Source organism: Sorex fumeus, unplaced genomic scaffold, assembly GCF_029834395.1.
Source record: "Sorex fumeus unplaced genomic scaffold, SorFum_2.1 ptg000074l, whole genome shotgun sequence".
NCBI classification, from domain to species: domain Eukaryota; kingdom Metazoa; phylum Chordata; class Mammalia; order Eulipotyphla; family Soricidae; genus Sorex; species Sorex fumeus.
Window position 1 is genome coordinate 464,840 of NW_026606131.1, and position 141,514 is coordinate 606,353.

The following is a 141,514-nucleotide window of genomic DNA, read 5'->3' on the forward strand; positions in this document are numbered from 1 at the left end:
CAGGAGTAAGTCCTGAGTGCAGAGCCAAGAGGAACCCCTGTGCATCGTCAGCTGTGACCCAGAAAGAAAAAAAAATAAATTCAGATGATTAGGGATGCTCACAAGAGCACCAGAAGATTCTCTGGGGAGAAGAGAAGGGGCTGGATAATGAAGCCTTAGTGCCCGAGAACAGACGACTGGTTAAAGAAACTTTGGCTCATCTACACAATGGAGTACTATGCAGCTGTTAGGAGAGATGAAGTCATGACATTTGCTTCTAAGTGGATGGACATGGAGAGTATCATGCTAAGTGAAATGAGTCAGAAAGAGATGGACAGACATAGAAGGACTGCACTCATTTGTGGGATCTATCTGTCATTGTCCTCCCATTGTCCATCGATTCGTTCGAGCGGACCCAGTAATATCTCCACTGTGACACTTGTCACTGTGTTTGGCATATCGAATATGTCACGAGGAGCTCGCCAGGCTTTGCCGTGTGGGCGAGATACTCTCGGTAGCTTGCCGGGCTCTCCGAGAGGGGCGGAGGAATTGAACCTGGGTGGGCCATGTCGGCCGCTTGCAAGGCAAGCGCCCTACCTGCTGTGCTATCACTCCAACCCTGAGGGACATAAAATAACATAATATGAGACGGACACCCAAGGACAGTAAACACAAGGGCCAGGAAGATTGCCCCATAGTTGGAAGCCTGCCTCATGAGCTGGGGGAGAAGGCGGCTGGGATAGAGAAGGGGTCACTGAGTCAGTGATGGTTGGAGGGATCACTCGGGATGGGAGGTGTGTGCTGAAAGTAGATCAAGGACCAAACGTGATGACCTCTCAGTGTCTGTATTGCAAACCCTAATGCCCAGAAGTAGAGAGAGAGTAGGGGGGAAATTGTCTGCCATGGAGGCAGGGGGAGGGTGGGGAAGAGGGGCGTATACTGGGAATACTCGTGGTGGGAAATGTGCACTGGTAGAGGGATGGGTGTTTGATCATTGTGTGATTGCAACTTAAACATGAAAGCTTGTAACTGCATCTCATGGTGAATCAATAAAATTAAAAAGAAAAAGAAATACATACACACACTCACACACACACACACACACAAAAGAAAGGAGGTCGCTGTCTTGAGGTCACGCCCGTCTGCTCAGAGATACTGTGGACAAACCCGGAGACTCTGTGTCACTGTCCCTACGGGTCAGAGACGAGTGATGGTTTCCTGGGCTTTGTGGTCCCTTCTTCCCACCAGTGTTTGTGCAAAGGAACAGCGCGTTGCCAGAGATTTCAGAAGCTTTCTTTGTGGTCCCTGGCTCCTGGGGCACTTACCCACCCCACCCCACCCCCAGTCATGTCCATGGTAATGCCACCCTGATCAGCCTCCCCCTGCACCCTGGGACCTCCCGGCCAACAACACTGATGCCTAATTTGTAAAATGCATGTCCAGTGATGGAGCCTGGCAAGCTCCCCGTTGGCATATTCGATATGCCAAAAGGTAAAGGTAAAGGTAAAGGTCCTCCCGTTGATCGTCGATTTGCTCGAGCGGGCCCAGTAACGTCTCCATTGGAGACTTGGTTGTTACTGTGTCTGGCATATCGAATACTCTCGGTAGCTTGCCGGGCTCTCCGAGAGGGGCGGAAGAATCGAACTCGGGTCGGCCATGTTGGCTGCGTGCAAGGCAGACGCCCTACCCGCTGTGCTATCGCTCCAGCCCACTCGAAATATAAAGGTAAAGGTAAAGGCCCTCCCGTTGATCGTCGATTTGCTCGAGCGGGCCCAGTAACGTCTCCATTGGAGACTTGGTTGTTACTGTGTCTGGCATATCGAATACTCTCGGTAGCTTGCCGGGCTCTCCGAGAGGGGCAGAGGAATTGAACTTGGGTCGGCCATGTTGGCCGCTTGTAAGGCGAACGCCCTACCCGCTGTGCTAAAATCAGTAACAATATGGGTCTCATTCCCTTGACCCTGAAAGAGCCGTTGGCACCGTTGGGAAGGACGAGTAAGGAGAGGCTGCTAAAAATCTCAGGGCTGGGATGAAGGGAGATGTTACTGGCGCCCGCTGGAGCAAATCGATGAACAACGGGAGGACAGTGAGACAGTGAGACAGTGATGTCCAGTGGTACAAGGTCTGATGAAAGACAATCTCTCGTGGGGTCGACAAGCGAAAAGCAGAAATGGGGGTTGAGGGAGGCTGGTTGTCACTGTTTCAAAGAGTCACCAACGTGGCTTATCGGGACACCTATTGATTTTGGGGGTTTTTTTGGGGGGGGTCACACCTGGCAATGCACAGAGGTTACTCCTGGCTCATGCACTCAGGGATCACTCCTGGCGGTGCTCAGGGGGCCCTATGGGATGCTGGGGATCGAACCCGGGTCGGATGCGTGCAAGGCAAATGCCCTACCAGCTATGCTATTGCTCCAGCCCCATCGGGAGACCTATTGAGCAATATGGAAGGGCGTGAGCTTGCTAGTCTTTGTTCCCCAAGCAGCTGAGTCAAGATGCCCCAGCTGGTGGCACCCCAGGAGTCTGTGCCTTGGGTGGAGAAGTGGGAACTGCATCGGATGCCCCAAATAAGCCTCCCAGCTAGATGCATTTACCTACTTTGTTGTTTATTTTGTTTTTATTTTTAACCTTTTTTTTTTTTTGGCTTTTTTTTTGGGGGGGGTGGTCACACCCGGCAATGCTCAGGGGTTACTCCTGGCTCAGGAATCACTCCTGGTGCTGCTTGGGGGATCCTATGGGATGCTGGGAATTGAAACTGGGTTGGCCACGTGCAAGGCAAAACCCCTCCCCACTGTACTATGGCTCGGATCCTGAGAAAGGAGGGATTTTGGAACCGGTATCCTCTTAGCCCTCTCATGGATAGGAAGCATGAGAGAATTAAGACTTTTTTTTTTTTTTGGTTTTTTAGCCACACCCAGCTGGATAGCACAGGGGTAGGGCATTTGCCTTGCACGCGGCGGGCCTGGCCGACCCGAGTTCAATTCCTCCGCCCCTCTCGGAGAACCCGGCAAGCTACCGAGATTATCTCGCCTTCACAGCAAAGCCTGGCAAGCTACCCGTGATGTATTCGATATGCCAAACACAGTAACAACAAATCTCACGATGGAGACGTTACTGGGCCTGCTTGAGCAAATCGATGAATAACGGGAGGACCGTGACCATGAGCCACACCCAGCAATAATCAAGGGTTATTCCTGGCTCTGCACTCAGGAGTTACTCCTGGTAGTGCTCAGGGGCTCGGACTGGGATGCCAGGGATCGAACCCGGGCTGGTCCCATGCAAAGCAAACGCCCTCCTCATGTCGTGCTATCACTTGGGCGGGAGAACTAAGACGTTTATCTCAAGTAACTGCTAAGTCACTTGAGAACCACGTAGTAATCTGGTCGCTTCCTGCTGGATCTAGCAAAGCTGAGGCCTCATCAATGAACGTGAATGTGGTTAGTAAAATGCTCCTTCCGGGGCTGGAGCGATAGCACAGTGGGGAGGGCGTTGGCCTGGCACGCGGCCGACTCGGGTTCGATTCCCAGCATCCCATGGGGTCCCCCGAGCACCACCAGGAGTGATCCCTGAGTGCAGAGCCAGGAGTAGCCCTTGTGCATCTCAGGGTGTGACCCAAAAAGGAAAAAAAAAAAGACAAAGTGATACAAAGTGTCATAGTGTTTTGAAGGTGATACAAAGTATCATAGTGTTTAATGGGTGATACAAAGTATCATGGTGTTTAAAAGGTGATACAAGGGCTGGAGCAATAATACATCAAGGAAGGCGTGTGCCTGGCACGCGGCCAACCTGGGTTCGATTCCCAGCATCCCATAGGGTCCCCCGAGCACCGCCAGGAGTGATTCCTGAGTGCAGAGCCAGGAGGAACCCCTGAGCATCGCCGGGTGGTACCCAAAAAAGCAAATAAATAAATAACTGTTATTAGAAAGAATCTCCTGTGACCACTCACTTCTGGGGCAAACCCACATGTATCGCCGGGTGTGACCCAAAAAAAGCAAAAATAAATAAATAAATGAATTAAAAGCTCCTTCCAATTGTGAAATGTCTTTCCCAGTGACCTTGCCTTTTCTATTTCGTTTGTGAAATCAAACGGCCCCAAAGCCCGCTAATAATATAACCCAGGACTCATCGACGCGCTTCCCATTTTTCATTCTATTTATTCCTTTCATTCTATTTTCATTCTGTGTCAACCCTGCCCGGGCTATTTCGCCCCCAGATCCAAGCCATAAATTGTCCTGTGTTTTCCACACAAACAATACCAGATCGGGGCTGGTGCTTGCTTCTGGCGAGACTGGGAGTCACGGAGGCCACGAGAGCGTACACAACAACAGATCTGGACGTAATTCAGGAGGCCACTGTAGTGGCAGGACGGCGGCAGGGATTGGGGTCCCTGAGTGTGCAGAAGCAAGTGCGGGGAATCTGGAGAGAAGGGACAGACAGACAGACAGAGACGCAGAGAGAGACAAGACACAAGACACAGAGAGACAGAGAGACGGGGGGAGGGAGAGAGAGGGAGATGGAGGGAGAGAAAGAGGGAGGGAGAGAGAAGGAGGGAGAGAGAGAGGGAGAAAGAGAGGGAGAGAAAGGGAGGGAGGGAGAGAGAGGGAGGGAGAGGGAGAGAGAAAGAGGGAGGGAGAGAAAAAGAGGAAGAGTGCGAGGAAGAGAGAGGAAGGGAGAGAGGGAGAGAGAGAGGGAGGGAGATGGAGAGAGAGGGAGAGAGACAGTGGGAGGGAGAGGGAGGGAGAGAGAAGAAGGGAGAGAGTGAGGGAGAGAGAGTGAGGGATATAGAGAGAGAGGGAGAGAGAAGGTAGGAGAGGGAGAGAGAGGGAGAGACAGAGAGAGGGTGGGAGGGAGAGAGTGAGGGAGAGAGGGAGAGGGAGAAAGAGGGAGAGAGAGGGAGAGAGAGTGGGGGATATAGAGAGAGAGGGAGAGAGAGGGTGGAAGGAAGAGGGAGAGAGAGGGAGAGAGAGGGAGAGAGGAAGAGACACAGAGAGAGGGTGGGAGGGAGAGAGAGAAGGAGAGAGAGTGAGGAAGAGAGAGGGAGAGAGAGGGAGAGACAGAGAGAGGATGGGAGGGAGAGAGTGAGGGAGAGAGGGAGAGGGAGAAAGAGGGAGAGAGAGGGAGAGAGAGTGAGGATATAGAGAGAGAGGGAGAGAGAAGGTAGGAGAGGGAGAGACAGAGAGAGGGTGGGAGGGAGAGAGTGAGGGAGAGAAGGAGAGGGAGAAAGAGGGAGAGAGAGGGAGAGAGAGTGAGGGATAGAGAGAGAGAGGGAGAGAGAGGGTGGGAGGAAGAGAGAGGGAGAGAGAGGGAGAGAGAGGGAAAGACAGAGAGAGGGTGGGAGGGAGAGAAAGAGGGAGAGAGACAGTGGGAGGGAGAGAGAGGGAGGGAGAGAGTAAGAGAGAGGGAGAGAGAGAGGGAGAAAGAGGGAGAGAGGGAGAGACAGAAAGAGAGGGTGGGAGGGAGAGAGAGAGGGAGAGAGAGAAGGAGAGAGGAAGTCACAGAGATGCGGCACTTAAGCCGTGAGTGAGCACAGCCAGGTCAATGAAGGCAGCCACCGATTTCCAACGCTTGTTCTGGCCGTCACAGTGCACCAAGGAGAGAATCCCAGAGGACCCCGTGGGCACCAAGGAGAGAATCCCAGAGGACCCCGTGCTGGAGAAGGCCGCTCGGCTCAGGAGAGACTCGATATTAAAGTCGAATCTCAAAATCGAGAGGATCAGGGCCGTCCCCTTCGTGACCCCAGCAACCGTTTGGTATTCATTGATAGAGCACTGGCGGGAGCAGACCCCGGCCCCCAAACAAACCTGTAGCACTGCAGCATGGTCCTCCCGTTGTTCATCGATTGGCTCGAGCGGGCACCGGCAACGTCTCCATGGTCAGACTTGTTGGGGCTGTTTTTGGTATCTCGAATATGCCACGGGGAGCTTGCCAGGCTCTGCCGTGCGGGCTGGATCCTCTCGGGAGCTTGCTGGGCTCTCTGAGGGGGATGGAGGAATCGAACCCGGGTTGGCTGCGTGCCAGGCCAACGTCCTCTCCGTTGTGTTATGGCTCCAGCCTACTCGAAGAACTCAAGGCGAAAGGCCTAGCATAGTCCGGTTTCTGAGTGGCAGGATGGCGTAGGAAGACTCCCGCGACTGCTTTCGAGAATTCCTGCACAAGTGACCCCACTTCTCCTAGACCTGACAGACCAGGTTCCTTGCATGGGCACAAGGGGCTGGGAGAGGGAGACAGACAGACAGAGAGAGACAGTGAGAGAAAGAGACTGAGAGAGAGAGGGAGAGAAGAGAGAGGGAGAGAGAGGGCAAGAGATGGAGAGAGATGGAGGGAGAGGGGGAGAGAGAGACTGAGAGAGGGAGAGACAGAGAGAGAGGGGGAGAGACTGAGAGAGGGAGAGAGAAGAGAGAGGGAGAGGGAGAGGGAGAGACAGAGAGAGGAGAGAGAGGGCAAGAGATGGAGAGAGATGGAGGGAGAGGGGGAGAGAGAGACTGAGAGAGGGAGAGACGGAGAGAGAGGGGGAGAGACTGAGAGAGGGAGAGAGAAGAGAGAGGGAGAGAGAGGGAGAGGGAGAGGGAGAGGGAGAGAGAGGAGAGAGAGGGCAAGAGACGGAGAGAGATGGAGGGAGAGGGGGAGAGGAGAGAGAGACTGAGAGAGGGAGAGACGGAGAGAGAGGGGGAGAGACTGAGAGAGGGAGAGAGAGGGAGAGAGGGAGGGAGAGAAGGAGAGAAAGGGAAGGAGGGAGAGAGAGGGAGAGAGAGACTGAGAAAGGGAGAGACGGAGAGAGGGAGAGAGAAGAGAGAGGGAGAGAGAGGGAGAGGGAGAGACAGAGAGAGGAGAGAGAGGGCAAGAGACGGAGAGAGATGGAGGGAGAGGGGGAGACAGAGACTGAGAGAGGGAGAGACGGAGAGAGGGAGAGAGAGGCAGAGAAAGAGAGGGGGAGACAGAGAGAGAGGGAGAGAGGGCGGGACAGCGGCCTGTGGCTCCGGGTTAGCCGTTGTGGAGCACACTAAGCTCAGGGTACTGGGTGGCACTCCCAGGTGGGCTCCCTCACATTCCGGGACTCCCTGGCCAGTGCTCCTGGCTTGGGCTCTCGGCCCTGGGGAAAGTGCTGGACGCGCCTCCCCGCCTGGATTTTCCTCCTGAAAACATGTCAGAGGAAACCACATCCTTGCCAGTGGAGATGGTAAGGAGTGACCTCAGATAAACGCCTGCACAAGGAAGCTCTGGGTGGGCAGGGGGGTGGGGAGACCCGAAGGGCTTCCTGGAGGAGGTGGTCTTTCATTTGCCACAATCCTCTGCGCAACCAAGAACTGGTTGAGACCCTGGAGAGTCCCCTGAGCCCTGCCAGGCGAGATCCAGGAGCACAGAGCCAGAAGTCCACCCCAAACACTGCCAGGTATGTCCCCCCTCCCCGAACCCAAGACTATTAACCAATCAAAACAGAGAGGGACTTAACTATTTACAAGAGCACTGGGGCGGGTGCCGGGGAAACGGGCCTCTATGCCGTTCCCCCGTCTCTCCCTGGCAGAGAGGAAGGCTCTCTGGTTCCTCTTCCTGGCACCAAGCAGAATGCCAGGCAAACAGTCCCTTCGCAGATGATGCAGTGACGCAGTCTGCAGCCTGTTTGGTCGGGGCTTTCCGAGTGGCCCGTGTCACCTCTCCCCTTTATCTGTCCAGATTAGAATCTGTTCTCTGATGACACAGCCGGGCGTGACGGGGACCAGTGCTGCTGGGGCCCTCGTGGCACAGTGGATGAGTGAATGATTCAGGGGATGACACAGTGAATGAAAGAATGATTTTATGGGAACGCTCAGGACCCCATTGGACCAGCCCCCCGGGGGCTGCCGGCAGGAGTTCAGAAGCTTCCGGAAGTTTCCTCGGCCCTGGCTGCAGTACTTTCTCCTTTCCTTGTGGGGAATTGACTTCTGAGCATTTGACAGGGCCGGGCTTGAGATGCGCTAACTTCATCTCTAAAATTAGACAGCCAGGTCAGAAATGTGGCTGTGGTCATTGCCCAGAAATAGATGCTAGTGCCCCGAGCCCAGGAAGCTTGGCAGGGATCAGGGTGGGCTGATGTGTCTGAAAGGACCCCTTCTAGGATCCTTCCAGGATGTCATTTTATCTCCCGATTATTAATTGATATCGACTTCCTGAGTGCAGAGCCAGGAGTGACCCCTGTGCAACACTGACTTAAAAATAAAAATAAAATAAAATAAATAACCACCACCAAAAAATAAAAGTTCTGGGGGCTGGAGCGATAGCACAGCAGTAGGGCGTTTGCCTTGCACGCAGCCAACATGGCCGACCCGAGTTCGATTCCTCCGCCCCTCTCGGAGAGCCCCGCAAGCTACCGAGAGTATTCGATATGCCAGACACAGTAACAACAAAGTCTCCAATGGAGACGTTACTGGGCCCGCTCGAGCAAATCGACGATCAACGGGAGGGCCTTTACCTTTACCTTTATATTTCGAGTGGGCTGGAGCGATAGCACAGCGGGGAGGGCGTTTGCCTGGCACGCGGCCGACCTGGGTTCGATCCCCGGCATCCCATAGGGTCCCCCGAGCACCACCAGGAGTGATTCCCGAGTGCAGAGCCAGGAGTGACCCCTGAGCATTGCTGGGTGTGACCCAAAAAGAAAAAAAAAACTTTCGAGGCTTCAAGCAGCAAGTCCAGAGGGCCCCTGGGTCACCTGCTACGTGCACCAGTAGAGGGACAGAGAGGCAGAGGTCACCTGGAGTTCCAGGACAGCTCCAGGCCTGCCCGGGACGGATTCTCCGCACTTTCTTTGCGGGAACGCCCATGAGCATTAAAAAATTTTTTTTTAATTTATTTTTTTTATTAGTGAGACACCATGAGGTACAGTTGTAGACTGACAAATTTTGTGTTTGGGTTTCAGTTATACAATGATCAAGTACTCATCCCTCCACCAGTGCCCATTTCCCACCACCACGGGTCCCAGTATCCCTCCCACCCCCAATCCACCCCCCCCATCCCACCCGGCCTCTGTGGCAGGGCATTCCCTTTTGTTCTCTCTCTCCTCTTGGGTGTTGTGGTTTGCAAAAGAGACAATGGGTGACAATCATGTTTGGTCTATAGTCTACTTTCAGCATGCTTCTCCCATCCTGGGAGGATCCTCCCAACACCCTTTATTTGGTGCTCCCTTCTCTATCTGAGCTCCCTTTTCCCCTAGCATGTGTGGCTGGCCTCCACGTCATGGAGCAAAATTCCTGGTACTAATCTCGGCCACTCTTGGGTGTTAGTCTCCTATTTTGGACAACCTGGCTGTTTAAAGAAAAAAGAAAAAAACAATCTTCTGACACATCATAGGGAGACAGTCATGAAACACTCCAGGAATGAAATGAAGCCAGTTAGGGGCTGGAGTGATAGCACAGCAGGGAGGGTGTTGGCCTGGCACAGGGCCGACCCGGATTCGATTCCCAGCATCCCATAGGGTCCCCCGAGCACCACCAGGAGTGATTCCTGAGTGCGTGAGCCAGGAGGAACCCCTGTGCATTGCCGGGTGTGACACAAAAAGCCAAAAAAAAAAAAGGAAATTTGTTCTACAGTTCTCTGTAGTGTTCCCCTGCCCCTTTCTCAAGGTTGGGGTGCCGGAGGCCCAGGACAGCCCCCAGCAAGGAGGTGCCATAGATGGAAACTGGTGTGTGCCTTCACCTTTGCGCTGTCTCTTCAGGCAAGGGCTTCTGGTCTGTTCTGGTCTGTTTCACAATCATGATCACGATCATCCTGTTGTTCGTTGATTGCCTCAAGCAGGCACCAGTAACGTCTCCTTTGTACTAGCCCCGAGATTCTGAAAATAAATAAAGATAAGATTCTAAAAAGTGCCACATTCAAGGCTTTTTCAGGGTTAGGAGAATGAGACCCATCATCATTACTAGTATTTGGCATATTGAATATGCCACAGAGAGTTTGCCAGACTCTGCCGTGTGTGGGGGGGTGGGGCAGTTGGTGGGTGTGACCCTCGCCTGCTGGAAGATGGAAGATCTGGGTGGAGGATGCTCAGCCCCGATCCGAGCCGGCTTGGAGATCTCAGCCCCGGGACCCGCATGCCTGTGCTCCTCTGCCGGTACCTTCATGCATGTGGAGAGTGGTCTCAGCTTGGTTGTGGCTGGTTCTGAAGATCTTCGGCCGCCGGAGCTCTGCTCGGGGCGGGGAGGAAACTCATCCTCCACCCAGATCCTCCACCTTCCAGTAGGCAGGGGTCACACCCACCATCTGGCCCCCAGCGCCATGTAATCCCATCAACAGCCAAGACCCAGAGACTATAAAACCCAGCTCCTGGAAGTGTGTGGCCGCATCCGTGGCCGCACATCTTATTATCTTATTTTTACTTTTGGACAACCTGGCAGGCTACCAAAAGTATCCTGCCCACACGGCAGAGTCTGGCAAACTCCCCGTGGCGTATTCAATATGCCAAAACCCAGTAACAATGATGGGTCTCATTCTCCTAACCCTGAAAGAACATGAATGTGGCACTTTTTAGAATCTCAGGGCTAGGATGAAGGAGACATTACTGGGGCCTGCTCGAGGCAATCGACGAACAACAAGATGATCGTGATCGTGATTACTTCGAGAAGCCTTTCTGAGGTGCTGGTTCTGGTAAGTCATATCGGAGATGTCATCCCAGCTCCTATTGGTCAAGAACCCCCCACGCACCCCCTCATGCATCTTGGCACTATAACGCCCTCAATCTGCTGGAAACATCTCTCTTCCGCTTTGCCACAGAACAGGCTGAGGCTCACAGTTCAAACCAATCCAGAGACCAACACACTCCACCAAAGACCCCTGAGCCTTTGGGAAATCGGGAACCCCTGTGGAATGGCGGGGGGACAGATAGTTAGACTTCGAACTCGCCATCTCTGGTCACAGAGGCCAGATCTCACCTTCCATGGGAATCTCAACCCTCTGTCAATAGAGAGCTATAAAAAATCAGCCCTTAGCTGGAAGAAGAGATCACGGGGGCTGGAGCAATAGCACAGTGGGTAGGGCGTTTGCCTTGCAAGAGGCTGACCCGGGTTCGATTCCCAGCATCTCATAGGGTCCCCTGAGCACCGCCAGGGGTAATTTCTGAGTGCAGAGCCAGGAGTAAACCCTGTGCATCGCTACCCAAAAAGCAAAGGTAAAAGGTAAAGGCCCTCCCGTTGATCGTCGATTTGCTCGAGCGGGCCCAGTAACGTCTCCATTGGAGACTTTGTTGTTACTGTGTCTGGCATATCGAATACTCTCGGTAGCTTGCCGGGCTCTCCGAGAGGGGGGGAGGAATCGAACTCGGGTCGGCCATGTTGGCCGCTTGTAAGGCGAACGCCCTACCCAAAAAGCAAAAAAGCAAACAAAAAACAAACAAACAAAAGCAAGAAGGGGTCACTGAGTCAGTGATGGTTGGAGGGATCGCTCGGGATGGGAGATGTGGGCTGAAAGTAGATAAGGGACCCAACGGGATGGCCTCTCAGTATCTGTATTGCAAACCATAATGCCCCAAAGTAGAGAGAGAGTATGAGGGAAATTGTCTGCCATGGAGGCAGGGGGGAGGGTTGGAAAGGGGGGTATACTGGGGACATTGGTGGTGGAGAATGTGCACTGGTGGAGGGATGGGTGTTTGATCATTGTGTGACTGAAACTCAAACATGAAAGCTTATAACTGCATCTCACAGAGATTCAATAATAGCATCTTAGCACTGTCCTCCCGTTGTTCATCGACTTGCTTGAGCGGGCCCAGTAACGTCTCCCTTGTGAGACTTGTTGTGATTGTTTTTTGGCATATTGAATATGCCACAGGGAGCTTGCCAGGCATTGCTGTGCGGGCAAGATACTCTCGGTAGCTTGCTGGGCTCTCCGAGAGGGATGGAGGAATCGAACCCGGGTCGGCTGCATGCAAGGCAAACGCCCTACCCGCTGTGCTATCTCACGGTGATTCAATAATAAAATTTTTTTAAAAAAATCGGCTCTCTTGGGGCTGGAGAGATAGCACAGCAGGTAGGGCATTTGCCTTGCACGCGGCCGACCCGGGTTCCATTCCCAGCATCCTATAGGGTCCCCTGAGCACTGCCAGGAGTGACTCCTGAGTGCAGAGCCAGGAGTAACCCCTGTGCATTGCCAGGTGTGACCCAAAAAGCAAAAAAAAAAATCAGCCCTCTTCATATCTGGACTTCTCTCCTGCAGATGCTCTTGGCTTTTGGGGGGTTGGGGAACAGGGGATTTGGGGGACTGGCACGGTCTTAGGGCCCAGTCCTGGCGGCAGTTCTCTGGGGACAACTCATTGCCCTTTCTTAGAGTCAGCACTCCCCAGCGGGCACTCATGCCCCACAGTCCAGCTCGTGGTGCCTTCATCGTCACAGGGAGAGTCTGGGGTACAGAGAGGGAGTGACGCAGGGAGCCCTGTGGGTTCCGGATCAGACACTCACAGATTTCCAAATCTTCATGGCCGGCAGACGGGGAAAACGAGGTGTTTTGGAGTCGTTGTCTGCGTGGCAGGGCTCAGCTATTGGGGCGACCTCAGTTGGAAGCCGTTAAGGGCCAGGGTGGCGGGCGTGTGTTCCCTTGGCCTCATCCCCTCCTCCACTTCGATGTCTCTGTCCACTCTGCTGACCACAGAACAGGCTCACTTGGGCCCAGGGGGCGACTTTGGTGGGTCATGAAAGACAGCCTGAGCCTGGGAACTGAATGTTCTCATTTGCAGTGAGGCGTTTGCCAAGCAGACCTGGAGCTCTTAGGAGGCCAACGCAGGCTGTGTGTGTGTGTGTGTGTGTGTGTGTGTGTGTGTGTGTGTGTTGTGTGTGCGTGGGGGGGGGATGTTCAGGCCAGCAAGGCCCCCGACTGTCTCCAGGACGGGACGTGGAGCCTAGTGGTTAGTGGGGGCAGGGGGCACGGTCCTGCATCGCTGAGGTCTGCCTTGACCCTGCCCAAGTTCAAGCTTATTCCAGTATACCAGGAAAGACACCAGGACTGGCTTAACAGGCTGTGTCTGGGCTGTTGGAAACGTCTGGCGTCGACTGGCGCCTCCCGAGTGATCCCAAATGCCAAATTTGTCTTTCCCCGACAACCAGCCCTCCTGGGCACGGGGACGGCCATGAGGTGCCGCTTGGCATCGTGTTGGCAACGTGTGCCCTTTTTTAACGTTCTGCACTCCGGCACTTATCTTTATTTATTTTTATTTTGGGGGCCTTCTCGGCCACATCTGAAAGTGCTCAGGGTAGACTCTTGGCTCTGCACTCAGGAATTACTCTTGGTGGTGCTCAGGGGACCCGAGGGGATGTCTGGGATCGAACCCGGGTCGGATGCGTGCAAGGCCAACGCCCTCCCCGCTGTGCTATGGCTCCGGACCCCTCATGTTTATTTTCAGTGAATGTTCTGTAGGGCTGGAGCCATAGCACAGTGGTAGGGCGTTTGCCTTGCACGCAGCCGACCCGATGGGTCCGGGTTCAATTCCTCCGCCCCTCTTGGAGAGCCTGGCAAGCTACCAAGGGTTGTGTGTGTGTGTGTGTGTGTGTGTGTGTGTGTGTGTGTGTGTAGGGGAGAGTGGAGACACTTTAGGATTTTTTCAGTGATTCTCTTCACCACAAACTCCCTCACCTCCATTTCTGGCCACCGGGACTCTGCCATGACTGAGGTTTGGAAGTTGTGTGTGTGTGTGTGTGTGTGTGTGTGTGTGTGTGAGGCCATGCAGTGTGACCAGTCAGCCCCAAAGGACAAAATGGCCGGGGCAGCTGGACACGAGAGAGTGGAAACAGCTGGAGCCATAGCACAGCGGGGAGGGCGTTGGTCTGGCTCATGGCCGACCCGGGTTCGATCTCCGGCATCCCATAGGGACCCCCAAGCACTGCCAGGAGTGATTCCTGAGTGCAGAGCCAGGAGGAACCCCTGAGCATCACTGGGTGTGTCCCAAATAGCAAATATATAGCCTACTCGGATTGGGACTGGGCCTTCTCCACCCAGACCCCCCATCTTCCAGTAGGTAGGCGTCACACCCACCAGCTGCCGCCAGAGCCAGGTTGGTCCCATCAACGGCCAAAACGCAGAGACTATAAAACCCAGCTCCCAGAAGCGTGTGGCCACATTTGCGGCCGTGCGACATCTTACTATCTTATTTTTCCTTTGGAGAAACTGGCAGGCTACCAAAAGTATCCAGCCTGCACGGCAGAGTCTGGCAAACTCCCCGTGGCATCCCCAATATGCCAAATACCAGTAACAATGATGGGTCTCATTCTCCTCATCCTGAAAGAGCATTGAAATGGCTCTTTTAAAACCTCAGGGCTAGGAAGAAGGGGACGTTACTGGTGCCTGCTCGAGGCAATTGACGAACAACAGGATGATCGTGATCGTGATATATATATATATATATATATATATATATATATATATTATAATTCCTGAGTGCAGAGCCAGCAGTAACCTGGGAGCATCGAGGAGTGTGATCACACCCCCCCCCCCAAAATTTGGGAGATCATGCACTTACCATTTTTCAGGACCCATCATTGATCCTGTAGATCTGATGGACTCACAAGTATGTACTGAGCACAATAAAAAACTTAGTGACTCTGTGAAGCCCTGGTGGGGTATAAAGAAATTACAGTGTTGGGGCTGGAGCCATAGCACAGTGGGGGAGGGCGCTGGCCTGGCATGCGGCCGACCCGGGTTTGAGCCCCGGCGTCCCATAGGGTCCCCCGAGCACTGCCAGGAGTGATTCCTGAGTGCAGAGCTGGGAGTCAGCCCAGAGCATCGACGGGTGAGACCCAAAAAAGCAACAAAACAAAACAAAACAAAGAAACAAAAAAAAGAGAAACCTGCTTCCTGTGCCCTCTGGGCTGGGGGTCAGCAGAGGGTCCTGGCCCTTTGGGTTCCTGCAGGAGCTTCATTCTGGCCACCGCCTCCAGCTGTGCCCTCGGTCTCCTCTGGCCTCTGCCTGTCCCGTCACCAGGCCACCAGCTCTCCCCGGGAGCGTCCCCCTCCCAGTGTGACCCTGCTCGCCCCAGGACCCCCAGAGACAGCACAGGCTGGACAGTGAGGCCAGGCCCCACCCTCAGCCTTCCCCCTTCCTGACTTGGCACCACCAAACCTCACCAGTTTTCTGCAGAGGCCCTGCCTGGAAAGATTTCCCTTTCCCTCCCTCCCCCCGGGAGCACTGTATCTGGAGCAACCGGGTCGGCAGCCACCATACAGTTTCCCTGAACTCTGACGATTGCAGCCATGAGTCCTTGCTAAGGAGAGAAAGAAGGAGAACGCCGTGTGCACTGGGTCAGAGGAAGAGCAAGACCCCAGGAGGTCTCCATGCGATTCTTACTGTGTACATGCTTGTCTCTGTGTGTGTATGTGTGTCTGTGTGTGTGGGCCCACAGGTATGTGTCTGCATGTACTTTGTGGACACATGTGTGTGCATTGTGTCTGTGAGAGTGTGTGCATGCGTGCGTGTGCATATAGGTGCGTGTGTGTGTGTGCGTATGTGTGTGAGGGTTTGTGTGTACGTGTGTGTATCTGTGTGTCCATGTATATGTGTGTGCATATGGCTGTGTGTGCATGGTTTTGTCTGTGTGTTTTGTCTGTGTATGTGTCTGTGCATACGCACGTGTGCACATGGATTCGTGCATGGGTGTGCATGTGTGTGTGTGCATGCGTGTGTGTAGGTTGTTGGGATCTTTTTGGAAACTCTGAATGCATCATATTTGAAGCCCAAATCCAAGGCATCCTGGGACTGGAACAATAGCACAGCGGGGAGGGCGTTTGCCTTGCACGTGGCTGACCCGGGTTCGATTCCCAGCATCCCATATGGTCCCCTGAGCACCGCCAGGAGTGATTCCTGAGTGCATGTGCCAGGAGTAGCCCCTGTGCATCACAGGGTGTAACCCGTTCACAATCACAATCACTGTCCTCCTTGTTCATCGATTTGCTCGAACGAGCGGGCCCAGTTCATCGCCGTTGTGAGACTTCTTGTTACTGTGTTTGGCATATTGAATACTCTCGGCAGGCTGGCTGCGTGCAAGGCAAACGCCCTACCTCTGCGCTCTAACTCCAGCTAAAAAGGAAAAAAAAAAAAAGAAAAAGTGATACAAAGTGTCATAGTGTTTTGAAGGTGATACCAAAGTATCATAGTGTTTAAAAAGGTGATACAAAGTGTCATAGTGTTTAAAGGGTGATACAAGGGCTGGAGTGATAGCACAGCAGGGAGGGAGCTGGCCTGGCACGCGGCCGACCCGGGTTCGATCCCCGGCATCCCATAAGGTCCCCCGAGCACCGCCAGGAGTGATTCCTGAGTGCAGAGCCGGGAGGAATCCCTGAGCATCGCGGGGTGGGACCCACAAAGCAAAGAAAAAAAAATCCAAGGCATCTTGTTCTGTGTGGGCAGGAGGGGCTTTGTGGTTGTTGGAGGCAACAACACAGTTTCCTTACCCCCCAGAAGTCCCCCAGGCAGAGAGACCCGAAGTGCCGCCTCCCCCAGCCTAATGATGTAGGTGAGAGCCTTTGCTCCACTTGGGGGCAAAGTGCCCCAGGACGCACTCACCAGGCCTTTCCTTTCTTCCTTCCTTTCTTTTTTGCTTAGGGGTGTGTGTGGGGGGGAACACACACCCAGCGGTGCTCCAGGCTTACTCCCAGCTCTGAGCTCAGGGGTTACACCTGGTGCTGCTGGGGGACCTTCAGGGATGAAACCTGTGTTGGCTAGGCACGGGGCAGGCTCCCTGCCCACTGTACTTTCCAGCCCTAAGACTAACCCTCACACTTCTGCGCCCACCCCACCCTGGTACCCGCAAGGGGACTTGGCACCAGCCAAGTGGCATGTGGTTGGCACGGCCACCAGACGGGCATCGTAGTAGAAGTTGCCGGAGTCGTAGGCCCACCACCATGTGTTTTTTTTTTTTCTTTTTGGGTCCCACCCGATGATGCTCAGGGCTGAGTCCTGGCTCTGCACTCCTGGCGGTGCTCGGGGGACCCTAGGGGATGCTGGGGAATCGAACCCGGGTCGGCCACCCAGCTGAACTATCTCTCTGCCCCCCCCCCCCCCAAAATCTTTTTCTCTTGCCATGATCACTGAAATCACAATGGGATCACAGCTGTCTGGGCTCAGGGCTGACTTCTGGCGCTGACTCCTGGCTCTGTACTCAGGAATCACTCCTGGAGGTGCTTGGGGAACCCGATGGGATGCCGGGAATCGAACCCGGGTCGGCCGCGTGCCAGGCCAACGCCCTCCCCGCTGTGCTATCGCTCCAGCCCTTCTGGGGCATGTGTCTGTTAGCCTTCTCTCTACTCAGCCCGGTTGGTTCGCTCCGGAAGCCCCTCTCTTTAAGATTCAGTTCCTCTCCGTGTCTTTGGGCCTTTCTCCTCCTGTCTCCTCTCCTCTCTCGCTTCCTCCCTCCATGTCTCGCCTTCTTTCTCTCCTCTTTCCTCCTTCCCATGCCGCGTGGCTTTCTCTGACCTTGGTTGATTTCCTCCCCCCTGCCTGAGCTGTTTACCTGCCATCCAGAATCCCTAGGCCCCAGCTGCCCAGGAAATGCAGAGCCTCAAATCCCTTTGGCCCTGCCCGCTGCCCCCTCCCCAACTCCCCGGGTGTCTGTGAACCCGCCCCTGCAGTTCCTCGGCCCAGAGAGTCGCCCCTACAGTTCCTTGCCCCAGAGAGTCGCCCCTGCAGTTCCTTGCCCCAGAGAGTCGCCCCTGCAGTTCCTCAGCCCAGAGAGTCGCCCCTGCAGTTCCTCAGCCCAGAGTCGCCCCTGCAGTTCCTCAGCCCAGAGAGTCGCCCCTGCAGTTCCTCGGCCCAGAGAGTCGCCCCTGCAGTTCCTCGGCCCAGAGTCGCCCCTGCAGTTCCTCAGCCCAGAGAGTCGCCCCTGCAGTTCCTCGGCCCAGAGAGTCGCCCCTGCAGTTCCTCGGCCCAGCCCAGAGAGTCGCACCCCAGAAGGGGCCTCCCGTCTCTCCGGCAGCTGGCGCTTCCCGACACCGCAGATAGAGCAGGGGAGGGGGATGGAGGCGTCCCGCGGAGATTTCAGAGCAAACCCAGCAGCCGTCCAGCCTCGTAGGGTGGCCAGGCTCTCCGTGGGGGGCGATCCTGGCGGGGGTGGGGGTGAGGGGGGTGGGGGTGAGTGCTGGGGGACAGGACTTGGACACGAACAAATGATCCACAGGATTCTGTCTGCCTAGAGAACCGAGCTGTCGGTCTGGTCGGCTCGCCTTGCTGCCTCCTTTCTTTCTCTCTCCTGGGCATAGAACGGGTGTGTGTGTGGGGGGGGGGTGTGGGGTGGTTCTTCCCAGCCAGTTTTTTGGGGGAACAGGACATGTGTGTGGTGCGTGTGCGTGTGTGGTGTGTGTGTGTGTGTGTGTTTCTCTCTCCTGGGCACAGAATCGGGGTGGGATGTGGTTCTTGCCAGCCAGTTTTCTGGGTGAACAGGACATCTGTGTGATGCCTGTGTGTGTGTGTGTGTGTGTGTGTGTGTGCGTGCGCGTGCGTGCATGCAGTGTGTGTGTGTGTGTATGTGTGTGTGTGTTTCTTTATTTCTCCTGGGCACAGAACGGGGATGGGGTGTGGTTCTTCCCAGCCAGTTTTCTGGGTGAACAGGAGATGTGTGTGATGCATGTGTGTGTGTGTGTGTGTGTGTGTGTGTGTGTGTGTGTGTGTGTGTTTCTTTCTCCTGGGCACAGAACTGGGGGCGGGGGGGGGGCGTTGTGGTTCTTCCCAGCCAGTTTTCTGGGGGAACAGGGCATGTGTGTGGTGCGTGTGTGTGCGTGTGCTATGTATGTGTGTGTGTGTGTGTGTGTGTGTGTGTGTGTAGACCAGCAGGTAACCGGGATGGAATGGGGGGTGTAGATGGCCTCTGCCTGTCCTTCTGATGTGATCCACTTTACAGATGCTAATGTCTGCGCTCCGCTGAGGCACAAGAGAGTCGCCCCTGCAGTTCCTTGCCCCAGAGTGTCGCTGGGGGTGGGGGTGGGGGGCAGGGTGGGGGAGGGGCCCAGCGGTGGGTCCGGCAAGTGCGAAGAGAACTAGGGGCTGGTGCGACGACGACGTTCGAGGAGGGAACCTCCGGGAGCCGGGACAGACAGACAGGCAGGGGAGCAGGGACAGACAGACAGGCAGGCAGACAGACAGGCAGGGACCCTGCCTGTCAGGCCGGGGTTGAGGGGGGAGGGGTGGGGAGCTGATGAGGACCCGGGAAGGAGAGGGAGAGGTGGGGCGTTGGTGGGCTGGTCCTGATGTCACCGCCAAAGTTACAACTAAAGGAAAAAACACGGGAATGTCTCAACCTTTTTTTTTTCTTTTTTGGGTGAAACTTTGGGCTGCTAAGAGCTGAAGGGGGAAGAGAGAGAGAGAGAGAGAGAGAGAGAGAGAGAGAGACAGAGAGACAGAGAGAGACAGAGACAGAGACAGACAGAGAGAGATAGAGAGACGGAGAGAGACAGAAACACAGAGACAGAGGCAGAGACACAGAGAGCTAGAACAGGGAGAGAGAGACACAGAGAGAGAGAGAGAGAGAGAGAGAGACAGAGAGGAAACAGAGACACAGAGAGAGAGAGAGACGGAGAGAGAGCGTGAGAGCAGGGGGAGAGAGAGAGACAGAGAGAGAGACAGAGAGAGAGGAGAGACAGGCAGGCGGGCCAGGCAGGGAGGAAGGTTGACCTGGAAGCGGAGTTGTCGGTGGCGTTTGAATGGGTCACTGACCCGAGCGGGGCCACCCGAGGGGCCGCGGGAGCATCTGCCCCCAGATGGGGCCCTCAGCACGTTGCCTCAACCCTCCTCTGTGCCGGCCACCGGGGCTGAAGTGCATGGTAGGAACCCCTTCTCCGCAGGGCGGGCTGGGGGTGTCTGAGGGAGGAGGCGCGCCCCCTTCCTCACCTGAGCGACTTCCCTGCCTTTCTCGAGAGCCTCCTAGTCCCCTCCCTCCTCTGCCTCCCGGGATGCCGCTGGCCCTGGCTGGATTCGCTCCACCTCCCCCTCACGCTCTCCCAAGTCCAAATCTCTCCTGAGCTGCCTCAGAACCGGGAGAAAAAAAAGAGAGAAAAGAGTTACTGAGTCAGAAGGGAAGGGAAATGGGGAACCAGGGTCCATGCAGCACGGGGTGGTGGGGGTCTGTGTACAGCCTCACCTACATGCCTGTACCGTTCTCCTCCGGGGCCGGCGCGTGGCGGGGGTGTGTGTCTGGCTTGGAGGGGGTCCGTGGTGCTGCCCCGGGTACCCTGGAGTATGGGGGAAAGGGAAGGTGTCAGTCCAGTTGGGCTCCCTGGAAGAGGAGGACCAGGGCAGCTAGAGCTGAGGGAGAGATGCCAGTTCCACGTGGACACGGGGAGTCCTGAAGTCCCCCCCCCACACACACAACACCCTCTGCATATGATCCCCCAGTCCATGCAGTTAAGCATTCTTACCCGTGCTGGCTTTAGGTGTACAATGCAGTTTGAGTGTTAGGTGTGCAATAATACAGTGTGTGTGTTAGGTATGCAATGCAGTGTGTGTTAGGTGTACAATGCAGAGTGTGTGTTAGGTGTGCAATGCAGTGTGTGTGTTAGGTGTGCAATGCAGAGTGTGTGTTAGGTGTACAATGCAGTGTGTGTGTTAGGTGTGCAATGCAGTGTGTGTGTTAGGTGTACAATGCAGAGTGTGTGTTAGGTGTACAATGCAGAGTGCGTGTTAGGTGTACAATGCAGTGTGTGTGTTAGGTGTGCAATGCAGTGTGTGTTAGGTGTACAATGCAGTGTGTGTGTTAGGTATGCAATGCAGTGTGTGTTAGGTGTGCAATGCAGTGTGTGTGTTAGGTGTGCAATGCAGTGTGTGTGTTAGGTGTACAATGCAGTGTGTGTGTTAGGTGTACAATGCAGTGTGTGTGTTAGGTATACAATGTAGTGTGTGTGTTAGGTGTACAATGCAGAGTGTGTGTTAGGTGTACAATGCAGTGTGTGTGTTAGGTGTACAATGCAGTGTGTGTGTTAGGTATGCAATGCAGTGTGTGTGTTAGGTGTACAATGCAGTGTGTGTGTTAGGTGTACAATGCAGTGTGTGTGTTAGGTGTGCAATGCAGTGTGTGTGTTAGGTGTACAATGCAGAGTGTGTGTTAGGTGTGCAATGCAGTGTGTGTGTGTGTGTGGGGGGGATAGATCCCATTGAGGGGGTCACACCTCCATGCAGACATTTCTCAGGTTCAAACACACACAGCCCCCCTGCCGCCTGCACCATGCACTTCCAGGCAGTGCCTCAGAAATCGAGGTGCCCGGGTTTGGCGCTCAGCCCCCATTTGAGGGGCTGCTGTGGCCGCCCCCGGTGCCTGGGGGAAGTGGAGAGAAGGAAACTCCGTGGGGCTGTGCCCGGTTCCAGTGGGTCCCTGCCAGGGCAGAGGGGAGGGGCAGCCGCCGACAGGGGGGGCAGGGGAGAATCCTCCCTCCATCTCCGGAGCCCATTGGGAAGTGACCTGGGGGGGTGCGGGGCGGGGGGGGGGGGGGAGGTGCGAAGGGGAGGTCCTTTCAGGCCCCAGGGATAGAAATCGGGCGCTAACCCTTACAAGGAAGGGTCTGGCCCCAGGAAAGGAAGAAATTCCTGGCAGGGTTGGTGTGGCTTCTTTGGTGTCTGTGTGTGTGTGTGTGTGTGTGTGTGTGAGAGAGAGAGAGAGAGAGAGAGAGAGGAGAGGGAGAGAGAGAAGAGAGAGAATTGAGAGAAAGGAGAGAGAAGAGAGAGGAGAGGGAGAGAGAGAGTGAAGGGGAGAGAGACAGAGAGACAGAGAGAGAGACAGAGAGAGACACAGAGAGAGAGACAGAGAGAGAGAGAGAGAGGAGAGGGAGAGAGAGAAGAGAGAGAATTGAGAGAAAGGAGAGAGAAGAGAGAGGAGAGGGAGAGAGAGAGTGAAGGGGAGAGAGACAGAGAGACAGAGAGAGACACACAGAGAGAGACACAGAGAGAGAGACAGAGAGAGAGAGAGAACACTCTCTCTACCAGCCCTCCTGATGGTTGGGTATTGATCCCGGATTCCAGGGCTGCAGATCAGAGGAGCTGGAATGTGGAGGGGTGGGGGACTGGGGCAGAGGAGCTGCTGTCTCCTGGTGGGTCGAAGGAGGGGACCACCTTGAGGATGCTTCCGACTCACTAACTTTGACATCTCGGCTGTCTGCCTTGGCTGGGGTGACTGCTCCAAGCAGGCAGGGTGGGGGAGGGGAGAAGTGCGGGGTGGGGGGACCTCCACACCCCACCCCGCTGGCTGGCTGTCCTCTTCCCCTATCTCGCTCTTCGGGACCCAGGAGACTCCCCCAGAGGTGAGGACAGCCGGTGAGGCCCCCCTCAGGGCCAGGGACGCCCCGACAGAGACAGGCCATGCACCCACAAATTAGAAGGGAAGGGAAAAAAACCCAATCCACCCTCAGTTTACCATTCCAGACTATGGAGAGGGGAGCAACTTGGATGGGGTCTGGATAGGGAGAGTTTAGAGCCGGGCTGGGTCTACTGGGGGAAGTGGGACCCTTCCACCCCCCACCCCCCACTGATTCTTTTTTTTTTCTTTTTTTTTTTCCCTTTCTGGGTCCCACCCGGCAATGCTCAGGGCTGACTCCTGGCTCTGCACTCAGGAATCACTCTTGGCCTGGTGGCGCTCTAGGGGGACCCTATGGGATACTGGGAATCGAACCCGGGTCGGCCCGGTGCTAGGCCAATGCCCCCCCACACACACACATACTGATTCTCTCTGTTGTTCTTAGAGGCTGAACCTCTCTGTGCAGGTGCTCAGAGCGATTTTGGTGGTGGGTCTGTGTGTCGGGGGCAAGGGAGGACTCTGAGGAGAAGCATTTTGGCTGGAGGAGGAGGAGGAGGAGGAGGAAGAGGAGGAAGAGCTTGAGGGAGACTGAGCCCCCCCCTCCGGGCTGCAGGTAGCCCAGGGCAGGGGCGGGGCCTGCCTCCCTCCCTCCTATCAGCAGGGGAGGGGTGCAGGGGAGGGGTGGACCAGGAAGGGGGGTGGCAAGTAGCCCGTAAATATAGGGAGCAGCAGGCCAGACCCAGTTTCCTTCTTCCAAGGACTGACCTAAGGGCCAGGAGTCTGCCCGGCAACCTCCACACCGCCCAGAGCACCCACCCGTCGGACAGAGCCGGGTGCCCGGCCGTGAGGGACCCAGCGCCCTCTGCCAACCACCCCCGACCCTCCACCCGGTGGCAGGGGGCATCCAGAGAATTGACTTGGGGTGCTGCGGCCAGAGGCAGGCAGGGATGCCTCTCCGCCGGGCCCTGAAGGTGAGCCTGTGGATGCTGGCCACGGGGACACTCCTGGCCGCCGGCCACCAGCCCCACAGGACACGCAAAGGGTCCTTGGTGCAGAGGGAGCCCCGCAGCGAGGGGTCAGCTGAAGGCCATGGCTGTTGGCTGGGCGGCCGGGGACACGGTCCCCGAGGTGCCCCTGCAGGACACCTCTTCGGGGTGTATCCCAGCACCCCTCGGGACTCCCTGAGGCCCTATGCAGCCCCGCTGAGCAGACAGGCACTTTCTGGTGGCCCCTCCTGGGACTTGTCAGCGCCCAAGGACCCCGGACTGGACACTGGTCGGGCCAAGAGCCGACGGCAGCGCCCGGTGGCGAAGGGGCGAGACCACCCTCGCCGGCCACCCCACCCACGGCCGAGACGAGCACTGCAGGCCGAGTCTGCGCCCACGGCCCCCCCGGGAGGAGTCCCTGTCCTGTACTTCTCTGGGAGGCCCGAGAGGCTGCTTCTCCGTGCCGAGGCGCTGGCCAGCGTCCCCCGGGAAGCGTTCACGGTGGAGGTCTGGGTGAGGCCCAGCGGAGGTCAGAACAGCCCAGCCGTCGTGGCAGGTAATACTCCCCCCCACACCCCTGCACCGTCCAGCACACTCCCCAGGCACCTGGGTGGGGGGCTTGCTTCATTTCTGGTGGGCTCAGATCCGGGGAGCAGGAAGGGGGAGAGGCCGGAACCCCAAAAAGCCAGACAGAGCTGGCCAGGGCATGCCCGGGGGAGGCAGGTGTTTCTCCACCGTTCTGGGGGGGCTACTTGCACGACCGGGGCTTCATCGCTTTCAGGGGCAGGGGGTCTCTGACCACGACAGCGCTTAGCAGCCCTCCCGCCCCACTGGTGACCCGCTCTTTAAAGAGGGACGCAGACCCCAGCTCCTGTGTCCAGGGCAAGAGGCTCATTTCTCTGGAAAGCAGCTGTTGGGAAAAATGGGGCCCAGGTGCCCACTTTGGGGGATGCTTTTCTCTGAGCTGCTGTAGGGAGCTTCCGTGCCAGCCAGCCCTGGACTCCCCCTCTGATCTGAAGTCACAGCCAGTGGCGGGGCTCAGGGATGATCCCTGGCTCTGAGCTCACTCAGGGATCTCTCCTAGTGGGGCTCGGGGGACCCTATGGGATGCTGGGAATCGAACCCGGGTCAGCCTCTTGCAAGGCCAACGCCCTCCCTCTGTGCTTCTCCTTCTGGTCCCTCACTTGTGGTTCTTTTATTTTTATTTTTTTCACTTTGGGTCACACCCCAGCGATGCACAGGGCTTCCTCCTGGCTCTGCACTGAGGAATTATCCCTAACGGTGCTCAGGGGACCCTATGGGATGCTGGGAATCGAACCCGGGTTGGCCGCGTGCAAGGCAAACGCCTTCCTTGATGTATTATTGCTCCAGCCCTTGTATCACCTTTTAAACACCATGATACTTTGTATCACCCATTAAACACTATGATACTTTGTATCACCTTCAAAACACTATGACTTTGTATCACTTTGTCTTTTTTTTTCCTTTTTGGGACAACCCTGAGATGCACAAGGGCTACTCCTGGCACATGCACCCAGGAATCACTCCTGGCGGTGCTCGGGGGATCCTATGGGATGCTGGGAATCGAACCCAGGTCGGCCGCGTGCAAGGCAGACGCCCTCCCCATTGTGCTATGGTTCCAGCCCCTCACTGTGATTCTTACACTCAGTTATAGGGGGGATTCTGGGGGTGACTGAATGCTCTTCTGCTAGATCTATTCTGGGAGGCAGCTACCCTGGTTGTTCCACTTTTGTTTTGGATGACAGGGGACCTCCTTGGACTTGCGTGTGTCTTCGTCTTTTTTTTGTTTTATTTTTTTGTTTTTTGGGTCACACTCGGCAATACTCAGGGGTTCCTCCTGGCTCTGCACTCAGGAACTACTCCTGGCGGTGCTTGGGGGACCCTATGGGATGCCGGGAATCGAACCCGGGTTGGCCGCGTGCAAGGCACACGCCTTCCTTGATGTATTATTGCTCCAGCCCTTGTATCACCTTTTAAACACCATGATACTTTGTATCACCTTCAAAACACTATGACACTTTGTATCACTTTGTCTTTTTTTTTCCTTTTTGGGACACACCCTGAGATGCACAAGGGCTACTCCTGGCACATGCACCCAGGAATCACTCCTGGCGGTGCTCGGGGGACCCTATGGGATGCTGGGAATCGAACCCAGGTCGGCCGCGTGCAAGGCAAATGCCCTCCCCGCTGTGCTATTGCTCCGGCTGCCCCCTTCTGCCTTTCGGACCGTGTGCTTGCAGTGTAGACAATTGTGCCCATCCAGTGGAGACCTCCGGGTCTCCCCTTGTCCCTCCTTTGGCAAAAGCCACAGCTGGACCTGGTGTTTCCTGGAGAGAGGAGCCTAGGAGTAGGATGTGTGTGTGGTGGGGGGTGGGAGCCCTGCCTTAGGGGTGCTGACCTGGAAAAGATGCCCAAACGCGGAGTGCTGGAGGGGTCTGAGACTCCCTCCATCAAGCCCCTCTTTCTCTGCTGCCTTGTCCACCCCTCCCCCACCCCGCATTTCCCCCACCTCCCACTCCCCAAAGTGCCCAGAACGAAAGCACAGTGAGGAGGGCATTTGCCTGGCACGCGGCTGACCTGGGTTCCTCCACCCCTCTTGGAGAGCTCGGCCAGCTCCCAAGAGTATCCCGCCCACATGGCAGAGCCTGGCAAGCTCCCCGGGGCATATTCGAGATGCCAAACAGAGTCACAACAAGTCTCACAATTTGTTGTGAGATGTTACTGGTGCCCGCTCGAGCAAATTGATGAACAACGGGAGGACAGTGTGACAATGCTATTATTATTATTGTTATTATTATTATTATTGGGCTGGAGTGATAGCACAGCGGGTAGGGCATTTGCCTTGCACGCAGCCGACCCGGGTTCGATTCCTCCGTCCCTCTCGGAGAGCCTGGCAAGCTCCCGAGAGTATCCTGCCCGCACCGCAGAGCCTGACAAGCTCCCTGTGGCGTCTTTGAGATGCCAAACACAGTCACGACAATTCTCACCATGGAGACGTTCCTGGTGCCCGTTCGAGCAAATTGATGAACCATGGGACAACAGTGCGACAGTGTCCAGAACCTCAGAGCCTGCCGAGGCCACCCAGCTGTGCTTCCTCCTTCTCCAGACCTGGTGGTCTCAGGGCAGGCGGTATCCAGAGGGTCCCCCAGGAAGGATGCTGGGGACCCCCCAAGGTGCTGTCCAGGGACACTCAAGGGAGTGAGCCCGGGGAAGTGGGGGGCTGCTTTCCAAGCTTTCCTCCTTCAGGGTTCAGGCATGGGGACCCCAAGCAGGGGGTCCCCACTGTCTTCCTGACCTCCAGACCCCCCTAGAAGCCCCCTTCCCTCTCCTGTTCAAACTCCAGACTCTTTCTGGTTTCCCAATAGAGTCAGCCCAGCTTCAGGGGTACTGGGAGGGCTTGTGCCCGTCCATGTCACTAGGTGGCGCTGTTGTCCAGCACAAGGTAGCTGGGCCTTGGGGGTCGCCACGTGGGACCTGGTCCCAGGGGGCCTCGACCTGTTCCCCTCCCGGACTCCACCCACCAGGGGGTCCCCACCTGCCTGTCATTCCGCAGGGCACAGGGGCATTTGAGGAGGAGGGCTATGCATGTGTGTGTGTGTGTGTGTGTGTGTGTGTGTGTGTGTGTGTTAGACAGACAGACAGACAGAGACAGAAGAATTTGCACTTGGAGCAACATGGGAAACTCAGTGACTTCCCCCAGACGCGCACATTCTTCCAAAATAGGGTTTGGGTGGGATGGTGGAATGTTCTGGAGGGCCAAGGACACCAGGCTACAGGCCTGAGGGGCTGGCACGCAAGGAGGAGGGGGAGGGGGTGGGGGAGGAAGGAGATCAGGCAGGTGCCCGCTGCCATCACTGCAGGAGGGAGTTGGGGGCACTGTGTCCAGGTTCTGGAACCTGGAACCCCACCTGGTTCTTCCCTTGCTCTTCTCTCTCTCTCTCTCTCTCTCTCTCTCTCTCTCTCTCTCTCCCTCCCTCTCTCCCTCCCTCTCTCCCTCCCTCTCTCTCCCTCTTTCTCCCTCTCTCCCTCCCTCCCTCTTTCCCTCTCTCTCTGCCTCTCTCTCTCCCCCTCTCTCTCCCTCCCTCCCTCTTTCTCTCTCTTTCTCTCTTCCCCTCCCGCTCTCCTTTTTGGTACTGGAGCCACACTCTGTGATGCTAGGGCTGACTCCTGGCTCTGCACTCAGGAATTACTCCTGGCGGTGCTCAGGGGACCCTATGGGATGCTGAGGATCGAACCCGGGTCGGCCGCGTGCAAGGCTAACGCCATGCCATTGTGCTATCGCTCCAACCCCTCTCTTCTTGACCGCTGTGGCATGGCACAAGCACAGAGACTGACCCAGCTAAGGTGGGGTGACCTGAGACTCCATTTCTTTTTTTTGGTTTTGAGGTCACACCCAGTGATGTTCAGGGCTGACTCCTGGCACTGCATTCGGAATGACTCCTGGTGGTGCTCAGGGATGCCGGGGGTTGAACCTAATTTGACTGACTGCCAGGCAGATGCCCTACCCACTGTACTATATCTCTGGCCCACCCAGACACCTTTTCTAAGGGGGCCACCAGGCTGCCTGGAGCAGGGGTGACCAATGTCTTCTGTCCCACAGAGTCAAGGTGAGTTTGGTTTTGAGGACCCAGACATCTCTGTTACAACTGCTCCACCATTGAAACTTGTTTCTGGCCCTGCAGCTCATTGCTGTGTCAATAAAGCTTTATTTATTTATTTATTTTTGCTTTTTTGCGGGGGGTCACATCTAGTGATGCACAGGGATTACTCCTGGCTCTGCACTCAGGAATCACTCCTGGCGGTGCTTGGGGGACCCTATGGGATGCCGGGGTTTGAACCCGGGTCGGTCGTATGCCAGGCAGATGCTTTATAAGCTGTACTATCACTCCGGCCCAATAAAACTTTATTGACAAACAAAAGAGGAGCAGAGCAGATGCAGTGACCAGGGGCCAAGGTATGGAGACTTCTGCCTGTGTGCATCTCCTGCCGTCCTCCGTGGTCGTGTGTGTCCGTTTGGGGGCTGTCTGGGATAAGCCAACAGAATCTGTGATAGTTTATCAGCCCAAGTGATGCCGGTCTAGGAAACATCACGTAGGAAACACGTTTTGCTAGTTTTTTTTTTACCAAGAACAATTTTATTTTATTTTTTTAGATTTTTATTAGTGAAACACCATGAGGTACAGTTTAGATTTACAAATTTTTGTGCTTGGGTTTCAGTTATACAATGATCGAATACCCATCCCTCCACCAGTGCCCATTTTCCACACCACGGATCCCAGTATCCCTCCCACCCCCATCCCCCCCGTCCCACCCTGTCTCTGTGGCAGGGCATTCCCTTTTGTTCTCTCTCTCCTTTTGGGTGCCGTGGTTTGCAAAAGAGGCATTGAGTGGCAATCATGTTCGGTCTATAGCCTACTTTCAGCATGCTTCTCCCATCCTGGGAGGATCCTCCCAACACCCTTTATTTGGTGCTCCCTTCTCTGTCTGAGCTGCCTTTTCCCCTAGCATGTGTGGCTGGCCTCCAAGCCATGAAGCAAAATTCCTGGTACTAATCTCTGCTATTCTTGGGTGTTAGTCTCCTATTTTGTTACTTTATGTTCCCCAGATGAATGCAATCTTTCTATGTCTGTCCCTCTCTTTCTGACTCATTTGCTTTTAATATGATACTTTCCATGTAGTACCACTTGTATGTAAATTTCATGACTTCATCTTTTCTAACAGCTGCATAGTACTCCATTGTGTAGATGTACCAAAGTTTCTTTAACCAGTCATCTGTTCTCGGGCACTCAGGTTTTTCCCAGATTCTTTGCTAGTTTCTTAAGAGTGGTCCTTGGGGTGGACATTTTGCTTCTCTGCCTGTTTGTTTTTCCAAGGAGTTTACAAATTCCTGGGATAGGGCTGGAGCGATAGCACAGCGGGGAGAGCGTTTGCCTGGCACGTGGCCAACCCGGGTTCAATTCCTCCGCCCCTCTCGGAGAGCCCGGCAAGCTACCGAGAGTATCCCGCCCTCACAGCAGAGCCTGGCAAGCTCCCCGTGACGTATTCAATATGCCAAACACAGTAACAACAAGTCTCATAATGGAGACCTTACTGGTGCCCGCTCAAGCAAATCGATGAACCACGGGACGGCAGTGCGACAGTGACAGTGTTAGAGGTGGGATATTATTCCCAGTGGGATAAAGACTCTGGTCTGGCCGGCGTCTGGGTCCCCCAAATTCTGCTTCAGAGCTTTCCTGCCTTCTCCCAAAGTCAGACTGAGTTAAGTGAACCAGAACTTCAGAGTCGATTCCCATGGGCTGGTGGCCAGATTCTTAGCAGAGAAGCTGGTTTTGGGGTCCTCAATGACTGGAGAATGGGGGGTCACTGAACTCTTTGTGGAAACCCCACACTCGACTCATCATCCTTCTCTCTCTCTCCCTCTCTCCTCTCTCCCTCTCTCTCTTCTCTTTCTCTCTCTCTCTCTCTCTCTCCCCTCCCCCCCCCACCCTGGCTGTGCCTCCTTCCTGCTGTCCCAGGGCTGTTTGATCACTGTTCCCACATGGAAAACGACAAAGGCTGGGCCCTGGGCATCCGCTCGGGCACCGAGGACGGAAAGCGAGACCCTCGTTTCTTCTTCTCCCTGCGCACTGACCGCGTGCCCGCGGCCACCGTCCTGCTCAGCCCCCACCGCGCCACGACCAGCCAGTGGACACACTTGGCGGCCACTTACGACGGCCGGAGAATGGCCCTGTACGTGGACGGCACCCGAGTGGCCAGCAGCTTCGCCCAGTCGGGGCCTCTGCACAGCCCGTTCATGGCCACCTGCCGGGCCCTGGTGCTGGGAGGCGACAGCTCCAAAGGTGGCCACTGCTTCCGCGGCCACCTGGCCACGCTGGCCTTGTGGTCGGCCGCCCGCTCCCAGGAGCACCTTCGCGCCAACGCACAGCGACCCAGCGCCGGGGAAGAAGATTTGGCCACGTTGGTCCTGACGGGCAGCTTCGAGCCCTCGGCTGGCCAGTGGACAGCCTTCCGGGAGGACACGTCCCCGCAGTTTGAGGTCCTGCAGGCCCCTCGGCAGCCCGAGGTGGTGTCCCCGCTGCGCGCCCCGCGCTGCGGGCGCACGGCCTGCGACAACGTGGACCTCATCGGTCAGTACAACGCACGCGGGGCCCTGCGCACCCAGAAGACGGTGCGGTACCAGGTGGTCAACGTGTGCGATGACCGCGGTGGCCGGCCCACCGTGGGTGCCCGGCAGTTGGCCGCACAGCACCGTGCGCTCCTGGCCGCCTTCGGCCCCGCCAACATCACCTGGGAACTGCACGAGCTGCGAGTGCGGAACTCCACGCTGCGCGCGCGCACGGTGCTGGCGCGCTGCGAGCCGCGCCAGGTGGGCGACGGCCGCTGCGACCCCGAGTGCCGCCACCCGGCCACGGGCTACGATGGTGGCGACTGCCTGTTGCCCCGCCGCTGCCCGCCCTGGAAACTCCAGGACGGCGTGTGCCAACCTGAGTGTAACAACATCGCCAACGACTTCGACGACGGAGACTGTTGCGACCCCGACGGGACGGACGTGAGCAAGACCTGCTTCGACCCCGACTCGCCCTACAGGTGAGGGGGGCAGGGTGTTGGCCCACCTCCTTTATTCACTTTTTTTTTTATCTTTTTGGGTCACACCCGGTGATGCTCAGAGGTTACTCCTGGCTCTGCACTCAGGAATTACCCCTGGTGGTGCTCAGGGGACCCTATGGGATGCTGGAAATCGAACCCAGGTCAGCCGCCTGCAAGGCAAATGCCTTCCCCGCTGTGCTATCACTCCAATTCCTCTTTTTTTTTCAGATTTTATTTTGTTTTATTTTTATTAGCGAAACACCATGAGGTACAGTTGTAGATTTACAAACTTGAGTGCTTGGGTTTCAGTTATACAATGATCGAGTACCCATCCCTCCACCAGTGCCCATTTCCCACCACCACGGGTCCCAATATCCCTCCCACCCCCATCCCCCATCCCACCCTTCCTTTGTGGCAGGGCATTCCCTTTTGTGCTCTCTCTCCTTTTGGGTGTTGTGGTTTGCAATAGAGTCATTGAGTGGCCATCGTGTTTGGTCTAGAGTCTACTTTCAGCGTGCCCCTTGCATCCCAAGCGAATCCTCCAAACACTCTTTACTTGGTGCTCCCTTCTCCATCTGAGCTGCCTTTTCCCCCAGCATGTGCTGCTGGCTTCCAAGCCATGGAGCGAACCTCCTGGTACTTATCTCAACTATTCTTGGGTGTTCGTCTCCCATTTTGTTACTTTATATTCCCCAGATGAGTGCAGTCTTTCTATGTCTGTCCCTCTCTTTCTGACTCATTTCACTTAGCATGATACTTTCCATGTAGAATGACTTGTGTGCAAATTTCATGACTTCATCTTTTCTAACAGCTGCATAGTATTCCATTGTGTAGATGTACCAAAGTTTCTTTAACCAGTCATCTTCTCGGGCACTTGGGTTTTTTCCAGATTTTGGCTATTGTGAACAGTGCAACAATGAACATACAAGTGCAGATGTCATTTCAACTGTACTTTTTTGCCTCTCTGGGATATATTCCCAGGAGTGGTATTGCTGGGTCAAATGGGAGCTCAATTTCTAATTTTTTGAGACTCGTCCATACTATTTACTAAAAGGGCTGACCCAGGCGGCATCCCACCCCAGTGAAGGAGAGTCCCTTTCTCCCACATCCACGCCAACACTGGTTGCTTTTGTTCTTTTGGATGTGGGACCTTTATTTACCTGTTTATTGATTTATTTGGGGCTTGGAGGGGTGCCACACCCAGCAGTACTCAGGACTGACTCCTGGCTCTGTGCTCAGGGATTGCTCCTGGCAGGGTTCGGGATACTGTGGGATACTGTGGATGGAACCTGAGTTGGCCACATGCAAGGCGAGCTTCTTCCCTGCTGTCTTATTGATCTACACACCCTGCCTTCTATTCTTTTGACTTCTGTACCCAGCAAAACAGGTGGACATTCCCCCATGCCACCACTACAACCCCCTCTGCAGAATCTTCCTCTGCCCCAAGACCCACCATAGCTGTAGGGGAAAGTCCCCATTATTTTTTTCTTTTTTGGGTCACACCCAGCAATGCACAGGGGGTTTCTCCTGGTTCATGCACTCAGGAATTACTCCTGGCAGTGCTTGGGGAGCCAGATGGGATGCTGGGAATCGAACCCGGGTCAGCCACATGCAAAGCAAACTCTCTCCCTGCTGTGCTATTGCTCCAGCCCCAATTGTTTAAATTGCACGTTTTAATGTGCAATTACTACTGCACATTTCCTACCATGAATGACCCCAGTTTCCCTCCTATACTCCATGGCAGTCACTTTTTCTTCTCTCTCTCTCTCTCTTTCTCTCTCTCCTTGGACATTCACTGTATCACTGTATCACTGTCATCCCGTTGTTCATCGATTTACTCGAGCGGGCACTGGTAACATCTCCATTCATCTCAATCCTGAGATTTTATTTTTTTATTTATTTTTTTGCTTTTTGGGTCACACCCGGCAATGCACAGGGGCTACTCCTGGCTCTGTGCTCAGGAATTACCCCTGGTGGTGCTCAGGGGACCATATGGGATACTGGGAATCGAACCTGGGATGGTCTTGTACAAGGCAAGCACCCTACCCGCTGTGCCATTGCTCCAGTTCCATCAGCCCTGAGATTTTCACAGCCGCTCCTTACTCGTCCTTCCCAACGCTGCCGTATTGGAGGCTCCTTCAGGGTCAGGGGAATGAGGCCCGTTGTGGCGACTGTTTTTGCCATCTCAAATACGCCACGGGGAGCTTGCCAGGCTCTGCCGTGACATTATGGCTTGCAATACAGATACTGAGAGGTCGTCATGTCTCTCCCTTTACCTACTCTGCACACTCAGTTCTTGTCCGGATGATGATCCTTTCGAATGATCCAGAAGGATTTCAGAGCCAAACCGGCTGACTCCCAGAAACAGCAGAAAGCTTCACATTCTATTGACCCTGGTCCTGAGCTGGGGAAAAAAAACAAAACAAAACAAAACACTCTACCCGGCAACCCAGTGTGTATATGTGTGTTTATTTATGAATATGTGCAAACCTCCAAGTTTCCCAATCCAAACACTCTTAACAGCCTCGGAGGCATACCAGTGGCCTCCCTCTCATCTGAAACAGAGTCTGGTTAGCAACTCACGACATTTATTTCATAACTTAATAATGGGTGCCAGCCCTGAGTTGGAAAAATTGCCCCGGGGCGCCCCCCAAACATTCAGTTGACCACACAGGCATGCGAATGGGATGATTCCTCCAGGCTTTTTTCACCGTTTGACAAAAATAGCCAAGATGACCCTCAGTGGTGGCCTTTGCACATTTATCATACGGAGTGTGACAATTATTATACCTTCTTTCCGGTTTTCTGGTTCCAGCTTTTTTTTTTTTTCACCTCCCTTCATTTCCTGTTTTCCACTCAACTTTCCTCAGTCCCTTGGGTTTGGAAATGAATTCTTCCTGGGTTTGTTATTTTTTTTTTATTGTTTCTTTTTTTGAAACTTTAAAAAATATATATATAATCATTTCAGGACTGACCTTTCCATGTTAATTCCTGTCTTCCCTTGCTATTGTTCTATGCTGAAGTTTAATGGAGAAGAATGAACAATTTCTGTGGGGCTGAGTTTTCATTCGAGAATAATTCGATTAGATGACAAAGTGGCAATATGGATGGTTCGCACAGCCACCTCGGGTAGTGCAGCCAAATGTCCCAAGTTAACCTGACATGATTAGCAGGAGGAAGGCCAGGAGACCCAGGGTCATAGAAGCACTGTCCTCCCGTTGTTCATCGATTTGCTCGAGCGGGCACCAGTAACGTCTCCATGGTGAGATTTGTTGTGACTGTTTTTGACATCTCAAAGACGCCATTGGGAGCTTGCCAGGCTCTGCCAAGAGGGCAGGAGATTCTCGGTAGCTAGCAGGGCTCTCTGAGAGGGACAGGGGAATCAAACCCGGGTCAGCTTTGTGCAAGGTAAATGCCCTACCCGCTGTGCTATCGCTCCAGCCCCCACTGAGTCCACTTCTTAATGTTAGTTATTTTTGTATGGACACAGTAAGAAATACATTGAGGCTTGTAGGGCGGCTCTCCTGGTAACATCTTGCCACAGACTCAGACTACAGTACTCAGGCCAGATTAATCTTTCCTAACCCTAGCAGGGTTCGAATCCAGTTATCGCTTTTTGGATCGTGACAGCATTTGTCCATGATCAAACTCTTAACTTATAGTTAAGCATGATGGCGCTTTGCCAGGCCCATTTCGATACCCCGGTAGCACATAGCTCACTGCTTGCCCTGGGTTCGTCCAGTGCCATCCCGGGACCCTGCTTTTGGGGTGCTAGGAAGTAAGGGCAACTGAGGCTTAAGTCGAGAGAACAGATGTCCAGGAGGTAAACATCATTCAGAGTCATCATTAACTCCCAAGTTACAAAAGCGTAGCATTGACTGTCTTCCTGTGTCTATACAAAAGGGACATTGGTCTGAATTAACTCTGCAAAGGACTTAAGGAGAAGAGAAAAACAATATTTACCATTTAACAGAGCACAAAGAAAGAAGGTATAAGTAAACACAGTGGGATGGGAGCACTGTGATGGGAGTAACTCAATAAACTTAAGCTCCCTATGGCACGGCAGAAAGGACAAACCAATGTTACCCTAAATCAGTACATCAAGGATAAATAGCACAGCCCAGCTCAACCTCTGTAATTATCCTTCTATCAGCAGTACCAGCTGTATCACTGTATCACTGTCATCCCGTTGTTCATCGATTTATTCGAGTGGGTGCCAGTATCGTCTCCACTCGTCCCAGCCCTGAGAAATTTTAGCCACCTCTCCTTACTCGTCTTTCCCAACGCTGCCATATTGGGGGCTCTTTCAGAGTCAGGGGAAAGAGACCCGTTATTGTTACTGTTTTTGGCAGATTGAATACATCACGGGGAGCTTGCCAGGCTCTCATGTTTCACTCACACATTTTAGTAGTACCAACTGGCTCTGCACTGTACTGTCCTCCCGTTGTTCATCGATTTGCTCGAGCGGACACCAGTAACGTCTCACAACAAATTGTGAGACTTGTTGTGACTGTGTTTGGCATCTCGAATACGTCACGGGGAGCTTGCCAGGCTTTGCCGTGCGGGCGAGATACTCTTGGGAGCTTGCCGGGCTCTCCGAGAGGAGTAGTTCCAACGTGATGTGAAATTGTGAGATTGTGTTTGTGTGCATGTGAGTGTGTGTGTGTGTGTGTGTGTGTGTGTATGTGTGTGATGTAATTTGCCAATTAGCCCTATGCTATTAAAATTCTGAAAGTGGGTCTGGAGCGATAGCACAGTGGGGGAGGGTGTTGGCCTTGCATGCAGACGACCCATGTTCAATCAATCCTCAGCATCCCACAGAGTCCCCTGAACCCTGCCGAGAGTAGTTCCTGAGTGCAGAGCCAGGAGAAACCCCTCAGCGTCACCAAAATCCAAAAAAAAAAAAAAAACAAACAAACCAAACTCTGGAAAGGGGAAAGGTATCACTGATTCATTGGTACCTTTGTTTTCTAGAGCCAGAGTAGGACAGAGTCTTATACTATTCTGATCTGGATGCACTTCTTCCCACAGTGCATTGTCCTCTTAGGAAACTGCATTTCCTGGGGATTTCAGCTAAAAACAAAGTCCTTAGTGGAGAGAGAGAGAGAGAGAGAGAGAGAGAGAGAGAGACAAAGACAGAGAGACAGAGACAGAGAGACAAAGACAGAGAGACAGAGACAGAGAGACAGAGACAGAGAGACAAAGACAGAGACAGAGACAGAGAGATAGAGAGAGAGAGACAGAGAGAGATGGAGAGAGAGGGATAGAGAGCACAGAGGACAGCAGTGCATGCTTTTGCATGGAGGAGGAGACCCAGGTTTGAATCTCTGCACTGCAAGGTCCCCCTAAAACACCATCTAGAGCAACCCCACCCCCTGCCTCCCACACACAGTTAAATGTGTGTGCATGCGTGTGTGTGTGTGTGTGTGTGTGTGTATTGAATAACCAATCTCAGGTCCCAGCACCACCACTACCCCTCTCCCTCCCCCAAATACAAAACAACAAAAAAACCCAACCCAGTTCTCAGAATTTTCAAGGAAAAAAAACCTGCAAGCACATGGGAGTTCGAGTAGGTTCTGTGGCCAGGATCATTTTTTTTTTACATTTTTAAAAATTTTATAAGTTCTTTCACAATATTTGATGGACATTTAATATTCAAACACCAATCCCATCACCATGACACCTTCCCACCACCCAATTCAGGACGTTCCCATCCCAAGCCCCAAGCCCTGTCCCAAAACACAAACGAAAGGATAGATTTTGTATTGTCTGTTACGAAGAACTGCTGAATATGCTTACAAAAAAAGGGTTCCCATAGAAAACAGTGTGAAGATGGTTCTATTTTGGCAGGAGCCATGAAGACATTCTATAGGGTATCACTAACATGTCAAAGTTCGGGTGATGTGAGCTTTGATATATATATATATATATATATATATATATATATATATCTCATGATCACAATCATCCTGTTGTTCGTCGATTTCCTTGAGCAGGCACCAGTAACGTCTCCTTCTTCCTAGCCCTGAGATTTTAAAAGAGCCATTTCAATGCTCTTTCAGGATTAGGAGAATGAGACCCATCATTGTTACTGTTTTATATATATGTATCTGAAAATATGTGGGCTGGAGCGATAGCACAGCGGGTAGGGTGTTCGCCTTACAAGCGGCCAACATGGCCGACCCGAGTTCGATTCCTCCGCCCCTCTCGGAGAGCCCGGCAAGCTACCGAGAGTATTCGATATGCCAGACACAGTAACAACAAAGTCTCCAATGGAGACGTTACTGGGCCCGCTCGAGCAAATCGATGATCAACGGGAGGGCCTTTACCTTTACCTTTACCTGAAAATATGTATATATGCAGAGCTGGAGCAATAGCACTGCATTAGGGCGCTTGCCTTGCAAGCCACCGGCCTGGCCGAGCCAGGTTCGATTCCTCCGCCCCTCTCGGAGTGCCCGGTAAGCTACTGAGAGTATCTCGCCCGCACGGCAAAGCCTGGCAAGCTCCCCGTGACGTATTCGATATGCCAAACACAGTCACAACAAGTCTCACGATGGAGACGTTACTGGGCCTGCTTGAGCAAATTGATCAACAATGGGAGGACCGTGCTATACAGTGCTGTGTATATATGCATATATATATATATATATTTATATGTTTTCCTCTATGCTTTGTTGCCTACTGTCTGAACCCCATCATATATGGTGTGGTAATTATGGAAAATGGGTAGGGAGTGTCTTATGATGTGTCCAGGAATATGTTCACTCATCTGTGAGGCTCGGCCCGAGCGTGTGGAAAGTGGCCTGGAGTGTGGCGGCAGTTGGGTAGTGGAGGTCGGCTACCGGGGCTGGGTCCCTTGGGGCGGGGAGGGCCCGTACCCACCCCCTCTGGGATGCCCTGAGTGGAACAGCCTGGTGTGGAGTCCAGTGGCATGCCTATGGGGGCCTCATTTTATGCTCCCTTCCGGGAGAAGCAGCCGTGTGATCTGGATGGAGACTGATAATGAGATTAAGTCCAGGATAATTTTTTTTTCTTTTTGGGTCCCACCTGGGGATGCACAGGGCTCACTCCTGGCTCTGCACTCAGGAGTCATCCCTGGTGGTGGTCAGGGGACCATATGGGATGCTGGGAATCGAACCCGGGTCAGCCGCGTGCAAGGCAAACGCCCTCCCCGCTGTGCTATCGCTCCAGCCCCAGGCCAGGATAATGTTTGAGAAGGAGTCACTCAGCCTCTTTTTTGGCAGTCAGGGAAACTGAGGCTGGATTGAAGAGTCATTCGTGGGCAATTGGTTGGGGTTCAGTCTTTTTTTTTTTAAATTTTTACTTTTTTAAAACAACTTATTTATTTATTTATTTTTGCTTTTTTTGGGTCACACCCAGCGATGACCAGGGATTACTCCTGGTCCATGGGCTCAGGAATCACTCCTGGTGGTGCTTGGGGGACCCTATGGGATGCTGGGAATCAAACCCTGGTCGGCCGTGTCCAAGGCAAACGCCCTACCCACTGTGATATCACTCCAGCCCCCTGGAGTTCAGTCTTGGGACTTGTATAATCTCTAAATTTCTAAACAGCCAGCCATTCTTGACGAGAAAATGATTTTCTCAGAAGGTCGGCCCTGATCATCTCTTAGAGCAAACAGTTAGATAGAAGGAAGGTCGGAAGAGGGAGCATTGACCAAATGAGTTTGATTTGATTAATGGGACTTGCAACTTGGAGGCGTTGGTGAGCCCAGCAGGAGTGAGATGTTACCAATTCCTCAGTTAAATACTTGGTCTCAGCGACTCAACATTTGCTCCATCATTATAGCCTAGTTGCTTCAGGCCTCATACTTTTTTTCCTCAATTTTATTTTATTTTAATAAAGTAGTTCACAGTACGGCAGAGCCTGGCAAGCTACCTATGACATATTCGAGATGCCAAAAACAGTAACCATAACGGGCCTCATTCCCCTGACCCTAAAAGAGCCTCCAATATGGCAGCATTGGGAAGGACGAGTAAGGAGAGGCTGTGAAAATCTCAGGGCTGGGACGAAGGGAGACGTTACTGGCACCCACTCAAATAAGTCGATGAACAACGGGATGGCAGTGACACAGTGACACAGTTCACAGTCATTTACCAGATTCAGTATTTCAACACCAATCCTATCACCTTAACAGCTTCCTGCCACCTTTAGACACCCTCGCCAACACCCAAGCTGTCTTGTGGAGTGGAGTATAAAAACTCGAACAAGTTGCAGGTATTCTGAGGTCTTGGAGAGGATGATACAATTTGTGGGTCTCTGTGAGATTTGTCCGTCTCTGGACCGTGGTTGTTACTGAGTTTTAAATGGTGCTGGGATCTCGGGTAAACAGGGACTGAGTGGAGGTCACCCATTCCGACACTGCACAAGCCTTGAGGTCACAAAAGCCACATACCTGGGGTTTTCAGTGTGTTCATTGTCATGTCTGAGGGACTCTACCTGAGTATGTAAAGATCAGCAGTGAGCGCAGGCCTCACAATTTTTTTGGGGGGGGGGAAGGGCTCACACCCGGTGATGCACAGGGGTTCCTTCTGGCTCATGCACTCAGGAATTACTCCTGGCAGTGCTCAGGGGATCCTATGGGATGCTGGGAATCGAACCTGGGTGGGCCGCATGCAAGGTCAATGCCCTCCCCACTGTGCTATCGCTCCAGGCCCTATTATTATTATTATTATTATTATTATTATTATTATTATTTTTGCTTTTTGGGTCCCACCCGGCGATGCTCAGGGCTGACTCCTGGCTCTGCACTCAGAAACCACTCCTGGCGGTGCTCAAGGGACCCTATGGGATGCCGGGGATCGAACCCAGGTCTACCGCGTGCAAGACCAACGCCCTCCCCACTGTGCTGTCACTCCAGCCCCTTGAAGGGTTTTGTTGTTTTTGCTTTTGAGGACACACCCGGCGATGCTCAGGGCTGACTCTCGGCTCTGCACTCAGGAATCACTCCTGGCGGTGCTTGGGGGACCATATGGGATGCTGGGGATCGAACCCAGGTCTACCGCGTGCAAGACCAACGCCCTCCCCGCTGTGCTATCGCTCCAGCCCCTGGGCCTCACAAGTTTTACACACATCAGGATCAAGCAGCCTTTTAAATATTCTTATGCTGAGACCTGATATATTACTAACATCCCAGAGTTGATTCCAGTGCCCAGAAACATCAGGATATTTTCCCTGTAACAATGGACAACGAAAGACTAGGTTCTTGGGGCTGGAGCGATAGCACAGCAGGGAGAGTGCTTGCCTTGCATGACGCTGACCTGGGTTCGATCCCTGGCATCCCATAGGGTCCCCAGAACACCTCCAGGAGGAGTTATTTTTGAGTGGAGAGCCAGGTAACCCCTGATCATTGCCAGGTGTGGCCCCCATCCCCCGATTAAAGATTGTAGGTTCGTTCATTTACAAAATAAATGAAGTATTCTAAAAGAACTTAGATTCTTCATGAGGGACAAAACCCAACAGACAATAGAATCCATGGCTGATGGGGTGTGGAGGTCAATACATACGAACATGAGCCCAGGACATGGGAAGGCATGGTTGGATAGCAAAGAAGGTGTGGGATTTACTTTTAATTGTTGCACATCCATCAAGGATGCAGAAATCTGTTCCAAAAGGTTGCACATCCATCAGGGATGCAGAAATCTGTTCCCAAAGGTTGCACATCCATCAAGGATGCAGAAATCTGTTCACAGAGCCAAAGGACCTCAATTTATTTGGCAATGACAGATTCTAGAATTTGGGAGGTGAACATTTTGGGGAGGGGGTCATGGTGTGGGACTGGCATGAATGAATTTTCAGAAACAGTTGACAGATATATGCAGGGAATCATGAACCATGTTCAGCTGGATCAGGCTATTTGCCTTCAGAAGGATGGAGACCGAAAAACGGGCTAAGAGCAAGACCCCAGAAGGCTTTTGACATGAAGCACTGGACAGTGAAAATCCAAGGCTGGGAGCTTGAGCGATAGCACAGCAGGTAGGGCGTTTGCCCTGCACGCGGCCGACCGGGGTTCGATTCCTCCGCCCCTCTCAGAGAGCTCGGTAAGCTACCGAGAGTGTCCCACCCGCACGGCAGAGCCTGGCAAGCTACCCGTGGCATCTTCGTTATGCCAAACACAGTCACAACAAGCCTCACCATGGAGACATTACTGGTGCCCGCTCGAGCCAATCGATGAACAACAGGAGGACAGTGCCACAGTGCTACTTTAATGGGAACCTTCTCCCTTTACTTGAATTCCCTATGTGGTATCCCAAGGGTTAATGCAGGGAGAGGGATGGTCAGTTGGAGAGAAATATTTTGTTCATGAAAATGGAACGAGGTGCTGGAGTGATAGCACAGCGGGGAGGGCGTTTGCCTTGCATGCGACTGACCCGGGTTCGATTCCCAACATCCCATAGGGTCCCTCGAGCACCACCAGGAGTGATTCCTGAGTGCAGAGCCAGGGGTAACCCCTGTGCATCACCGGGTGTGACCCAAAAAGAAAAAAAATAAAGAAAAAAGAAAAGAAAATGGAATGACATCGGGCTGGATGCCTGAAGGAACAAAAAAGTTGGGCCCCTTTGGGGTTTTCAGATGCTCAGACCACATCTTGGTTTGGGGTTTGAAAAGATCTTCATCATCCCCCTGAAAAGTAAACACGATTCTGTCCCCCAAACATAACACATACTGAAGGAGAACATTCTTTGGGTATTTGACATACTCCTCTTGGAAAAGGCCCAAGTTGGGGGGGGGGGGAAGAAAAGAAAAGAAAAGAAAAGAAAAGAAAAGAAAAGAAAAGAAAAGAAAGAAATTGAGTTGCATGAAGAAGGAGAGCGGGAGGTTGCAGGCAGGAAGCTGGGTTAGCTATGCTTGGAGGCTTCTCTGGACAGTTTGGCCAGTGTCCTCACTGGTAGGGCCCCATTGAGCCCTTAAGACTATTAAACCGATGTGTTGTTGGCTCTTCTGCCCTCATTTTTTTTATTTGCTTTTTGGGTCACACCTGGCAATGCACAGGGGTTTCTCCTGGCTCTGCACTCAGGAGTCACTCCTGGCGGTCCTCAGAGGACCCTATGGGATGCTGGGAATCGAACCCAGGTCGGCCGCGTGCAAGGCAAACACTCTACCTGCTGTGTTATCTCTCTAGCCCCGTGCCCCCATTTTTAAAAAAAAATTTATTAGTGAAACACCATGGGGTATAGTTGTAGACTTACAAATTTTTGTGCTTGGGTTTCAGTTATACAATGATCGAGTACCCATCCTTCCACCAGTGCCCATTTCCCACCACCACGGATCCCAGTATCCCTCCCACCCCCCATCCCCCCCATCCCACCCTGCCTCTGTGGCAGGGCATTCCCCTCTGTTCTCTCTCCTTTTGGGTGCTGTGGTTTGCAAAAGAGGCATTGAGTGGCAACCCTGTTCGGTCTATAGTCTACTTTCAGCATGCTTCTCCCATCCTGGGAGGATCCTCCCAGCACCCTGTATTTGGTGCTCCCTTCTCTATCTGAGCTGCCTTTTCCCTTAGTGTGTGCGGCTGGCCTCCAAGCCATGGAGAAAACCTCCTGCCTGGTACTTATTTTGATCTTCTGCCCCCGTTTGCAGGGATGGAAGAGGGCTCAGTGCCAGCCCCCACTGAGTGGGCAGAGACTGAGTGGGCCAGAGGCTCCGTCTCTTAGGGTCCCTCACCCACTCACCCTCTGCAGCCCTGCGGAGCCAAGGGCAGGATGGGGACAAATCAGGATTCTTGAAGAGGATTGGTTTGTTGGTTTTTTTTTTTTTTTTTGGGTGGGGGGGAGGGTTCACACCTGGCAATGCTCAGGAATTACTCCTGGTGGTGCTTGGGGGACCCTATGGGATGCTGGGAATCAAATTCGGGTCGCTGGCAAGGCAAACGCCCTCCCCGCTGTGCTATCGCTCCAGCCCCCCCCCACTTTTTTTCCTTTTTATTTTCTGGTTCAAAAGAAATCAGAGCTTTGTAAAGTCTCTCTAATCAATTATGCAGGGGTCTTCTTTGAGTCGGCAGGAAACTTTCCCAGATGCTAGAGCTGGGGTACCCAGCCTAAAAATAAACCTGGACCTCAAGAAAGTGCAAGTGTGTGTGTGTGTGTGTGTGTGTGTGTGTGTGTGTGTGTATGTATACACATGTGTCAAAGAGACAGACGGAGAATGCTTTGTATACAGAAAGTGCTTAATAGATGCTAAGGCTGGAAATACTGAATTTTTAACGAAAATTAATTTTATAAGGTAGTTCACAAGATTTGATGACGTTTAATATTCAAACATCAATTCCACCACCATGACACCTTCCCACCATCCTATTTGGGATGTTTCCATCCCAAGCTCCAATTCTTGTCCCGAAATACAACCGAAATCATTTATTTTGTATTGTTGGTTGTGAAAAACTGCTGAAAATGCTACAAAAAAAGTATCCATAGAGGAAAGAGTGTGAAGATTGTTCTATTTTTGCAGGGGCTGTTAAGACCTTCTTTAGGATATCAGAAACATTATTAAAGGTTGAATGTTGTGTACTTTCATATATATATCGGAAAAAAAATATATTTCCCTCTATGATTGGTTGCCTACTATTCTTTTGCATTCTTATTTTAATTGTTTAAATTACCAAGTGAATAAAAATCGACTATTTGTAAAACCCAGCATAAATCTTTTGTTTAGTTTGATAGCTGGTGTTTTAGTTTACCTTATCAGAATACGTGGCAGTCTATTTTTTTTTCTTAGTCCATACTCCATAATCATTTTAATATTCTAAGCCAAAAAGGACTCCTAAACTTCCTGCAGCATAGATTTTTTTCCCCAGAAATCTAAGATTACTTTACCTTCTAGAACAGTCTCGCTAGTTTTCATCAGCGTTTTATAATCACTCAATAGCCTTTTGTTGACCTCCTCAGAGGTAATTCTCAATTCTTGACAACTCACATCATTTAAAGACCAAAACGGACAACATTTCAATTTAAGAATAGTCGGTTAATGGAGAAATTTCCTGCACTAATAGTTTATTTGTTTTCTGTTTTATCTTTGCTTCTGATTCTGGTTGCTTACTATTTGAACTGCATCAAAGGTGGTGTGGTACTCTCGCAACATGGGTAGGGAGTGTCTTATGATGTGTCGCGTGACTGCATTCACGGCCAGGAATAGGTTCACTTGTGCGTGAGTCTTGGTCCGAGCGTGTGGGGAGCGGCCTTGAACGTGGCGGCAGTTGGATTGTGGAATTTTTCAGCTTCTGGGGCTGGGTCCCTTGGGGTGGGGAGGGCTCTCACCCACCCCTCTGTGGGGCGCACCGAGTGGAAAAACCTGGTTTCGGGGCCCCATGGCATGGCTGTGGCGGGCGTCATATTGCTCCAATACTGACTTTTAATTTTCCATAAGGTCGGAGGAATGTAGTACTGTGTCACTGTCCTCCCGTTGTTCATCTATTTGCTCGAGCGGGCACCAGTAACGTCTCCAGGGTGAGACTTGTTGTGACTGTGTTTGGCATATCGAAGACACCACGGGGAGCTTGCCAGGCTCTGCCGTGCTCGCGGGATACTCTCGGGAGCTTGCTGGGCTCTTCGAGAGGGGCGGAGGAATCGAACTTGGGTTGGCTGCATGCAAGGCCAACACCCTACCTGCTGTGCTATCGCTCCAGCCCATTATTATAACACCTTTTGTTTTGTTTTGTTTTGTTTTTGCCTTTTGGGTCACACCCGGCAATGCACAGGGGTTACTTCTGGCTCTGAGCTCAGGAATTACCCCTGGCGGTGCTTGGGGGACCCTACGGGATGCTGGGAATCGAACCCGGGTCTGCCGCGTGCAAGACAAACGCCCTCCCTGCTGTGCTATTGCTCCAGCCCCTATAACACATCTTCTTCTTTCTTTTTTTTTTTTTTTTTTTTTGGCTTTTTGGGTCACACCCGGTGATGCTCGGGGCTTACTCCTGGCTCATGCACTCAGGACTCACTCCTGGCAGTGCTCAGAGACCTTATGGGATGCCGGGGATCGAACCCGGGTCAGCCGCTTGCCAGGCCAGCGCCCTCCCCGCTGTGCTATCACTCCAGCCCCCCTCCGGCACATCTTCTTGAGTTCGATTCTCGAGGCAGGTTCATGCTCGCCAGAGGAACTAACTCAAAGCAGGTGGGCAGTGCCGGTGTCCCCAGGCGGCACATGCGCACACGGTCCGCTCCGCCCCCGCGTGGTGATGATGTTCTCGCTTCTGTGCTCTCCAGGGCGTACCTGAGCGTGAAGGAGCTGAAGGAGTTGCTGCAGCCCAATAGTAGTCACTTCCTCAACATCTACTTGGCCAGCTGGGCGCAGGAGGGCCTGGCCGGCTCTGCCACCTGGCCGTGGGAAAAGGACGCCCTCACCCACCAGGGTAAGTCATCGGGCACTGCATAGGGCAGGGTGGGCGCCTCGGATCACAGCGGGGAGGAAAGAGAGTTCACTGCAGCAGGGATGAGCCAGAAAGAGAGTTCACTGCAGCAGGGATGAGCCAGAAAGAGAGTTCACTGCAGCAGGGATGAGCCAGAAAGAGAGTTCACTGCACCAGGGATGAGCCTCGGTGGGCTGAGAACCCCACATGTGGGGGAATTTGTGCAAGTATTTCTTTCTCTTTTCTTTTTTGGGGGGTGTGTCACATCCAGTGATGCTCAGGGCTGACTCCTGGCTTTGCACTCAAGGAACTCTCCTGGCGGTGCTCGGAGAGCTAGAAGGGATGCTGGGGGTTGAACCCGGGTCTACTGCATACAAGGCAAACACACCCTTCTGCTTGCCGATTGCTCCAGCTCCTGTCCAAGTCTCTCTTTCTCTCTCTCTCTCTTTTTTTTTTTTTGCTTTTTGGTCACACCCGGTGATTCTCAGGGGTTTCTCCTGGCTCTGCACTCAGGAATCACTCCTGGCGGTGCTCGGGAGACCATGTGGGAGGCTGGGAATCGAACCCCGGTTGGTTGCATGCAAGGCAAACACTCTCCCCGCTGTGCTATGGCTCCAGCCCCTGTCCAAGTCTCTCAATACTAAGTAAAGATCATTAAGCAACCTTCCAGGATGTTTATGGTCTAGAACTGGGGCTTCCAGGCATTACTGGACACCTCCCTTTCAGGAAAACCAAAATAAGTCACTCAGTGACCTCCTTGGAAATCTGTTTTAAGTGGACAGTGAAGCTGCCCCCTAGTGGCACTCAGGGGGTACTGTGGCCCACCTAGGCGGTTCCAGTGATTGATCACTGTGTGGTTACAGTGATCTTGGTGGGTATAGACTCTTTTTTTAACTTCTTCTTCTTCTTCTTCTTCTTCTTCTTCTTCTTCTTCTTCTTCTTCTTCTTCTTCTTCTTCTTCTTCTTCTTCTTCTTCTTCTTCTTCTTCTCCTCCTCCTCCTCCTCCTCCTCCTCCTCCTCCTCCTCCTCCTCCTCCTCCTCCTCCTCCTTCTTCTTCTTCTTCTTCTTCTTCTTCTTCTTCTTTTTCTTAATGAATGACCGTGAGGTACAGTTACAGATTTGCAAACTTTCGTGCTTACATTTCAGTCATGCAATGTTAGAGCTCCCATTCCTTCACCAGTGCCTGTTCTCTGTCATCAATGATCCCAGTATCCCTCCCACCACCCCCACCCCATATGTCCCCCCACCCCACCCTGCCTCCGTGGCACGGCATTCCCTTTCGCTCTCTCTCTCTCCTTTTGGGTGTTGTGGTTTGTAATAGAGGTATTAAGTGGCCATCATTTGGTCTATAGTCTACTTTCAGCACACATCTCCCATTCGAAGCGGGTCCTCCAAGCACCTTTTACTTGGTGGTCCCTTCTCTATCTGAGCTGCCTTTTCCCCCAGCATGTGAGGCCGGGTTCCAAGCCGTGGAGCAATCCTCCTGGTACTCATCTCCACTATTCTTGGGTGTAAGTCTCCCATTCTGTTACTTTATATTCCACAAATGAGTGCAATCTTCCTATGTCTGTCCCTCTCTTTCTGACTCATTTCACTTAGCATGATACTCTCCATGTTGATCCACTTATGGGCAAATTTCATGACTTCATCCTTTCTAACAGCTGCATAGTATTCCATTGTGCAGATGTACCAAAGTTTCTTTAACCAATCATCTGTTCTCGAGCACTGCGGGCTAAGAGCAAGACCCCAGAGGACTTTTGACATGCAGCACTGGCCAGTGAGAATCCAAGGCTGGAAGCTGGAGCCATAGCACAGTGGGGAGGGCATTTGCCTTGCACATGGCCGACCCAGGTTTGGTTCCTCCCTCCCTCTCGGAAAGCCCGGCAAGCTCCCTGGAGTATCCCGCCCTCACGGCACAGCCTGGCAAGTTCCCCCTGGTGTATTTATTATGCCAGAAACAGTAACAACAAGTCTCACCATGGAGATGTTACTGGTGCCCGCTTGAGCAAAATCAATGAACAGCGGGAGGTCAGTGCTACAGTGCTATACTTATACATTAATAATCAATAAATATTTTCAACAAACGCCATTGAAATGCTCAGGCATTTCCTACACCAGGAACAAGGATCAGCATGAATCTCTTGCCATACATAAAAATTAGTTCGAAATAGATCAAAGATAAACCTGCAGAGCTTGATAAAGAAAACGTAAGAGAAACTGGAGGGCAGGAGTTAGTCCTTAATTACTTCTCTGTGACGTCTGACACTAAAATTATCATTTCTAACGAAAAGGAGGGATGAATTCTCCTAAATCAAAGAGTAAAACTTTCCCTTTGAAGCAGCGTTACTTAAGTAACACTTAAGTAAACTTAAACGAAAGTTGAACTGAAGTAAACTTCAAGTAACTTAAGTTGCGTCACTGAAGTGGAAGGAAATATTTGCAGATGACACTGCACCCAGAGGTAGAATTCTCAACGTCACATCCACAGACAGTCTTTTCAGACCTTTACCAATTTCTCTGCTACAGTATACTTGGTGTACACCAATTCTTTCTAGAGATTTACAACAATTCTTTCTAGAGATTTTATTTTATTTTTTTGCTTTTTGGGTCACACCTAGCGATGCACAGGGGTTACTCCCGGCTCTGCACTCAGGAATCACTCCTGGCGGTGCTCGGGGGACCCTATGAGATGCTGGGAATCGAACCCGGGTCGGCCGCGTGCAAGGCAAATGCCCTACCCGCTGTGCTATCTCTCCAGCCCCTAGAGATTTTATTTTAAGATGACTGTAGAGTCAAGACAACTTTAAGAAATGACACCAGGGTTCAGCATATAGTACCCGGGCCAGGCTGGATCAGTCCCAGACACCATGTGTGGACCCTTAACCCTGCTGGAAATTATCCTGAGCACAGAGCCAGGAGTCAGCCCTGAGCACTGCCGGTGTGAATTAAAAAAATTATAAAGAGGGGCTGGAGCAATAGCACAGCGGGTAGGGCATTTCCCTTGCATGTGGCCGACCCGGGTCCGATTCCCAGCATCCCATAGGGTCCCCTGAGCACTGCCAAGAATGATTCCTGAGTGCAGAGCCAGGAGGAACCCAAAAAGCAAAATTAAAATTATAGAGAGATTTTATATCACACACACACACACACACATACAGCTATTTTCTTTTTTGTCTTTTTGGGTCACACCCAGCGATGCTCAGGGCTGACTTCTGACTCTGCACTCAGAAATTACTCCTGGCGGTGCTCAGGGGACCCTATGGGATGCTTGGGATCGAACCCAGGTCGGCCACAGCAAAGCCAACTTCCTCCCTGCTGTGCTATCACTCCGGCTGCACACACAACTATTTTCTATTCCTTCCCTAAAGCATCCTTATTTTGTGTGTGTGTGTGTGTGTGTGTGTGTGTGTGTGGGTGGGGATCACTCCTGGGGATGCTCAGGACTCAATTCTGGCTCTGTGCTCAGGGGTCACTCCTGGCAGTGCTCAGGGGAGCATGAAGGGTGTCAGGAGCAAACAGGCGTGTTCAAGGCAGACACCCTCCCTGCTGTGTCATACTATCTCTCCTCACTCACCCCCACCATCTACAGCTTTATTACAGCAATAAACCTCGAAAACTCACAAACAGGATATGCCAGGGATATTGATGATTTATATCAATTATAAGCTGTCGGCATCTCCTTCCCAAGTGAGTGATCGTCTTGAAAGGATGCGTTGGCCGAGACTGATCAAAACAGGATTGCGAAACGCGGCTCCCATGAAACGGAGCGGGAAGTCTCCTTGCCCAGGGAATGACACAAGTTTCTCGCCCCTCTAATTAGCTCTGGTACCCAGGGTGACGGCTTGTGACAGCCCCTAGCTTGAGACAGGATTGAGCGGCAGTTGTGCCATTTTCTTTCCAAGCTCTCAAGCGAGGAAAAACTTTGCTCCCAAGTTTGAGTCAAAGGGAACAAGTCAAGGGTTCCAGCAATGCACTTGGTTCTTTTATTTCTTTTTTTTTGCAGTTTTTAGGCGTTTTATTTGCGTAAAGTCATTCACAATAGTTCATTGCAGATAATGTTCACACACCAGAAGAGGCAAGTGTGTGAAGGTTGTTGTATTTCATTCTGGAGCCCTTGAAGCCCGTGTATAAGAGAATACAAGCAAGTAAGCTAAAACCAAACTCATGTGTGCTACTTTTGGTACGTCAGTGGGCTAGAGGATAAGAGGTCCCAAGGCCGCAAATGTGGCCGCACACTCCAGGACATTCTGCGTCTCTCTCTTCCGGAAGCTTTAGTTGACAGTCTCTGGGTCTTGGCCGTTGATGAGATTACGTGGCGCCGGGGGCCGTTGGTGGGTGTGACTGCCAAGCTCCCGGAAAACTGTGGAGCTGGGGGGAGGAGGCCCAGTCCCGATCCTAGTGGGGCTTGGAGATCTCAGCCCCGGGTCCCGCAGACCTGGGTTTTTCTGCTGGTCCGCTCTTGGGTGAGGTTCAGCCCGTCTTGAGTGAGGCTCGTCCGAGCATTTGGAGAGTGGCTTTTTGGGCATGGTGACAGTTGGGTTCTGGAGGTTTTTGGCTGTCAGCGTGCTGCTTGGGGCAGGGAGGGAAACTCAACCCGCATCCCCCCCCCCGCACTTGGTTCTTTGATAAGTCAAATGGGCACCCTGGAGAGGGAGCACTATGGAAGAAGGAGGTCTTCACAGAGAGCACCGTGGAGGAGCACCCTAGAAGAGGGAGCACCTGGAGAAGAAACACCACGGAAGAGGGACAAACCCAGAGAGAGCATCCCGGAGGAGCACCCCAGAAGAGGGAACATCATGAAAGAGGGAGCACCCCGGAAGAGGGAGCACTCCAGAGAGCACCCCAGAGGAGCATCCCAGAAGAGAGAGGATCATGGAAGAGGAAGCACCCCAGAAGAGGGAGAACTCCAGAGAGAGCACCTCGGAGAAGCATTCCAGAAGAGGGAGTACCCGGAGAAGAAACACCACGGAAGAGGGAGTACCCCAGAAGGAGAGCACCCCAGAGGAGCACCCCAGAAGAGGGAGCACCCCGGAAGAGGGAGAATTCCAGGGAGAGCACCGTGGAGGAGAACCCCAGAAGGAGAGCACTCGGAGAAGAAACACCACGGAAGAGGGAGGACCCTAGAGAGAGCACCCCAGAGGAGCACCCCAGAAGAAGGAGCATTACAGAAGAGGGAGCACCCCAGAGAGAGCACCGTGGAGGAGCACCCCGGAAGAGGGAGCACCCCGAGAAAGCACCGCGGAGGAGCACACCAAAAGAGGGAGCATCTGGAGAAGAAAAACCATGGAAGAGGGAGTACCCCAGAGAGCGAGTACCCTAGAGGAGCACCCCAGAAGAGGGAGCCCCCTGGAAGAGGGAGCACCCCGAGAGGGAGTATCCCGGAAGAGGGAGCACCACATTCCTCCACCCTGGGTGCCCAGAAATATCTATGACTTGTGGCGTGTGAGCCTGTCTCTTGGGTGACCTTCGCCCCCGTGCTTCTGTGGCGGGTGGGTCCCAAGGGGGTTGTGTGAACGGTGGTGTTGTCTACACGTGTTCTCCCTCGCACAGGAGAGAGATGACCAGGGAGATGGCGCAGCGCGGAGGGAACTTGCCTTGCCTGCCACGCAGGCCTCAGAGGGACCCCGAGCTCGCCAGGCACCATCCCTGAGCACTGAGCCAGGAGTCAGCCCCAAGCACGGCCAGGGGTGGCCCAAAGCAAAAACCGAAACAAGCAGGAAGTGAAATGGGCATCTCGAGATCAGAACAGGCCAGATTCCCTGCAAGACACAGTCCTGGTTCCAGGCCTGGCACCAGATGGGTGAGGCCTGAAGGCCCCTGGGCATTCGTGTGGCCCAGGGGACAGCCCCTCCCCCACAAACATCCCAGGATGACCCTGACATCACAGGGACTACACAACATCACAGTGAGCTGAGCATTGAGTATCGATGTATGTGACCCCCTTTTTTTTTCTTTGTGTGTCCCACTCGGCGATGCTCAGGGCTGACTCCTGGCTCTGCACTCAGGAATCCCTCTTGGCAGTGCTCGGGGGACCCTATGGGATGCCGGGGATTGAACCCGGGTCGGCCGCATGCAAGGCAAACGCCCTCCCCGCTGTGCTATCGCTCCTGCCCTGCCTTCTCTTCCTTTATCTGTTTTCTTCCCTTCACCATTTTCTGTGCTGGGCCTGTGCGGATCTGCCCCATTCTCTCACCCCCATGCTCATGGGTGTCATCCTGCCTCTGTCATGAAGACTGGGTTTGGGGGGAGCGTTTTAGCTGGTAACGGGGGACGTGATCACAGAGGTAACCTGCAGAGATGTTCTCGGCCTCCCTGTGGCTTTGGGCAAGTGAACATCAGCTCTGAACATTTTCCCAAAGTGCTCTAAAACATTCCAGGGACTGGAACAATAGCACAGAGGGGAGGGCGTTGGCCTGGCACACGACCGACCCAGGTTCAATTCCCAGCATCCCACGGGATCCCCTGAGCACCGCCAGGAGTGATTCCTGAGTGCAGAGCCAGGAGGAACCCCTGAGCATCGCCGAGTGGGACCCAAAAAGGAAAAAAAAAAGACATTCCAGTGCTCAGCCTGGTCTTGTGTGTGTGAGAGAGAGAGAGAGAGAGAAGAGAGAGGGAGAGGGAGAGAGAAGAGAGAGAAGAGAGAGAGAAAGAGAGAGAGGAGAGGAGAAAGAGGGAGAGGGAGAGAGGAGAGAGAGGGAGAGGGAGAGAGAAGAGAGAGAAGAGAGAGAGAGAAAGAGAGAGAGAGGAGAGGAGAAAGAGGGAGAGGGAGAGAGAGGGAGACAGAGAAGAGAGAGAAGAGAGAGAGAAAGAGAGAGAGAGAGGAGAGGAGAAAGAGGGAGAGGGAGAGAGGAGAGAGAGGGAGAGAGAGAGAGGAGAGAGAGGGAGAGGGAGAGAGAAGAGAGAGAAGAGAGAGAGAGAAAGAGAGAGAGAGAGGAGAGGAGAAAGAGGGAGAGGGAGAGAGGAGAGAGAGGGAGACAGAGAAGAGAGAGAAGAGAGAGAGAGAAAGAGAGAGAGAGAGGAGAGGAGAAAGAGGGAGAGGGAGAGAGGAGAGAGAGGGAGAGAGAGAGAGAGGAGAGAGAGGGAGAGGGAGAGAGAAGAGAGAGAAGAGAGAGAGAGAAAGAGAGAGAGAGAGGAGAGGAGAAAGAGGGAGAGGGAGAGAGGAGAGAGAGGGAGACAGAGAAGAGAGAGAAGAGAGAGAGAGAAAGAGAGAGAGAGAGGAGAGGAGAAAGAGGGAGAGGGAGAGAGGAGAGAGAGGGAGACAGAGAAGAGAGAGAAGAGAGAGAGAGAAAGAGAGAGAGAGAGAGAGAAAGGTTTAGACTCATCTTCCCCTTGGGACACCTACTCCTCATTGCCAGCCACTCTGGTGGTCTCGCTGTAAAACTGGGAAAGCCGGTTGGCACTGGGGTGACCCCCCTCACCCCCTGGGGTGAGGGCAGCTGCCAGCGACTGGCACTTGGTTCTTCCTTTAATCAGCAGTTTCAACAACCCTTTTCTTCCTCGGCCCTGTCCCCGGGCTACCCCACAGCCCCGTCTTATTGTTTCCGCTGTCCCCTTATAATCAAGCCCGAAAGGACTTCTAAGGAGCCATCCTTGCCCTCGCTGCCCCCCCGCCCCCCTTCCTTGGACCACCATGCTTCATCCATCCCTGTGAAGCCACAACTGGGCCCCACGTGGCCGCCCATGTGCAACCGGACAGCCTTGTCGGCTGCATGTTCCATGCTGGGACACATTCAGATGCAGACAGTGTGGCTGGAACGCTGACCCGGCCCCTGTGCTGTGAGCGTCCCCCAAGTCACCCTCTGCCAAGGGCTCTTGTTTCACCTACTTTGTGTCCGATGCCAAGTTGGCGTGTCTGTGCCAGGGGCCATAGGGGAAATCCCTCAACCCCCACCCCGGCCCTGGGCATCATCAGTCCAATTTGGTCACCTTAAAGGACCTTTAAAGCTCTCCACTTTCCCATCACACCTTACCATGGACCATTCTGATGTCGGTGGGCCCCCACGCGTGACTCATGTGAAGTGGGGATGAGAGAGACTGGTCATTTTCTCCCCATCTGCCTCTGCCACCCGGGACCCAGGGTCACTGGGTTTTTGTCTTGCCTCGCAGAAAGGAATTTCAGGAGAAGCTCAGTGAAATGATGCAGTTTTTTTTTTTAATTAGTGAAACCCCATGAGGTACAGTTGTAGATTTGCAATTTTTTGTGCTTGGGTTTCGATTATACAATGACCCAATACCCATCCCTCCACCAGTGCCCATTTCCCACCACCATGGGTCCCAGTATCCCTCCCACCCCCCCATCCCCCCCTATCCCACCCTGCCTCTGTGGCAGGGCATTCCCTTTTGTTCTCTCTCTCCTTTTGGGTGCTGTGGTCTGCAAAAGAGCCATTGACTGGCAATCATGTTCCGTCTATAGTCTACTTTCAACATGCAATGATGCAGTTTTTTATTTGGAGGCTTTTAAGGGATGGAGGGAGGGAAAGTGGAAGAGAGCGGAGAGGATCGCGCTCAGGAGAGAATCCGGGCTTCTCCGAGGGCGGAGAGAGCCCCCTCACACCCCAGCATTAGACAGGAGAGCATGAAAGTCCCCATCTCAGGAGGGGAGATGCAGGCGACACGTGTGCTTGGTTGGGTACCACATGTGCTTGGCCACGTGGGCGTAAGCAGCACCTGGGCCCGGGCAGCATCTGTGCCCTCCCTTGGTTCAAGGTGGCCTTTATAGGGTCTCTCCAACCTGCCCCCACCTGGGGCTTCTACCTAGGTCCGAGTCCGTTGCTAGGGACGTTACCAAGGGGGTTGGGAGTGGGGATGGTTTTCTTTGAAATTCCTTTCCTGACTTTGGTTTCTGCAGGAGCTTCTGTTGGACGGGATCGGTCAGGTGTCAAAGGAAAAGCTTTGGAGTTTTGGGGCTGGAGTGAGAGCACAGCGGGTAGGGCGTTTGCCTTGGACACGGCCGACCCGGGTTCGATTCCCAGCATCCCATAGGGTACCCCGAGCACCACAGGCGTGATTCCTGAGTGCAGAGCCAGGAGGAACCCCTGTGCGTCGCCGGGTGTGACCCAAAAAGAAAAAAAAAAAGGAAGGACCAGAGAGAGATTAACCAGAAACTCCAAAGCTTTTTTTTTTTTGCTTATTTTTGGGGGCGGGGTCACACCCGGCGACGCACAGGGGTCACTCCTGGCTCTGCACTCAGGAATCACCCCTGGCAGTGCTCAGGGAACCATATGGGATGCTGGGAATGGAACCCGGGTCAGCCATGCGCAAGGCGAACCCCCTCCCCGCTGTGCTATTGTTCCAGCCCCCTCTCTCTGGTCCTTAATTGGTCTCTATTTCTTCTGCCGTCATCCCTGTAGGCGTCCAACCTCCGCAGGGTTGATCACAGACTGGTCGGACAGTTAGTTCTCCATGAGGTCAGGGCTATTGCTTCCTGGGATATTTACTGCCATTGCTTTGGGGCTGGAGCGATAGCACAGCAGTAGGGCATTTGCCTTGCACGCAGCCAAGATGGCCGAGCCGGGTTCGATTCCTCTGCCCCTCTCGGAGAGCCCGGCAAGCTACCGAGAGTATTCGATATGCCAGACACAGTAACAACAAAGTCTCCAATGGAGACGTTACTGGGCCCCGCTCGAGCAAATCGACGATCAACGGGAGGGCCTTTACTTTACTGCTTTGGGTAGGGGCCTTCCCTATCTGCCTGCCTACGTCAATTCCTCACTTGAACTAGCCATGTGCTGCCTACTTCGGTTTCAAGGAGATCCCGAAACCAAGTTCCTGCACAAACTCCCCCCGCCCACCCCCACACTGGTGGGGCCAGAGTCTAAGGGTCAGTTGCCACTGGGCTCTTTTCATCTCTAGCTTTGAGCATCCTTAAGGGCCTTTACCCTAGGTCAGTCCACTTCCTGGGAGTGTTCTTGGAGCCCTAACGCCTCCAGGCAAGGCCTTGGGGGTTGGCCCCTGATGGCTCCCGGGGGTGGAGAGGTAGGACCTGGTTCTCTGCCCCTGAGACCTCTCGACCTGTTGGAATAGCAGGAGAGAATTCCAGAATGCAGGAAGGGATTGCGCCTTAAGTAGACTAACCGGATATCCCTGATGACCTTTTAGTGCTTGTATTGCAAATCTTAATGCCCAAAATGAGAGAGAGGTAACAGTCATGATCCCAGAGGCACAGAAACCAATCTCAGAACCCAGCGGCTTGGGGCAGAAATCCCTCCAGACTTAATGACTAACATATCAGAATTCCAAAATTGCATGGCAGCTCTTACGGCCGCACAACATCATATGCTCTTCATAATCAGCGATAGAAAACAAATGATCTAAGGATGCCTTTTCGGCAGGTCTGGTTGATGGGGGAGAATTCCAAATAATAATGATGGGTCTTCAAGAATAGTAGAGATAAGGACCACGAGGTTTACTCCATGGCTTGGAAGCCGGCCTCAAATGCTGGGGGAAAAGGCAGCTCAGATAGAGAAGGGAACACCCAGTAAAGGGGGTTGGAAGGATCCTCCCAGGATGGGAGAAGCATGCTGAAAGTAGACTATAGACCAAACATGATTGCCACTCAATGCCTCTCTTGCAAAACACAGTACCCAAAAGAAAAGAGAGAGAACAAGGGAGAATGCCCTGCCACAGAGGCAGGGTGGGATGGGGGTGGGGTGGGGGTGGGAGGGATGCTGGGACCATCAGTGGTGGAGAATGGGCATTGGTGGAGGGATGGGAACTTGATCATTGTATGACTGAAACGCAAGCACGAAAGTTTGTAGGTCTGTAACTGTACCCAACGGTGATTCACTAATTAAAAAAATTTCAAAAAATAATGGTGGGTCTTTTGTCGAAATATTGAATGTAATCAAAATAAGCGAGAGTAAAGTGGAAATCATCTGTCATACCATCAAGGGGAAGGGGTGGGATGGCGGTATACTGGGGTTTTGGGTGGTGGAGAATGGGCACTGGTGAAGGGATGGGTATTTGATCACTGTATGACCGAGACTTAAACCCGAAAGCTTTGTAACTGCTCTCACGGTGATTCAATTGAAAAATAAAAAAAAGGAGAGAGAGAGAGAGAGAGAGAGTGAGAAAGTGGCTGCCATATAAGTGGGGAACAGGAGGGAAACTGAGGACATTGGTGGGACATGTGCACAGGTGAAGGGACGATGTTAGAACATTGTATGAGGGAAACCCTATCATGAACAGCTTTGGAACTGCATCTTACCAGGATTCATCTCCCGCACTGCCTCTAGGTGATGCCAAAGGCAGTCAGAGCCGGTGCTGGGCCTTCTCTGGCCCTTTTTGTGTTGGCAGCTAGTCCAGTGGCACAAGAAATAACCGCTGTGGGGAGGGCACTTCCCTGTCACGTAGCCAACATAGGGGGATTCCCAGCAGCCCTGAACACAGAGCCAGGCATGTCCCTCCACCCCCCCCCCCCCCCAAATAAAACCAGCATGGGGCTGGAGCAATAGCATAGCTGGTAGGGCGTTTGCCTTGCACGCGGCCGACCCGGGTTCGATTCCCAGCATCCCATAGGGTCCCCTGAGCACCGCCAGGAGTGATTCCTGAGTGCAGAGCCGGGAGTCAGCCCTGAGCATCGTCGGGTGGGACCCCCAAAACAAATAAAAACAAAGAAACAGCAGCAAACAACTGTTGATGGATTGGCTCAGGGCATGTTTGCAGGACGAGGGATCCCTTAAAGAGCCGGAGGCTACCAGGAGGGGGTTCAGTGGCTCTTGGGGGGCGGAAATGGGAGACTGGTTTTTCTGGAAGGCGGTGAGCTCTTCTCCCAGTGCTCAGGGCTGTGTTGTTCCATCTCTCCCGTGGCAGGCGGCGTGGTGCTCAACCCCAAGTATTACGGCGTGCCTGGCCACACCAACACCATGGTCCACGAGCTGGGCCACGTCCTGGGCCTCTACCACGTCTTCAAGGGAGTGAGCGAACTGGAATCGTGCGCTGACCCCTGCCGGGAGACGGTGGCATCCATGGAGACCGGTGACTTGTGCGCTGACACAGCCCCTACGCCCGTGAGCAAGCTGTGTGGCGTCCCTGGGCCAGTCAACGACTCCTGTGGTTTCACCGACTTCCCGGGGGCTCCCTTCAACAATTACATGAGCTACACAGGTACCCGGGTCACCCATGTTGGAAGAGGGGGTCCCAGGGGCCTGGGGCGTGTCCCCAAGTGCTCGTTGACTTCTTATCTGTTTGGTTTGGGGACCACACCCAGCGATGCTCAGCGTTCACTCCTGGCTCTGCACTCAGGGATGGCTCCTGGCGGTGCTCAGGGGACCCTAGGGGATGCCGGGGATCGAACCCGGGTCGGCCGTGTGCAAAGCCAATGCCCTACCTGCTGTGCTATTATTGCCTTGGTCCCTAGTTCATCACTCTTGATGGACTGATTGATTGATTGATTGCTTTTTGGGTCCCACCCGGCAATGCTCAGGGGTTCCTCCTGACTCCGTACTCAGGACTCGCTCCTGGCGGTGCTCGGGGGATCCTAGGGGATGCCGGGGATCGAACTCGGGGCCGGCCGCGTGGAAGGCAAACGCCCTCCTCACTGTGCTGTTGCTCCAGCCCCAATACAAGGAATTCTTGAGCGTCCCTGCCACCTCCACCTGGGGCCAGGCTCTAAGAGGCAGAAAAATAAATAAATAAAAAAATTTTTTTTTAAAAAAAATGAAGATTTTGCAAAACTTTCCCCACCTACGGGCGCTGTGCGGAAACAGTGCCCCCTGGTGGTGATATGAAGAAGCGCCCTTCTCCCACCTGCTCGGTAACCCTGGAAACCCCTCTGGTGCCCACGTGGGCGCTGGAGCATCTCTGACAGGGGGACCCCGGGGAGGCTTGGGCGGGGGGTCTCGGACCCCCATGACTCAGGGGGAGCAGAGCAGACTTTGTGGGCCGCTTGGTAGACCCCCCCACCAGCCTCCGTCTCTCTCCCCGCAGACGATAACTGTACCGACAGCTTCACCCCGAACCAAGTCGCCCGCATGCACTGCCACCTGGACCTGGTCTACCAGCAGTGGGTCCTCGGGCGGAAGCCCACCCCCATCCCCATGCCCCCCGTGGTCATCGGCCAGACCCCCAGTTCCCTCACCATCCACTGGCTTCCCCCTATCGGCGGAGAGATGTATGACAGGTGAGAGCATCATTTTATCATTTTGTTTTCCAAGGGGGAGGAGATGGGGAGGCATTTTCTCTATTTTTTTTTTTTTTGCTTTTTGGGTCACACCCGGCGATGCACAGGGGTTCCTCCTGGCTCATGCACTCAGGAATCACTCCTGGTGGTGCTCGGGGGACCATGTGGGATGCTGGGAATCGAACCCAGGTCGGCTGCATGCAAGGCAAACGCCCTCCCTGCTGTGCTATTGCTCCAGCCCCTGTTTTATTTATTTTTTTTTTTTTGGAGGGGTGCTGAGGGACTCTGCCAAGCAGTGCTCAGTGGTCACTCCTGGGAATGCCTGAGATTTATATAGCCGGAGACGCTGTGCAGTTTGGGCTGGGGTCAAACTCGAGATCCCAAGTGTGCCAGGCACACACGGTAACCCCCAAGCTCCATCTCCTCAGCACCCCACCCCCGTATACTGACCTTTCCTTCTGCACCCTGGGGAGAGTGTGAACTTTGCAACCCGGAGACGGGGTGGAGTGGCACTTCCGGTTTTATGGAAAATGGTGTGCTGGGATTCCAACGCTGGAGAAACTGTCCCTTTGCACTCTCACTCCTGGCCTGGCGTCCCCTAGCAGGGACTGGCCACGCTCAGGAGGCATCTGGCACCTTCTGGAGTCTCTCAGGTTGTACCTTGGGGTCCCCTGGGGGCAGTTCTCAAACCATCTCTCCTCCCCGTGCTGCGCCATCTGCTGCAAATGACCACTGTCTTGTTGTCCTTCCTTGTCCTTCTCCATCTTCGTCCCAATGTCCCTTCTGGCTCCTGGGTGGGGGGAGGGTACCACATCCGGCAGTGCTCAGGGCTGACTCCTGGCTCTGCGCTCAGGGATCACTCCTGGCGGTGCTCGGGGGACCCTATGGGATGCCAGGGATCGAACCTGGGTTGGCTGCGTGCCAGGCAGACGCCCTCCCCACTGTGCTTTCGCTCCAGCCCCCAGCTCCTATTTTTCTCTTTTATTTATTTTATTTTTTTGCTTTGTGGGTCCCACCTGGCGATGCTCGGGGCTCACTCCTGGCTCTGCGCTCAGGAATCACTCCTGGCAGTACTCAGGGGACCCTATGGAATGCGGGGTATTGAACCCGGGTCCGCCACATGCAGGCAGCGTCTGTGCTATCTCTCTGTCCACAACCTTCTTGTGTGTCCTTTCCTTTCAGCCCTGTCCCTGCAGACACTCGGGTGCTGTAAATGCGTCATCTCTGTGCCCTGTGATGGCCCCCCGCCGGGGGGTGTCCAGGAAGCAGTGAGTTTTTAGAGAGGAATCAAACAGTCTTTGGCAAGTGAACAGAGGGGGTGGGACTTCACCAGGATGGTCCAGCATGGCCCAGGAATGAGTTTAGGTGTCCCAGAGTGCTCAGAAGTGACAATCACCTAGTCCTCATGGGAAAGCTCACTCTGGTGACAGAAGACGCAGAGAAGAGCCAGGTGGCACTGAGGCCCAGCTGCATCTCATCGGGTTTCAGAAACAGGGACAGGGGCTGGAGCGACAGCACAGCAGGGAGGGCATTGGCCTGGCTCGCGGCCAACCCGGGTTCGACCCCGGCATCCCCTAGGGTCCCCCGAGCACCGCCGGGAGTGATTCCTGAGTGCAGAGCCAGGAGTCAGCCCTGAGCATCGCCGGGTGGGACCCAAAAAGAAAATAAAAATTGGGGTCCTGGGATAGACCCATAGTTTCTCTCCAGACCCCACTTGCCTCTCAACTGATGTCTTGATGTCTTGGTGTCTTACTTCCTGCCTAGCCTGCTGAATTCCACGGAATTCCAGAGCGGCCCTGATGGTCATAGCCCCCCCCCCCCCCCCGCCAGCTCAAAAGCCAAGGGGGTCTTGGGTGTGATAGGAGGGGACAGGCCCCTGCAGGTGTGACCCAGGCCGCTCGGCTGGGACATGCCACAGTTTACGGGACACACATAAACAGTTTATTCTCGTCGGTCCATCCCCCGCGGAGGACCACACTCCGGCCACGCGGCTCACGTCACAGGTGGCCACAAGTCTGTCGACTTAGCGTCACCCGCACCGCTGTTTGTGTCATGGGGGGAGGGGCTGTGTTTATGCCTCGCTGGAGGTCCCCAAGGCGGGGAGAAGTGGGGACACTCCGGTGCTTGGAGGTGGCCCAAGTTCATGAGAGAGAGGTGCTTGAAGCCCACACGTCACTGACCAGGGTCAACCCTCTGAGATCAGATCCTTGAGGGGGTTGGAAGTTGTTTGGAAATTTGGAAATTGCTTCTGAGGAACTTGATGTGACCTTTTTTCTTTCCTTTTTTTTTCTTTTTTTCTTTTTTGCTTTTTGGGTCCCACCCAGCAATGCTCAGGACTGACTCCCGGCTCTGCACTCAGGAATCACTCCTGGCAGTGCTCGGAGGACCCTAGGGGATGCCGGGGATCGAACCCAGGTCAGCCGCATGCCAGGCAAATGCCCTCTCCTTTGTGCTATGGCTCCGGCCCGAACATCTCAATTTATGTGCTATTTCTCCAACCTAAAAGCTTCCTTCCTGGGCTGGAGTGATAGCACAACAGGTAGGGGGTTTGCCTTGCACGTGGCCGACCCGCCCGGGTTCGATTCCCAGCATCCCATAGGGTCCCCTGATCACCGCCAGGAGTAATTCCTGAGTGCAAAGCCAGGAGTAACCCCTGTGCATCACCGGGTGTGACCCAAAAAGAAAAAAAAAAAGCTTCCTTCCTTCCTTCCTTCCTTCCTTCCTTCCTTCCTTCCTTCCTTCTTCCTTTCTGTTTTTGGGTCCCACCCAGCAATGCTCAAGGGTTCCTCCTGCACTCAGGATTCACTCCTGGCAGTGCTCGGGGGACCCTATGGGATGCTGGGGATCAAACCAGGGTCAGCCACGTGCCAGGCAAATGCCCTCCACGTCGTGCTATCGCTCTAACCCCCAAACTTGGTCGAGTTTGGCAATGAACCAGGTTTCCTTGGTTGCCTGGGCATTCTTTATGGGTCAGCATGGGGTCCATGGAGAACCAGCGACGGCCAAGAACGTCGGGGCAGGAGGCCGGGAGCACTGGGTGATCACTCCCCCGTGTTGGTTGGCTTCTTAGAATATCGCAAGAGCGGGCTGGAGCCATAGCACAGCGGGGAGGGCGTTGGCCTTGCACGCGGCCGACCCGGGTTCGATCCCCGGCATCCCATAGGGTCCCCCGAGCACCGCCAGGAGTGATTCCTGAGTGCAGAGCCAGGAGTCAGCCCTGAGCATCGCCCGGTGGGACCCAAAAAGAAAATAAAAATTGGGGGTGGGGTCCTGGGATGGATCCGCTGTGACTCCCTGTCCCTCCCCTGACCCTCTTGCCTCACGTCCTTCCCGCCCTCCCCCTGCCTTCCAGGATCGAGGGAGCCGCGTGCAGAGCCTGCTCAGAGGACGGGACCTTCCACCAGTACGCGCACAAGGCCTCCTCCCCGCGCGTGTGCGATTCCTCAGGCTACTGGACGCCGGAAGAGGCCATAGGTGGGTCACGCACATCCCGTGTCCACGGGCAACAGGGAGGGCAGGACAGCTGCGGCTCAAACAAGGTCACATGTGCATAGAGGACCGCTTGGGCGCGGACACGTGTGTGCAAACAGTGGCCCGATTTGAGTGTGCACACGTGTGTGTGTGTGTGTGTGTGCACACGCGTGTCCTATGCATGTAACTGCAGGGGTGTGTCTATAGCTGTGTGCTTCGGGGTGAATGCAAGAGCACACATGTGTGATACGTGTATGTCTATGTGTCTTGGTGCTCACACGTGTGTCTGTGTGCCTATGTGTTTACAGGTGCGTTCTTGTGTGTGTGTGTGTGTGTGTGTGTGTACATGTGTCGAGTCATGCCTGTGTATTTGTGTTCTGCATGGGACACACATCACTGTCACTGTCCTCCCGTCGTTCATCAATTTACTCTAGCGGGCACCAGTAATGTCTCCATTGTGAGACTTGTTGTGACTGTGTTTGGCATCTCGAATACGCCACGGGGAGCTTGCCAGGCTCTGCCGTGCGGGCGAGATACTCTCAGTAGCTTGCTGGGTGCTCAAAGAGGGGAAGAGGAATCGAACCCAGCTCGGCCATGTTGGCTGCGTGCAAGGCAAACGCCCTACCCACTGTGCTATTGCTCCAGCCCATGGACACACATATATTCTGTTTTTTTTTTCCTTTTTGGATCACACCCAGCAATGCACAGGGGTTACCCTTGGCTCTTGTACTCAGGAATCACTCCTGGCAGTGCTCAGGGGACCACATGGGATGCTGAGAATTGAACCCGGGTCGGCTGCGTGCAAGGCAAATGCCCTCCCCGCTGTGCTATCTATCACTCAAGCCACACACATGTATTCTTAGGTCCTCAGAATGCACATGTTTATGCGTGTGTGTGTGTGTGTGTGTGTGTGTGTGTGAGAGAGAGAGAGAGAGAGAGAGAGAGAGAGAGAGAGAGAGAGAGAGAGAGAAATTTGTCCACATCTCTAAGATCCTGGGAAGAACCCACCTGGTACTTCTTAGGCACTAAGTGAGGGCCCTCAGGATCCCATGCTGTGGGGACGCTGAGGTCAGCTAGGCCCCAGGGGGACGAAGAGGCTGACCACATGCCTCGTGGTGACCTGGGGAAGAAGGTGGCATCCAGGGTCAGGATGGCCCGGCCTGGCCCAGCCTTACCCTGCCTCCTTGCCATCAGCAGAGAAAGAATGACAGAGACTGGGCCCCCCACACCCCACACACACACCTGCCTGCCAACCTCAGGGCCGTGCCAGTTTGGGGTATGGATGGGGCATTCCTAGCTGACCTTCTCCTTGGGCAGTTTATGGCCGTTCCCCATGGTCCTGCCTGTGCTTTGGACGCCCTCTAAGCTGGGTTCCTGGTGTGGGATTGTCCATTTCCTGACCCCCTCTTGCCGTTCTGTCCACGTCCCGGGACTGATGGCAGTATAAGGGGTCAGTCTGGGGTCAGTCTGGGCTGGATCGGACTGGCGCTGTGGCTGTGGCCTTCAGCCTCACGTCACAATTTTTTTTGCTTTTTGGGTCACACCGGGCGATGCTCAGGGGTTCCTCCTGGCTCATGCACTCAGGAATCACTCCTGGCGGTGCTCGGGGGACCATATGGGATGCTGGGAATCGAACCTGTGTTGGCCATGTTGGCTGCGTGCAAGGCAAACGCCCTACCCGCCGTGCTATCGCTCCAGCCCCAGGGTGATGCTTCTTGAAGGCCAGGCCTGGGCTTCTATCGCCTTTGGGACTTTGGTGTTTCTTTTTTTTCTTATCTTTTTAAATATAGGAGTAGCACTGTAGCACTGTCCTACTATTGTGCATCTATCTGCTCGAGTGGGCACCAGTAACGTCTCCACTGGGAGACTTGTTGTTACTGTGTTTGGCATCTCGAAGACACCATGGGGAGCTTGCCAGGCTCTGCCGCGTGGGCGGGAGCTTGCCGGGTTCTCTGAGAGGGGTGGAGGAATCGAACCCGGGTTGGCTGTGTGCAAGGAAAACGCCCTACCCGCTGTGCTATTGCTCCAGCCCAATAATAATAATAATAATAATAATAATAATAATAATAATAGCACTGTAGCACTGTCCTCCTGACATTCATCAGTTTGCTCAAGCGGGCACCAGTAACATCTCACAACAAATTGTGAGACTTGTTGTTACTGTGTTTGGCATATCGAATATGCCATGGGGAGCTTGCTAGGCTCTGCTGTGCGGGCGGGATACTCTCAGGAGCTTGCCGGGCTCTCCAAGAGGGGCGGAGGAATCGAACCCAAGTGGGCTGCGTGCAAGGCAAACGCCCTACCTGCTGTGCTATTCAGCCATTGATTAAGCTGATTAAACTGGGCATGAACTCCACATTACTTTTTATTTATTTATTTAATGTAGGGGTACTGCCGTTTATTCAGCTACTGATTAGGCGGATTGAATTGGGCATCCACATTACTTTTTTTATTTTTATTTTTTGCTTTTTGGGTCACACCCGGTAATGAACAGGGGTTCCTCCTGGCTCTGCACTCAGGAATTACCCCTGGCGGTGCTCAAGGGACCATATGGGATGCTGGGAATCGAACCCGGGTCGGCCGCATGCAAGGCAAACGCCCTACCCGCTGTGCTGCTGCTCCAGCTCCTCATTCTCTCTCCTTTTGGGTGCTGTGGTTTGCAAAAGAGGCATTGAGTGGCCATCATGTTCTGTCTATAGTCTACTTTCAGCATGCTTCTCCTATCCTGGTGTTTTTATAAGAACAGTCAGGCTGGAGTAGCTTTTCAGTTGGGTGGCCGCTTTGGGTGTGGATGTGACTGCCAAGGCTTCTGGAAGTACAGGGAGGTGGGGAGAGATGGCCCATCCCGACCCCACGAAAGCCTGGAGATTTCAGTCACAAAACCCACATACCCGAATATTCAGCAGATTATATCTTGGTGAGGTCCGTCCGGAGACAGTGGAGTCAGGCCGGGGGTATGGCGATGATTTTGGATTGTGGAAGCAAGTGGCTGCTGGGGGCTCTGCTTGGACAGGCCAACCCGCCCTGCTCTGATTCACCCCAGTCTATTCAGCCATGCGCGGGTCCGAGCCTAACTGCAGTTTTTGGTCTCTTTTGAGATTTATTTACGGATCTCTGAAGCAAGGCCAGCACTTCACTGTTTCTTTCTTTATTTTTTTTTACTTGATTATCTTTTAAATTTTATTTGTTAAATTTTTAAAAATAAATTTATTTGTTGAATCACTGTGACAGCCATTACAAAGCTTTTGGGTTGAAGTCTCGGTCATACAGTGATGAAACACCTGTCCTTTCACCAGTGCATATTTTTCACATCAAAACCCCCAGTATCCCCCCATCCCACACCCTCTCCCTACCTGCGGAGCAGATGATTTCCACATGACTCTCTCTCTACTTTGATCACATTCAATATTTCGACACCGTTATTATTTGGGATTTTCCCCCAACACTCAGACCTGCCGAAAAGGCAACATTAGGCAAATTGTTTTCTCTTGCTGATTACGAAGAGCGTATGATTTTGAAATTCTGAAATTTTAATAATTAAATCGAGAGGGACTTCTGCCCAAAGCCGCTGGGTTCCAAGATTTGCTTCTGAGTCTCTGGGATCATGGCCTTGTTTAAGCAGCTTGATCAGGAGCCAGAGGGGCCATTCGTGGGCAGCGACTCGGGGTCTCGGGGTTTTGGCGGTGATGGGGGGGGAGACTTTGCTGTTTCTTAACTGTTTCTTCACACCCCACATGGGAAGATGCGCCATTTATTTATTTATTTATTTATTTATTGGATCACACTTGGTGATGCACAGGGGTTCCTCCTGGCTCATGCACTCGGGAGTTACTCCTGGCAGTGCTTCAGGGACCCTATGGGATGCTGGGAATCGAACCCAGGTTGGCCGCGTGCAAGGCGAACGCCTTCCTTGATGCATTATTGCTCCAGCCCTTGTATCACCTTTTAAACACCATGATACTTTGTATCACCCATTAAACACTATGATACTTTGTATCACCTTCAAAACACTATGACACTTTGTATCACTTTGTCTTTTTTTTTTCCTTTTTGGGACACACCCTGAGATGCACAAGGGCTACTCCTGGCACATGCACCCAGGAATCACTCCTGGCGGTGCTTGGGGGACACTATGGGATGCCGGGAATCGAACCCGGGTTGGCCGCGTGCAAGGCAAACGCCTTCCTTGATGTATTATTGCTCCAGCCCTTGTATCACCTTTTAAACACCATGATACTTTGTATCACCCATTAAACACTATGATACTTTGTATCACCTTCAAAACACTATGACACTTTGTATCACTTTGTTTTTTTTTTCCTTTTTGGGTCACACCCTGAGATGCACAAGGGCTACTCCTGGCACATGCACCCAGGAATCACTCCTGGCGGTGCTTGGGGGACACTATGGGATGCCGGGAATCGAACCCGGGTTGGCCGAGTGCAAGGCAAACGCCTTCCTTGATGTATTATTGCTCCAGCCCTTGTATCACCTTTTAAACACCATGATACTTTGTATCACCCATTAAACACAATGATAATTTGTATCACCTTCAAAACACTATGACACTTTGTCTTTATTTTTTCCTTTTTGGGTCACACCCTGAGATGCACAAGGGCTACTCCTGGCACATGCACCCAGGAATCACTCCTGGCGGTGCTCAGGGGACCCTATGGGATACTGGGAATCGAACCCGGGTCAGCTGCATGCAAGGCAAACACCCCCACTGTGTTATCGTTCAGCCCCTGATCTATCTCATTTCTTTTGTGGAGGGTGTTCCGTGTTCCTCCTAGCTCTACACTCAGGAATCACTCCTGGTGGTGCTCAGGGGACCCTACGGGATGCTGGGGATCGAACTGGGGTCGACCACATGCAAGGCAAACGCCCTCCCCACTGTGCTATTACTCCAGCCCCCGAGATGTGCCTTTTCTGCCCTGCCTTGTCCAGTCCTGTAAGGCCCTCGCCCCTCCCCTCCCCTCCTCCCTGCCCTTCCCCTTCCTAAACCCGGCGATACACAGGGCTTGCCCCCAGCTCTGCACTCAGGAATCCTCCTGGTGGCCTCGGGGGGACCGTATGAGGCTCCAGGCATTGAACCCTGGTCGTCCTCCTCCACCCATAGACCCATAGACCCGGGCGCCCAGGTTCTGATCCTCGTTCATCCATTTGGCCACCTGCAGGCTCTCCGGATGTGGACCTTCCCTGCCTGCCCAACCTGCGAGCCTGGAGCCCGGAACTGCACCTGCCACACGCCAACGTGACGGTGCCCTGCCCGGTCGAGGGCTGCATCTTAGAGCTCCGTTTCCAGCACGCCGTGGCGGCCGACGCACTCACCGTGTGGCTCACCTACCTCTCCCGGCCCGACGCCTCCCCCACGCTCCTGGACGCCGAGGTCCTGCTGCAGAACGGGGTGTCCGTGCACCTGGGGCCCCTGGACACGACCTGCGACGCGCCACTGACCGTCCGGCTGGCCGTGAGCGGGAAGGTGGCCGGGGTGAAGCTCTACTCGGCCTATGACGGGGTCGAGGTCGATGCAGCACTACTGAGCTCACGGCCCCGCAACCCGCTGTGTGCGCATTGCACCCCTGTCACCTACCGGCTGTGGCGGGACCCCCCGTTTGCCGACGGCCGGCCTGTGGAGGTCATGCACCCACAGAGGCAGTTCACGGACCTGTGAGTAGAGCGGGCTGGGACCTGGGACCCACACTTGGGACATGCACTTCCCAGACAGGCACAGTCATGGGGTGCCGGGTGAAGGGTTTGAGGGGGTTCAGCAGGACCAAAGGGACCCCCCGACATCACCGCAAGAGGTGACTCAGTTAATGAAATACTATGCAGCTGTGAGAAAAGATGAAGTCGTGAAATTTGGTTCTACATGGAAAGTCTTCTGCTAAGTGAAATGAGTCAAAGGCAGACATAGAAAGGCTGCACTCATCTGGGGGATATAAAGTAATAGAATGGGAGTCGAACACTCAAGAATAGTTGAGAAAAGTACCAGGAGATCTGCTCCATGGCTTGGAAGCCGGCAGCACATGCTGGGGGAAAAGGCAGCTCAGATGGAGAAGGGAACACCAAGTAAAGGATGTTTGGAGGACTCGCTCGGGATGCGAGATGGGTGCTGAAAGTAGACTCTAGACCAAACACGAAGGCCACTCAATACCTCCATTGCAAAGCACAGTACCCTGAAGGAAAGAGAGAGCTAAAGGGAATGCCCTGCCACAGAGGCTGAGCCCTTGGGCGGGGGGGAGATGGAGAGGGGGTGGGAGGGCTCCTGGGATCAGTGGTGGTGGAGAATGGGCACTGGTGGAGGGATGGGTACTCGATCACTGTATAACTGAGAGCCAAGCACGCAAGTTTGTAAGTCTACAACTGTACCTCATGGTGTTTCACTAATGAAAATTAAAAAAAAAAAAAGAGATGGCTCAAATAGAGGGTTCTCATCCTTGTCTCTCCCCGGGGGTCCTCTCCATCAGCTTTTTATTTGTTATGGGGACCACACCTGGCAGTACTCCAGGCTCTGTGCTCAGGAATCGCTCCTGACAGGCTTGGGGGACCCTATGGGATGCTGGGGATCGAACCCGGGTCAGCCTCATGCAAGGCAAATGCCATCCCTGCTGTCTTTTTGCTCGGGCCCAGCAAGACAGGTGTTTTATTTTATTTTATTATTTGTTTTTCTTTTGGGGTTGCACCTGGCGATGCACAAGGAGTATTCCTGGCTTTGCACTCAGGAATCACTCCTGGTGGTGCTCGGGGGACGCTAGGGGATGCCGGGGATCGAACCTGGGTCGGCCGCATGCAAGGCAAACGCCCTACCCGCTGTGCTATCGCTCCAGCCCCAAACGTCCTCCTTCTGGACCCAGTGATCACTCCTTGTTTTGCTCTCCCTCCACAGCGAGGTCCGGTCTGGGCAGACGTATCGGTACCAGGTCCAAACTGAAGCCAGTGGCGAACTGGGGGAACTCTCTCCTGCTCTGAGTCACACACACGGTGCGGCTTTCTGTGGCGATGGGACAGTGACCAGGTGAGTGCCAGGGGCTGTGCAGACTTGGCACTGGATGGGGCCAATCACTGTGTCGCTGTGTCACTGTCATCCCATTGTTCATCGATCTGCTCGAGCAGGCACCAGTAACGTCTCCATCCGTCCCAGCCCTGAGATTTTAGCAGCCTCTCCTGACTCGTCCTTCCCAACGCTGCCATATTGGGGGCTCTTTCAGGGTCAGGGGAATGAGGCCCGTTATGGTCACTGTTTTTGGCATATCGAATACGCCACGGGGAGCTTGCCAGGCTCTGCTGTGATTCTGATTTAATTCCTGATATAATTCTCACAATGTCACCCCCAGGAAGTCCTGTTTGCAGTAAGATGCCTAACCACGCAGGAGTGCCACCATGCCGTGGGCATTAGTTTTTAGTGCCTTTTTTTTTTTGCTTTTTGGGTCACACCCAGTGATGCTCAGGGGTTCTTCCTGGCTCTCAACTCAGGGATCACTCCTGGCGGTGCTTGGGGGACCCTATGGGATGCTGGGGATCGAACCTGGGGTTGGCTACATACAAGGTCAATTCCCTCCCTGCTGTACTATTGATTGATGCAGTTTCTAGTGTTCTTGAGGCAGTGAATCCTTCAGGCTCCGTGGTAATATCTCCCCTGGAAGAAGGGGGGAGGGGTGAACACTTCAATTGTTTTCCCATGGAGGGTGGGCAGTTGGTAACTTGCCCGGCCGGCTGTTTTATTCCTGTGAGCCACTAAACAATTAGATTCATTTTTTTTTCTTTTTGAGTCACACCTGGCGATGCTCAGGGGTTACTCCTGGCTCTGCGCTCAGGGATCACTCCTGGCGGTGCCCAGGGGACCCTATGGGATACCAGGAATCGAACCCAGGTCGGCCGCGTGCAAGGCAAACACCCTCCCTCCTGTGCTAACGCTCCAGCCCCAGAACGATTAGATTCTTGATCCTCTTCCAAATGAAATTTGAGTGCATGTAAATTCTTTAATGAGGCCATTTTCTTCCATATTTTTAAGTCCTTTTTCCACTTAGGATTTTCTACTAGTAAATATATTTAAACATTTAATTAACTTGAAAGCATTCTTAGTGGTAATTAATCATGTAATGTTTATCTCCACCCTATAAACAGTTTGGAGCTTCTTATAATTTAGACAGTGGTTAGTCTCATAAATGATGCCCTGGGAATAAAAAAAAACTCCTCAGCATTTCAAAACCTTTTGTCCATTAAGTTAAAATATGTGTCCATTCAGGAGGGGGGAAAAAGAAATTTGCAATCTATCTTATAATAGCCAAATCCTGGTTCTTTAAAAGGGGCTTCAGGCCAATTTATCCACTTGGTCCCAATTATGTGCGGCACATACCCCTCACTGTAATCTAACCCCTTCACCTCAATCCAATATTAATTAATCAGCAGTTATAAATGTCAAAACCCAAGCACAAAAATTTGTAAGTCTACAACTGTGCCTCATGGTGTCTCACTAATAAAAAATAGAAAAAAAAAAGAAAAAAGGAATAGAATTGGCACAACAGCCAAACTGGACAAAAGTTCTTATTCTTTGGAGATCTTTTCTGGACCAAATTATATTTATATGCTGATCCATTAAAAAAAAAACAGTTTGATAAAAAAAAAGTCAAAACCACAGCCAAACTGGACAAAAATTCTTATTCTTTGGAGATCTTTTCTGGACCAACTTATATTTATATGCTTCTGTTGATCCATTAAAAAAAAGTTTAATTTAAAAAAAAAGTCAAAACCACAAATTTTCCATGTATTGCCATTCTCCCCTGCAATACATACTCATGGCCAGCAGGTGGTACTAGGGAGTAAGAGCAGTTTCCTCGATGAAAACATCTGTATCAGATAAAAACGCTATAGAAATTGGGGACCGGAGTGATAGCACAGCGGGGAGGGCATTTGCTTTGCAACATGGCTAATCTGGGTTCAGTCCCCAGCATCCCATCGGGTCCCTCGAGCACCGCCAGGAGTAATACCTGACTGTGTGAACCACGAGTCAGCCTTGAGCATCGCTGGGTGTGACCCAAAAAAGCCAAATAAATAAATAAACAAATATCATAGAAGAAGCCACCCCACAAAATTGGCTCTTTTAAATTTTTAGAACTATCCAGTCCTTATAAGACCTGTGGGCTTTTTCTAGCTAAAAGACCATGTTGCTGAGTTGTGAGCTTAAGGAATTTCCGTCACTCCCTGCCAGTCAGTATTCGTGACTCAAACTGCATCTTCTCTAAATGTCTGTCTATAGGCATCTTGTTCTGTTGGTTTTGTAGACATCGTCTCATTGCTCTGACTTTTCTCTGGCTTGTACTTAAAAAAATAAATCACTGATATCACTGTCCTCCCGTTGTTCATCGATTTGCTCAAGCGGGTTCAGTAACATCTCCATCGTGAGACTTGCTGTTACTGTGTTTTAAATGATGGTAGCAGAGCAGGTGAGGCACTCCTGCCAACCTGGTTTCATCCCCAGCACACCCCATACAGTTTCCTGACCAGCACCAGAACTGAGCTCCAGAGTAAGCCCTGAGCGGCCCCTGAATCCAAAAACCAACCAACCAACAACAAATCCCATGAAAAATAAATAAATAAATAAATAAATAAATTGAAGAAAGCGAAGACTAAAGTGATGTTGGCTAAGAACAGTTGTTTCTCAAATTTTTTTATCATTTATTATAATTACTATTACTATAATCCTGTGATTTACTGAGTTCATGATTACAGTTGTTTCAGGCATTCAGTGTTCCAACACCAACCTCACCACTGGTGTGACCTTCCATCCACCAATGTCCCCAGTTTTTCAACTGGCTCCACCATACCTACCCCTTCCACAGGCTCAGAATAATTCACTTTATATTGCTCCTGAAAACAGATCCTGGGGCTGGAGCAATAGCCCAGTGGGGAGGGCGTTTGCCTTGCATATGGCCAACCAGGGTTCGATTCCCAGCATCCCATATGGTCTCCTGAGCACTGTCAGGAGTAATTCCTGAGTGCAGAGCCAAGAGGAACCCCTGGGCATCACCGGGTGTGACCCAAAAAGCAAAAAGAAAAAATAAAAAGAAGAAAAAAGAAAATATAGATCTCACAATGGCATTCCTGAAGTCACTGTCTGAGGAATTTTCTGAGCTGGTGGATGCTGGGTTGAGTCTTCTGTGGTACTGTTTTCTCTCACTGAGTGTGGCGCACTTCAACGCAACCTTCCCGTCCAATTTGCTGTGGTCCTCCTGGGCTGTCGGTGATGTGAAACTTGGAGGTGTTTGGTGGTGGTGGGGGAGGGTGGTCTAGGAGGAGGACAGCCTCTTTCTGGAGGTCACTGTGTCAGTGTGGAGGTGACTGTCTCATCTGACCTTCTAGGAGCCTGGGGGAAGAATGTGATGATGGGAACCTTCTCAATGGAGACGGATGCTCTAAGACGTGCCGGCTGGAGGAAGGCTTCCATTGCACAGGTGAGAACAGGGCGTGGGGGTCAGGAGATCGGTCCCCAACACCACGGGGTCTCCTGAGCTCAGCCTGGGTGGTCCTGGTGGTCCCTAGACCCACATAAGGCCAGAGCAGCACCGCAAAACTCAGCCCCTCTCATTGACTGTCGCCCATACCCCCCTTGACTGAGTATTGTCAGGAGTGGCCTCAGGACCTCCCCCCAGCACAGCCCCAAACAACAGAAAAATCACGGGGCTGGAGAGATAGCACAGTGGGTAGGGCATTTGCCTTGCACGCGGCCGACCTGGGTTTGATTCCAAGCATCCGATATGATCCCCTGAGCACCGGCAGGAGTTTTTCCTGAGTGCAGAGCCAGGTGTGACCCAAAAAGAAAAAAAAAACACAGAAAAATCAGACGCCCAAGCATGTGTCCAATGTGGAAAGGAGGCTCTGTGATTTATTGTGGGATCTTGCTCTTAAGTTGCCTCTGTCACTTGTCACTTGTCATCGCCTTGATCATCAATTTGCTCAAGCGGGCACCAGTAACGTCTCCCTTCGTCCCTGTCGCATGCTAGTGTAGCCTGAGGGCGTCTGCTCATTCCAGGAACACGAAGAGCTTCAAGCCGTTTGTTCAGGGTTTTGACGAAGAAGTCTGATCATCTTGTAGGTGGGCAGCCAGGCGTTTTTTTTTCTGTTGTTGTTGTTGTTGTTGTCTTTTTGGGTCACACCTGGCAATGCACAGGGGTTACTCCTGGCTTTTGCATTCAGGACTTACTCCGGTGGTGCTCAAGGGACCACATAAGATGCTGGGAATCGAACCCAGGTCGGCCACGTGCAAGGCAAATGCCCTACGTGCCGTACTATTGCTCCAGCCCCCATGCGTTCTTTCGACGTCCCGTGAAATGCAGTCAGTAACGGCTCTAGTCTAGCGGCCATCTCTAAATCGCATGATGTGTCCGGCCCATCTGATTTTTGATGCCTCGGCAAATGAGACAGCGTCCCTGATTCTTGATCGTCGACGGAGGTCAGAACTCCAGATTCCTTCTCTCAAGTCGACTCTCAAAAATCACAAATTTTTTTCGCCTCTCAAGTTGCAGGTTAATAGGAACAGTGGCCAATGGCCGTTCTGCTCAGGGCCAAGTGATGTCTCATTTGACACATAACAGGAAAAAGAGGCGATTCATAGAGGCCCCCTCTCCTCTAAAAAGATTTGTACCAAGAAAATGAAGCTCTCATTAACCCACAAGGTCAAAGTCATTCATACCTATGATTATTATCCATGGTGACAGCTGTCTCAGGGACCCCCAGGATTTTAACCTCAACATGTCAGCTGAGGAGCCTAAATGCTGTAGCCCCATCCCCGGCAAAAATTAAAGAAAAGAGGAGAGATGAAACACATTAAGTGAGGGGCTGGAGCGATAGCACAGCGGGTCGGGCGTTTGCCTTGCACGCAGCCGACCCAGGTTCGATTCCCAGCATCCCATGGGGTCCCCCGAGCACCGCCAGGAGTAATTCTTGAGAGCATGAGTCATTAGTAGCCCCTGTGCAATGCTGGGTGTGACCAAAAAAGAAAAAAAAAGAAAGAAAGTGAAAGATGGAAACGCAGAAATGTATGCTAGGAAGAGTCGGTGTTGTAAGTGATAAAGTATGTAAAAGACAGACCATTCACACATCTATGTCCATGCATCAGTCCATCCCAACCTCCGTTTGATTGTCTGCATATTCATGTACACACACAGGTGTGTCCTTATGCCTGTATGAGAGAGAGAGGAAGCAGTCAGTGTCTCAGAACAGCCAAATATACATGTGTTGGTTTGAGGCATATGGCGTGAACACGCCTTCGCTTTAATGAACTGCAGGAGTTTCGAGCCCAAACAGACTTTGAGACACAGTTCCAGGAATCATGGCTTATTTCTGGCCAGGAGAGAGAGAGATTTGCCACAGAAGCAGTCTGAGGGTTGAAAACATAATTATTGAGGAAAATAATTCATTTACGACATGTTGATGAGAAGCAGAACTTCCGGGAGCCATCCCAGTGTCTGACTGCAAATAATTTTTAAAAAATGCATCAGAAGCAAACGCAGGCCACAAATTCTGCTTGTGGTGTAAGACTTAGACTATTATTAAAAGAATAATCTATTCAATGCCTAATTATGATGAAATATTTTTATTTTATTTTTGGTTTGGGGGCCACACCCGGCTGTGTTCAGAGTTTCTCCAGCTCTGCACTCAGGGATCACTCCCGGGGAGCTCAGGGGACCCTATGGGGTGCCAAGGGTCAAACCCGGGTCGGCCATGTTCAAGGCAAGTGACCTACCCACTGGACTATCTCTCTGACCCTGAAGTATTTCTATTTATTTATTTATTTATTTTAATTGAGTCACCGTGAGAGAAAGTTACAAAGCTGATCGTGGTTGGGTTTCAGTCATACGTAGAGTGTTCCAACACGTGTCTACCAGTGTATATTTCCCACCACCAATATCCCCAGTTTCTCCTCCTCCTCCTCCTCCTCCTCCTCTTCTTCTTCTTCTTCTTCTTCTTCCTCTTCTTCTTCTCCTCTTCTTCTTCTTCTTCTTCTTCTTCTCTTCTTCTTCTTCTTCTTCTTCTTCTCCTTCTTCTCCTCCTCCTTCTCCTCCTCCTCCTCCCCTCCTCCTCCTCCTTTTCCTCCTCCTCCTCCTCTTCTTCTTTTCTTCCTCTTCTTCTTCTTCTTCTTCCGCTTCCTCTTCTTCTTCTTCTTCCTCTTCTTCTTCTTCTTCTCCTTCTCCTCCTCCTTCTCCTCCTCCTCCTCCTTCTTCTCTTCCTCCTCCTCTCCTCCTCCTTCTCCTCCTCCTCCCCTTCCTCCTACTCCTCCTTCTCCTCCTCCTTCTCCTCTCCTCATTCTCCTCATCCTCCTTCTCCTCTTCCTTATCCTCCTCCTCTTCCTCCTCCTCATCCTTCCTTCTCCTCCTTCTTTCTTCCTCCTCCTATCCTCCTTCTCCTCCTCTTCCTCTTCTTCTTCCTCTTCTTTCTTCTTCCTCCTCCTCCTCCTCCTCCTCCTCCTCCTTCTTCTTCTTCTTCTTCTTCTTCTTCTTCTTCTTCTTCTTCTTCTTCTTCTTCTTCTCCTTCTTCTCCTTCTTATTCTCCTCCTCCTCCTTCTCATCTTCCTTCTCCTCCTTCTCCTCTTTCTTCTCTTTCTTCTCCTTCTCCTTCTCCTTCTCCTCCTCCTCCTTCTCCTCCTCCTCCTCTTCCTTCTTCTTCTTCTTCTTCTTCTTCTTCTTCTTCTTCTTCTTCTTCTTCTTCTTCTTCTTCTTCTTCTCCTCCTCCTCCTCCTCTTCCTCCTCTCCTCCTCCTTCTCCTGGCCTCCTCCTCCTCCTCCTCCTCTCCCTTCTTCTTCTTCTTCTTCTTCTTCTTCTTCTTCTTCTTCTTCTTCTTCTTCTTCTTCTTCTTCTCCTTCTTCTCCTTCTTATTCTCCTCCTCCTTCTCCTCCTTATCTTCCTTCTCCTCCTTCTCCTCTTTCTTCTCTTTCTTCTCCTTCTCCTTCTCCTTCTCCTCCTCCTCCTCCTTCTCCTCCTCCTCCTCTTCCTTCTTCTTCTTCTTCTTCTTCTTCTTCTTCTTCTTCTTCTTCTTCTTCTTCTTCTTCTTCTTCTTCTTCTCCTCCTCCTCCTCCTCCTCCTCCTCCTCCTCCTCCTCTTCCTCCTCTCCTCCTCCTTCTCCTGGCCTCCTCCTCCTCCTCCTCTCCTCCTCTTCCTCCTCCTCCTCCTCCTCCTCCTCCTTTTATTCTCTCTGTCTCTCTCCCTCCCACTCTTCTTTTGGGCATTATGGCTTGCCATACAGATACGCCACGCAGAGAGGTTATCATGTTTGTCGCTTTGTCTCCTTTCAACGTGCAGTTCTTACCCAGTGTGATCATTTCCAACCATCATTTCCCTAATGGTCCCCTCTCTATCCCACCTGCCCTCTCCCCTAGCACCTGAGGCCGGCATCCAACCCTGGACCAACCTTCCTGGCCCATGTTTCTTCTGTCTTTGGGGATTCGCCTCATACTTTTATTTTAATGCCCCACAAATGAGTGCAATCATTCTGTGTCTGTCCCTCTCCGTCTCCCTCTCCTTCTGACTCATTTCCTGAAGTATTTTTCCATCTTTAAAAATTTTCCCATCTTTTCATCCTTCCCAAAGACTCCCCAAAATGTCTTTTTTCCTCATTTCTTTTGTATCCAGCCCCCAGCCACTGCCAACGCCCCCACCTTCTTCCTCGACCTCTTTTAATTTTAACTACTTCTATATCCCCCACTGTATAATGGTATTCCAAAGCCCTTCCTGACTGCCCATCAGGCTCCAGGGCAGAAACACCACCTGGGGGTATTCCTCTTCTCCTAACATCTTAATTAACATCTTAATATTAGTTATTTTTGTATGGACACAGTAAGAAATACATTGAGGCGTAGGGCGGCTCTCTGGGAACGTCTTGCCACAGACTCAGACTACAGTGCTCAGGCCAGATGAATCATTCCTAACCTAGCAGGGTCTGAATCTAGTTATTGCTTTTTGGATCATGACAGCCTTTGTCCATGACCAAACTCTTAACTTATAGTTAAGCATGATGGCGCTCTGGCCAGGCCCATCTCGATGCCAGGGTAGCACATAGCTCACCGCTTGCCCTGGGTCCATCCAGTCCCTCGTCGGGACCCTGCTTTGGGGGTCAACTGAGGAAGTTAGGGCAGCTGAGGCTTAGGTCAAGAGAACAGATGCTCAGGAGGAAAAATTCATTTAGAGTCGATTAACTGGGCTGGAAGCGATAGCACAGCGGGGAGGGCATTTGCCTTGCACGCGGCCCGACCCGGGTTCGATTCCCAGCATCCCATAGGGTCCCCTGAGCACCACCAGGAGTAATTCCTGAGTGCAGAGCTAGGGAGTAACCCCTGAGCATCACAGGGTGTGACCAAAAGGCCCCCCCGGAAAAATAGCATTACTGTCTTTCTGTCCCCACATAACCATACAAAAAGGCCATTGCTCTGAATTAACGATGCAAAGGACTCAAGGAGAAGAGAAAAACAGTATTTACAAGCCAACAGGCTGGAGCTATAGCACACAGCTGACCCGGGTTCGATTCCTTCATCCTTCTCGGAGAACCTGGCAAGCTACCCAGAGTATCCCGCCCACGTGGCAGAGCCTGGCAAGCTCCCCGTGGCATCCTCGAGATGCCAAACACAGTCACAACAAGTCTCACCATGGAGACGTTACTGGTGCCCGCTCGAGCACATCGACGAACAACGGGAGGACCGTGCTGCAGTGCATTGCTCACGAGTCAACAGAGCACAAAGAAAGAAGTCGCAAATAAACACAGAGGAATGGGAGCACTGTGCTGGGAGTAACCCAATCCACCTAAGCTCCCTGCAGCAAGGCAGAAAGGCCACGCCCGTGTTATCCTGCACCCCCGCCTCTGATCAGAGACAGTGCCCTGTGTTTAGGAGTGTGAAGCCCCCAGTTTCGGGATTCTCTCTTGTGGCCTGAAGAAAACGCCCTCCAGGTTCCGTGGCGTCTCAGCCAGGCCCCTGTTCCTCTCACCAGGAGACCCCAGTCTCTGCTACGTGCACGAGGGGGACGGACACTGTGAGCCCTTCGAGAGAGCCACCAGCTTCCAGGACTGCGGCCTCCGCCCCCCTGACGGCTTCCAGGATCAGTGGACAGTCCAGGCCACGTCCCCTCATGAAGACTGGGACTGCCCTGCGTCCTTGGTGACCGGGGAGCCCCACTCCCTGGTGAGTTGGCCGGGAGGGCGGCAATGCTGAGTACTCCCGCTCAGGGAGAAGGTTTTAGAGAGCTGGCAAGGGGCAACCCCTCCATGCCGGTCAGGCCCCAGATGGGCATACCAGTGCCAGGAGCTCTCTCTCTCTCTGCTCTCTGCCCCTCTCTCCCTCCATCTCTTCCTCTCCTTCTCCCTCTTCCTCTCTCTTCCCTCTCTCCCTCCCCCCTCTCCCTCTCCTCACTCCCCTCTCTGCACTCTGCCTTTCAGAGTTGCACACCTTACCAGGCTGATTTGCCCAAGCGCTCTCTACCAACGGGCTGGTTCCCCTGTGGCCCTGTCGGTAACGCCTCTCAGGATGGGGCCAGCCTGGATGGACAGCAGAAGATGCAGCTCAGAGTAAGTGGGGGCAGGAGCCCCTGGGGGTGGGGGGGGACGTGGGAGCGTGGGCCATGTTAGATGTTTCACGCGGGTCTCTGTGCCAAATGGCTCCCGTAGATGTGCCAACTTTGGGTCCGCTTCTTACAACCAGTGCTGTGGGAGAAACCATTTTTAAAAGGTTTAATATATTTTATTTAATCAAAATTGAATTAATTTGTATTTATTTTTAAATTTATTTTTTTGGGGGGGCTGGAGAGATAGCACAGTGGGGAGTACGTTTGCCTTGCAGATGGCTGACCCAAGTTCGATCCCTGGCATCCCATAGGGTCCCCCAAGCACCGCCAGGAGTGATTTCCTGAGCATTGCTGGGTGTGGTCCAAAAAGCAAAAAAAAAAAAAAGAAAGAAAAAATTTTTAATTAAAAAGATTATTTTTTTTTAATTTTTAAATTTTTATTAGTGAGACATCATGAGGTACAGTGTAGACTTACAAATTTTTGTGCTTGGGTTTTGATTATACAATGATCCAGTACCCATCCCTCCACCAGTGCCCATTTTCCACCACCACGGGTCCCAGTATCCCTCCCACCCCCCATCCCCCCATCCCACCCTGCCTCTGTGTTCAAATTGTTCCCCTTTGTTCTCTCTCTCCTCTTGGGTGTTGTGGTTTGCAAAAGAGGCATTGAGTGGCCATCATGTTCTGTCTAGAGTCTACTTTCAGCATGCATCTCCCATCCTGGGTGGATCCTCCCAGCACCCTTTACTTGGTGCTCCCTTCTCTATCCGAGCTCCCTTTTCCCCTAGCATGTGTGGCTGGCCTCCAAGCCATGGAGCAAAATTCCTGGTACTAATCTCGGCCGTTCTTGGGTGTTAGTCTCCTATTTTGTTACTTTATGTTCCCCAGATGAATGCAATCTTTCTATGCCTCTCCCTCTCTTTCTGCCCGAGAACAGATGACTGGTTAAAAAAATATTTTTAATTGAGATATACAGTTACAAAGTTGTTCATGATTGGGTTTCAGTCCTGTAGTGTTCCAACACCCGTCCCTCCACCAGGGCACATTTCCCGGCACCAGGGTCCCCAGGTTCCCTCCCATCATCCCCCAACTCCCCCCAAGCGCCTGCCTCTATGGGGGACAGTTCTCTCTCTCTCTCTCTCTCTGCATTGCAGTTTCAAAACAGATACTGAAAGATTATCGTGTATATTCCTTTACCTCCTTTGAACCCTCAGCTCTTGTCCAGCGTGACCCTTCCCAGCTATCATTGTCACCCTGGTCCCTTCTCTAACTTACCCATTCTTCACCCCACATACACTTGTGGTTGATTCCAACCACTGACCGGTCCTCCTAGTCCCTGTTTTCCCAGGCCTTGGATATTAGTTTTCTGCTATAGTGGTAGGGGTTTGCCTTGCATGCGGCCGACCCAGGTTCGATTCCTCCATCCCTCTTGGAGAGCCCGGCAAGCTACTGAGAGTATCTCACCCACATGGCAGAGCCTGGCAAGCTCCCCGTGGCGTCTTCGAGATGCCAAACACAGTCACAACAAGCCTCACCATGGAGACATTACTGGTGCCCGCCCGAGCAAATCGATGAACAACGGGAGGACAGTGACGGTGACAGTGACTATATATTTAATATCCCACGAATGAGTGCAGTCGTTCTATATCTGTCCCTCTCCTTCTGACTCATCTCTCTCAGCATGATACTCTCCATGTCCATCCATTTATAGGCAAATTTCATGACTTCATTTTCCCTAACCTGTTGCATGGTATTCCATTGTATAGATTCGAAAAAGAAAACTTTTTTTTTAATCTCTGGGGGAAAAAATACAGGATCCATTTCAGTGGAAGTTTGTAAGTAAATTTGAGAAAGAAGAGCTGATTTTCACTCTGACAGCACCCTGGCGCTGTCCTCCCGTGGTTCATCTATATGCTTGAGCGGGGCGCCAGTAATGTCTCCATTGTGAGACTTGTGACTGTTTTCGGCATATCGAATACGCCACGGGGAGCTTGCCAGCCCCTGCCATGCGAGCAGGATACTCTCAGTAGCTTGCCGGGCTCTCCAAGAGGGACGGAGGAATCGAACCCGGGTCGGCCGCGTGCCAGGCAAATGCCCTATCAGCTGTGCTATGGCTCCAGCCTGCTTTTCACAGACCCATCTAATACCACATGAAATAGGAAGGGATCAAATCTGGTTCAGATGTAATTTTCTTTGTTCTTTTCTTTTTCTGTCTCTTTCTTTCTTTCTTTCTTTCTTTCTTTCTTTCTTCCTTTCTTTTGTACCCTGTTGGTCCTTCCTTCCTTCCCTCCTTCCCTCCTTCCTTCCTTCCTACCTCCCTTCTTTCCTTTTTTCCTCCCTCCTTCTCTTTCTTCCTTCTTCCTTCCTTCTCTCCTTCTCTCCTTCTCTCCTTCCTTTCTTCCCTCCCTCCCTTTTTCTTCCTCCTTCCTTCCTTCCTTCCTTCCTCCCTCCCTCCCTCCCTCCCTCCCTCCCTCCCTCCCTTTCTTCCTCTCTACCTTCTCTCCTTCCCTTCCTCCCTTTCTCCTTTCTTTCTCTTCCTTTCTTCCTTCCTCCCTCCCCTTCTTTTTTCCTTTTCTCCTTCCTTCCCTCCCTCCCTCCATCTTCCTTCCTTCCTTCCTTCCTTCCTTCCTTCTTTCTTTCTTTCTTTCTTTCTTCTTTTCTTCTTTCTTTCTTTCTTTCTTTCTTTCTTTCTTCTTTCTTCTTTCTTTCTTTCTTTCTTTCTTTCTTTCTTTCTTTCTTTCACATTTTTCAGAAGACTGCAGAAACTCTGCCTCTCTTGGAGGAAAGGAAGGAACCACCCCTGGCGGTTCTCAGAGCTGACTCCTGGCTCTGTGCTCAGGGATCACTCCTGGTGACCCATATGGAATGCCGGAAATTAAACCTGGGTTGACCATGTGTAAAGCAAATGCCCTCTGTGCTGTACAGCTTTCTGCTTCTTTTTTTATTTCCTTTGGTCATCTCTAATTTGTGTGTGTGTGTGTGTCTTTTGGGGTCACACCCAGCGATGCTCAGGGCCGACTCCTGACTCTGCTCAGGAATTACTCCTGGCAGTGCTCAAGGGTTCCTATGGGATGCCTGGGATCGAACCTGGGTTGGCCAAGTGCAAGGTCAACCCTGTGCTATCACTCCAGCCCCGCCCTCTGCCTCTTCCATAATCCTTTCGGCCCTCTCTCTCTGTATATATATTTTTTCTTTCTGGGTCCCACCTGGCGATGCTCAGGGCTGACTCCTGGCTCTGCACTCAGGAATTATTCCTGGTGGTCCTCGAGGAACCCTATGGGATGCCAGGGATCGAACCCGGGTCAGCCATGTGGAAAGCAAACACTCTCCCAGCTGTCATCCTTGGCCATCTATCCGGGCACACCCACATGATAAGTGGCAACCTGGCCACGATGTCTGCATGTCCCCACTGGCCTGCACCTCAGTGGCTGAGGTGGGCTGGCGGCCGCCACACCTCTGTGTCCACGCTTAGGTGAGGTTCAGCAGACCTGGAGTGGCCACGGCCGTTTTCCTGTTCCTGACCTCTGTCGGAGCTGGGGACCATGGGACGCCAACGGTCACGCTCTCCCTGGTGGATCGCAGTGGACACAGCCTCCAGCTGGGTGAGTCCCTCCTTCCCTTCCTTCCCTTCCTTCCTTCCTTCCTTCCTTCCTTCCTTCCTTCCTTCTCTTTTTCCCTTCCTTCCTTCCTTCCTTCCTTCCTTCCTTCCTTCCTTCCTTCCTTCTCTTTTTCCCTTCCTTCTTTTCTTCCCTTCCTTCCTTCCTTCCTTCCTTCCTTCCTTCCTTCCTTCTCTTTTTCCCTTCCTTCTTTCCTTCCTTCCTTCCTTCCTTCCTTCCTTCCTTCCTTCCTTCCTTCCCTTCCCTCCTTCCCTCCCTCCCTCCCTCCCTCCCTCCCTCCCTGCCTTCCTTCCTTCCTTTCTTCTCTTTTTCCCTTCCTTCCCTCCTTTCCTTCCTTCCTCCCTTCCTTCCTCCCTCCCTCCCTCCCTCCCTTCCCTCCCTCCCTCGTTCCCCTCCTTCCCCCCTTCCCTTCCTTCCTTTGAAGGGACAGTTCTGTCCAGTCAGGGCTCACATTTGCCTCTGACCTTCAGGGGTCATCTTGCCCGTGCCCCACAACCCTGGCGGGTCGGAATGGACACCCGCGGGTGGGCTCACGGCGCTTCCCCAAGGGCTGATGGGGGCCACCCCACCCACCGTTGCCCTGGTACCCGCAGGGACTCACGACCTGTCGTGTGAGCACAACCCATTGGTCATCAACGTGACCGGCCCCGCGGCTGCCCAGTCGCTTTGCACCAGCTCCGTGTTGCTCCTCTTTTCTTCCCCGCGGGTGGGCGTCTCCGCTGTGGCCCTCAGGACAGTCGCCCCCACGGGGCCCTCAGCTTCTGGGAGCTGCAACCCAGAGCGGGAAGAGCAGAGGTGAGTACCCCTCCCCCTCCCTCCTCCCTCCCTCCCTCCTCTTCTCTCCCACTCTCCCTCCCTTCTTCCTCCTTCTCTCCTTTTCACTTATTTTCTCTGCCCTGACCCATGGGACTAGTCAACGTGGAAAAAAAGAGAGACGGAAGAATGGGAGCAAGACGAGGCTCGGATCAAGCTTCAAATTTATTTCTCCCAAGCTACTGTGACACACTGTCCTCTCGTTGTTCATCGATTTGCTCGAGCGGGCCCAGTACCGTCTCCATGTTGAGACTTCTTGTTACTGTGTTTGGCATCTCGAATACGTCACGGGGAGCTTGCCAGCTCGGTAGCCTGCGGGGCTCTCTGAGAGGGGCGGAGGAATCGAACCCGGCTCGGCCGGGCTGGCTGTGTGCAAGGCAAACGCCCTGCCGCTGTGCTATTGCTCCAGCCCAAGCTTGCCTTTTAGAACCGATTACATGAGGAAGGGGGCAAAATGGGGAATTAACAAAGCATGCAGATGTTCAGTGAATCAGGGTGTGATCCCTAAGGGCGGGCTCATGGCAGTTAATTTGGGTGTAGCTCAGAAACTCACACAACGCATTTTAACGTTTTTCCAAGAAGAGGGTAAGTTCTAAATTGCAGGTCAGGTTGTACTGACATTTTTTCTCCCAGCATTCCTCCTGACCTCCCTCCCTTCCTTCCTTCCTTCCTTCCTTCCTTCCTTCCTCCCTCCCTCCCTCCCTCCCTCCCTTCCTCCTTCCTTTCTTCCTTTCTCCCTTCCCCTCCCTTCCTTCTCTCCTTCCCTTCCTTTTATTCCTTTTTCTTCCCTCCCTCCCTCCCTCCCTCCCTCCCTCCTTCCTTCCTTCCTTCCTTCCTTCCCTCCTTCCCTTCCTTCTTTTTTTCCTTTTTCTTCCTTCCTTCCCTCCTTCTCTTCCTTCCTTTCTTTTTTCCTTTTTCCTTCCCTTCCCTTCCCTTCCCTTCCCTTCCCTTCCCTTCCCTTCCCTTCCCTCCCTCCCTCCCTCCCTTCCTTCCTATCCAGTAATGAACCCAGGGCCCGGGCAATAGCATAGCGGGGAGGGCGTTTGTCTTGCACGTGGCTGACCCGGGTTCGATCCCTGGCATCCCACAGGGTCCCCCGAGCACCGCCAGGAGTGATTCCTGAGTGCAGAGCCAGGAGTCAGCCCTGAGCATTGCCGGGTAGGACCCAAAAAGCAAAAAAAAAAAAAAAACCTTTTGATAAGAACACATCTCCCCCCCCCATCAAATCCACATTGTCATACCACCTGTTAAACCCTCTCTGTCCAACCGGTGCTCCTTAATCACTTAATCACTTAACTTCCTGTTAGTCGTTGATTTGCTCGAGCGGGCGCCAGTAACGTCTCCATTTGTCCCTGTCGCGTGCTAGTGTAGCCCAATGGCATCTGTTCGCTCTGGGAACATGAAGAGCCTCAAACCGATCGTTTATGATCCTAATTTGTCTATTTTCCTACTTGCTGCTGCCGTGTGATGCCCATCACTGTCCAGGCTTCTCAGAGCATCCACTGGAAATCCACGTGGGAGTCCAGTGCGTTGGCTGTGGGTGTTTTTTTCCTGTGGGCATCTGTGCTTGTCATCAGCTCTTTTGAGACCTGTTGCTGCCACTGTGTCGTGCCTGTCTGCTTGCAGGCTCGCGGACTTCCCCTCTAAGGAATGCCCTCTAGAGTAGCCGGGTTGGTAGCGCCTCTGCCCAGTCAGCGGCTCTCCGGTCTAGAGTGGTTTAATCCATGCAGTGAATTAAAGAGTAAGAAGAGTGATTTCCCCAGGGAATGCAGAGTCCAGCCATGAGGTAGGCCTCCAGCTCTACCAGGAGACTTCTGAGGGTGCCAAACAGGCAGACAGCAGGTTGGTGCTTGGAACTGCACTCAACTATGATGTTGTGAATGTGGACTCAGCTATGATGTCAGAAAACTGGGCTCAGCTGTGATGTCACAAAACTGGCCTGCTTGAGAATGCACCAACCAGCATGCGACTGACCCGGGTTCGATTCCCAGCATCCCATAGAGTCCCTTGAGCACTGCCAGGAGTGATTCCTGAGTGCAGAGCCGGGAGGAACCCCTGTGCGTTGCCGGGTGTGACCCAAAACGCCCCCCTCCTCCCCGCAAATAAATAAAACAACTTATCTTCACTTAAAAATCAAATCTTGCGGTAGGAGAACCTATAGACATCTGGGGTCAAGTTCAAGGACCTTTTGGGGCTCCCAGAATCCTGATTCCAGGGGGCCCTTATGATTTTGTCTGTTTTTTTTTTAAAGTTGGGACCGGCTGACCCAGGTTCGATCCCCGGCATTCCATAGGGTCCCCTGAGCACCACCAGGAGTGATTCCTGAGTGCAGAGCCAGGAGGAACCCCTGAGCATCGCTGGGTGGGACCCAAAAAAGAAAAAAAATAATAAAAAATAAAAGTTGTGACCACATCTGGCAATGCTCAGGGCTCTGCACTCAGGAATCACTCCTGGCGGTGCTTGGGGGACCCTATGGGATGCCGGAAATTGAACCCGGGTCGACCGTGTGCCAGGCCAATGCCCTCCCCGCTGTGCTATCGCTCCAGCCCACAGGTGGTTCTTGGTAACACCAGCCTGAGTGATACTGGCTGGCTGGCCGCCTCTGACGTCCTACCCCCCTTGCCATAGTCCCGGAGTCCACTGTGCCCTCAAGATTTGGCTTCCTAAAGCAGCGACCACAAGAATCCGTAAATCAGCCAGGGAGACAAAAGCATCAGCAAACGCTCAGAACGCCACCCCCATTTTCTGCTAGTAGCTTGTAAACTAGCACAGCAGGGAGGGCGTTTGCCTTGCACGCGGCCGACCCGGGCTCGATTCCTCCATCCCTCTCAGAGAGCCCGGCAAGCTCCCGAGAGTATCCCGCCCGCACGGCAGAGCCTGGCAAGCTCCCCGTGGCATCCTCGAGATGCCAAACACAGTCACAACGAGTCTCACCATGGAGACGTTACTGGGGCCCGCTCAAGCAAATCGATGAACAACAGGAGGACAGTGCCACAGTGCACTGCTATAGCTTGTAAACACTTGGGGAGAGGCAGGGCCCTGACTGCCTCTGGAACCCCAGAAACCCCCACCTCAAGACATTACCCCAAAGATTGCTAGTACTCTAGGAGGTGGTTCTTGAAAAGGGAGTACGATGAACAGTACCTAGTCCAGCTCCCTCCCTGGCTCATTCTCTTGGTCCTTCCTCAGAGCCAGCCAGGGTTTGGGTGCTGGGACCCCATGGGACACCACGGTTCTGTGGAACAAAGTCAGTCATAGAACCTGGCTGAAGAATTTGGTCGTGAGTGGGGGTGTAACATAACTGTTGTTGGGGAGATCTCTTTTTTTTAACACCCGGCAATGCTCCGGGTTCCTCCTGGCTTGCACTCAGGAATCACTCCTGGCAGTACTCAGGGGACCCTATGGGATGCCAGGGACCGAACCAGGGTCGGCCGTGTGCCAGGCAAACACCCTCCCCGCTGTGCTATCGTTCCGGCCCCAGATGGGGAGATCTTAGGACCAAGGAGCAGAAAAGAAAATACAAAACCAGTTTCTTCCTTGTGATGCTGTCGATTTCCCATGGAGTTGGGCCATTCTAGAAAGTTCTCCCCATGCCCTACCTCACCCAGCCCTCTTTTGGTGCATTACGTCATAGCCCGTTTTCATGATGTTTACAGCACTGCCCGGTTTCATGATGTTACAGCTCCGCCCACTTTCATGACGTCACAGCTCAGCCCAATCCATGATATCACAGTTTCGTGATGCCATAGCTGAACCCCATAGCAGTGTAGTCAAGTGTTATGATGTCATACATAGCTCAACCTGGTTTTATGACGTCAGAGCTCAGCCTAGTCCGTGATGTCATAGCTCAGTCCACTTTATGACAGCATAGTGCAGCCCAGTGTCATGATGATGTCATATATAAAACTCGGTTTTATGACATCATAACTCAGCCTAGTCCGTGACGTCATAGATCGGTCCATTTTATGAGGGGTCAGTGCAGCCCAGTTTCATGATGAGGTCATATATAAAACCCGGTTTTATAACATCATAGCTCAGCCTAGTCCGTGACGTCAGAGCTCAGTCCATTTTATGATAGCACAGCGCAGCCCAGTTTCGTGATGATGTCATACATAAACCACAGTTTTATGACATCATAGCTCAGCCTAGCCTGTGAGATCATAGCGCAGGCCAGTTTTGTGACATCACAGCTGAGCCCAGTTTTCTGACATCATAGCTGAGTCCACATTCACAACATCATAGTTGAGTGCAGTTCCATGGCTCTGCAGTCTGTAAAGGTATATGTCCATCTTGGTATTAGCTATGCCACCCCCTTCTGCTTTCCCTCTGTGCCCACATCACTGGCTCCTGTCATGCTCAGTTATTAGGAGCTTGGGGGCACCCTTCCCCCTCTTCCTGTGTCGAGCACCCTAACAGGTATTCCTGAGCTGCCCCCACAGAGAACACCCACATCATCTCACTGCAGCCTTCTTCTGAGGCCTCTGCATTCTTGTACAATCCATCCGAGTGTGTGTTTCTGCTCTAGCTTTTATTTTTAGCAGTGTGTGTGGGGAGAGGGGGGGGGATTTCTCTGAGTGCTCCCGGGAGGAGGCAGAACACAGTCTGTCCCGCTTCTGGACACCGTGTTGAGATGTACTCCGACTCCTCCCCATTAATCTCTCCCTCCCCAGGCAATTTCAGGAATTAGCGTGGGGTCTGGTTTGGGTTCTGAAGCAAGGAAAGAATTAGAGCCGCTCCATTGTTCCGCAGCTCTCTTGCCCAACTTCCTTTTTCTCGGAATCATGTGCCCATAACACAGAATAAGGGGGAGATTCCAGGAGCGAGGGGCCCCCAGATCCCCAGCCCGTGACCATAAGCCACCCCTGTAAGGCCCTGTGAGTTCTCGGAGTCTTTGCAGTTGTTTGAGCTCATGGGGTCGTGCAGGAATAACATACCCAGACCTGGTTCTCACCTTACGCAGGACTTTCCTGGAGTATCTTTTCCTGGGCTTGTCTCTGTGGGGTCTTGGTCATGGTTCCGTGCACCCTCTCCACCCTTCCTCCTTCCTTTTTTTTTTCTTTTTGGGTCCCACCCGGTGATGCTCAGGGCTGACCCATGCACTCAGGAATCACTCTTGGTGATGCCCGGGGGACCCTATGGGATGCTGGGGATCGAACTCGAGTCGGCCACGTGCCAGGCCAACGCCCTCCCCGCTGTGCTATCACTCCCACCCTCTGAAACCTTCCAGTTTTTCCTGGCTAAGCTGCTTTTAGAAGCAATGACCTTGGTTCTCGGGGCCATGATCTGAGAACTGGATCGTCGGCGCTTCCCACCCGCATGGACCTGTTTTCCAAACAACTGTAAAATGATGATGTTGGGGGCTGGAGCGATAGCACAGCGGGGAGGGTGTTTGCCTGGCACATGGCCGACCTGGGTTCGATTCCCAGCATCCCATAGGGTCCCCCAAGCACCACCAGGAGAAATTCCTGAGTGCATGAGCCAGGAGGAACCCCTGAGCATTGCCGGGTGGGACCCAAAAAGAAAAATAAATAAATAAATAAAATAATGATGTTGGCCTGGCACTGATTCGCCATGCGTTGGTAGAGAATCCTCAGGCATGAACCCTGGTTTCGCTGAGCCCTGCCAGGGCACCCCGAAAGAGGAAAATTTCACCAGGTATCAATCGAGGTGACAACTGAAATGCTTTCTGCTTCACTTGGGTAGTGATTGGGGATTTTATTTATTTATTTATTTATTTTGTTTTTTGGCTCACACCCAGTGGTGCACAGGGATTACTCCTGGCTCTGCACTCAGGAGTTACTCTTGATGGTGCTCTGTACTCAGAAATTACTCCTGGTGGTGCTCAGGGGACCCTATGGGATGCCGGGATCGATGTTGATTTTGCCGGCGCTGCTGACTCATGATTTCGTCCTCCTGGCTCATGACTGTGTCTTCTGCCAAAGCGGAAAGACCCTCGAGTCTCATGAGCCTGAGAGTGAGCCGTGAGGTCTGCAGGGAAAGATCCAGAAAAAAAAAACTGGGTAAAACAGAGCCCAAAGCCAGCAGCACCCTGAAGATCTGGGCTTCTCGTGCATAGCCAGGCTGCTTGAAATAATCTTTCCTGCCACGCTGACTCCTCTCCCCGGGGTCTCTGGGCGCCCCCAACTGCAGCTAGCCCCTGAATGGAGGAGATATCGGTACCTTCTGCCTTGGATGATGCCCCCCAAGGCCGTGGTTGACCCCCAATAGATTCCTCTGGATCTGCCGGCTGTGTGATCTGCACGCAACCTCTGGTTCTCAGAGGTTCGACCAAGATAAATATCTTCCTCCCACTCCGCTGTGGCTGGCAGTTCCTCCACTTTTTCCCCCCCACAAAGGGTCCAGGATTAGAGTCTCACAGTCAATTTTGGGTGAATTGTTTTCTCGGCTGCCACAGGCCGCCACCAAGACAGCAGGAGCAGAGAAATGCCAGGCGCGCTTGGAAACGCGGTGGTGGTGGTGGTGGGGAGACCCCCTCCCCGCTCCGAGAGGGTTGGGGAGGGGCGGGGGAGATGCGCCCACAATTGGGACCAGATACCCTAGATGGCGGCAGATGGCTTGAGAAGCATCCGGCCTCAGGAAACCGGACCCCTCCAAAGGGAAGCCAGGGAGAGTGAGGGAAGAAATTTAAGTTAGTGAGAGAATGTTCAGCCACCGCCCCCCCAAACCATCTCTCACCCTATAAACAGGTCTGGTTTTGGGGGGTCTTGGTCGTGGTTCTGTGCTTCGTGAATGCCTGCACCCTCTCCATCCCTCCTCCCTCCTTGCCAAGGCTGCACTGAGTGTCCACGGAGACCTTTCTGGTTGCAGAGAATAGAAGCTTATTCCTGTGTCTTTTTTTTTTCTTTTTGGGTCACACCCGGCAATGCTCAGGGCTGACTCCTGGCTCTGCACTCAGGAATCACTCCTGGCGGTGCTTGGGGGACCCTATGGGGTGCTGGGAATCGAACCCGGGTCAGCCGCGTGCAAGGCCAATGCCCTCCCCGCTATGCTATCGCTCCAGCCCTCACCCCGTGACTCTGGAGGGAAGGAAGTTGAATTTGACCACAGACCCCCCCACCTCTGGCCCCTCCCCCCAGGCCCTGCAGTGTTCCAGCATTGTTGGAGGTTGGGGGCTAACACCGGGGAACCCGTTGCATTGATTTTATTTATTTAATTTTTGGTTTTTGGGTCCCACCCGGTGATGCACAGGGGTTCCTCCTGGCTCTGCACTCAGGAATTACTCCTGGCAGTGCTCGGGGGACCCGATGGGATGCTGGGGATCGAACCCAGATTGGTTGCGTGCAAGGCAAACGCCCGACCCGCTGTGCTATCACTCCAGCCCCATTTATTTTATTTTTTGTTAAATCACTGTGAGATATACCGAGTTACAAAGCTGATCATGGTTGGGTTTCAGTTATACAATGTCCCATCTGTAGCACTGTAGCACCGTCCTCCCATTGTTCATCGATTTGCTCCAGCAGGCACCAGTAACGTCTCCATTGTAAGACTTGTTCTTACTGTGTTTGGCATCTCGAATAGGTCATGGGGAGCTTGCCAGGCTCTGCCATGCGGGCAGGATACTCTCAGTGGCTTGCTGGGCTCTACGAGAGGGACAGAGGAATCAAACCCGGGTCAGCCATGTGCAAGGCAAACGCCTTACCCGGTGTGACACCCATCCCTAAATGTTCAGTGTACATCTCCCCCCACCAATATTCGCATTTTCCCTCTTGCAACCCCCACCGCCCCAATCTGCCCCTAGGGTAGTCACTTTTCTTCTCTCTTTCTCTCTCTGTCTCTCTCTGCCTCTGTATCTCTCTCCTTTTGGGCATTATAGTTTGCAATACAGATACTGAGAGCTTATCATTTTGTCATATTCCTAGACCGCGGTCGCTTTCATGGCTGTACGACCCATCATAAGACACCCCCTACCCATTTTTCCATAATTGCCACACCATATTTGATGGGGTTCAGACAGTAGGCTACAAATTATAGAGGGAAATATATATAATATTTTAACATGGCCGACCCGAGTTCGATTCCTCCGCCCCTCTCGGAGAGCCCGGCAAGCTACCGAGAGTATCTGATATGCCAGACACAGTAACAACAAAGTCTCCAATGGAGACGTTACTGGGCCCGCTCGAGCAAATCGACGATCAACGGGAGGGCCTTACTATTTTAAAATATATATATATATATATATTTATAAAACAAAACAAACACTGTCCTCTCGTGGTTCATCGATGTGCTCGAGCGGGTCCAGTCACGTCCCATTTTGAGACTTGTTGTTACTGTGTTTGGCATATTGAATATATGCGTCATGGAATTCGATTGCTTGCCAGGCTCTCCTAGAGGGGCGGAGGAATCAAACCCGGCTCTGCCGGGCTGGCTGTGTGCAAGGCAAATGCCCTACCGCTGTGGTATTGCTCCAAATAAATATATATAAATATATACCTCTTGGAGAGCCCAGCAAGCTACGGAGAGTATCCCGCCCACATGGCAGACCCTGGCAAGCTCCCCGTGGCGTATTCAATATGCCAAACACAGTAACCATAATGGGTCTCATTCCCTTGATCCTGAAAGAGCTTCCAATACGGCAGCATTGGGAAAGACGAGTATGGAGAGGCTGCTAAAATCTCAGGGCTGGGACGAATGGACACGTTCCTGGCACCCGCTCGAGTCAATCGATAATCAATGGGATTACAGTGATACAGTGATACCTCCTTTCAGCACGCAGTTCTTACCCAGAGTGATCATTTCCAACCATCTTTGTCATGGTGGTCTCTTCTCTATCCTAGCTGCCCTCTCCCCCAGCACTTGAGGCCGGCTTCCAACCATGGACCATGTTTCTACTATCCTTGGGTATTGGTCTCTTACTATAATTTTTTTTCATATCCCACAAATGAGTCCAATCATTTTTTTTTCTTTTTGGGTCACACCCGGCGATGCACAGGGGTGATTGCTGGCTTTGCACTCAGAAATTACCCCTGGCGGTGTTCAGGGGACCTTATGGAATTTCTGGGAATCGAACCCGGGCTGGCTGTGTGCAAGGCAAATGCCCTCCCTGCTGTGCTATCGCTCCAGCCCCCGAGTCCAATCATTTTATGTCTGTCCGAGACAAGGATTTTAGTGGTGGTTCTGTGGAAACCTGTTTGCCCGAACTCAGCCCACACAAAGTCCTCAAGTGAGTGGTGAAGTCGTGGCATTTGGTGTTGGTCTTTGGTTCCTCATCCATCAAACGTAACCCTTTCCATGTCCACCCCTAGCTGTGTCCCGCTGTTACTGGATCACGCTGAGGCCGTGAACTGTACCTCAGGGGGCCCGGGTCACATGACATGCGCCATCACCTGTCAGAAGGGCTTCGCCCTGTGGGGCGCCAAAGGCTTCCTCAAGCCCATCCAGGTGAGTTGGAAATCCGGGTTCTGGAGACCAAGGTCCTGGGGCGGGAAGGACCCTCAAGCTCTTTCCCTGGTGGGGTTGGGGCCAGGAAGGTGTTCTCGAGTCATTCAACAGGAAAACTGGAAAGTTTGGAGGCGCTACAAGGAGCTTGGCTTGGTAAAAATGTGCAGTATTTACAGTCCAGACCGATAGTCTAGCAGGGAGGGCATTAGCCTGGCACGCGGCCAACCCGGGTTTGATCCCCGGCATCCCGTAGGGTCCCCCGAGCACTGCCAGGAGTGATTCCTGAGTGCAGAGCCAGGAGTCACCCACATGCATTGCTGGGTGACCCCCCAAAAAAAGCAAAAAAAAAAAAGAAGAAGAAGAAGAAGTGGGCGATCTTTCCCGGAGTGAGCTCGACTGGTTTCTGTGTGCAGAGAGATGTCGTGCTGACATGCTCCGCCGGCCACTGGGACCGAGCCGTACGCTGCAAGGCCCTGGACTGTGGCCTCCCGGACCCGTCCCTGGTCGCCCATGCCACCTTCTCCTGTGCCGATGGCACGGGCTACCAGAAACGCTGTCTCGTGGCCTGTGTGGCCCCAGCCAAGCTCCAAGGTAGGATCTGGTGGCAGGCTGAGGATGCGGGTGGTGGAGGGCGGGGTCAAAGGGGACAGGGGGCGGTGGCGCAGAGTGGCCTCCAGTGCTGGTTAGAACCATCAACAGGTAACAGACCGAAACGCTCACAAATCTTGCACTATAAGTCTGGAGGAAAGACTTAAAGGTTGTCAGGCAGATGGGGACTAGAGCAATAGCCCAGCAGGTAGGGTGTTTGCCTTGCATGCGGCCGACCTGGCCAACCCGGGTTCGATTCCTCCATCCCTCTCAGAGAGCCCTGTAAGCTACCGAGAGTATCCCGCCCGCACGGCAGAGCCTGGCAAGCTCCCCGTGGCATCTTGGAGATGCCAAAAATAGTCACAACAAGTCTCACCATGGAGACGTTACTGGTGCCCGCTCGAGCAAATCGATGAACAACGGGAGGACAGTGCTACAGTGCCATGCTATTCTTTTTGGATTTTGGGGGTCACAGCTGGTGATACTCAGAAATCATTTGGGGACCCTATAGGATATCAGGGATTGAATTCAGGTCTACCACATGCAAAGCAAACCCCCTCCCCACTGTGCTATTACTCCGGCCCCTGGTCCCTAGTTTTTAATTAAAAGCTTAGACTTGTCCAAGGCGTTCTATGCCCCCAGCCCATAGGCAAGAAGCTGCATCTTCCAGTGACATGTCGTGTCCCTGTCTGGCCTTTCTGTTAGTAAGAGATGAAGAGGAGGGTGGCACCAGCTTTAACAAGACCCCCAACTCCACCCACCCACCACCCTTGTTGCCTTCTGCCTCTTCTCAAGACTTGGATGTAAAAACTAGGAATAACCCCCCAAAACCCAAGACTGGTTCCAAATGCACATTTCTGAGCCTTCCACAACATTGAAAGGTTTGGGTAGCGGGGTCGTCGGGGGATGACCCGAACCCTGGACAACTCCTGGATAAGAGCGGGGGTGGGGGGTCTGAGACAGCGCCTCTCCCCTTTGACCTTATTTCCAGCCTGTCTGAGCACCTCACATTTTTATTTTGGTGTGTGTAGGGCGTTTGCCTTGCGCACAGCTGGCCCGGCCGAGCCAGGTTTGATTCCTCTGCCCCTCTTGGAGAGCCTGGCAAGCTACTGAGAGTATCTCGCCCGCTCAGCAAAGCCTGGCAAGCTCCCCATGATGTATTCATTATGCCAAACGCAGTAACAAGTCTCACAATGTTACTGGACCCGCTTGAGCAAATCGATGAACAACAGGAGGACCATGACCATAACCATGTGTGGGAGGTGGGGGCTCCTGGTTTTTACATGCTCAGAGGTTCCTCCTGGCTCATGCACTCAGGATTCACTCCAGGTGGTGCCCGGGGGACCCTATGGGATGCAGGGGATCGAACCCGGGCTGGCCATGTGCCAGGCTAACGCCCTCCCCACTGTGCTGTCACTCCAGACCCACCTCACACTTTTCTGTCCCTTACCAGGCCCGGACCCGTGGCTGACGTGCCTTGAGGATGGCCTCTGGTCGCTCCCCGAAGCCTACTGCAAGGTGACGTGTGACGCACCCCCTGCCCTCCCTCACGCCCGCCCGCTCCTGCCCCACTGCCCGCAGGACGTGGGCTCCGTGTGCGGGTATGAGTGCCAGCCCGGATACTACGTGCCAGGGACCACCTCTGGTGCTGCCAGAAGGTGAGTGGCCTCACTCCTTATTTGGAGACTCCAGCTGGTGGCCCTGAGGCGACGGCCGGGGTTCCTGGGTCATTTGTGAGTTGGTATGTCTGTGACCTGCACAGACACCCCATGATCAGCTCAGTCACAGGACTCTGAGGACATGACTTCCTGGGTGGGTACTTGTACTCCCCCAGCCTGGCTGGGTTGTGTCTCGACCCCCAAACTCCCTTTCCAAGTGCCAGAAGCTCCCTCACATCCCGCCAGCCGCTGGAACCCAGCTATGTTCTGGAACATTCTCAATCATGGCAGTGTTAAACCGGGCTGAGATCTCCCCAGAGGAATCACAGGAAGACAAGTTGTGATGCAATAAGCAAAGGGTCTTTATTGGCTAGCTCAGCTGGGACCCTCATTCGACTCACCAACACAGTGGCAGCCTTCTTGGAATGAGCGGCCCCAAGTATCAGAAATGAGGGGCTTTTATGCCATAGCATTATATAACAGGGACTTCCTGTGGACCACCCTTTTGGCGGGAATCTGAGGGTTTTTCCATTACTTATACTTAGCTGGCTGGTTTAGTTGGAGTTGCATAAGGGTTGCATAAAAGTTACATAAAGGGCCGGGGCGATAGCACAGTGGGTAAGGCGTTTGCCTTGTACCAGCCCACCCAGGTTTGATTCCCAGCATCCCATAGGGTCCCCCGAGCACTGCCAGGAGTAATTCCTGAGTGCGTGAGCCAGGAGTAATGCCTGTGCATCGCCGAGTGTGACCCAAAAAGCAAAAAAAAAAAAGTTACATAAGGGTTATATCAGGGCAGCTTTCCTACCTACATCTGATTGGTAACCCTTAGCTGACCTCACCATGGGTATCTCACTTCGGGGAAATCATGACCCAATTCCAGGCATCTGTGCTTAATTCCAGGAATTCTGTAACCAAAACCTAGGTCTAGCTTCTTCTGGCTGCTTTATGAGCCTGCAAGGTGCTGTCTTTGCTTCTCTCTCTCCCCCGCCCCCCCAATTCCTTAATTTTCTCTGAGACCTTCCTCACCCCAACCATAAAAGAGACAGCCTTCATGGAACCCAAGTTCCCTGGTGCTCGTAGGTGCCAGGCTTTTGTGCAAATAACAGTCATTAAGACCACAGGTTGGGGCTGGAGCGATAGCATAGAGGGTAGGGCATTTGCCTTGCACATGGCCAACCCGGGTTCAAATCCCAGCATCCCATAGCACCGCCAGGAGTGATTTCTGAGTGCAGAGCAGCCAGGAGTCACCCCTGTGCATCGCCTGGTGTGACCCAATAATAAAAGGCCCTCCCGTTGATCATCGATTTGCTCGAGCGGGCCCAGTAACGTCTCCATTGGAGACTTTGTTGTTACTGTGTCTGGCATATCGAATACTCTCGGTAGCTTGCCGGGCTCTCCGAGAGGGGCGGAGGAATCGAACTCGGGTCGGACATGTTGGCCGCGTGCAAGGCAAACGCCCTACCTGCTGTGCTATCGCTCCAGCCCAATATAATTAAAAAAAAAAAAAGACCATAGGTTAAGACCATATCACCCAGCTTAAATTCCAGTTGGGGCATGGGAGCAAGCAACACATAAGAGAGACTCTTTGGTCACACAGAACAGTGACAATATCGACATTGTGCATTCTGTGAAAGAGGTCCCGTGTGTCCGTTTATGAAACACGCACATTTGAGGGGCGACACAAGAGTGGCCCGGGAGATATTTGGAGAGGCTGAGAAGGAAGCTGTGGATCAGGAGAAGGGCAGCAAGAAAAGAGAGGGAACAGCACCCACTGGCCAGAAGAGCTTGGTGGTGCCCAGGATGCTAAGTCCTGTGCAGACAATATGAAAGAAGGTGAGCAGGGGGGCTGGAGCGATAGCACAGCGGGGAGGGCATTTGCCTTGCACGTGGCCGACCTGGGTTCGATTCCCAGCATCCCATATGGTCCCCCGAGCACTGCCAGGAGTAATTCCTGAGTGCAGAGCCAGGAGGAACCCTTGAGCATCGCCGGGTGGGACCCAAAAAGCAGGACCCGGGTGCTATGGCAGGAGCTCATGGAGAGGGTCAGGCAGGACATTATAGGTCCATGGGAGAAGTTGGGACCGTTTTTCCTTTGGTTCAGGCCTCAGGAGGCCAGTGCTCAAGAGGCCGGAAGTGCCGCCATCCAATGAGCACCTTGGTTTTTTTTATAAGAGTTCTCATTGGCTGGGGGTTGCCCATAGGTGGGAAGGGATCTGGAGAAAAAATGGGGTGCCCAGGGGCCCTGGTATTAAGTGAAAGATGGGTTCTTGTGTTTTTTGATAGGGGAAAGAGAGAAGAGGTCCAGGGCAGGTTCTAGAACAAGGAAGGAGTCAAACACTCATGGATGGATTAAATAGGCCCCAGTAGGAACTTGGGGAAACAGGCCAGAGAGGGAAAGAACCCAGGGAGGCATTTCTTATGTTTCAGATTTGAGCATCAGGGTAAAACTGCATCATTCATGGAAGTAGAGAGAACAGAGGAATCACAAGTGTTAAGAGAATTAAGAGGGGCTGGAGCGATAGCACAGCGGGGAGGGCCTTGCACACAGCCGACCTGGGTTTGATTCCCAGCATCCCATAGGGTCCCCTGAGCACCGCCAGGGGTAATTCCTGAGTGCAAAGCCAGGAGGCATCAACGCTACATTGGAAACGCTGGCCTTGCATCCAATGTCACCTTTGCCAGACCAGCCCAGGCACTGAGAAACTTCCAAGTGCCTCTTGGTTCATGCAGTTACGTGAAAGAGCATAAACCCATTTTTTAAATTTTTATTATTATTTTTATTATTATTTGCGTTTTGGGTCACACCTGGCGATGCACAGGGGTTACTCCTGGCTCTGCACTCAGGAGTTACTCCTGGAGGGGGACCATATGGGATGCTAGGAACCGAACCCGGGTCGGCCACGTGAAAGGCAAACGCCCAACCCGCTGTGCTATTGCTCCAGCCCCCAAAATATTTTTATTATTTTTTAGAGCATTACAAGCCATTCATGATTGTGTCTCATCATACAGAATTCCAACAACCATCCCCATTTTTTTAAAATGAACTAACCACTTATAAAACACTTAGATATCAACATCACCCAAAGCAAAGTAGAGGCATTATGGGATGCCTGAAGCCCCTCACAGGCTACTTAGAGCCCCTTTTGACTGATCTCCCTGGAAACCAAATTTCCCAGAAGTCGGAGAAATCCAGGATGCTCTGAGCTCTGGCCTGAATGAGCCTCTTTGAGAGGATGGGGAAAAGGGACCAGACCAGACAATGACACGCCCTTCCAGCTCAGAGTCGGAAGTAGGGCTTGACAGGCATCATCAGCCAGCCAATGAGAGAGCGGCTGCTGTCTTGGCCTTGAGCAAGTGACCAATGAGATGCTGTGCAGAAATCCAGGGGGCGGAGGGCAGCCGGAAGTGCGTCATAGAATGGCTCTTGGTTGTGATTTTTTTCCAAACCGGAGCTGGAACTGTGTCCCCAGTGATGCTCCTGGCGTCACTCTCTTGCCCTCCAACTCTCGGGAACCAGGGAAAATGGGCATAATGGGCCCCATCCCAGAAACCCACCAGTGCTCACTCCTGGGCACAAATCCTCATTGATGGTAAGTCAAGGCCCCATGGACCTGATGTACATCAAAGCCTGATGGACTGTTCTCCTGCCCGGGGTCATCAGCACCATCCTGAAGGTCCGGTGCCTGGACAGTGGCTCCTGGGAGAAGGCCAGCTGCGTCCCCGTGGTCTGCGCGCCCCCGTCGCCTGTCCTGCAGGGCATGTACACATGCACCGATGGCTTCAAGCTGGGAAGCCAATGCACCGTCACATGCCCAGAGGATGGTGCAAGGGTAAGACCATCGCCTTGGGCCACTGTTTTGCATCTGGACGTGCTCTGCTCGGGAGAGACCCATGCATGGATGTGCCCTACCCATGCAGGGGTGAAGCCCCCAAAGGCAGGGAGGGGGCCTTCCTTGGGTTGGGGGTCCAAGCAGGGCCACTGGTGGGGTACAGTTGGGGCATTCAGAAGAGGCTGGGGTGGGGGGTTGGAGCGATAGCACCGTGGGTAGGGCGTTTGCCTTGAACGTGGCCCATCCGAGTTCGATTCCCAGCATCCCATAGGGTCCCCCGAGCACCGCCAGGAGTGATTCCTGAGTGCACGAGCCAGGAGTCAGCCCTGTGCATCGCCGGGTGTGATTCAAAAAAATAAGAAGAGCCTTGGAATGGGGGAGTAAGTGGGGACGTGATGATGATGTCAGTCTGTACCGTGCGTGAGCTTGACCTTAGGAGAACACTTGATCTTCCAGCCTCCTGTCCTCTGCACCAAGGAGGGCAACTGGTCAGCGGAGTTCGAGCTCTGTGGGAACCTACAGGGGCGGTGCCCGCCTCCCCGCCAGCTGCTGAATGAGGTTCAATACGAATGTGCACAGGGGCATGGGATTGGTAAGTGTGCAGTGGGATGTGGAATTGTCCCATCATGAGACTTACTTATTTATTTTTAGCACAGTGGGGAGGGCGTTGGCCTTGTACGCGGCCGACCCAGGTTCGATTCCTCCATCCCTCTCAGAGAGCCTGGCAAGCTACCGAGAGTATCCCGCCCGCACGGCAGAGCCTGGCAAGCTTCCCATGGGGTATTCGATATGCCAAACACAGTAACAACAAGTCTCACCATGGAGACGTTACTGGGCCCGCTCGAGCAAATCGATGAACAATGGGAGGGCAGTGCTACAGTGCTTTTTTTTTTTTTTTGCAGGGAAGCGGGTGGCGCACCTTAGGTCCCAGTGACCAATGGCCAGTGCCTTTCTAGACCTTTCCATTGTCTATGTATTCACCAGCCGGTCTTCTAGGAAGAGATTTGATTGTTCCACACCGTGGTGTTGAGTTGTACTGAGAAAGGTGGTTTTAGTTCCCAGCCCACCGGCTCAGACCCCCAAACCTCCTTTTCATTCCCCTTTCATCCCATTGGGTTTTTCTCTGACACGTGACCTCAAAAGGTCCCTGTCAAGCTTTTCTTTTTCCATCTGGAGAAGCTGTGTTTTCTTTTTCTCTCTCCACCTTGTCTCCCTCCTTCTATCTCTTCCTCTCTCCATCTCTCTCCCTCCTTCCCTCTCTCTGCCTCCCTCTCTCCCTCTCTCTCCCTCTCTCCTATCTTTCTCCCTCTCTCCCTGTCTCTCCTTCCTCCCTCCCTCCCTCCCTCTCTCTCTGCCTCCCTCTCTCCTCTCTCTCTCTCTCCCCTCTTTCCCTCTCTCTGTCTTTCTCTCTCTCTCTCCCCATCCCTCCTCTCCCGCTTCCAAGTCACTGTCACTGTCCTCCCGTTGTTCATGATTTGCTCGAGTGGGCACCAGTAACATCTCCTTTCATCCCTGTCACATGCTAGTGTAGCCAGATGGCATATTGGGGGCTCTTTCAGGGTCAGGGGAATGAGGACCATCATTGTCACTGTGTTTGGCATATCAAGTATGCCACGGGAAGCTTGCCAGGCTCTCCGAGAGGTATGGAGGCTTCTGGGGCAGCCTTTAATCACATTTAGAGGTGTTCCCAGTCTGGCATATATGCAGGCAGGATACTTTCGGTAGCCTGCCGGGTTCTCTGAGAGCGAAAATTAGACAACAAGAGATCTTCCAGGAGCTTGGTTTTATAGTCTCTGGATCTTGACTATTAGTGGGATTACACGGCAATTGGTGGGTGTAATTATCTAGCTACTGGAAAATGGGGGATCTGGGTGAGGAGGCCCAGTCCCGATCTGAGCAGCTTGGAGATCTCAGCCCCGGGTTCCGCACACCTGGGTTCCTCTGCCGGTTCCTTCATGCATGAGGCTCGTTTGAGCATGTAGAGAGAGTGGTCTTAAGCATGGCCATGGCTACCACTTCCAACTAAATAAAATCACTGTGTCACTGTCATCCTGTTATTCATTAGTTTCCTCGAGCAGGCACCAGTAACGTCTCCTTCGTCCTAGCCCTGAGATCTTAGAAAGTTCCACATTCCAGGCTCTTTCAGGGTCAGGAGAATGAGACCCATCATCGCTACTGGTTTTTGGCATATTGAATACACCACGGGGAGTTTGCCAGACTCTGCCGTGTGGGCAGGATACTTTTGGTAGCCTGCCAGGTTCTCCAGAGTAAGAACTAGATAATAAGATGTCGCACGGCTGCAAATGCGGCTGCGTGCTTCCGGGAGCTGGGTTTTATAGTCTCTGGGTCTTGGCTGTTGATGGGATTACACGGCCGTAAATAAAATAAATAAAACTATCTTGCTTCTCTTAAAAAAAAGAAAGATTTATGTGACCCGGATAGGGATGCTTCAGTATAGACAGAAGGCAAGGGATGAGGCCAGGGTTCCCCAGAAATCCAGGAGACTGTGGCCAGGAAGGGCTGAGGGAACACAGGGCTTCCCTCTCAGATGCCTGCGCTCTGCCACCAAGCCCTGCCCCTGCCCGGGCCTGACTCCATCTTCTCTCACAAATCAAGACAAGGGTCTCCATAGAGCGACTTTGGCTATGGGTGGGCCTCACCGGGATCTCCTGGACACGTCTCGGTGGTGATGATCTTTTTCAGGGACAGTCACCAGGGGGGTTAGGGGAGTGACAAGGGCTTCCCTAGGCCCATCAGCATCTTCCAGGTTCACTGATAGAAACGATCCAGCACAGAGCGACTTGAGCAGGTTAATGCCAAGTTTTGCGGTGTCCTCACGGAAACCTCTTCCCCATCGGTGCAGAGTCTCCTGAGGAGAGGTCATGCCTGGGAGCACAGTGGCTGGGTGGCCCGACCCGGGCACCCTACCGAGGCGAAGTGGCCCGACCCAGGCACCTTACCGAGGCAAGCAGAGCGGTTGGCCCCGGAAGTCACACCTCCACCATCCGTTTCTGTCTCCTCAGGGACAGAGTGCCTTCCGACCTGCATCTCCCCCCGCAACGACCCCGTCGTCCTCCCCGGCAATGTCACAGTTGACACCCTGGAGCACTGGATGGAGCCCATCCTCATCCAGGTGAGAAGAGGGACATCGCTCATGAGTCCACGAGACAGGGGTTCTCACCAGCCACCACCCCTGCCCCCTGCGTTTCAGAGGGTTGGACTCGAGAGGCATGGAAGAAGCAAACCACCCCACAGGGGTCGGGCCTTATTTGAAGGGAGAAATGGTGACGCAAAGCTTAACTAGGCATCTAGACCTGGCCTTCGGGGCAAAATGGTCCCTCATGTTCCCACCTGAAATATGGCCTTGAGTTCTCAACATGAGTATCACGTGACACACCCATCCCTACCTCAACGCGCCCGCCCGCATGCACACACACACACACACACACACACACACACACACACACACTTTTTTTTTATATAATTTTATTTATTGAATCACCGTGAGAGCAGTTACAAAGCTTTCGGGTCTAAGTCTCGGTCATACAATGAAACACCCGTACCTTCACCAGTGCCCATTCTCCACCCCCAATAACCCCAGCATACCCCCATCCCACACCCTCCCCCTACCTGTGGGGCAGATGATTTCCACATTACTCTCTCTCTACTTTGGTCACATTCAATATTTCGACACCAGACCCACCATTATTATTTGAGATTTTACCCCAACACTCAGATCTGCTGAAAAGGCAGCAGTAGACAATTTGTGTTCTATTGCTGGTTATGAATAACATATGATGTCGCGTGGCTGCAGTAGGGCCACGTGATTTTGAAATTCCGAAATTTTTTTTTTAAACACCATGAGGTACAGTTGTAGATTTACAATTTTTGTGCTTGGGTTTAGATTATACAATGATCAAATACCCATCCCTCCACCAGTGCCCATTTTCCACCACCATGGATAATATCCCTCCCACCCCCATCCCTCCCATCCCCCCCTGCCTCTGTGGCAGGGCGATCCCTTGTGCTCTCTCTCTCCTTTTGGGTGTTGTGGTCTGCAAAAGAGGCTTTGAGTGGCAAACATGTTCAGTCCATAGTCTACTTTCAACATGCATCTTCCCTCCTGGGAGGATCCTCCAAACACCCTTTATTTGGTGCTCCCTTCTCTGTCTGAGCTGCCCTTTCCCCTAGAATACCCGGCTGGCCTCTAAGTTATGGAGTAATCCTCCTGGTGCTGATCTCAGCTATTCTTGGGTATTAATCTCATACTTTGTTACTTTATATCCCCCAGATGAATGCAATCTTTCTATGTCTATCCCTCTCTTTCTGACTCATTTCGTTTAGCATGATACTTTCCATGTTGTACCACTTGTACATAAATTTCATGACTTCATCTTTTCTAACAACGCACACACTTTTTTTTGTGTGTGTGAAACACCACGAGGTACACTTATAGACTTACACATTTTTGTGCTTGGGTTTCAGTTATACAATGATCAAGTACCCATCCCTCCACCAGTGCCCATTTTCCACCACCACGGGTCCCAGTATCCCTCCCACGCCCCATCCCCCCCTTCCCCCTCATCTCCCCCTGCCTTTGTGGCAAGGCATTCCCTTTTGTTCTCTCTCTCTCTCCTATTGGGTTCTGTGGTTTGCAAGAGAGGCATTGAATGAGTGGCAATCATGTTTATAGTCTACTTTCAGCATGCTTCTCCCATCCTGGGAGAGTCCTCCCAACACCCTTTATTTGGTGCTCCCTACACACACTTTTTTTTTTTTTGCTTTTTGGGTCACACCCAGCATTGCACAGCAGTTACTCCTGTCTCTGCACTTAGGAATTACTCCTGGCGAGGCTCAGGGGACCCTATGGGATGCTGGGAATTGAACCCAGGTCGGCTACGTGCAAGGCAAATGCCCTCCCCGCTGTGCTATCGCTCCAACCCCCCACACACTTCTGGTTCCCTGAGTCCCACTTGTCACTTCTGGCCACGAGGAAGAGCTACTTGGCACCAGTCAGAAATCCCAGCCTGCACCTGGGGCCCTCTTCCTTGGAGGGGCCGGTCCAGTCGCCGCTGTGTGGCAGAACCATGGAGACCCACTTCCAACCCGGCTGTTTCTCCAGCTCCAGGAGAAAACCCACTATGGTTCCCGCATGACCCAAGTCCTGTCTTAGTGCGTCAGCACACATCTCAAGTCACCGGGAGCCAGTATTACGCCTGATCGCCCTGGAGAGGCATCGCGACAATTTCTTTTTAATTTTATTATAATTTTTTTTTTTAGGGCTGGAGCGATAGCACAGCGGGTAGGGCGTTGGCCTTGCACGTGGCTGACCTGGGTTCGATTCCTCCGCCCCTCTCGGAGAGCCCGGCAAGCTCCCGAGAGTATCCCGCCTGCATGGCAGAGCCTGGCAAGCTCCCCGTGGTGTATTCAAAATGCCAAACACAGTCACAATAAGTCTCACTCGAGAAAATTGATGAACAACCAAAGGCTAGTAATACAGTGCTATATGTTTTAGAGTTAGGCCTCTCCACCCTGGATATCTGCAATTGCTGTAAGTGCAAATCTATAGGGGCAGGGGGCATGAGAGAAGATGGAAGCTCCCTCCCCAGAACATTTCCGATGTGTGGGGTGGGCAGTTCTGTGGAGAAAGCTGGCGATGGGCGCTGCCCACTGGGCTTCACTGCCCCAGGAGGGAACTGGGCTGGGGACGGGTGTTTCTGTGAGCTGCTGCTGGTGATTTTTGGCCTTTTCTACTTTCAGAAGGGCTGGAGCGATAGCACAGCGGTAGGGTGTTCGCCTTACAAGCGGCCAACATGGCCGAGCCGAGTTCGATTTCTCCGCCCCTCTCGGAGAGCCCGGCAAGCTACCGAGAGTATTCGATATGCCAGACACAGTAACAACAAAGTCTCCAATGGAGACGTTACTGGGCCCGCTCGAGCAAATCGACGATCAACGGGAGGGCCTTTACCTTACCTTTACCTTTCTACTTTCAGAGTATCGTGTGCACAGGGCTGCGTCGGTGGTTCCCAGACCCGTTACAGGTCCATTGCATCCCATCCTGCGAGGTGAGAACTGTGTTTGGCAACCAGGAGTGTGGATCTTTCTAAGCAAAAAAGCAGTTCCCCCCCGAATCCCTCTCTACCCAACCCCGCCAACCACATTTCCAGTTCCAGCTCTTCAGATGAATACCCCAACTTAGAGCTTATAGGAATACTCTCGTTTTTTTAAAAAATTTTTTGCTTTTTTGGGGGTCCCACCCGGCGATGCTCAGGGCTGACTCCTGGCTCTGCACTCAGGAATCACTCCTGGCAGTGCTCAGGGCACCCTATGGGATGCCAGGGATCGAACCTGGGCCGGCCGCATGCTAGGCAAGTCCCCTCCCTGCTAGACTATGGCTAAAGTCTATTTAATTAATTAATTAGTTTATTTGGATTTTTGGGTCACACCCGGTGATGCACAGAGGTCACTCCTGGTTCTGCACTCAGGAATCACTCCTGGCGGTACTCAGGGGACCCTATGGGATGCCAGGGATTGAACCCGGGCTGGCTGTGTGCAAGGCAAATGCCGTACCCGCTGTGCTATGGCTCCAGCCCCTAAAGTCTATTTTAAAGGAGTTAGCAAAACAAACAGACAAAGAAAGTTACAAGTCAGAAATAAGCATGGTTGTCTGACTGCGCCTGACTCATTTGGTGAGGGCTGACCCCAAAGCTATTGGGTCTTAAAATATATCAATATACTGTCCTAGTTGCTGGTGAGTACAGATTGCATTTTATCTATCCATAAAATCCTTAGATGTGCGGGGGCTGGAGCGATAGCACAGCGGGGAGGGCGTTGGCCTGGCATGCGGCTGACCTGGGTTCGATCCCCAGCATCCCATAGGGTCCCCCGAGCACTGCCAGGAGTGATTCCTGAGTGCAGAGCCAGGAGGAGCCCCTGAGCATCGCCAGGTGAGACCCAAATACAAAGAGGGAAGAAGGAAGGAAGGAAGGAAGGAAGGAAGGAAGGAAAGAAGGAAGGAAGGAAGGAAGGAAGGAAGGAGGAAGGAAGGAAGGAAGGAAGGGTGGATGGATGGATGGATGGAAAGATGGAAGGATGGATGGAAAGAAGGGAGGATGGATGGATGGATGGATCGACGGAAGGAAGGAAGGATGGATGGATGAATGGATGGATGGAAGGATGGAAGGAAGGAAGGAGAAGAAAGGATGGAAAGAAGGAAGGAAGGAGAAGAAAGGATGGAAGGAAGGAGGAAGGAAGGAAGGAAGGAAGGAAGGAAGGAAGGAAGGGGAAGGAAGGAAGGAGAGAGAAGGAAGGAAGGAAGGAAGGAGAAGGAAGGAAGGAAGGAAGGAAGGAGAAGGAAGGAAGGAAGGAAGGAAGGAAGGAAGGAGAAGGAAGGAAGGAAAAGGAAGGAAGGAAGGAAGGAAGGAAGGAGAGAGAAGGAAGGAAGGAAGGGGAAGGAAGGAAGGAAGGAGGAAGGAAGGAAGGAAGGGTGGATGGATGGAAAGATGGGAGGATGGATGGAAGGAAGGAAGGAAGGGTAGATGGATGGATAGATGGATGGATGGATGGATGGAAAGAAAGATGGAAGGATGGATGGAAGGAAGGGAGGATGGATGGATGGAAGGAAGGAGGGAAGGAAGGAAGGATGAATGGATGGAAGGAAGGAAGGAAGGAAGGAGAAGAAAGGATGGAAGGAAGGAAGGAAGGAAGGAAGGAGAAGAAAGGATGGAAGGAAGAAGGAAGGAAGGAAGGAAGGAAGGAGAAGAAAGGATGGAAGGAAGGAGGAAGGAAGGAAGGAAGGAAGGAAGGAAGGAAGGAAGGGGAAGGAAGGAAGGAAGGAAGGAAGGAGAGAGAAGGAAGGAAGGAAGGAAGGAGAAGGAAGGAAGGAAGGAAGGAGAAGGAAGGAAGGAAGGAAGGAGAAGGAAGGAAGGAAGGAAGGAAGGAAGGAAGGAAGGAGGAAGGAAGGAAGGGTGGATGGATGGATGGAAAGATGGAAGGATGGATGGAAGGAAGGAAGGAAGGGTAGATGGATGGATAGATGGATGGATGGATGGATGGAAAGAAAGATGGAAGGATGGATGGAAGGAAGGGAGGATGGATGGATGGATCGACGGAAGGAAGGAAGGATGGATGGATGGATGAATGGACGGATGGAAGGATGGAAGGAAGGAGGGAAGGAAGGAAGGATGAATGGATGGAAGGAAGGAAGGAAGGAAGGAAGGAAGGAGAAGAAAGGATGGAAGGAAGGAAGGAAGGAAGGAGAAGAAAGGATGGAAGGAAGGAAGGAGAAGAAAGGATGGAAGGAAGGAGGAAGGAAGGAAGGAAGGAAGGAAGGAAGGAAGGAAGGAGGCTTTTAGCTTGGAGAAATAGCACACAAGATGTTCGGGCTGGAACAATAGCACAGCGGGAAGGGCATTTGCCTGGCATGCGGCCGACCCGGGTTCGATCCCCGGCATCCCATAGGGTCCCCCAAGCACCGCCAGGAGTGATTCCTGAGTGCAGAGCCAGGAGGAACCCCAAACAAAAGAACCTGGTTGAGGAGCCCTAAAAAGTCGGCCTCAATGCCCGATTTGGGGAGAAGCAACACCAACCCCTTCCTTACCATCCTCTGCTCCCTGGCCCCCGGGCCCTGCCATCCCAGGAGCACTTCCCCGCCCTCGCGGCCTCTCCTCTACAACTCCAGCACCCGCATCGTTTTCCTTCCTCCTCTAGCGCAGGCATGAGGGCTTGGCACGGGGAACACTCAAGTGAGTCAAAGGCCCTGGCGGCTTCTGGCGAGCTTGTTTCCCTCTGCGCCTGGGAAGCTTCTAGAATACTTTGCAGGGACTTGGCTTGAGATCTGACTCACGGTGAGAGAGGCCAGCCCCGCCAGCCACATTGCAGACCCGTGAGGTGGCGGCAGTGGGCAAAGCCGGGGGGAGGGTCTTGTAACGTGCACATGCATGCGCCAACATACACACACACACACACACGCGTGCGTGCACACGAACTTGCAAACACCCCCCCCACACACATGCACACACATGCACACACGCACATACATGCCCACACAAACATGCACACACACCCACACGAACATGCGAACACGCCCACACATGCACACACATGCACACGCACGCACGCACATGTGCACACACACAAGCACCCACATGCACACGCACACACATGCACACACACATGCACACACTCCTACACACATGCACACACAAACACACGCACACGTCCACACACACATGCACCCACACACATGTGCACACACACATACATGCCCACACAAACACGCACAAACGCCCACATGAACATGCAAACACGCCCACACCCACACCCACACATGCACACACACATGTGCACACACACATGCACCCACATGCACACGCACACACACGTGCACACACACCTACACACATGAACACATGCACACACATGCACACACGTCCACACACACATGCGCCCACACACATGCACACACATGCCCACACAAATACGCACACACGTCCACACACACATGCGCACACATGCACATGCACACACACATCCACACAAACACGCACGCCCACACACATGCACACGTGTGTGCATGGCAGCCTGCTCCTGGGATCCTCGTCCACAGCAGACGTCCTTGTCCACGGTGCCAGCCACGTGGCAATCCATGTGGCATTTTTGTCTCCGAAGCGACTGGCAGCCCAGTTTTTCTTTCTTTTTCTTTTTTTCCCATTTTTCCCCCTTCCCTGCCCTGGCTCTTGGCACCGCACGTCGTCTCCTGATTCACACTGGGGCAGCCTGTGTTTTTGTTGTTATTCTTATATTGCAAACATTGGATGCTGCCAAGGATGGTGGTGGTGGTGGGGGGTGGGGTGGGTGGGGGGGGCTGGGTTCAGGGGTGAGGAGAGGAGGGAGAAAAGAAAAAGAAGAGAAGAAAACAGAGAAACCACAACAACCCCTAAAGCAAACATGTTCTAACCCAGGAATGTTCAGGATTTCTGGTGTGTGTGTGGGGGGGGGGGACATATTTCCACCTCTCTCTCTCCCTCTCTCTCTCTCTCTTTCTCCCTCTACCTCTCCCTCTCTCTCCCTCTCTCCCTCCTTCTCTTGTCTCTCTCTTTCTTTCTCTCTTTCTTTCTCTCTTTCTCCCTCTCCCTCTCTCTCTCTCTCTCTCTCTCTCTCTTTCTCTCTCTCTCCCTCCCCCCGCCTCTCTCTCTCCATGTTGAGCTGGGTATCTTGGGCTTCACATTTTGTCTCAGGGTGGGTCGGGGGACTCAGGAATTACCCCTGACAGTGTTCAGGGGACCCTATGGAATACCGGGGATCGAACCCGGGTCAACCACATGCAAGGCAAATGCCCGACCCGCTGTGCTATGGCTCCAGCCCCTAAGAATCTCCTCTTAAAATGTTTTAGGGGGACAGAGTGATAACACAGTGGGGAGGGCATTTGCCTTGCACGCGGCCGACCCGGGTTCGATCCCCGGTATTCCATAGGGTCCCCCGAGCACCGCCAGGAGTGATTCCTGAGTGCAGAGCCGGGAGTCAGCCCCGAGCATCGCCGGGTGGGACCCAAAACTCCACAAACAAGAAAGAAAACCGAAGAAATGTGGTGTTGGCGGGCACTGTGGACAGAGAAGTGCAGGCGCAGTGACTCAGTCTCCCAACCCCACCCCCGCCCTCGATGATGGGACCTAGATCATCTTTCCCTGGTCCCCACACAGACCCCATTGCCGGCTGCATCCCTGGGTGCTGCTCTTTGGGGGTCTTCCTCACCCTGTCTTCCCTCTCGAGCTCCAGGGGGCTGAGGACGAGGGTGACCAGGGGAACAGAGTGAGGCCGCTATGGCATGAGCCACATCAGTGTAACCCGCCAACCCCTCCTCCTGCCCTCCGACTCCCAGCCCTTTCAGGCCGACGGGTGGTGTGACACAGTCAACAACCGGGCGTACTGTGACTATGACGGGGGTGACTGCTGCCCCTCGACTCTCTCCTCCAAGATGGTGAGGGGGTGTTGGGACGCGGGTGGGGGCAGGGCAGGGGGAGGGGCGATGGGGGAGGGGGGAGGGGCGGGTGACGAACCAGATTCCCGGGAGCTTGTGGAGCAGGAGGGTCCTGGTTGGGGTCTCTCTCTGGTCATCTCGAAGACAGCTGTCCAGCGGCCAGTGGTCAGCTCCTTCAGAGAACCCAGGGCCGGGCCCCATCAGGATGCCCGCCCCAGCCCGCAGCCCTTCCCTTCCGGCAGGCAAGGGTACAAGAGGCCCGTTTTTCAATTATTCTGTTGCCAAAAACAGTCACCATAAGGGGTCTCGTTCCCCTGACCTTGAAGGAGTCTCCAATTTGGCAGCGTTGGGAAGGATGAGTATGGAGAGGCTGATAAAATCTCAGGGCTGGGACGAATGGAGACATTACTGGAGCCCGCTTGAGTAAATCACTGAACAACGGTGTAGCAACGATGACAGTGCTACAGTGGATCACACTTGGCGATGCACAGGGGTTCCTCCTGGCTCTGCACTCAGGAATCCCTCCTGGCGGTGCTCGGGGGACCCTCTGGGATGCCGGGAATCAAACCTGGGTCGGTCGCATGCCAGGCCAACACCCTCCTCGCTGTGCTATTGCTCTGGCCCCTGATTGTTCTGTCTTGCTGCCTGGTCTGTGCCAGAGGGGCAGGGCGCTGTCTGCCAAATGCCTGGTCTCCAAAGCTCCTTATGGCCATGTGGGGGGGGGGGTTGGGGGGGGCTTGGTGGCATCAGCAGCAGGAGGGAAGAATCAGCCACTGCAGAGTCTCCTCTGGCATGGGGGAGAGACAGCGGGGGAAGGAGAGAGGAGGGAAAGAGGAGAGGGGGAAGGCAGAGGAAGAAGAGGAGGGAGGGAGGAAGAGAAAGAGGGAGTGGAAGAGAAGAAAGGAAGAAGGAGGAGGGAGAAGGAGGAAGAGGAGGAGGAAAAGGAGGAGGAAGAGGAGAGGAAGAGGAGGAGGAAGAGAAGAGGAAGAGGAGGAGAGGGAGGAGGAGGAAGAGTAAGAAGAGGAGGAGGGAGTGGAGGAGGAGGAGAGGGCGGAGGAGGAGGAAGAGGAGGAGGAGAAGCAAGAGGAGGAGGAAAAAGAGGAGGAAGAGGAGAGGAAGAGGAAGAGGAGGAGGAAGAGAAGGAGGAAGAGAAGAGGAAGAGGAGGAGAGGGAGGAGGAGGAAGAGTAAGAAGAGGAGGAGGAAGAGAAGAGGAAGAGGAGGAGAGGGAGGAAGAGGAGAGGAGAAGGAAGAGGAAGAGGAGAGGGAGGAAGGGGAGGAGAGGAGAAGGAAGAGGAGGAGGAGAGGGAGGAAGAGGAGGAGAGGAGAAGGAAGAGGAGGAGGAGAGGGAGGAAGAGGAGGAGAGGAGAAGGAAGAGGAGGAGGAGAGGGAGGAAGAGGAGGAGGAAGAAGAGGTCACGCCCCTTCTCTTTGCTTCCCAGGTCACCCCCTTTGCCGCCGACTGTGACACCGACGAGTGTTCCTGCCGGGACCCCAAGGCGGAAGAAAACCAGTAGCTCTGGGGACCATCCCCTGTCCCGCGTGCGGGCAGCCGGTTTAAGCAGGGGGCCCAGCAGGAAGACCCCCAGTGGGTGGAGAGGTCAGGCACAGAGGGAGGAGGGGGAGCGTGGGGGTTCCTGAGAGGACCCTGGTGAGCCCCAAGGGCAGGGGTGCCTGGGAATGCCACATTCCCCAGACTGGGGACAGTCATGGGATTCTGGCCAGCACGACTCCGGCCCCCAGGGGGCTGTATCAGAATGTCCAGGGCCCCCCTAGCCCCCCTCAGGCCTTTCCCCTGCCCCCATCAGCAACCACCCACCACCAAGATCCTCGAAGTTTCCAGAACACTGTTCACTGGTTTCGCCCGTCTGCTCTGTAGAGCTGCCCTAATTTCTCCTCCCTCCAGACGGCAGCCCCCCCCCCCATCAGTCCATCTTTCGAAGTATTTAAATATCATTAGAGAAATATATATATTTTGCTGTTTACTGATCTCAAGCTGACTCTTTGTCCTCCCATGCTGTGGCATGTGTCCTGGGGGATTCGGGGGCCGTCGGCTCCAGGTTCTCTATCTCGCCGGGGGCTGGGACCTGGCAGGATAGATGGATGGAGACTTCGGTGGTTCTTCCTGATTCCTTTTGGGCCGAAGGAGGTTGTGATGGGGATGACGGGACTTGGTGGAAACCAGGAAAAATGGGTTGGGAGATTTAATGACAGGTCCAGAAGGGAACTGTGTGTCTCCGGGATCCAGCCCAGACTCAGGGAATTGAAGGCCCATGAGGGTGTGTCCCACACTCCCCAGGACCCTTGGCTGGTCCCAGGTTCCTAGAAGTCACACCCTTCTTCTTCTTTTTTTCTTTTTGGATCACACCCGACTACGCACAGGAATTACTCTTGGCTCATGCACTCAGGAATTACTCCTGGCGGTGCTCGGGGGACCCTATGGGATGCTGGGAATCGAACCGGGGTCGGCCGTGTACAAGGCAAATGCTGTGCTATCGCTCCAGCCCCGACCCCTCACCTTTGACTCCACATCTCACTGCATCTCCCCCAGGCTGGTTTGTCCTCGGTCACTCTGGGGTCCCACGTGAACAGCTGTTGATTTTTCTGGGGGACGTGGGAGGGGAGGGGGCGCATTAGACCATGACAGCAGAGACTTAGGGGCAACCCCGGGGGGCAGATGGAAGGCAGAATGGGGGATCTGGGGCGTGGGAAAGAGGAAAGTAGGTCAGGGCCAAGAGGCTGGAGGGACACCAAGTCAAGTCGCTTCCACTTCCTGTTTCTGGGAGGTCGACAGCCGCAGTGGGATCCGAGGGGATGCTCTTTTTTTGTTTGTGTTTTTGAGTGGCATGGCAGAGCCTGGCAAGCTCCCCGTGGTGTATATTCGATATGCCAAAAATAGTAACCATTAACGGGTCTCATTCCCCTGACCCCAAAGGAGCCCCCAATACGGCAGCATTGGGAAAGACGAGTAAGAAGAGGCTGCGAAAATCTCAGGGCTGGGACGAAGGGAGACGTTACTGGCGCCCGCTTGAGTCAGTCGACGAACAACAGGATGACGGCGATGCAGTGATTTTTGGGTCACACTCGGCGATGGTCAGGGGTTCCTCCTGACTCTGCACTTGGGGGTCACTCCTGACGTTACTCGGTGGGACATTGTGTGGAGTCAGGATCGTACCCGGGTCGGCTGCATGCAAGGCAAACGCCCTCCCTGCGGTGCTATCTCTCAGACCCCTTATAAGGCTGTTCTGATCGGGGCCAGTGAAGTTGGGGTGACACACTGTGGGCAGAGCGGAGAATATCGCACCCACAGTGCCGCATCCACTCCTCTGACTCACTGCCCTGTGAGTCACGATGGTCAAATGTTCCTTCCTGAATAATTAGTTCAGCCCTGGGGCCAGGAGGTGGCAGGGAGGGGCAGCTCAGAGAGTGGGGGTATGGAGAGTCACCCCACTTTTGTGTTTTCGTGGGAGGGATGGTGGACAGCAATGCTGGTAGTCTCGGGAGCCCTGGGTGGCCTTTTTCTCAGCTCTTAGCTTTGCAGAGCGATGCAAGCTCCCGGCCACTCCTAAGATGACAAACTTAGCGTGCTGGACGAGAAAAGCTCTCCTGCTGGGCTGTCTTGACTGAAGACCGTCCCCCCCCCCCCCCGCAAAAAAAAAAATGGAGCAGTTGTACTAATACAGGTCGGCCGCGTGCAAGGGAAACGCCCTCCCTGCTGTCCTATCGCTCCAGCCCCAACAGCTAATGTTTTTGGAAGATTCACCAAAGCTGATTGGAAAAAAAGAAAAGGAATTGGGGGTTGGAGCAATAACACAGTGGGGAGGGCATTTGCCTTGCATGTGGCCAACCCGGGTTCGATTCCCAGCATCCCATAGGGTCCCCCGAGCACCACCAGGAGTGAGCCCTGAGTGCAGAGCCAGGAGGAAACCCTGAGCATCACTGGGTGGGACCCAGAAAGCAAAAGAAAAAAAAAAAGGAAAGGAAGAAATCACACATGGCCACACAAAACGCGGTTGGCAGGGCCTTTAGTCACCTGGGCTGGGTTCAGGTGTCGTCAGCGCAGAGCATTTCTCTCTCCAGACCCGTTTGACGGGGGTCTTAGAAACGGTCTGTGTGGGTGAAGGGCGGGGGGCATGAGTGGATAAAGGCAGGCGGGCCTAGTGCAGGTGGAACCAATTTGAATGATGCGAGGAAAACAAGAACTGCGCCTCTCGAGAGAACAGAGCAGTGATCAGAGGGTCATGGCAGTTCATGGGTGTGTGGCTGAAGACTCGCACTGGGACAGCTTGGGGCCAGCAACTGTGGCACTTAGCCAGAGACACATCGGCCAGACATGGAACCCCAGGGCGTCTTCAATTGTCTGTCAAAGGTAAGGCACCGCATCTCGACCTGCACCTTAGAATCACACCATGGTGAGGCCGGAGCGATAGCACAGCGGGAAGGGTGTCGGCCTTACACGCGGCTGAACCAGGTTCAATTCCCAGCATCCCCTAGGGTCCCCCGAGCACCGCCAGGAGTGATTCCTGAGTGCATGAGCCAGGAGTCAGCCCTGAGCATCGACGGGTGGGACTCAAAAAGAAATTAAAAAATCGCACCACGGTGTCAGCCTGTCATGCAGGCCAAGACGCCAACACAAGGTAGGGAACGTGGGGGAGGGCCAAATTGGGGAACTCGCCTTCATGCGAGGCCTCTGGGACAGTGTCATTTGGGGGCCCTAGAGGCACGCAGGGCTCGGGGCGCCTGATTTGATGTGGGGGACGCCGGTTCCATCCCTGGTTCTGCTGGGACACCCCCCCCCGAATCTGTGGGGAGAGATGCTGACAGCAACCGGCAGGGGTGGCCTGGAGTGGTGATAGTGGGTACGACTGTGCAAGAGGTGCTGTTTGCAGACCAGGTTGGGGAGGAGAGGGGCATCGTGTGACATCCTGCCCAGACTTCCGGTGACTGGTACATGACTGACAGGGGCGGGGCAAGACTGTGTCCCACACAGAAAAGGTTTCAGAAAGACCCAAGGCAGGGCTGAAGCGATAGCACAGCGGGGAGAGCGTTTGCTTTGCACATGGCTGACACAGGATCGATCCCCAGCATCCCATATGGTCCCCTGAGCACCGCCAGGAGTGATTCCTGAGTGCAGAGCCAGGAGTCACCCCTGAGCATCGCCAGGTGGGACCCAAAAAGCAAAAAAAAAAAAAATGACCCAAGGCCAAACAGGGAGTGTGTTGTCCTTGCATGCATGCAATGACCCAGATTCACTCTCTGGCATCCCAAACCCCAAAGAGTGACTGACCCCTGAGCACAGAGCCAGGAGTCAGCCTGAGCACCGCCAGGAGTGACCCCAAAACTCCATCGCTCTTGGAGGGAGAGGAGCAAACCAGAGAGAGAGAGAGAGAGAGAGAGAGAGAGAGAGAGAGAGAGAGAGAGAGAGAGAGATTACAGTTGGGAGGGCACTTGCCATGTACGCTGACAGCACAGGTCAGAGCCTGACACCATCTGGGGTCCCCTGAGCATAAGTCTGATGTGACTCAAAAGCTTAAACAAACTCCAGGGCTGAGAGCAATAGCACAGCGGGTAGGGCGTTTGCCTTGCACGCAGCCGAACCAGGTTCGATTCCCAGCATCCCATTGGGTCCCCCGAGCACCGGTAGGAGTGATTCCTGAGTGCATAAGCCAAGAGTAAGCCCCGTGCATCACCGAGTGTGACCCCTCCCCCCCCCAAAAAAAGAGAAAAGGCTTAAACAAGCTCCAAGGTACATGGTGACCAGGTGAGTCATAGCACATCAGGGAGGGCACTTATCTTGCATGCAGACAGTCCAGGTTGACACCCTGAAACACACAAGATTTGCCTAAGACCACCATAAACCCTCTCTCCCCTCCGCCCCCCACTGAGTAATACCCAATGGGAGAACCAGGAGTCAACACTGAGCACCACTGGGTGTGGTTCCAGGACCAAGAAAAACATCACTTCCAACAGTGCAGGTGGGAGGTGGGGGCGGGCTACTTCCTGTTCTCCAAGCCCCTTGCTCTGCTCTCCATGACCCCCGGACCTGGCAGGATGGTTCTTCCTATGCCTTTGCACATGCCTGAAAACACTGCTGGGTTCTCACGGGCCCCCAGGGGCTGTTTATAGGGCACTGACAGAGAACTTCACTCTCAACGGAATGCAGCAGTTATGTGTACCTCGGTCGAGAAAGTCAACATGATGAATGACCTGGCACCTGAGTTGCGCAGGAGGAAGAGAGCGGCTTGGAACGCCTTCAAGAGCGTCGAAGAAATAGCTAAGAGGATGAAGAACCTCCGGCTCTGGTCACATCTCTTTGATTCCACTGTTCTTCCTGCATTAACATATGCCTCAGAGACCTGGGCCCTACGCAAACAAGATGAGAAGGCTATTCGGGTCTCCCGAAGAGGAATCAAAAGAGCTATGCTTGGAGTATCACGTTTCACTCAAATGAGAGAAAGAATCCGGAGTTCCGACCTCCGTCGACGATCAAGAATCAGGGACGCTGTCTCGTTTGCCAAGGCGTCGAAAATCAGATGGGCTGGACACGTAATGAGAGTTGGAGACGACCGCTGGACTAGAGCCATTACCGACTGGATTCCATGGGATGTCAAAAGACCGCGTGGCCGCCCACCTACCAGATGGTCAGACTTCTTCGTCAAGACCCTGAACGATCGGTTTGAGGCTCTTCGTGTTGCTAGAACGAGCAGGTGCCACTGGGCTACACTAGCATGTGACAGGGACGAATGGAGACATTACTGGAGCCTGCTCGAGCAAATCGATGAATAACGGGATGTCAAGTGATCAAGTGTCAGAGAACGGAGTAGTGACCCCCTTCTCAAATACACACACACACACACACTACACGCTAATAGTCATCGTAGAACTGTTTGGCAGCTTGGAAACTTGGGGTTCAGTACTGCCCAGGGCACCTCTCCCCCACGGGACGGTTCCCTGTAGGCGCCCTGTGGGGAATATGACCACAAGGACCCCCACTACGGTCAGGAAGGGCTATGGAGTGTCCTTGGGGATTCTGAGGTCACGTGCAGAGTGCAGACCCTGTCAAGTGGGTCTTGACCCTGGACTGGAAGGTGGGAGCAGGTGGGAAGATGTGGATGAATCATGCATGTAGAGCACGTGGGCATCACCTATATGCAGAGTGTCGGGGGTGTCTGAGGTGGGAGGTGCACATAAGTAGAGTCACACACCAAACATCACACATGCACCATTTATATGGTAGCACTGTACCACTGTCCTCCCATTGTTCATCGATTTGCTCGAGCGGGCACCAGTAACGTCTCCATTGTGAGACTTGTTGTTACTGTGTTTGGCATCTTGAATACGCCATGGGGAGCTTGCCAGGCTCTGCCGTGTGGGCGGGATACTCTCGATAGTTTGCCGGGCTCTCCGAGAGGGGTGGGGAAATCGAACCCGGGCCGGCCGTGTGCAAGGCAAACGCCCTACCTGCTGTGCTAATTTCTCTGGCCCATTTATATGGTATAGTGTATATATGCCATGCATGTATGTGCATCTTGCGTGGGGATGGTATGAGGGGGTGTCTGCATCGTGGGTCTGGTCTCTGTAGCTACACGGAGCGGGAAGCACTGACAACACTGTCAGCTATGAGACAGCACGTGGTCACTAGCGTGTCTGTAGAGGTGGTGTGTCCATTCCACGTGTGTGTATTACAGTGTGTAGTGTGCATGGAGCTTGCCGGTCTCCACATTTCAGGCATGTCTTGGTGGCCCACTGGCCTGGTGTGTTTCGTGTTTTGCCGTCTCCTTTACCAGGTTAGAAACAGGACCTGTGTTGGGGATGGGGAGGGATCTTAAAAAATAAATTAGCTTCCAGAGGCTGGAGCGATAGCACAGCGGTAGGGCGTTTACCTTGCACGTGGCCAACCCAGGTTCGATGCCCAGCATCCCATAGGGTCCCCCAAGTACCGCCAGGAGTGATTCCTGAGCACAGAGCCAGGAGTCATCACTGAGCATTGCAGGGTGTGACCCAAAAAGCCCCTCCCCCCAAAAAAGTAGTAATACTGTGACTCTTTTTGAAAATATGAACGGGCTGGAGCAATAGCACAGCGGGGAGGGCATTTGCCTTGCTTGAGGCCGCCCCGGGTTCAATTCCCAGCATCCCATATGGTCCCCCGAGCACCGCCAGGAGTAATTCCTGAGCGCAGAGCCAGGAGTAACGCCTGAGCATCGCCGGGAGTGACCCAAAAAGAAAAAAAAATTAGCTTCCAGAGGCCAGAGTCATAGGACAGTGGTTAGGGTACGGACCTTGCAAACAGCCAATCTGGGATCATCCCCAGCTTCCCATAGGGTTTACAAAGCTCCCACAGAAGTGACCCTGAGCACAGAGCCAGGAGTAACCCCTGAGTGCTGCCGGGAAATTTGAACTTCTGTTTGTGCAGGTGGGCAGTGAGGTCTGGATGCTCTAGTTCCCCCAAAGTCCCTCCTTCTGCCCTCAGTGACCGTAGACACAACGGGATGCCTCTCCAGTGCCTGTTCAGGCTCTCCAGAGGCTGCGTGTTGATAGATGGCAGGAGGGAACTCCCTGACCCCAGACGACATCAGGGTCATCCCAAGCCTGTCCCAGCAGCAGAGACACAGCTGGACTTATGTCCTTAAGGGTTTCCGGAGGCAGTGAAGAGCCCTCACCCCCCATTTCTGGTGTTCAGGACCAGCTGAATGAGGGACAGGGAGCAGGGAGATGCCTCCTTACCAAGCCTCCCTGAGGTTGGCCTGGGGGCCTCTGGCTAACTTCTAACTGGGCCACAGGGCGCCCCCCGCCCCAGGGGGCAGGGGCCCCAGGACACCACCTGAGTTGTTCGTTGGGAGGACCTTGAGCATGCCAGGCAGGACCCCAAACTCTGCGTCTCTCAAAGGGTCACCCCAAGAAGCTTGATCTGGTCTTTTCAGATGACACAGCACTCCATCACGGGGCTCCGACTCCAAGGGTCATGGGAGGTTCTTTTTCTTAGTCTTTTGGCTTCTGGCCACAGCTGGCAGTGCTCGGGAGTAACTCACGGCCTTGAAATTCGCTCCCAGCAGTGCTTGGGGAATCCATGTGGGGCCCTAGCTGGGCTCCTGTCCTTAATGGGGTCATTGGGATGGACCTTGAGAGACGTGGGAGGGGGGAGGGGACTCTGTTGCTGGTCAGGGCCCGTCCATTGAGAGTCACTGGCCATTGGAGACCCCCTGACCCCTGTCTGTTATTTAGGCCAAGGATAAGCCCCTTAAGAGCCTCTCTGGGGTTGCCCGGGCCCTCCAGCTAACTTCGAGCTGCAAGACGGGTATTCCCAGCATGCAGGGGACCCAGGACGCCACCCTGTGGTCCTTGGGAGGCCCTGGGGGCCAGGGATGAAACCAGGGCCCTGTGCATGCCAAGCCAGGCCAGTCCTTCTGAAACCCTCGCCCTCAGCTCTCAAAATCTGCAGCAGGTGGATTTATCCATGGATTCATTTTGGCTTTGGGGGGCCACACCCAGCAATGCTCAGGGCTGACTCCTGGCTCTGCATTCAGGAATCACTTCTGGCAGTGCTCAGGGGACCCTAGGGGATGCCGGGAATCAAACCCGGGTCAGTCGCATGCCAGGCCAACGCCCTCCCCACTGTGTGCTACTGCTCTAGCCCCAAGATGGTTCATTTTTAGATTCTGCTAGGACACGGTTGCCATTGATAAGTCTCAGACTCAAAGGGGAAGCGTGAGAATTTTTGTTTCTTTCTGGACTGGAGTGATAGCACAGCGCCGGGAGGGTGTTTGCCTTGCCCGCGGCCGACCCAGGTTTGATTCCTCCGCCCCTCTCAGAGAGCCCGGCAAGCTACCGAGAGTATCCCGCCCGCAATGCAGAGCCTGGCAAGCTCCCTGTGATGTATTCGATATGCCAAACACAGTAACAACAAGTCTCACCATGGAGACATTACTGGTGCCCGCTCAAGCAAATCGATGAACAACAGGAGGACAGTGACAGTGTCAGTTTCTGGGCACACCTGGCTGTGCTCAGGGTCCACTCGAGGATTTGAGATTTGGGACTTGCTCCCAGCAGAGCTTGAGAAACCATACAGTGATGAGGTCAGAGCAGTCCCGGGAAAGGGCTTTGAGGTCGCCCAGGTTCCTGAAGGGCAGCGCCACTCCCCAAGCACCCAGAGCTTTCTGGCACTGCCTCATCTAGATAAAGTGCAGTTCCTGCATTGGCTGTTGATGCAGGACGTGGTCAGAAGGGGAGACTCCACTGCTGCTTCACTGTCGTGGGCTGGTTGGAGAGATGGACGATCAAGTCTCTGGGTGCCTGAGGGCTGTCATCAATCCCCCTGGGTCCCATGCGCACATGGCCTGAGGGATGTCAGGTGAGGACCACAGTCACTGTGTTAATTACTGATGGTTGTCGTCGGGGTGAGTTCCCAGTGGGCCATTCAGCCAGGCCTGGCGCCACCCTTAGTGCCGACTTCCTACTGGAGGGGCACAGTGGTGGGGGGTGGTGGTCTCCCGGGTCTCAAGAGGACTGGCTGGGGGTAACTGGAAACTGCTGGCCTGGCTGCGTGCTCTGACACAGTTCCCAGACCCCTGAGAAGCCAGATGCTCCCTGGGTAACCCCAGCCGGCTCTATGGTGCTGGGGGAAGAAGTTCCTTGCAGGACTGTTTGGCAGCTTGGAACCTCGGGGTTCAGTATTGCCCGGGGCGCCCCTCTCCTTCAGGATGGCTCTTCTCAGGAGCCTTGTGAGGAATGTGAGCCGGAAGTGGGCCACAGGGACCCCCTCGGGCAGGAAGGCCTCTGGTGTGCCCTGGGGCATTCTGAGACCAAGTCCATCCCCTGAGGTGTGGGTCTTGACCCGGAAGTGGATGCTGGTCTGGCAGTTGGGGCGACTGGGAGCATGTGCAGGAAACGTGGGTAGAGCATGTGGGTAGCACATGTTGGTAGAGTGTCAGGGGAATGAGGGGCCTGTCAGGCGTGTCTGTTGTGGGGTTATGCACAAGCTATACATGTGTAGGGCCCATCACAACCACTTGTCACAGGTGTGAACATGGTTATGGTATGTAGACTGTACAGACAGTGCATGTATGTGTGTCATTCGTGGAGAGAGGTTGAGGATGAAGAGTTTCACACTTGTTCCTGTAGTACTGCAGTACTACCATCTCGTTGTTCATTGATTTGCTCGAGCGGGCACCAGTAACATCTCCATTCATCCCTGTCACGTGCCAGTGTAGTCCAATGGCATCTGCTCGCTCCAGGAACACAAAGTGAGACTTGTTGTTAACTGTGTTTGGCATATCGAATCCATCACGGGTAGCTTGTCAGGCTTTGCTGTGGGGTGAGATACTCTCAGTAGCTTGCTGGGCTCTCCGAGAGGGGCGGAGGAATCGAACCCGGGTCGGCTGCGTGCAAGGCAAATGTCCTATCTGCTGTGTTATCGCTCCAGCCTACAGTGTTTCTGGCCTCTGTAAACTATACGTAGCATGAAGCACCGACAGTGTGAACTGTGAGACAGCACGTGGGCAATAGCATGTCTGCAGAGGCAGTGTGAACATCACACGTGTGTGTATTATGGTGAGTTGAGCGCATGCAGTTTATAAGTCTCCACATATCCGGCACGTCCTTGGCGAATGCCCAGAGGGTTGGTGTGTCTTGTGTTTTGCTGCGCCCTAGACTGGAGACAAAACAGAGCGTGTGGGGTGATGGGGAGGGGTGTGAGGGGGTGTTAAAAACTTAGTTTGGGGGGCTAGAGTGATAGCACAGCGGGGAGGGCGTTTGCCTTGCATGCGGCCGACCCGGGTTCAATTCTCAGTATCCCATATGGTCCCCTGAGCACTGCCAGGAGTAATTCCTGAGTGCAGAGCCAGGAGGAACCCCTGGGCATCGCCGGGTGTGACCCAAAAAGAAAAAAAAAACATTAGTTTGAGGGGGGTCAGTGCCATAGCACAGCGCAAGAATACTGACTTAGCACGCAGCTGACCAAGGTTCTATCCCTGTTATCCTATAGGGTCCACGGAACCCCACCAGAGGTGATCCCTGTTCTCAGAACCAGGACTCAGCCCTGAGCACCAGGGGTGTGGCCCAAAACCTGTAGCACTGTAGCACGGTCCTCCCATTGTTCATCAATTTGCTCGAGCGGGCAGCAGTAACGTCTCCATGGTGAGACTGTGTTTGTAACTGTGTTTGGTATCTTGAAGACGTCACAGGGAGCTTGCCAGGCTCTGCCATGTGGGCGGGATTCTCTCGGTAGCTTGCTGGGCTCTCCGAGTGGGGCGGAGGAATCAAACCCGGGTCGGCCACGTGCAAGGCAAATGCCCTACCCACTGTGCTATCACTCCAGCCCATGGCTCAAAACCAAAGAAAAGAAATTAGCATCTGTCTATGCAGGTAGGAAACAAAGTCAAACTTCTACCTGATCCCAAAGTCCCTCCCGCTGCTCCCAGTGACCCAGGACACAGCAGGACGCTTCTTCTCTTCTTCCGGTGCCTGGTCAGCCTCCAGGCTCTCAAAGTCGGCCTGGGAGGCCTCATTTAGTAGATGACATGAGGTAGTTCCCTAGCACCAGGCCACACCAGGGGCTGACCCCAGGTCAGGCCCAGCTAGCAAGGTTAGCAGAATCCAGACCTCTGCTGGCCTTCTGCCTTTAGGGGTCCCTCAGGGGTGTCATGGAGAGACATGGGGGCAACCTGCTAGTCGTTGCTTGGCCAGAGTCCCTCCACTGTGTGTACTGACCACTAGAGACCGTCCACCCTGCGCACTCAAGACAAGCCAGATAAGAGGCTGGGAACAGGGGCCGGAGCGATAGCACAGTGGGTAGGGCGTTTGCCTTGCATGCGGCCGACCCAGGTTCGATCCCCGGCATCCCATAAGGTCCCCCAAGCACTGCCAGGAGAAATTCCTGAGTGCAGAGCCAGGAGTGACCCCTGAGCATTGCTGGGAGTGATCCAAAAAGGCAAAAATAAAAAAAAGAGACTGGGAACAGTGAGAGCGTGAGCTGCCCTCTTACCAAGCCTCTCATGCCCAGGGCCTCCAGCTAACTCTAACTGGGGGATAGGGCATCCCCAGTGGTGCCAGGGCCCCTAGGATGCCACCCTGTGGTCCTTTGGAGACTCTCAGGGCCATCAATAGAACCAGGGCCCTGTCGTGCCAGGCAGCGACCCCAACTGTCAGCATCTCTTTATGTCATATAGAGAATGTTGATTTTTTTTCTTTCTGACTCATACCCAGCAATGCACAGGGGTCACTCCTGGCCCTGCACTCAGGAATTACCCCTGGCAGTGCTCAAGGGACCCTATGGGATGCTGGGAATTGAACCCGGGTCCGCCGCGTGCAAGGCAAACGCCCTCCCCACTGTGCTCTCGCTCCAGCCCTGTTTATTGATTTTATTTATGTATTCATTTAGTTTTAACAACTGTCACAATGGAGACGTTACTGGGCCCGCTCGAGCAAATCGATGAACAACGGGAGGACAGTGACAGTGATTCAATTAGTTTGGCTTTTTTGGTCATGCCCAGTGGTGCTCAGCTGTTCCTCCTATTCTTCCCTGAGAGATGACACCTTGTGGGACTCAGGAGACCCTATGGGATACCCAGGATCCAACCCAGGTCTCACTGTGCAAGGCAAACACCTTTCCCAGCTGTCGTATTGCTCTGGCCCCAAGAAGTTTGATTTTAGACTCTGCATAGGATATTGATGCTCATTTATTGGTCTCAAACTCAAAGGAGGAGAGCTTCTGTTTATTCTGGGCACACGTCGCCATGTTCGGGGTCGACTCAAGGCCTCGTTGTTGGGGATTTGCTCCCAGCAGAGCTCGGGGGGGGGGTTCGATGTGGTGCTGAGGGGGGGAACCCAGACTCCGTTCATGCTTATCTTCAGCCCGTGGACACTATCCAGGACCCAGGGCAGAACTTCTGTCTCAGAGAGGCTTGTCCAGAGGGGCCTGGCCGCTGAGGGGGTGGGGGGCAGGAAGCCCAAGCTCTCTGACACTACTCCTGGCCGGGGAAGTGCATCCCAGCTCAATCACGGGGACCCCCCCCCCCCGCCCCCCATCCTCCCTAACTGCCATCTCAATCCTTGCATCAGCTACTGGTGGCCCCAGAGTGGCAGGATGTGACTTCAAAGGGGGAGACTCCATCACCGCTTCAGGGATGCAGGCTGGTTGGGGTGATGGGCGCTCAAGTCTTGGGTGCCTGAGCACTGTCCTTGGTCACCCTGGGTAGCGCCACATAGTCCGACACACAGGGTCAGAGCCACATCCACAGGGCCCAGGGACACTGTGATTATTACTGAGTCGGTCACCCGGTTGATGGTTGGCATAGGGGCGAGTTCTCAGGAGGCCACACAGTTAGGCCTGGACCCAGCCTTGGTACCATCTTCCTGCTGGAGGGGCTCAGTGAGGGGGTTTCTGGGTCTCCACAGGATTGGGATGGGGGTTACTGGAAACTGTGGGCTTGACTCTGTGCTCTGGCACAGTTCCCAGACCCCTGAGAAGTGGGTGCTCTGTGGGTAACCCCAGCCTGCTTGGTGGTGCTGGGGGAGGAAGGTTCTTGCAGGACTTGTATGAAATCTTGGAAACTTGGGGTACAGTACTGCCCGGGGTGCTCCTTTTAGGTGCTCTCTGGGGAATTCAGCAGGAATTGGCCACGGAGACCCCCTCAGGCAGGAAGGCTCCCAGTGTGTTCTGGGGGAATCTTGAGACCATGTCCAGCCCCTGTCTTATGGGCCTTGACCCGGAAGTGGACCCTGCACTTGAGGTGGGGGCGTATGGGGGCATGTGCACGAATCATGCATGTAGAGCATGTGGACAGCACGTGTATGCAGTGTCATGGGAATGTGGTGCCTGTCATGCGTGTCTATTATGGGGTGTAGACAGCATGTGCTGTCTACAGCATGGATGCAGACCGCACATACCTTGCTTCACGTGTGATGTTTATGTATGTATGTTTACGTGTGTATAGCGCATGTAGTCTGCATGAATAATATGAGGAGTGTGTCCAGCATTTATGTGTGTTATGCCTGTACAGTGTCTATAGTGTGCACTGTATGTGTGTAGAGCGTGGAACACACGTGTGGATAATATCGCGTGTTATGTATGTATGTTATTCTGTAGAGTTTATGTAGGGTGTATCACACATGTAGAGTATACTCAGTACATAAAAGTGTATATATGTGTATAGTGCATGTATAATATATATATATAAGGTAAAAGGTAAAGGCCCTCCCGTTGATCGTCGATTTGCTCGAGCGGGCCCAGTAACGTCTCCATTGGAGACTTTGTTGTTACTGTGTCTGGCATATCGAATACTCTCGGTAGCTTGCCGGGCTCTCCGAGAGGGGCGGAGGAATCGAACTCGGGTCGGCCATGTTGGCCGCTTGTAAGGCGAACGCCCTACCCGCTGTGCTATTGCTCCAGCCCATATATATATATATATAACGTGCACCATACACATATATCCATGTAGTATGCATGGAGAATATGGAGTGTTTACAGCATCTATAAATACTACATACACCCTACAGTCATGCATGTAGAGTGTATGTAGCATGCATCACACAGAATATACACAGCACACACAGTGTGTACAGTAGGTGAATATGTGTACAGTGCATAGAGCATGAATGGAGGATGTAAGGGTGTAGACATCATGTGTGCATGCAGAGCTTGTACGTAGAGCACAACATATGTATCACACATGGGTGTACACAGTATGTGTGTATGTTCAGCGTGGATGGTGCCTGTAGCGTGTGTATCATGCATGTATAGTGTTCGGAGTTTGCGGCTGTGTGTATTTTGGGCATACGCGTAGTTTGCATGTGTCATCCCGAAAGGAGAATGTTGTGTGTTTGGATGTAGTTTGCATGCTTTCCTGCATGTTTAGTGTGGGGTGTGTACTTTGCCATGCATACTGCGTGTGTACCATGCACAGGACGGCCGCCGTATGGAGTGTGGACATGTATTACCTTTTTAGTATGGAGTATGTGTACTGTGTTATGCATGGATGCAATGCATGGTGTACTGTGTTATGCATGGATGCAAAGCATGGTGTTGGCGTGCATGTGCAGAACAGGCATGTGAGCTGTGCATGGTGCCCCCCCAGCCCCCGTGGGACAAGAGCTTTGTGGAAGAGATGGGACAGGGTCAGTTGGTGACAGAGAACGGGAGGTCACATAACGTGGCCGAGAAGAGGGACGTGGCCGTGGAGGACAGGAGTGAGGAGGAGGAGTGACTGTTCCCTTTCGTTCGGTAAAAGCACCAGGGACAGGAAAGGGTGGCAGAGCCTTCCTTGGGCTCCTTCCGGCCACAGGGGGCACTTCCTGAGAAGGGGTTTGCAAAACTAGATGCAAAATTTCACAAGTTTCACAAGGCGATGGGCGATGGGCATGGGGGGGGAGGGGGATGGGGGACGGGGGTGATCGTTTGAGATGCGTCAAGACAACAGGGCAGAAGGGGCTGACCCCACACGGGTCCAAGGGGGCATTTGGCCACGCGCCCAGGACCGAAACCCACCCTCTCTACACCCAAGTCACTCGATCCCTTTCCAGAATGTTCCCATGGCCCCATTGCTGGCGGGGCACAGTCCCAGAATACTCCCAGAATACTCTGGGAGAACAGAGCCCATCATAGGAGGGGCGGACCCCTCTCAGCAATGCTGGGTGGGGCAGGGTCTCTGGCACCCAAGGGTCGACTGGGTCCCCCGTGAGGGGTGATAGTGATGAGAAGGGCGGAGAGACCATGAGACGCACATGGAGTTGGGGGCTCCTGGATCCTTGGCTTTCTCCAAGAGTGGGGTCCCCGTCAGGATCCACGATGCACATGGTGGGTTCTGAACTCGGGGGTCCGGCTGCCCCCCACGACAGAACACTTGAGCATTGCAATGAACGTCTTAATGAGGGGTGGTGGGGAATGGGGGGGGAGGAAACAGTGATGTAGCGAGCCCCGCAGGAACCCCCATGACACTGGGATGCTATGTAAGGGGTGCAGGCTACCCTCATGCGGAGGGTCCGCGCCCCCTGCCCTCTGTTCTGTGAGTGAGTCTGGAACCCCCGCCCACCCCCATCGCCTGTGGCGCTGCTGGCTGCGGCCCGGCGGCGGCGCTAGATGTCCTTGTTGTCGCCGTACTCGTTGTAGGGGACACTGAGGCTCTGCTCCTCGCACGTCTTCCTGAGGTCGCGGCTGAGCTCGGACCAGTCCAGGCCGTAGGGCTTGATCTCGCTGTAGCGGCAGCCCAGGTACTTCAGGCCACTGCGGCGCAGGCTGATCTTGGGCTCCTGCAGAAGCCCGTGGCACCAGCTGCTCAGGTCCCCGAGCTGTGCCAGGATGAGGCCGGCTTTCCTGGGTACCACGGGAGAGATGCTCAGGTAAGATGCAGGGGAGGAGGCGGGGCCGGCCCGTCGCGCGCCCCGCTGATTGGACCGCCCCAACTTCCGGTCCCGCCCTCCATAAGGTTCTGTCCAATGAGTGAGCGGGCGGATGTCAATAAGCCCATGGGTGCTGAGGGGGGGTCCACCTCATCCCCCCAAAACAAAGCAGAAAGGCAAGAAGGGAAAAATCAATAAGTCTGGAGCAATAAGACAGCAGGGAGAGCATTTGCCTTGCAGCCGGCCGACCCAGGTTCGAGACCCAGCATCACATAGGGTCCCCTGAGCACCACCAGGATAATTCCTGAGCGCGGAGCCGGGAGTAACCTCTGAGCATCACTGCAGGGTGTCTGACCCCCAAAAGCAAAATACATAAATAAATAGAGAAAATAACTCCACGGGCAGGAACTCTGAGCATCGCTGCCATGTGTGGCCACCATGAATTTTGCTCCATGACTTGGAGGCCAGCCACACGTGCTAGGGGAAAAGGAAGCTCAGATAGAGAAGAGAGCACCAAATAAAGGGTGTTGGGAGGATCCTCCCAGGGTGGGAGAAGCATGCTGAAAGTAGACTCTAGACCGAACATGATTGCCACTCAATGCCTCTCTTGCAAAACACAGGACCCAAAAGAAGAGAGAGAGAACAAGGTGGAATGCCCTGCCACAGAGGCAGGGGGGGATGGGGGTTGGGAGGGATGCTGGGACCCGTGGTGGTGGAGGATGGGCGCTGGTGAAGGGATGGGTATTTGATCATTGTATAACTGAAACCCAAGCACAAAAATTTGTAAGTCGATAAGTGTACCTCATGGTGTTTCACTAATAAAAAATAAATAATAAAAAAAACCAAAATAAATAAATACATAAATAAATACATAAAGAGAAAATAACTCCATGGGTGGGAAGGCATGCAACTCTCAGAGCTGGTAGAAGTGGGTGGACAGGCTTATGACTGTAAGTGGCTGACCAGGATTGGATCACCGGCGCCATCAGGAGTGACCCTGAGTCAGGAAGATGCCAAGGGCCCTGCTGGGTGGGCCTCCAAATCCCACTCACCTTCCCCCTTCCTCACCTCATTGTACCCTCAGTCTCAGCCTACAGGGCTTTTCTGGTTTGGCCATGCTCAGGGCTGACTTCCGTTTCTGCACTCAGGAATCACTCCTGGTGGGGCTCGGGGGACCTTATGGGGTGCTGGGAATCGAACCTGGGTTGGCAAGCACCTTCCCCATTGTCTCGTCTCTCCAGCCTGGCAGTTTTTTTTTTTTTTTGCTTTTTGGGTCACACCTGGCAATGCACAGGGGTTCCTCCTGGCTCTGCACTCAGGAATTACTTCTGGCAGTGCTCAGGGGACCATATGGGATCCTGGGAATCAAACCCGGATTGGCAAGCACCTTCCCCATTGTCCCGTCTCTCCAGCCTGGCAGTTTTTTTTTCTTTTTGGGTCACACCCGGCAATGCACAGGGGTTCCTCCTGGCTCTGCACTCAGGAATTACTTCTGGCGGTGCTCAGGGAACCCTATGGGATGCTGGGAATCGAACCCAGGTTGACTGCGTGCAAGGCAAACACCCTGCCTGCTGTGCTATCGCTCCAGCCCCCTGCCTGGCAGTTTTGAGACCAGAGTCCAGCCTGTTTCCTTTGCAGGCAAGTCATCCATCATCGCTCAGTGACAAATACTGGCTGGTACTAAATCTTTTTTCCTTCTCCCAATTATGTTAGAGGCTGTCTTGGCACTGAACTGCAGACTAGCTGTCCCTGGAAGGCAGAAGGAGGGCAGGACAGAATTGTCTGGGGCATGCTGACATGGTTATTCCTGTAGGAAATGCTGACTGGGGGGTTGGGGAGCAGAGAAGTCACCTGGGGCTCACCTTACTCCAGGCTGGAGCCCAGTGTTGTGGCAGGGACCAGGAGGTCAGGACAGCTGGGAGCAGAGGAAGGCTGTTCTCTGGGGGTCACACAAACTGTCTCAGGGAACCCAGCCCATTGCAGAGGGACCTCAGGGGCGTTGGTGCTGAGCTGGAAGGATGAAGCAGGACTGACAAAGGGATGCTGGGGAACAAAACTGGGCCAGGAGGTATTTGCCTTGCACGTGGCTGACCCAGGTTTTGATTCCCAGCATCCCGTAGGGTCCCCTGAGCAGCGCCAGGAGTAATTCCTGAGTGCAGAGCCAGGAGGAACCCCTGTGCATCGCCGGGTGTGACCCAAAAAGCAAAACAAAAACAAACTAAACACAAAACCCACAAAACTAGGGACCCCAAGCATGGTTCGGAGTGATTTTTGCCTGAGTTCAGACTCGGGAGTAAACCCTGATAAATTACCAGGTTTGACCCCCTAAAGCAAACAAAAGGAAGAGGAATGGTTAAAATAGGAGTATTAACCTAATCAGGGTGTCCACTGACAGAGGAGGAGGAGGAGAGGGGGGTGGTGAGCAGATGGGAGGAAGGGTGGAAGGAGAGCTGGTGAGTTGTGCATGTGCAGTACTAGTTTGGTCAGTAATAGGTCAAGGGTTACAAAGTACCTGATCCCTGCCCGCAAGGAGTTACTAAGTATCCCCTTGTACCCCAAAAGGTTATTAAGTATTTGCTCCCTGCCCAAAGGGGTTACTAACTGTCCCCTCCCTGTCCCAAGGGGCTACTCTGTATCTACTCCCTATCTAAAAGTAACAAAATATTCCATTTCTGCCCCCAAGGCATTACTAATTATCCCCACATTGACCCAAGGATTAACAAATATCGCTTTCTGCCACAAGGGGTTCTAAGTATCCCCTCCCTGCCCCAAAGGTTAGTAAGTATCGGCTCTCTACCTCAGGTGTTACAGAGTATCTTCTTTCTGCTCTAATGGGTTATGACGTATCTGCTTCCTTCCCTAAAGAGTTATTAAGTATCCCTTTCCTGCCCCCAAGATTTTACTAAGTATCCCCTCCCTAACTGAAGGGCTAACTAAAATAATTTCTCCCTGACACAGGGAGTTGCTAAGTATCCACACCTTGCCCCAAAGGGTTACTAAGTATCTCAGACTGCCCCAAGGGGTTACCAAGTATCCACTCCCTTCTCTAGGGTTTACTAAGTATCCCCTCCCTGACTCAAGGATTCACTAAGTATCCCCTCCCTGCACCAAGGGCTTACTAAGTTTCCTCCTTGCCCCCAAGAGTTACTAAGAATGGGACCCTGCACCAAGGGTTACTAAGTATCCTCTCCCTTCCTCAGGGTGTTATAGTATCCACATCATGCCCCAAGGTGTTACTAAGTATCCCCTCCCAGCCCAAGGGTTACTAATTATCTGTTCCCTGCAACAATGCGTTACTAACTATTCCTTCCCTGCTCAAGGGGTTACTAAGTATCCACTCTCTGCCCCCAAGAGTTATAAGTATCCATTCCCTGCTCAAGTTGTTACTACATAACCCTTCCTTCCTCAAAAGATACTAAGTATCCCCTCCCGGCCCCAGAGGTTACTAAGTATCCCTACCCTTCCCCAAGGGGATACTAAGTATCAGCTCCCTGCCAAAGGGTTACTAAGTATCTCCTACTGACCCAAGAGGTTACTAAATATAGGTTCCCTCAATAAGATGTTACTATTCCCTCCCTGGCCAAGGGGTGATTAAATATCCCCTCCCAACCCCAAAAGATTACTAAGTATCAGCTCTCTACTCCAAGAGGTTACTGAGTATCCCCTCCCTGCACCAGAATATCACTAAATAGCCCGTCCATACCCCCAAGGGTTACTAAGTATCCCTTCCCTGCCCAAATGGGTTACTAAGTATACAATCCCTGCCCCAAGGTGTTACTAAGTATCTCCTCCCTGCCCCAGGGGTTACTAAATACCCCTAATCTTTCCCAAGGTGTTACTATCTCCCATGCCCCAAGGGGATACCAAGTATCCCCTTCCTGCCCAAGGGATTAGTAACTATCCCCTCCTTGTCCTAAGGGGATACTGAGTATCCCCTCCCTGTCCCAAGGGGTTCACAATCACAGATCACAATCATCCTGTTGTTCATCGATTGCCTCCAGCAGGCACCAGTAACATCTCCGTCATCCTAGCCCTGATATTTTAAAGTGCCATATTCAAGGCCCTTTCAGGGTTAGGAGAATGAGACCCATCATTGTTACTGGTATTTGGCATATTGGGGACGCCACGGGGAGTTTGCCAGACTCTGCCGTGTGGGCAGGTTACATTCGGCAGCCTGCCAGGTTGTCCAAAGTAGGAATGAGATAATAAGATGTCCCGCGCCTCTGGGAGCTGGGTTTTATAGTCTCTGAGTCTTGGCCGTTGATGGGATTACACGACCACGGCGCAGGGGCGGGGGGGGGCGGGTGTCAGTTGGTGGGTGTGACCCCTGCCTACTGGAAGATGGAGGATCTGGGTGAAGGATGCTCAGCCTCGATCTGAGCAGGCTTGGAGATCTCAGCCCCTGGACCGGCATGCCTTTGTTCCTCTGCCGGTCGGTACCTTCATGCGTGTGGAGAGTGGTCTCAGCATGGTGGTGGCTGGTTAGTTATTATTATCCCAAGGGGATAATGACATAACTGAGACCTTACTGGCGCCCACTCGAGCAAATCAACCGATTAACAGGAAGTCAAGTGATCAAGTAATCCAAAGGGGTTAGTTATTATTATCTCTTTCCTGCCCCAAGGGGTTACTAAGTTCCTCTTTCTGCCCCAAGGGATTACTAACTATTCCCCTCCTGTTTCAAGGCTGGCTTTAGCACCGGGGATCAGTCGCCCTTGGATGTCATCAGGAACAAGGCCAGTAGGGGGACAGGGGTCCCCAAGGACCAAAATTAGGCTTTTTACCCGGGTGTTATCTCCCCCTAGGCCCAGGATGGCAGTTTTTCCTCTCGGAGAGGCAAGCTACTGAGAGTATCCCTCCCACATGGCAGAGCCTGGCAAGCTGCCCGGGGCATATTCGAGATGCCAAAAACAGTAACAATAACGGGCCTCATTCCCCTGACCCGGAAAGAGCCCCCAATACAGCAGCGTTGGGAAGGACGAGTAAGGAGAGGCTGCTAAAATCTCAGGCTCTTCGTGTTCCTGGAGCGAGCAGATGCCATTGGACAACAGTAGCACGCGACAGGGACGAATGGAGACATTACTGGTGCCCACCCAAGCAAATTGAACAACTGGGATGACAAGTGATACAACCCCAGGATTCGCTTTTCTTTCTTTTTACCCACAACAGAGACTAAACAAAAGCCAGATCCTCCCTCCGTTTGGCTCTCAGGCTCCAGTGTTACTGGCCTGTCCACCCAGGACGCTTTCTGACATCAGGATCTAATCAACTGGCCATTGCTGTCCTGACCCAGGAGGATAATCCCAAACTTCCTCCTGTTCTCTGAGTGGGAACATGAGGGCCTGGATTGAATACTGAATAATGGTCTTCTAGGAAAAGCCATGGTCTCCACCCGGAAACAGGATGGTGGGCGGGATGACTTCGGGGCAACATTTTCCTTTGGCCCTACTGGCGGAAGTGCAAGAATTCTTGAATGCTTGGGGGTGTCTAGAGCCCATCTGACTGTCCTCCTTTCCTTTCCTTCACTTCCCTTCTCTCCCCTTCCCTCCCTCCCTTCCTCCCAGCTTCCCTCCTCCCTTCCATCTTCTTCCCGTCCTTCCTCCTTTCCTTCCCTCTCTTTCTTCCCTTTCCCTTCTTTTCATCCTTTCCCTTTCCTCCTTCCTGCCTTATCTTCTTACCTTCTCTCTTTTTTTTCTGCATCTCCAAAGAATTTAAGAATATACACTATCGATTGGGCTGGAGTGATAGCACAGCAGGTAGGGCGTTGGTCTTGCACTTGGCCGACCCGGGTTCAATTCCTCCGACCCTCTCGGAGAGCCCAGAATGCTACCGAGAGTATCCCGCCCACACGGCAGAGCTGTGGTGTCTTCAATATGCCAAAAACAGTAACAACAAGTCTCACAATTTGTGGTGAGACGTTACTGGTGCCTGCTCGAGCAAATCGATGAACAATGGGAGGACAGTGCTGTAGGGTTACACTATTGACTATTGAGTCAAACAGGAGTGAACACTTGTGATATTCTGAAGCTGCACAGACAGACTGTAAGTGTCAGATGCCTGCCTGGACCGCCCCTCATGGAGCTGTTATCAGTCCAGGGATCCTGTGTAATGGAATGTCTGAGCATCAATACCCCTGGCGGAGGTCTCCTAGCTCTCCCTCCTTCCCTCCCCCCCACCCCGAACCTGCATTTCCTCCAGCAGGGGATGATGAACCTGCATTTCCTCCAGCAGGGGATGAAAGCTCTAAACAGTTGGCTGTGACCTCATGACCAGGAGAAAATATCTCTATTCTGGTGGGGGGTTGGGGGGGCATTGAATTCCCCCTTATTTTCTTCCCAGAGTATTTGCAACTTTTTTTTTTCTTGGAGGTCACACACAGCGAGGTTCAGGCCAAACTCCTGGCTCTATGCTGTGGGATCACTCCTGGCAGGGTTCTGGGGATCCTGTGAGGTGGCCCAGAGATTAAACTGGGTATGCAGCATGCAAGGTAAGTGCCTTAACTACTGCATTATCCCTCTCCAGCCCAGACTGAGAATCTGAGTTGTTTTTGTCTTGGGGAACACCCAGTAGGGCTCAGGGCTTCCTCCTGACTCTACAGTTCTAGCTCCTGGGACTTCCTAGGGTGCTGCAGGTTGAATCCAGACCAGCACCGTGCAAGGCAAATACCTGACCTCCCAATACTCCAGCTCCTGGCTTGGTTGCTTTTTGTTTGGGGGGCCTGGGGGAGCGTTAGGGTCACACTCTGTAGCGCTCAGGGCCAATTCCTGGCTCGGTGCTCAGGAACCCGTCCTGGGAGTGCTCAGGGGGGCATACGAGGCGATGGAGATGGACCTGGGTCGGCCACATGTGGGGTGAACGCTTTCATCCCCTGAGCTAACTCGGTTCCAGCCAGTTTCTGCATTCGGAGGGCTGTGTCCACAGGATGAAGAAGCTCCGAAAGGGGTTCGAGATTGGAAATTGCCGTCACGTCGGAGCTAGTACATCCTTGGATGCTTTCTAGCATCTTCCACCCATTGGGCCCCGGAAGTGCCCTGACAAAGACCACCGTGGGCTGGTTACCTGGGGCCCAGCTCATCCTCACAGCGCCAGGTAAACTCCCCGAAGCTCTCGTAGTGCTGGTTATAGTGATAGAGGACCCGGTGCAGGGTCGGGGAGCCCAGGTCCAGGAGGGTGTTGTAAGCCGTCTGCTGCTCTTTCCCGCTGGTGTACCCATTGAACAGGTTGTAGATCTTGTCCGCGATCTCTGCGGTCAAGAAGACGTCAAATGGAGACACAGTTCACTCAGGTGTGGTACGGCCTGCTGTGTAGACTCACGCGAATCAATCTTGCATTTCAGTCCTGCCTTTTGCTAAGCCTACGTGGGTGTGGTTGTGCGTTTGGAGAGGCTGGGTGGGTGGGGGTTTTCTAACAATGCACAAGAGACCCTCCATCAGTGGTTCTCCGCCAACCAGGCTGGCGGGTGGGTGTGAGGTTCGGGATGCAGTGTTGTGTGTCCTGTGGTTGCTGGGGAACTTCAGGGACACACTTGACCGTGCTGGAGGCCTCCAGGGTCACACCTGACAGTGCTCAGGGCCACCAGCACTGCACCAGAGATGCTCAGGGCGTCTGGGATTGAACCCAGGTAGATGCAGGGTCTCCTCATCTGTATTTCTTTGGTTTGGGTTTGATTCAGCCCACCCCCACCCCATTTGAATGACTTTAGTATCTGTCCCTTTTAAAATGTATCACTGTAGGGGCTGGAGCGATAGCACAGCGGGTAGGGCGTCTGCCTTGCACACGGCCGACCCAGGTTCGATTCCCAGCATCCCATATGGTCCCCTGAGCACCGCCAGGAGTGATTCCTGAGTGCAAAGCCAGGAATAACACCTGTGCATCGCCAGGTGTGACCCCCAAAAATAAAAAAAAAACAAAGAAAAAAATAAATAAAATGTATCACTGTATCACTGTTCTCCCTTTGTTCGAGCGGGCCCAATAATGTTTCTATTTTGAGGCTTGTTGTTTAAAATGTAAAACATTTAATTTTTTCCGTGGGGTCACAACCAGCGATGCTCAGGGCTTACTCCTGGCTCTGCATTCAGGAATCACTCCTGGCGGTGCTCAGGGGGACCCTATGGGATGCTGGGAATCGAACCCGGGTCGGCCACATGCAAGGCAAACGCCCTACCCACTGTGTCCTTGCTCCAGCCCCTTTAGAAATTGTTTGAGGGGCTGGAGCAATAGCACAGCCTGTAGGGCGTTTGCCTTGCACGCGGCCAACCCGGGTTCGATTCCCAGCATCCCATAGGGTCCCCCTGAGCACCGCCAGGAGTGATTCCTGAGTGCAGAGCCAGGAGGAACCCCTGCGCGTCGTTGGTATGACCCAAAAAGCAAAAATTTCAAAAATTGAGTTTTGGTTTTCGGGCCACACCCAGTGGTGCTCAGGTCAGGACTCACTCGTAGCTCTGTGCTCAGGGACCCCTTCCAGCAGGCTCAGGGGACCACAGGGGGTTCTTTTTCACAGCCTCTTGGCCATGAAGCTTGCGTGAAAGGAAACTGATGGACATATTTTTTGGTAAAGAGCCTGGATGCAGCCTCCGAGAGTGAGACCCGCTTTCCTACCATTCCTAAGGGGCAAGAGCTTCAGAGGCGGCCGGGAGACTCTGCACCGGCTCCTTAGCACGTCTGAAACTTTGGCTCATCCTTGGAGCTGGGTGAGAGAGCTGCGGATTCCAAACCTGCAGCCCTTTTGTGTACAGAGTCAGATGCACCTTTCAGAGGGGCTCCAGGCAAGTGAGGGAGTGTGGTACTAAGGGAAGAGGTGTGTGTGTGTGTGGGGGGGGGGTCTCACGACGGCCTGGGAGCCTGCTGTCCCCAGGGGTGTCGGCTTTCAGCTGTGTCTCCTGCAGGTGGGCTCCCCAACTTTGAAAACCTACGGAGCCCCCAGAGCATCAGGGAGCTTCCAGACTAGCCTCTGCATCTCTTACCTTGGGCCTTGACGTCATCCACCACGGGGCAGGGGGTCTTCACGATGACGTCACTGGGCCTGGAGCGGCGGCCCGTGTTGTCCACGCCCCACAGGGTGAACCTGGGCAGGAGGGGAGAAGGATGCCCAGAGATGTCACAGCCCCCTGACCCTGGGGCACAGCAGGGGAATGCATCCTGGCGGGAACAGCACTTCTGCAAGCGGGTTCCCCCTGGGCGAGCTTGGTAAGCTCCCCTGAGCCCCTCCCAAGGGAGGAGCCCCCCAATGCAGGGTCCCCCACTGTGTTTTTTTTTGTGCACTACAGCGCCATCTAGTGGAGAACGCCCACTGTAGCCCTACTGTAGCTTCCTGCGAATTGCAGTGCCACCTAGTGGAGAACAGCCACTTTTCCCCCTACTGCAGTTTCTGGTGCACTGCAGCGCCTCCTAGTGGAGAATGGCCTCTTCACGCCACTGCAGCTTCCCGGGCGCTACAGTGCCACCTAGTGGACAGTGGCCATTTCCTCCCTCATCAGGCTCAGTTTCTCCCTGTGTTCACCAGAACCAAAGGGGATACGACCCAGACACTCACATGTAAAGCGTGTCGGGCTCCAAGCACCGGATGATGAGGGAGATGGTGCTGAGCTGCTTGTCTGGCACCTGGGCAGGCATGGCACAGGGTGACTTGGCACCGGAGATGATATCGTCCACGAAGCTCAGCACCGTTTCTGCCCAGAGAAGGAGGGAAGGGGACAGCCTGAGCGTGGAGGGACAGGAAACAACTCCCTGAGTGTGAACTCGCTCGCTCTGCAAGCCCTCGTGGAGAGAGCTAGAAAGATCTAGAAGGTGGCATGAACCAAACCCATCCCTGCAGAAGTGATTGTCTAGAGTTTACCCCTCTGGCTTGGGGTGGGAACTCTCATAGCCCAAAAAAGCGAGGCAGAACCATTGATTGTGGTTTCACCACCCTACTGGGGGATCACACTTCTGCCTGAGTTTGGGAGATTCTTTTTCTTTCTTTCTTTCTTTTTTTTGCTTTTTGGGTCACATCCAGCAATGCACAGGGCTTACTACTGGCTCATGCACTCAGGAATTATTCCTGGCGGTGTTCGGGGGACCCTATGGGATGCTGGGATTCGAACCTGGGTCGACCGCGTGCAAGGCAAACGACCTACCCATTGTGCTATCACTCCAGCCCCCCTGAGAGAACATTTTTAAGCCAATCTTTCCCACAGGGAGCCAGCGTGAGGCAAGGGCAGGCAGGACCCATTAGACGGGCGTTTCCATCCCCCTCAGGGATTATGGCTGGATGTGACCGCAGCTGAGTTAGATCCAGGCCCGAGGGAGACAAGGGGTGCCCAGACTTCTGCTGGAGGGGGGGGTCATTAGCTGGCATCTTCTTCTGCAATGCACAGTGAGGTTAGTCAGACATTTGTTTTTCAAGCTGAGGGTGGGAGGAAGAAGGGCATAGTGACAAAACAAGCCAGGGAGCAGCAAAATGCCGAGAAAAAAAAGAATGAACCCGATGACAGCTGTCTGGTGGAGGCCTCTCCTTGCCTCCGCATCTTCTGCTGGGGTCCCCCACCCGCCCGGTGCCCCTGGTCTTTGCCCCGGATGAACACAGCAGCAGGGATGTGGTGAAACCGACCTGTCTCCAGTTTGGAGTGATCCATCCTATCGGTGACCTTCTCCTGGCGGATGAGGTAATCGACGATGTGCACCCCAATGAGAGGTTCCGAGTGTACCCACTGCAGGACCACCAGGGTGCTACTGGGCTCGTGGACCGTGGACAGCCGGAGCCTGCATGCACACACGAACACGAAGTTGAACTGGAGGTCAGAGAGGAGTCTAGCAGGGCTTGGTGCCGACCTAGGTTCAATCCCTAGTACCGGGCTGGAGCGATAGTACAGCAGGTAGGGTGTTTGCCTTGCATGCAGCTGACCCAGGTTCGATTCCCAACATCCCATAGGGTCCCCTGAGCACCGCCAGGGGTGATTCCTAAGTGCATGAGCCAGGAGTAACCTCTGTGCATCGCTGGGTGTGACCCTCCCCCCAAAAGCAAGCAATCAATCCCCAGCACCCACCCAAAGAGTCTCCCCCACCCCCCTAGGCCTCACTAGGAGGGATTCCTGAGCACAGAGACAGTAACAGCTGGAGTTTGGACGGTTCCTTCTGTCCTTTTGTGCTTTCTTAAACCAAACCCTGAAGCAGGACTGTCTGTTTCAGAGAGAGAGAGAGTTCTCAAAGTCTTTAAAGCCTGGGCTCGGGGCTGGAGCAATAGCACAGCAGGCAGGGTGTTTGCCTTGCACGTGGCCGACCCGGGTTCAATTCCCAGCATCCCATATGGTCCCCTGAGCACCACCAGGGCTAATTCCTGAGCTCAGAGCCAGGAGTGACCCCTGTGCATCGCCGGGTGTGACCCAAAAAGCAAAAAACAAAAAAAACTGGGCTCCAGGGGCTGGAGCCATAGCACAGTGGGTAGGGCATTTGCCTTGCACACAGCCGACCTGGGTTTGATTCCTCCACCCCTCTCTGAGAGCCTGGCAGCTACCGAGAGTATCCCGCCCGCATGGCAGAGCCTGGCAAGCTCCCCGTGGCGTCTTCAAGATGCCAAACTCAGTCACAACAAGTCTCACCATGGAGACGTTACTGGCGCCCGCTCGAGGAAACTGCTACAGCCCCCTCCCCCACTTCCCGGTGTCCCGGGGAGAAACTCTGTAAACACAAATGACATCACAGGATGTCATGGGGCCCGGGGGGGTTCAAATCACTGCCTTTATAGTTGAATCTTTGCTTATTGGCTCCTGATTCCGGACTTCTTTCCAGACCACGGTTTCTGGGAACCTGACCAGCTCACTCTCTTCCCTCACAGCCCCCCACCCCCTCTCCTTAGATCCCCTCTCCGCCCCCCTGCATACTTCTGACCCCCCCCTCCCCGGCTCACAGAAGCCTGCCCTAAGACTCAGGTCTTGGTCACTGCCAAGGGGCGCCTAGCAGAGCTCCGAGACCAGCCTGGGCTCTGCACTTCAGCGCCTCCTAGTGAAGAATGGCCTCTTCCCATCACTGCAGCTGCCTGTGCGCTGTCAGTGATTCTCTGTTAAAACATTCACCGGGGGCTGGAGCAATAGCAGAGCGGGGAGGGCTTTTGTCTTGCACACGGCCGACCTGGGTTCGATTCCCGGCATCCCATAGGGTCCCCCCGAGCACTGCCAGGGGGTAATTCCTGAGTGCATGAGCCAGGACTAACCCCTGTGCATCACTGGCTGTGAGCTAACAGGTAAAAAAAAATTTTAATAATAAATAAATAAAACATCCACATGATGCATAGATAGCTCGGCCCAGGGTGGGCGAGAGAATCAGGCCAGCCCCAGCCACTGCAGGGACAAGCAGTGGCACATGGGGGGGGGGGTGGGCAGCAGGCACCACAAAATGGCATTTTATGGGGGAGAGAATGATGCGTTTTTGTGGCTTCCTGAGTCCCAGGACACGTGCCCAGTTGGTGGGTTTTGACACGCTCGTTAATGAGAGTCAGATGCGGGCTGCTTTTCTTGCAGAAAACGCATCGGGGGCTGGAGGAAGGCCCCAAGTCTTTCCGAGAACTTGGCTTCTCTGAAAAGTCGGACCGGGCTGACCCCTGCTGAGAAGCTGGCGCAGGCGAGATTCACAAAGGCTTCTGGAGAATTAGAAGGCGTTCCTCTTTTCAACGTCCAACAAGTATGTGAGCAACGGGGGCGGGAGAGGGAGAGAGAGAGGACAGCGGGCAGGGCGCTGGCCTTGCATGCAGTCAAGCCGAGATCGATCCCTGGTCCCCCAGAGGCTCCCCGGGCACCGCCAGGAGTGATTCCTGAGTGCAGAGGCAGGAGTCAGTCCTGAGCATCACCGGGTGCAGCCCCAAAGCCTTAAAAAAATAATAAAATTCCAGGGAAACTGGGGTGCGCAGTGAGCGGTGGTCCAGCAGGGAGGGTGTTTGCCTTGCACATGGCCAACCTGGGTTCGATTCCCGGCATTCCCTAGGGTCCCCAGAGCACTGCCAAGAGTGATTCCTAAGTGCAAAGCCAGGAGTCAACCCTGAGCACTGTTGGATGTGGCCCAATAACCAAGAAAAAAAAAGTTTTTATCCATGCAGATGGGAGGTGAAGCCAGGCTACTTCCTGCTCCCCAAAGTCCCTCTCTGTGCCCTCCGTGACCCCAGACACGGCCGGATGCTGCTTTTCATGCCTACCCACACTGCCAGGCTCTCACAAGCCCCCTGGGGCTGCCTCATGGCGGGTGGCAGAGAGGGGAGCCCTATACTGCCCCCAACACCTTCTTCTTGGGTTTCTGCTTCTCCCCAAAGGACCTTTTTAAAATTTATTTTGCTTTTTGGGTCACACCCGGCAATGCACAGGGGTTCCTCCTGGCTCTGCACTCAGGAATCACTCCTAGCGGTGCTCGGGGGACCCTATGGGATGCTGGGAATCGAACCCGGGTTGGCTATGTGCAAGGCAAACGCCTTCCCTGCTGTGCTATTGCTCCAGCCCCTGGGACTGGAGTCTTGAGTCCGTCCCCCACGTCTTTCTCCTCACTCCCAGTCACCAAAGAGTCCTGCCCACTGTAACCTACTGGTGGGTCCCCCTACCCCCACCCCTAGAATGGCTGGGTCCTCAACCGCTTCTGCTGCTCCCAAAACGAATCTCTCTGCACCAATTTCCTTTTACTAAACTATGCAATATGAGTGCCAAATAGCTTCCAAACTCACCCCATCAAGAAGAGTTTCTAGATTGTTCCTTTCTTTCCACCTCCCCCCCTCCCCATTCTTTAAAGTTTTTAAAAAATATCTTTTGCCTTTTGGGTCACACCCAGCGATGCACAGAGGTTACTCCTGGCTCTGCACTCAGGAATCACTCCTGGCGGTGCTCAGGGGACCCTATGGGATGCCGGGGATCGAACCCAGGTCGGCTGCGTGCAAGGCAAACACCCTCCCCGCTTTGCTATTGCTCCAACCCCCCCCCCCCGTTTTTATTTTTAAGTTGGGGCTCCTTTCGCGGTGCTCAGGGACCAGGCTTGAGGGACCAAATAAAGACTCGAACCCGGGTCAGCTGCGTGCAAGTCCAGCCCCTTCCCCATGGTTCTAGCTCTGCAGTCCTGCTTCCAGCTCCTGACCCAGTGATTCCCATCTCTGCCCCCGCAACCGAACATCGCCCCCTAGTGGCACTTGAGATACTGCAGCCCCAGGGATCTTTGGTCCCCTCCAGGGGCACCTAAGACCCCTGGATCGTTGCAGCGCCCCCAAGTGGCATCTGAGACTATTGCATCCCTTGGACTTTTTTTTTTTTTTGCTTTTTGGGTCACACCTAGTGATGCAAGGGGGTTCCTCCTGGCTCATGCACTTAGGAATTACTCCTGGCAGTGCTCAGGGGACCATATGGGATGCTGGGGATCGAACCCGGGTCAGCCACGTGCAAGGCGAACGCCCTCCCCGCTGTACTATCACTCCAGCCTCTTGGATTCCTGCAATGTCCTGCTGAGGGCATCTCACTCCATTAGTTCTTTGCAGCGCCCCTAGTGGTGATCTGCAGAACTGCCTTTTGGTCTCCCGGGGCCACTGCAGCCCCTGGGTCATTGCAGTGCCTGCCCTGTGGTGACCTCTGTCCCACCCCACCCCAGACCCCAGCCTGCAGCCTGGCCAGGTCTGCAGGTTGGCACCAGGCATGCATGCAGGGAGAGCAGGCGTACACGGGCTGAGGCAGTGGAGCACACGTGGGGAGCCCGTCGGCTCCGAAGGCCGTGGAGTCACATCGGCACCAGTCTTCGATCACGTCACCAGTCCCCGAGCACCACAGAGAGCTCATGGTGGCCTCCTGCAAGAGCTATGAGAGAGAGAACCAAAAGTGACCACTCTGAGAAGCACCATACCAGCTGCAAGGAGCAGCGTGCCCTACACATCGCCACCAGCAGGGAGCACCGTTAGCCCCTGGAGATTTCTACTCCAGGAGGTTTTCTGGGTAGATATTATCTTTCCTGCTGGCAGAGCCTGGCAAGCTCCCCGTGACATACCCGATATGCCAAAAACAGTAACAATAACGGGTCTCATTCCCCTGACCCT

General features: G+C 53.4%; 2 protein-coding genes across 2 annotated transcripts in view; one reads left to right on the plus strand and one right to left on the minus strand.

Moving 5' to 3' along the window:
• Positions 1-23,136: 23,136 nt before the first annotated feature.
• Positions 23,137-110,675, plus strand: PAPPA2 (pappalysin 2). Its single transcript, XM_056130167.1, has 22 exons — positions 23,137-23,731; positions 29,712-30,783; positions 44,998-45,143; positions 56,952-57,245; positions 58,068-58,260; positions 61,613-61,734; positions 66,909-67,401; positions 68,621-68,749; positions 72,094-72,185; positions 77,709-77,899; positions 78,154-78,282; positions 81,751-81,880; positions 82,489-82,690; positions 91,972-92,107; positions 92,521-92,698; positions 94,149-94,353; positions 98,015-98,183; positions 98,640-98,775; positions 101,207-101,316; positions 104,177-104,248; positions 109,063-109,161; positions 110,601-110,675. Exons 1-22 carry the CDS (start codon positions 23,137-23,139, stop codon positions 110,673-110,675), a joined length of 4,968 nt encoding a protein of 1,655 aa, XP_055986142.1.
• Positions 110,676-126,225: 15,550 nt separating this feature from the next.
• The window catches only part of ASTN1 (astrotactin 1), a gene marked incomplete at its 5' end in the record, with an annotated part of 21,319 nt that continues 6,030 nt past the window's right edge, over positions 126,226-141,514 (minus strand). Inside the window, 6 exons of the mRNA XM_056130168.1 lie at positions 126,226-126,463; positions 133,549-133,732; positions 135,453-135,553; positions 136,022-136,157; positions 137,078-137,229; positions 141,145-141,278. Coding sequence (XP_055986143.1) covers positions 126,226-126,463; positions 133,549-133,732; positions 135,453-135,553; positions 136,022-136,157; positions 137,078-137,229; positions 141,145-141,278 — 945 coding nt within the window. The remainder of the gene's footprint in view (positions 126,464-133,548; positions 133,733-135,452; positions 135,554-136,021; positions 136,158-137,077; positions 137,230-141,144; positions 141,279-141,514) is intronic.

Coding starts and splice junctions, on each gene's coding strand:
- PAPPA2 (XM_056130167.1), top strand. CDS start 23,137: ATGCCTCTCCGCCGGGCCCTGAAGGTGAGCCTGTGGATGCTGGCCACG. Junction 92,699..94,148: donor GGCCCCAGCCAAGCTCCAAG/GTAGGATCTGGT, acceptor GTCCCTTACCAG/GCCCGGACCCGTGGCTGACG. Junction 98,776..101,206: donor TGCACAGGGGCATGGGATTG/GTAAGTGTGCAG, acceptor CTGTCTCCTCAG/GGACAGAGTGCCTTCCGACC.